Source organism: Mya arenaria, chromosome 9 (assembly GCF_026914265.1).
Source record: "Mya arenaria isolate MELC-2E11 chromosome 9, ASM2691426v1".
Taxonomy (NCBI): Eukaryota; Metazoa; Mollusca; class Bivalvia; order Myida; family Myidae; genus Mya; species Mya arenaria.
This window is the reverse complement of record NC_069130.1, coordinates 8,514,753-8,658,931: the sequence shown is the minus strand read 5'-3', so window position 1 is coordinate 8,658,931 and position 144,179 is coordinate 8,514,753. Positions and strand designations below refer to the sequence as shown.

Below are 144,179 nucleotides of genomic sequence, written 5' to 3'. Positions count from 1 at the left end.
GAACGACAAAGATGACACCAACGTCTCGACCTATGATAACGTGCGTATCTGCTTATATCATATAGCCAGTTAGTCATGTGTGAATGATATCACGCTGATTGTGCGTTTATATACGGGCCGAGGATTGGCTAGTTAGGGCAATGTTGTCACAATTTATTTTAAAGTTTATGTATTCGCATTTGGCACACGAACAACTGAACTGTATTATTCATGTTCTCAATGGTTAGTTATATGCCAACTGTTGTGTGTTAAAAGTTGCTCCTTATTGAAATACAGCCTTCCTATATTCGCATGTTAACCCGCCTTAAGTATTTTTGCTGACTGTGTATAACCATACAGACTAGAAAATAGTGTACTGTTGATAGCAGTATACTGATTTTGCCATAGGCGTAGTTATAAAAGTTTGAAAAAGCATTTAAACATTAAACAATGATTTAAATTTTAGACCTTGACGTGTATATAATTTATACGTCATTTAACGAATCGTGAAATATATGAGTATTAAGTCTCAAATTAGGGCAAATATGTATTGTTTTGTTGTTTTTAAAAATGTTGGCCGGTAGCCTTAAGTACATGTACCGCGAATCGTAATCAGGTATCGTTAGATCTACTTTTTGACATGGCATGTAAAAATAACTATAAACTGGGACGTATGGTGTTATCCGGTTTGAATTGACCAAAACGATAAGATCACTTACAAATACGTTCATGAGATTAGAGCATGACTGTGAATTTAAAAGCAAGCCGAACAATCTTTAAAACAATCGGTTAGAAACCGAGGGAAAAGATAATTGTGCATGTTTACGCAGAAAAAGCAATTTGTTGACGTAAATACGCTGCCTTTATTTACGTACTACAAATATAAAAAGTGTGCTCATCCAAAAGTGGGGTTTAACTTAATTTACTTAACATAAACAATAAATATGTGAGATGAAAGCAATATCCCTACATGGTTTATCCTTGTACATATAATTATCATTTACAGTGACACTCTTATTCAAAATCAATACATACACATGTATAACAAAAATCAGTTTTGACTGATAAACCTTTAACTACTTACTTAATAACGCGTTTATGGAAAATATTAATAACTAATGACAATATTGTAACCGTGTTTTTAATAGCAGAAATCGCAAACATATTAAATGATTGATGGATGCTTAAAGAATTACCTTGGTAAACTATACTCTCTTTAGGTAGAAATACCGTGTCTTATGCACATTTCTTTCAAATTAAACTCGGTGTCATTCATAAGAACAATTGTTTTCGACATTTTTACACTCTTTGTGGAATTTTAAACACATATTATTAATTGTGGTAAATCTTATTTGGGAGTAAGAGTGCATCTTTAACTAATCATAATAAAATAATCAATTTACATCACCTTTTCTTAGGTAATGATAGAAACTTATTGATCGTTACCAAACAGTTTGGGCCAATCCTAATATTTCTTAATATTAATTTTCATTGTATGTAAACAGAATAATAAAAATAATAAAATCACAATCGTGGGGCCTACAACCTTTCAACGCTTTAATTTTGGTTTTGTTTGGTTTATTTTGTTTGCCTTGAAAGCAAAGAAATCCAACACTATTGATAACCATGTGTGCTAGTAAATAGTACAGGTAAAATCGCACCTGTGTAATAGTCAGATGAAGTAACATTTTTAATGACCAAGAATGAGCGGTTTGAGCGTTACGAACTTGCCATTCTGTATAATTAGAATGTTTCTTCAGGTCATCTAGCTAAGAATACAATGTCATTGGCTGTTAGATTGTCAACGCAAAATCTGACGTAGAGAATGTTAATTAGATGAGTGGCAATAGATAAACCTTAAAACACCGACGAAAGCTGAAATTCATAATGATTAAGCCTAGAATTAATAGAATACCTATCTGCAATTTCATTGGCTGAAAATGTAGGCCGTATTTTAAAGATAACGTAAAATCTTGTGACACGTCCATATTTTCTATTCGTTTTTATTGGTATAATTATAAGGCTGTAAAGGATGGTTCGTTTTATTCTTTTATTTAACAGCTATTAGCTGGTTCACACGAAAATTCGTGCACTAAAATAACAAATTTAAACAGTATATTTAGAATCGCAATATAAATCAATAGTCAATCGCAATAATTTCATAAGATACTATACAAATCGATTGTCCGTTCATAATACATAATGAATCACATACAACATAAAACAAAACAAACATGATACAACGAAATATATTACATGACAAACAGTGAACATGACATGACAATAATACATAAATATCTTACCAGTATGTAGTACTGAGCACTTTCGTCATATTCTCAATCTCACATGTGCGGTGTTGTTAGTTGCTGTTAACTTGTATTAATAAATTTAGAATGCTAGTAACTTGTCACGAAAACACTATTTTTAGAAAAGCGGCCATAATTATTGGCCAATGAAAAACTAATATTTTAAACCATACCAAGTGCTGAAGTTTAACCCTAAACACTGGTATTTCTGGTCGCTTCTTTTCAATTACAGTGTAAACTTTTGATTCATACTTATCAGTCAACTTATGTTTACCTTCCCCATGTCATGCGACAACATTTTACCAACACAGTATCTCCTATTGACACCTTTGAAGCTTTATCTTTCTTGTCATATACTTTTTCTGCCTTTCCCTAGCCTCTCTGGTATATATCTGCGCTATTAATTGTGCTTTTTTAATTCGCTGTTTAAGATCTTTTATGTATTCGGAATGCTTTGCCGTTTCTGTTTCTACTCGTGAAACTTCAAATATGGAGTATATAGGCAACTTTGGAGTTCTACCAAACATCAATTCAAATGGTGACAATCTAGTACTTTCATGTTTGGTACAGTTGTAAGCATATACTAGAGGTTGATTGAAATCCAGTTTGGCCTCTGTTCTGGTTGTTATGTCCCAAGCATGCTTAGTAAAGTCTTATTCCATCGTTCAGCCCAACCATTTACCATAGGGTAATATGACGTAGTCCTACTTTTCTTCATTCCCATAATTTTACATAAGACCTTTATCAAATCTGATTCAAAATTTGTTCCTTGATCTGTGTAAATCTTGTCCGGGATTCCATAGTGGGTGATAAAGTTGTTATTTAATGCTAAAGCTGTTCTCTTTGCTGTCTGATTCTTTGTTGGTATAGAGAAAGCATGCTTTGAGAAATGATATGGTATTACTAACATGTTTCCAAATCCCCTTGATGATTTCAAACACAAATAATCCATTGATACTATTTTTAGAGGATACGTTGTTATGTTCACTAGCTCTGTTTTCGTCGTTGTCGCGGACTTTCTCTGAATACATCTTCTACATTTCTGAATCCATCTTTAAACTTCGTTACTAATCCCTTGCCAAAAATACCTTTCTAAGTCATGATGTTTTTCTATCCCGTCCGTGATGTCCAATTTCATCATGAAGATCCTTCAATACATAATTTCCGTAAACCTCTGGTAACACCAATTAAAACATTGTTTACCATCACCAGTCTTCTTCCAAACTATATACGAAACTCCTCTTATCATCCTAAAACTTCCAAAGTTCTTTCTCATAATCATATCCTCCTTTGTATCACATTGTTCTCTTGCTGGTTATATATTATCTATTACAGTCCTATCCCATCTGTCTTATCAATTGGCCATCTCTTTGCTTTCTCCTAATTTCCCTGTACTCTATCTGTTCCAATGGTGTGCCAAGTGTTTCAGTAACCTCAACATTGTTAATACTTGCAATTGGTATTTCTTCAATACATGGATAAATTTCAACACTTTTGCAAATGGTCTTTTCAGTGTTATCCTCAATCTTAATGAGCTCTTTCTCCTCATATTTTACCTTCTCTAATGGATATCTGCTCATTGCATCCGCATCAATGTTCTTATGTCCCTGTCTGTAATAGAATTAAACTCTCCAAAAGCTGAAGCCCATCTAAGACCTGAAGCATCAAGTTTTGCTGTTGATGAAACATATGTCAATGGATTGTTATCCGTGTAAACAACGAGGTGATTGTGTGCTTAACATCCAAGATATGTTTCCTTATCCGTTTTTTATCTGTACAATGCGGCTAAAATTGACGTTTTTAGATTATTCTTGGTGATAAAGAGCACATTTCGTACACACTTACATTTTATAAGGCTCATATGTGATCTTAACATAGATTTCGTGCACCGTTTGTTTTTACATCATATGCCATTTACGGTGAACCTACCCCTTTGTTGTTGTTTTACAAGGTACAGATATTATTATCACAAAAAGTATTTTTTTAGCTGTCGAATTAAAGATCGTTTTTCGGTCATTTTGCAAAACATTACAAACGCAACTTTTCGACATATAACCTGATTACTGAATGGCTTTGAGTAAATTCCAGTGTTACTTAGATATTGATGTATCCCATCGCTACTGTATTTTGTTTAACGGAAACCCCAACATTGGTAATGATAATTATGTTATTATTTTTGTTATATTGGTATATTAAGTGTGTCATTGTGTGTCTCATTGAGTGTCAATCTGGCTCATGCTCCCAATAAGCAAGCTTATAAATAATATTAAGACTGTTGAACACATCCATGAAGTCATGTTATTCAAATAATGAGTAAATACGTATATATGTATATGATGAAGGTTTTGCACTCGGTGACACAATACAGTCAACGACGAAAGGCATCTGGGTGTTGTGTAGAGTCCATCCTGAACAAAAAGACACTGTTCTTATACTTCTTGACACGGAAGGATTGGGAGACGTTGAGATGGTAAGCGTAGGGATATTTGCCTTCATAGGTTTGTGATAGCCAACTTACATCATCTACATAGTGATCCCTGTAACAGCAGCCCCGAAATGTGTCCTCATCATGGTTGAGTGTCGCTCCGGACATCACCATACCAAATGTCATTTGCGGAACTGATTTGTCCAAAATTATATTGTGGATGATGTGACCAGCCTGGATTTTTATTCGACATTATACGCCAATACGCTATGTTGAGATCCATTTTGTCGTAGTATCAGTCAGGCCTCTGTTTCGAAACGTATGACTTCATTGAGCTTTTCTCTGAAGTAAATGCAAAACTGTTTTGTGGAGTTCTTCTTTTTTCACCATACATGCAGGAGAATTGGACTTTGACTGTGCTGGTTCTTATTACCCAATGAACATAAGCAGAACCTCTGTATCCACGTATCTCCTTTACACTTATCGGATCAACCGTAGTGAACAAAATGTTCAGCCTGATTTCTGCTCCTTGAATTTTCTGAGATAACCAAATCTTCGACCGTCAACTCTCAAACTGAAACTGTGCTGCTCTTAACATATGTGTACGTTTCGTGCCAGCTGTTCAAGTTTAGTATCCCGAACAAATATGCATCGTCAAAGGCTCAATCTGTGCTGCTCTGACTCTTTAACAGCCATTCGTCCTGTAATCATTTGCTCGGGCCTTTCCTCGTACTACCTAAATAGGTTTATTTGATTCGATGCTGCGTTGCTCCTTTTAGAATAAGACTGGCAGATATGGGCATTTAACTGAATTTCAAAGAACATGTCCACATTGTTCAAAACGCATTGTCAAGTGCTGTTCAATGTTGCAAAAAGAAACGACCTACTGTTTAAACTGTAATCATATTTGGACGTGTTTTTTTGTGTTTACCCATCCAAATAAAAATTCAGTGAGATCTCTAGCAATACCTAGAAAATAGTCATCAAGTAAATAGATGATATTTCATACAAGTTTGTGTTTTAGCTTAAATTTTGTTTGTTTTATCTCACATATTCTTTACCAATTAATAAAAAATAATAATAAGGAATATCTGAAAATATTAATAAATACAGTCCATGAATATAATTTCGTTCATATTATTTTGATTTAACTATTTCTTGGATTTGTTTCTATATAACAAAAACTGACCGAAGCAAAACAAAATCCGCACACTTTTGTTAGAGATACGGAAATAAGGATCAATAAGTAATTCAGCGATATTACGACAACACATGATGATGACTATTTTAACTTTTTTGCCGATGTTGTATTTTTGTTTTAAAAATACGATTTTTTGATACTATCTTTATTATCTTTTTTGTGGACTCAGGGGGATCCAAACCATGACAACCGCATTTTCACCCTTGCTACACTGCTGTGCAGCACCCTCGTGTACAACATGAAAGGAGCGTTTGATCAGGAGGCTTTTAACAAACTCACGTATCCCTTCGCTTGCAAATTAAATATAGACTTATTCGACATTCCTATCACATGTATAAAGTTAAATGTTAAGAATAAACTGAACAACATTTTTTTCTTTTTTTATTAATATTACTTAATAATAAAACAGCAAAATCACTACAAAACATGGTACATCATAATACAGAAGAAAACTGTTTTTCGAGGTATAGTCTTCCCTTTTCATGCCTTTCTTCATAATATAAAGTTTTATTATTGCATTTTATAGATTAATTGTTCCAGATGAATTAAATTAGTATTCATTCTACTGTTCTATTGATTTTACCTTAATGAAACAGATTTGTGTCTGAAATGTCCAAAAACATCAGATTTGGCAGAAGATGTGATGAGAATAACCTTCTTTTGCAAAGCATCCTTCCCGGGTTTGTGCTCGCTTTGAGAGATTTCTAGCTGAGATTGATAAAAGATGGTAGGCAGATAACATCTGACGAATATCTTGAAGAAAGCTTGGAAAGTAAAACGGGAAAAGGTGTTTCTTTCAATAAACCCCGTGAATGCATCAGGAAGTTCTTTCCACAAAACAAAAGGAGATGTTTTGCGTTTCCAGCTCCTGGAGATATAGAAATTTTGGAAAACCTAATAACCCTTACTTATCAAGAACTTTCACCTAGATTTCAGACCGTTGCCACAATGTTTCTTTCATATATCTACACTCAGGAACCAAAGCAACTCCAAGTTAGCAAACCAGTCAACGGATCTAATTAATTTAAAACACGCGTATACAACCAATAGAGCAAAAGTGAGTTCGAATGTACGTAAATGGGTTTATTTGCGTCGTACTCTGAAAATGAAAAAATGTACCTACGAGTGTCACCTTCTTCTGTCGAACCAGTTATCTTGCCTTCGACGTTATTACAGTGTAAATACACATTTGTGAGGTCGCAAAAGCCCGCACAATTGATTTCAGCCAGAGTGCGTAGCATGTGTTTTGTAGACTATTGTAAGGGCTTTTTCAGATGGTAACGACCGAAAAAAGGTGTATTATCGCAACTTTTGCATAAACTACACACCATGAGTAACTTTATGTTAAAAAAGATGTTAAATGTCACGAAAATGCAAAAACACTTAGTTCAAAATAACCTCCGAAACAGGTACTTGTGTGACGTCACTAGCTATGCCATTGAAAAAAATTTTACATTAAGCTCGATAAGGGCCGCAACATAACTCGACAGTTGCATTTTTATTTCGACGCCATTTTTTTCAGTATTCAGTCGATTGCAAAGTGTGTGTTTTTTTAGAAATTTACTGGATTACTTGGATTATATTTACATACAATTTATCGGGTAATCGATACATACCTACTTTAACTTTTTTTTGTTTTGGCAACTAATTCAAACCGGAAAATCTGTTAAAATGTTCTGGAAAAAATAAACAGCATTTTCAGCATCAGAGAAAAAAATATTTGAAAACTCTCTGATAATTCAATACGTATAATTGTTTATTAAACCCTTAAAATCTCATCTTTTGTTTATAGCTTAAACTAATTCATGGCACTGTATTTTTATTTCAAAAGCCAAAACCATACAAAGAGTTTTCTTTTGCAGTGTTTGCCACGCTAACCAAAACGTATGTTGAAGCTCTTGCAAAAGGAGCAGTGCCTGATGTTGACGATGCATTTGCAACGGTTGCTAAAATCGAAAATGAAAGAGTGAAAGACGAATGCATGAACATGTTCCAATCCAGAAGAAAGAATATACATTTGCCTCTTCCATCAACATTGTTAGATAAGCAATTTACAGAAACCCGATGGTCTATTTAAGAAAATCTATCTAGAAAAGTAAGTATCTTAAAGATGTAAGAAGAAATTGATGTTATGCTAAAAATACTATTTACAGCCTGGTAACCCCAAATGCATTCGGTATCATTTAAAGAGTATTACTTGATGATTACAAAAACATAGTAAATGAATGATAAACAAACCCTAGAGAATAGTTTTTGCAGATTTAAATTTTTGTTCTGCATTTCAACTGAAATCGGATGTGAAATAACCTATTTGCAATATCTAAAGAACAAAAAAATAGTGTGTAATATACATTTAAGTCAAGCTCATCCTTTAAAACGTATTATGCACGTTAAGATATCTATAATCTTTATGAATTACCTTTTTTCCAAAATCTACCAGCATGAACTCATTATCGCATGCTTCCGGGCGTGATTTGAGATTGGGTCTTTATTAGGTTAGATTTTTAAGTCAATCCTTTCGGATACAGTTTGCCTGTTGGTTTATATGAACTACCGGTATTAACCTCGAAATTTAATCAAGATTACACAGATATAATCATTTTGACATAATTTCTGTACAGGAGATGAGTTTGACCTACACATACGGGGACGTAAATTCCTTTCTCAGTTGCATTAATTTTGTAGAACGTTTGACCTCTAGCGTGTTAAATATTTTACTAATATTAGATTATTTCATTTTATTTTTAGAGCCAAACAAAGTTATATGAAAATGTTGCATCTTTGGTAGATTGTCTTTCGAGCATTTGACATCAAACCGAAACATATAGGGACTAATATAAAACGTGTGTTCAAAAGTGATTTAATGTTTGACAACATGGTCTATTATTTTACAAAACAAGAGCTTTAATCTACCTAGTTATAACAAAATAAAAAAAACTTTCTGACCAGAAGATAACTTCGAAGGACGTATAACCTAGGTTTTTAATTTAGTTCAGCCCGAAAAGATGAGCGGCAGGCCGTCTGTTTCGGAAACGGGAAGTCAAGTAGGGGAAATTATGTCATTAGAACTAGATAGCATACCCTTTAGTCTGTAGGCTCTATAAGTAAATGACTATGAGTATGTCGATAAAAGATATCATCTGAAAAACAGCAATTCGGTGGGACTGATTCTTTTTGAAAAAAAACGCTTTAGAACACAAAGATGACCTCAATACAAAACTTACGTCTTTACGTTCAAGTTGGGCACTTTATTGTCCAATTAATGCAAACATGATAAATCAATCTTTTCTGACATGTTGCATTTTGGCAAAATAGGAATTTTAGTTTGCTTCGAATTTGTGATAACAGCTTAGTGATTGATGACGAGGTATGCTAACCACATTTTGTGTTTCGTTTATTGGTTAAATGTTAGACGCGATACATTTTTATAGCAAGAAATTAAGAATTATTTTTTGACAACAATCAAGGAACAAAAATACTTATTATAACAGTCTATAGCTACCAAATTCTTTGTAAGAGTATTGATGAACTTATGGTTAATTGTTGGTGTTTTTTGCAACCGTGGTCAAAGATTTAATTTGAAAATAGTTCTAACCATTACGTTATCAATAATAATTAATTTTCTGTTAAGGGGAGAAAGAAGAAAATGCAAAATCATTTGAACGAATGAAGGACGAAATGGCAGAAGGAAATCAAAAGGCTTTAGATAAACAAAAGAAGGAGCTTGATGAGCAACAGAAGAAGCTAGATGCAGAACGCGAAAGGCGAGACAAATAACATGACGACAAAGTCAGAGAACTACATCACAAGATTGCGTCTCTGGAAACAAATAAGGAAGAACAAAAGAAAATACTAGATGGAATTACAGCATTGCAGGAGGAAAAAAAGTCGAAATAAGGAAGAAAAGATTAGACAACTCAAAGAGAAGCATAGACTTGAAAAGCAAAAACGTGTACAACTGGAGAAGACTTGTAGTGACGAAATAACAAAACGTGAAAATGTAGAGACAGCTCATAGGCTTGAAATTAAAAAACGTGAAGAATCGGAAAGGAACCTTAAACTTGAAACTGAAAAGAATGAAAGACTGGCGGAGAAGGAACTGGCACGAAAAAACGAGAATATAGTTAATAGAGTGTGGCATGCAGTTGTGAATAAATAAAAAAGATTCTTGTTCGTTATAAAACAACGGTATTTGGAAGATGTTTTACTTTTCTTCTTTTAATGTTGAAATCGTTCATAGCATAGGCTATAAAAATACTTTGAAAATGTAAGTTTGTTTTTCTTTAAAAAACAAAATTTAGAAACAAGAGTGTGTTATTCATGCAAAGCAAAATATGTAATTAATTTTACAAACTTATACTTTCTAGAAAATATTATTTATTAAAAGAAACATTAACTTGTATATAACGCGAATGTTTGGTACCGGATATGACCTGTTTTTTTATAAAACATTCCCTTGTGAAACACCTTTCATCCATATAAAAAGCCGAGTCATCAGTCAATTCAATATATGATAATTTTAGTGAAAAAAATGCCCTTTGTCCGCTTTTTGCGTAAGCATTTGATATTCTGCACGAAGTCATACTGACGACACGTAGTAAAAATCGTGAAATCACAATTTGGATCGTTTGAAGAAAATTTGCTTTTTGAAAACGTCCGTTTGTCAAACGTACAGACTGAAACGACGGTGTGCCGTAATGTTAATCCAGGCACTAATCACATCAATTTTTAAAGTCGTTTAAGAGAAAAGGAAAAGTAGATACGCTATTAATATTAGTTTTTTTCTTTTTCTATTAAACCTTCTTATGGTGTAGTAGTATATTCATTAGGATGCTGAGACTTTGCTAACGAAGTTGGTATTTAAAGGCAGTATTATATCATATGTATGGCGACGATATGTTAGGATAGTTTGTGCTATGGCTTTTTTATTGTTTTGTTTTTTAGAAAATGTATACATATTATGTCCATAATATTTACTTCTACCTTAGGTTTTGTTCATAGGTCGCATTGATATAGTTTTATACATTAAATGCATTTAAACATATTTATTAATACTTATTGCCGGGTGTATCTGTGGAGCAATGGGAGTCTTAATGAAGTGTTCTGATTATAGTTGATTTATTATTATTATGAAAACATCCAACAACAACTTAATGTGGTCATTCTCTACGAGGGTTGTTTAATATATAATGCAATTTCGGTTATAATTAAGAAAACGTATCGATGTTTAGATCTTTTAAACAATCCTCTATATATTATCAATCTTTCGGAAAAAGAGTACTAGAAGGTTGTTCATGAGCCTCTTTTAATTTTATTTTTTTTCTCAGTCATTATCGGGCAAAAGGCAAACAAGAAAATCCTTCATCTTTTTTCTTATTCCAATAGTAAATGACATAGAAACATAGATGGCCCTGTATTATAATGTGCTGAAGCAAGCCAAAAAGAAGAATACAAATATATTTTATCTTATAGCATTTAACAATTCCTACATTTCAATACTCAATCGACTGCTAATTTAAGCACATTTCCGAATAAAACCATATCTTATGAACTAATGAGTGAGCTACGAACCCTGTCAGTTTGCATACATTAACAAGTTTTCGCTGTTTAAGACTCTCTTGTGCAAAAACAGCATGACATATTAAATCAATTTTGTGATCAGACAGACACCTATTAAATCATTGCCGTTATATCCGATTTTACTCTATTCAAAGTTCCAGAAACCGTTAAATGGTTTACGAAAGTACGTGTTACTTTAGGTCAAATGACAGAAAGACCATAAGGTTTTCTCATTACTCATATTAACACATTCATACGGAAAATCAAATGGCTTTTCATTATTTATTGAGCACCCCTCCCGTCTGTTGTTGTTTTACATCATAATTCAACTGCATTACATGTTAAAATAAGTGTCAATGGATTAAGGTTTACTTTTTAACTATTCTATAAAGGGTATGCAGTGTGTCTTTAAAAATGTGCACACTTGTAATGTATATGAATATTGGGTATATCTATGAAATCGGATATTTGAATACCTTAATACTTCAATAGTTTATAGTTTAATTATTTTTAGGTATATCAATGTAATCGGATATTGAAATATGTAGCCTTGTTATATTGCAATTGTTTATAGTTTAATTATGTTTTAGGTATATCTCTATAATCGGATATTTGAATATGTAGCCTTGATATATTATATCTGTTTATAGTTTATAGTATTTATTTTCTTGTCTTTAGTTACAATGAACCTTTATGGCGAAACGCTTTGATATACACACTGATTGAACAGTTGTCGGACAGTCGACATGGCATTCGGTTGGTTGCCACGAAATTTTTCTTAGACGAAAAAATAGTTCCGGTTTTATATCCGGTTATCAGATTAGTCTTAAGTATTTCCGATCAAATAAAGTAACCCGACAATTACTGCTTATTTTATAATGCATTTTTGCAACTCGATAATTGTCTTCAATTTTAATAGTCTCTTTTTATAATTGCTTGACTAATCTTCTGGGCGTGTCAACATTGGATTTGGCGTAGGGTCAAACCAATATCAACACACTAATGGGATAAGTCTTACAGAGGTCACAAAGACAATGCAAATGATGCCGATTTGGTTTTATTTGACGGAATTTATTCACATGAAACAAATTGTTTTTTATGTGTTCTGTTGTATGGTAAATCGCGTCTGTTTGTGAACGAAATACCGACGTAATTTTATATAGTTTTGTTCCTTATGTTAATTTCTGGTTATTCTAGTAATTTAAAGCTTCTTTGTCATGATTCGTTGCCAGATATTCAGCATTTTTACTCATTTTTTGTCGTTTGTACCCAAAGAAAAAGACAACATTATGAATTAAACATCAAAGAAATCAAACAGAGCAAAGACATTTGAAATTTATTTACAATTATGTCTGTCTATTACGGTTTTCGCTCGCAGTTCTGTCGCCTGCAACACAACATCGAAAAAAACGCAATAACGAATTTAAAATCAAATATTGTCGTTTCGTTTTGGTTCTCACGACAAAAAACACACCAAATAGACGATACTTGCAGAAATCAGCCTCTATACATTATAAAACACTTCATACCACAGGTTAACACCTTTTAAAAAGTAAGTCTGTTAAAACGGTCTGTTTTCAGCGACCCAGAAATTATGTAACAATAATGAATACATGATACAGGTTACATGTCTGATTCTCTAAAAACACATCGTTTCATTACTTATCGTTATTTCGAGTCGTGGTAATTATGATATGTATTTAGAAGTTTATAACATTTGTTTGTCAGAGATACACACCAATTTTGTGAGTTGCTGTTGTTTTAACCGTTTACTTAGTTACTTAGTTTCCAAGCCTGTAATAGGCTGTATGTTGTTCTTGTATGAAATAAAAGGAGTGTTATTAATTGTTTGTTTCATTCATTTGTTCAAGGGATTCCATATGCATTTTCTATATTTTGTGTTATTATTATTGTGTATATGTTGTCTAAGGAAACCATATACAATGCGAGCAAGTACCAGACAAAATGACTGCTGTCCGAAGTCGAGATATTGCTGCCTCATGTGTTTTCGGACACAGTTTCACATATTTCTGTAATTGATTAATTTAATTGATTGGTATTCCAATGGTTAATGTATTATACACTCTTTTGTGCGTGGTTGACATGTCAATGGGAACTGGAAAGAGTTTGCAGAAGTTGTGAAAGGTGTATGTTTTAAAGAAACCAAGCTATATACTTCGCAATTGGTCGAATTAGAGAAAACAATTTGATAACAGAATAAAAACCAAAAATAAATCTATTAAAAGAAATAGGCAAATGTTGCATTCAAAGTAAACGTAAAATTAATTGACTAAATTGTTCTACTGGTGTTCTGATGATTAGTTGTCATTGCAATAACTAACGTAATATTTGCACAACATAGTTTCAAAGAAATGCATGTAAATATCAAGTATTGTTTGTGGCTATTTATAGATTGTATTTGTATATTTTCAAGCAATATTAAAAACATGATAAAATTGTTGTCGACTCGCCAAACTGTTCACAATATTTTAATCATTGAAAACAGTCGTAGCTAGTTACTTGTAATATTCGATAAAAATCCTCGTCGCACGTGCTAACATCGTAGACCATCGGAAACAAAAAAGACCAACGCCGGCGCCATGAATTGGTTTGTAAAGATAACTTATTAGATGAAAATGAATGACAAACAAAAACGTTTAAATTTACAGAATATTAATTGAAATGTCACTTGTCTAATAGCCAGTTATGGTGGTGGTATGTAAGCTTATTTATACTTGCTCTTGGGCGTTGCCCATTCGTCGAGTGCTCCGTTAGGATTGTTAGTCATTTTATGTTTTGGGAGCATAGTGCACAGACAGAATGTACCCCTGGTTAGAGCTACCCAGGTTTTTTAACGTACACCATTGTATAGCACTGTCACACGGGACTCCCATTAAACGTCCCTCCCGGAAGACGATTAGTATTTGTTTAGAGATGCGGCGGGGAATCGAACTTGCTATAATCAGCGTATTATAGAAACTCAACATCGAACTGACGCTCAACGTCGAACAAAGACTCAATAATCAACGCAAAACAGACACCATCTAAGCGCAAAACTCAACATCTAACAGAGACTGAACGCCTAACATAGACTCAGCGCCTTACAGAGACTAAAAGCCTAACAGAGACTCAGTGCCTAACAGAGACTCAACGCCTATCAGTGACTCCCTTATAGAGACTCAACGTCTTACATATACTCAGCGCCTAACAGAGACTCAACACCTAACAGAGATTCAAAGAAAGATGCATGTACACGACCTCACATGACAGGAAACAATACTCAAACCAATACGTATTGCTAACAAAGGGTCAACACAAATGTTCGGCAAACCACCTTTGAAGCAACGTTCAGTTGGAGTATTCAGGTCATGTGACGGTAATGGAAATAGGAGTTTATTATATTAGTTCCAGTGCGGTAATAAGCAGTTATGAATGATTCGTAAGTAATGCCGACATGCAAGAGTTCTCGACGATTGGAAACGATTCCAGACGAACGGAAGTTCTATACATTTTTAGTAGTAGGGTGAGTTAACTTAGAGGGTATTTGATACTATTTGGTGTCCCCACTTATTCGTTGTCCAGTGTAAGTACAATACACAATTCCATCTGATTGGTGTAAATTTAAATATGATCCGAAAGTGCATGTTTGCATCTATTCGTTTACTGACTGAATTAAAAATGACGAATTAATAATGTAATCATTTCAAACGTAAATATGTCGATGTATGTGTAGAAAATATGAATGCACGAAATGTAATCACAATCATACAGGAAGGAAGCTGGACCGGGGACAGCTTATAACGTCATGCAGAGATATGCTCAATAGATAAAACTTACTCAAATTTGATTTATTTGAACATAATTACATACAGAATATCAGGGACAGCAGTGGGTGAAACATTTATTTTTGATCATGACCATGGTTGTAACAGTGATATGTTTTGTTAAAACGTTATTAATGTAGTTAAAAAGTCTTAAGTGCGTATAAATGAAACAATGTCTACCATGAACAAAGTCGGTACAAATTAGTGGATACAAAAGGTGTATTTCTACTCTTTAACAGTACAAAAACACAATTCAGATAAACGATTTATTTTAAGGCAAATACTGTAACTAATTACATGTATACAAACAACCCTAACACATGATGTAGATTATGAATTAGTATAAACTAGTTCAGTAAAAGATAATCTAAAAACGCAACTTTTTAACAAACAAGATGGCGGCACCGACCAAAGTGAAGGTCACAATGGAAGAACATGGGAGATCACTCGCACCGTTACATTGGTTTGTGTTGCAATAGCAGGATTGTCCCAATTTCATGATATCACTGCACGTGAAGAATTCACTGTCCAGTAAATCGGATAGGCTCGAATTCCAACAACTCCGTGTCACGAGTGTATGTTCTGTAATTGAAAAGTATAACCGAACTTTATTAAGTATCAAGTGTTCTAGAATTCCGGTTCATCGGTATATGAACTGCAATTCTTTCTATGTTAATATTTACACTCTTTAATTTCAAAATGTATGCTTGCTAATCGAAATTAAACGCTTCCAGTGTTTTTAACACAATATGAATCGCGCTTTTTAAACAGTGGGATTGCAAATGACGTCACTGGTTTCATCGACGTTTAATCGAGGTTTCCGAAGAGTTTTCGTTCATCGGAATATGAATTCTATAGAAAGAATATGCGTTCATCTAAGGACGCGCAAAAGGCGAGTGAATATGTAAATATAACCATTTAGCTATAGGCTCAGGGACCTCATATTGTAAAATGTTTCCCCGTTTCTAACCCTACAAAATACATTCTTACTACAGTTGTGTCATACAGTTTGTGTTGTGTTTCCTTTTTTCCGACAGGCGAACATTAAAAAAAGTTTGCCATGAGCATCGGAGGCTATCCAAAATAATTCCAGGTGAATTCCAAGTGTACACGTCCTAACGTTAGTAAAAAGAGCAACACAAAGTGTTCTCATGTGGCTAAATGCATTGTAACACCCGTGTGACATGGTTAGTTACATTCAAACTTATTTTTCATACAACGATTGTGAAACAAGATAACACTATATTAATTAATCTCCTTGACACGATATTAAGCGAGAGAGTGGTCTTGTGTTATTCATGATTGTGTTGTGTTTTCTGTTTTTTAGCGATCTAATCTCCCACTTACTGAACAGAGCTACATGAAAACAATAGTTGGATTTCAGCCATTCACTTAAATAAATTTATTTTATTTTATCTCATTTTTAAATCATTCTGTAAGTGAAAGGACAAAATAATAAATAAAGATAGAATGGTAAAACGCCATCACGCGAAGTTGATCAGTAGTTCGTGATATGCGTGACGATTTATATTTCAAAGAAACACTGCACTCTCACAGATATACCATTTTTACAACTTTTTTATATTTTGTCTTCGAAAGAGCATTTTTGCGTAAATATCTGCAAACCAATGATATAAGATTGGTGACAAAAATTCAGATCGTAGAATTTCCTATTTCCGTCCGAAAATTAATGTTTTATGGCTTAACCCATTACTAAAGGTTTAAGAAAATGCATAAAACATCTATTATTTTGAACTTAAATAGTTGTCAAAACGCTCTATGTGAGAGTGCAGCTTTAAGAAAACTTGTCAGAATATAAATAATGTTACACATATTACGTTTATTATTGTCTTTATTGACAATCTTCGTACAAGCCACCTGGTCTCCCTCGCACATGCGCAGATACTGGTCAGACTCGCTTTGAGTCAGGGTAAGCGTTTCCCCACATCCGGGTTCTGTCAGGCTGCTGCACTCATAACACTTCAACTTCTGGGCTAATGTGTAAAATAAGATTTATTATAAATTGCAGTTTTTGAGTGTTGTACAAATTCCATTTGAAAAATATGGTTTCAATGATCTTAAATTAATTAAGTAATCTGACGGTTAAATCTGTGGATGAGGCTTTCAGCCAAAATTTCAGTGATAGTATTTTTGTCTCGGGAAAAGTAATTGGTTCAAAAGTGAAAGTTTTCACAGAAACTTTAAAAATCGTTGTTTTTGGTACGCAAGCGTTTATATTTTTCTAGTACGGGATGCTAGGAATATGTTTATAAAAATTATATTTTTGATTCGGATAAAAGTTTAAGATATCAGTGCGCAGGAACGTCTCATTATCATGTGAACTTGTTATTAAAATAAAAAGAACAACTTTTTTATTCTTAAAATGTCAACATGTTCCTAATTCGTGTATATGCGAAATGTTTGATATATATATTAATGCATGTACTTCTATTTATTAATTGCTGGTTTAAATATGTTTATCAACGTTGTAAAATTAAGATTCATTTCATCATAGTTAGAAGTATAATTCAATGTACTTACCACCGCTAGTCACTCCAATCAATACAGCAAACAGAACAGACAAAACATTCATTTTTACGATATTCTCCATTTCCTTTCTGTAACTATTCCGCAAATAAACGAAAAGACGTTTTGAAGGTCACCGCCTCTGGCGCAGAAACTGGTCAGGCAGTTCATCAATCTGTTTACGCTCGGTAAATCTCGGAAAATATACGTAATTTTCAGAGACAATCGAATCAAACTCGGCTATTGTCGGAAAATATCTTGTGAGATTGCCGAGTTGTTACGATTGTTTCCGTACTTCACGAAGACAGCCGAGATGTTACGATTGGCAGGTCATGTCCGTTTTGGACAGGCTGACACTAATGACCATTTTATTTATCATAAATCTAGAAAGGCCTATTACCTGCGAAATTGAAACGTCATCATTTTAGGATACATCCTAAAGCTGGTATTATATGTAATATGCAGTGCTAAACTTCGCCTAAGGGGAATAAATGTCGATATGTATTGTGTTTTCGCCATTTGTTAAGTCATTTTATGTCCGTTATAAAACTGTTCTGTGCGAAAGTTGGAGTTCAATAAAATCATTTAAATGGTTTCTAGATATAGATAGCATAAAAGCTAGTAAATTGACAAAGAAGTCAGAGACAAAGAAAGCAACAATTAATAGAGATGCATATCAATATGACATGAACACTAAATTACAGAAAAATAAGGTCGTTGCTGTCAAACAGAAAAGACAGCTCGTTAAAAAAATAGCGTGCTTGGTCAGTGCACGACTGGTCCATGACCTAACGCACATTAAATGACATGTGAAATGTCTTTGTACTTTAAATAGACACTCGTATTCAAAACCAAACCATACACATGTCACATACAAGCAAGTTTAAACCGTACAAATAATTTCGTTTAAACAGAACGGTAGATAACTTGAATATTTATTTCGCATTTAAGATGGACTATTACTTTTTTCCCATAACAATGCAATACATAACAGATGCAAAACGAACATCCGTAATCTTTCGGGGCAAAAATTTAATTACTCACATAAAAGCTGCACTCTCACAGATTTACCGTTTTTACAACTTCTTATTTATTGTCTTGGAATTTTTACGTAACTATCTGCAAACCAGTGATAAAAGACTACTGGCAAAAGATCAGATCGCATGTTTTTTATATTTCCGTTCGAAAATTAATGTTTTATGGCTGAAAGCGTTACTAACGGTTTAAGAAAAATGCATAAAACATCAATTATTGTACTTAAATATAAAAATCAGCGATCTATTTTTTTGTCAGCAGTCTTATACCACAGGCGACCATGTATTTTCGCATAAATTGGCTCGTTTCAAGACAAAAAATAAAACAATTGTCAAAACGTTCAATCTGTGAGGGTGCAGCTTTAAGGCCATGCAAAAGAGAAAATGACACTTTTAACGAATCAGAAGTTTACGTATGTGTAGGTCGAGGTATCCTGCTTTTCTTTAACGTGTCCAAGTTCGACTCTAACCACTGGCAGCGGATTTTCAAATTCAATCATTTTTTTGAAATAATACAAAAAAATCTTTAACTTCCAAACCAAAAATTACAATAACAAAATGTCGATTTTAAATATGCACTTTATACTGTCTACAGTCGAACCCCGTTGGCTCGAACTCACAAGGACATCGAGGCTCGAGAAATTCGAGCCAAGCGGAAATGCTTACCTTCAGTTTTAAAAAAATCAGTTTTAAACATCAAGTTCGAGCTAACGAAGAAATCGAGCCAAGCAAGTTCGAGCCAACGGGTTTCGACTGAATATAAAATGTTCAATATTTTTCACATTTTTGGTTGTTGTTTTTTTGTACAAATTGATTGAGTTCGATAATCCGAGTGACTCTAACTGATTTGGTATTTTTGGTGCATACGGAATTGATCTGCGTTAGCTTAATGAACACTAAATGTGAACAATCCTCAATAGGCATTGGCGAACCCCAGGTTTATTTTACCTGTTAATACTGACACTAGTTTAACAAGAATGCCTTGTTTGAAAAATGGACTGGCATTCGTCAGAACAGAGCTACGTACAATTAATGAACGGTAAATTTGAACAGTCCTGAGACTGAAGAATAATAAGGGTCCTCTTCCTTCGACATTATTTTGAATGATTATCTGAATCTCGCTTATTATGGTGATACATTTATTACAATTTGTTTTGTAATATGTTTAATACCACATTTGACTCGGGAATCTTCCATGAAACACTGAGTAAATTACAGAGGCATTGAGTAAAATACAGAGGCATTACCATCTTTAGCTGTCTTAGTAAATTGGTTACCAATGCCTTGAAAGATATACAAAAATAAAGAAACCCATTTGCTTTGTAAAGATCAAGTAGGATGTCAAAAATCATATAGCTCAGTTGATCCGATATTTTCTCTAAAAATGCTTGTTGATTTCTGTAACTGGACAATTCGACACAAAGATAATTCGGACTAGTCGATTCGGCACCAACATATTTGGCCTCTATATAACGAGAAAGATAAATATAATGTTGATATAATTTGTTTCACAAATTTGGTTCGTTTAATTAAAAGTATACCTTTCACAATTGATTCGATCATCCAATAAGGGTATCATGTATCATCTTCTCTCATCACAAACGGCCCAATATTACTGACATACGTACATCTGATCCTTTGTGTCTATACGAATTGTTTATTTTTTACTATATCTGATCATAACGCCAAAAGTATTTCTGCAGTTCAGATTTTAACCACATGTTGATGTACACAATCATGTATACATTTGAGTACATTTTGTTTCTTAATTCTAAACTAAGATATATGTCAGTAAAACATGCTGACTTTGACTTTAGTAATTATAAAAATCACGTTCATTGGCAAAAAAAAATTTCGAAAAAATGTGTACAGTACACAATCTCTGCTTATTGATCTTAATCTACTTGCCTTGATCGCTCTTGTCAGATCTCTGATCTGAGTATCTTGCTGTGCAGTTTTGGAAATTTTGTTATAGAAATGGACCCTAAATGGTGCAAATAAACGAATATACAGGAAATTGGCCCCTACTGTGACACCAGTGCAATTAGCAGGAGTTGCACAGCAGGGGATTATCATGCCAAATATTCCTTACACTAGGCCTTTAAGCAACACATTTATTCAGATGTGTTTAGGTTAAATTCAGTGTTGTTTTCCAGGGATGGCTTCGATACCGACAACCGGTGAGCATACCTGTTCTCGTTGTATATCGAAGAGTGAAAAACATCGGCACTCTCGTGTCGTTTGAAGGTTGGAGTTATGCTGTATGTAATGCCATACTTTTGTAAAAAAAAATGTTTTTGTTAATTGAAACCAGTTTCAAAATTTTAGCGTTTATCTATTTACAAATAATTGATTTGCCAGATGTTTTTACATCTGTTTTTTGAAATATGCAACTGTGTTTGTAACAGGTTAAAAAACGGCAAATAATTAGGATTTTGCTTATCTGTACATTTATGATTTATTTACAAGTGTTTTTTTCTGTAACGAATCTCAGGTCAATTATCTAATAGAAGGTGTTACGCTTTGATATCATAATTGTAAAAGAGTACCAAAATGAAAAAAAAAATGTGTCGGAGACCGGGTTCGAACCCGCGTCGCCAAAATTGAAGTCCAGCGTCTTACTCACTGAGCTACAAAGGCATATTCGGGTGACATAATTAAGCTTTACACCTACCTCGGTAATATCACGTGATAACACCGACTAGCTAATCTCGCCTAAGGAATGAATTCTACCTGGTAGACATACACAGTAATCTTTTTTAATGGAAAAATACGAAATAACTGCTAAACTTAAATAAATTGTAAACTATGTGGTACTTCAGTAAGTTTCAATGCACTGTACACATCGATGCCAAGTTATTGTCAGTTTTTGACCAAAAAAAATCGGTATTTTATCATACGTGAGACAGCCCAATTAACATGTGTAAATTAGCGTGACTTTTAAGTAATAAAATTGGTAGAAACATATAGATAGGTTATTTCCTTCTGACAATAAAAACAAAAGTATGCTACTGCTGAGGTGAGAAAATGGCCCATCTACTGGAAAATGAACCGTCATGACTCGGGGTGGGTCCAAGATGTGACGTCAAATGGGGCTTAGTTTTTTGGGCGCATCTCAGAGAGGGACTTTCCCCTCGAAATATAGGCTTTATATTTGATACAGGGGTTTGGAGGTTCTGCTCTTCTATTTTAGATTATATCATTTTAATGCACCAATTTCTTTCTGGTGCCCCGAACAGAATCCGCTAACGCTTGAATCCAGTTATACTAAAATGAACTCTTAGGTGGATGGTGTAACAAAGGTAGTGTCGTCATCGTTCCTAATCACCAAAGTGACCAAGCCGGTAACACTGCAAAAGGTCAGTCCGTCTGGCTTGAGTCCTCTGGGGAACAGTATATGGCGAGTCAAGCGCATTCGGAACTCCTCTGCCACTTTTATCAAAAACAACCTCGGATGTATTTGGACGGTTTACATACTCAGAAATCGGTATGTTAAAGTCCGCTGCAAGTAAATCGCGTAATAACTTAAATTATCAGTTAAACTTAATGACTCAACTCTTTGGAATCTAAATTTTGTTTGCAAAGATAAACTTCACTGGCAATCAATTTAAACTTAGATCAATAAATACAAGCTTAACAACTACATTTAAATATTAAATGATATAATTAAAAAATATACGAACTACTTCAACTGATATTCCGGCATCCGAGGTTGTTTTCGATAAAAATGGCCGAGGAGTTCCGAATGGAGTCAAGCGTTTATGATATCATTTACTGAAATAGTATTGTACTAATCGACTATGTGATTTCGGAAATAAATGTTTGAAAAAAAAATGTCAATGTACTGAACCATTTCAACCCTAGCTGTGGTTTATTTTTCTTTACTTATTTGTATATTGTACTAACGTTTTAGCGAGAATTATTTACTCGATTTCCTCGTGGATTTGTATTAAATACCGTAGGAACAAGACAATTATAACAGGAAGTGAAAAACACAATTTGAAATAGAATTCCAAACCGTCCAAACCCAGCATTGGATTTTCAAAGCACTCTTGCAGAAAGCCGGTTTTCGATTCCTTAAATTTACACATGTAGTTCCATTTTCCATGTCGTGAATGGAAATTGGTTTCGCTCTGTTTTAGTATAACATATGTTTTACTGTTTAAGAAGGGTTTGTTTAGTTATATGTTCTCCAGGGACAAGATGACACCGAACGAAGATCGTTTTGCAGCCGTTTCCAACCACATGAACATGAATGTATGATGCAGGTCCCGATGATACGATGATACCATAGGAATCATTTCAGGCGCTCATAACAGCAGTAGAATAAGTCGAAAAGACCTGTGTAGTGGCGAAATTTAGCCGATAGTGTATAATAATATTTTTAATCGTATTCCAGCTACAATTTGGAATAACCGGTAAGATTGTTGTGTCATGTCGATGTAAAAATGATTATTCTTTGCGCAGAACGCAGTGATATAGGCTTAGAATTGGATACTAGCTATCTTTTTCATGACGAATTGTGTTTTGGAAAGTTTCTGCTCTTGTCAATTATATAACCCTAGTGGATTTAGCTTTTATAGAAAATTGAAATATCGTCGATAAATCATGATAAATAGTTGTATTGTGTCCCATGACGTAATAAGCAGCCCATAAAATGTTTTTTTTTTTATGTTCAGGGTCAAGACTGATTTCACCCAACTGAGGCCACAGGCAACTATTTAAAGTAAGCCAGGGTGTTGGGATCTGCATCATACTTTCAAGTCTCTGTGTTTCCAACCATATGGATACAGCTTTCCAAATTTCTATGTCAAAAATGTTCACCAAATACAAATACCATTTCAAAGGCTGTTTGTGTTGTTGTGTATTTTGAGATCTGTGAACAATTTGTTTACTCGCGTTTTGAGTGAGTATATATAATTTATAAACTCGAAAAATCTTCTAGACGGGGAAAGGGAGGCGAAAAGCATAGACTTTTGAAAATAACTTTCGAACAATTTCTTGTTAACGACCTACATAGCCCGAGTAAGTAAGCATTGAAAAGACCCTTGTCATGTTGGGCGTATCTGGAGTTCCACCGTCTTTTAGAAAAGTGCATTGGTATTAACTGAAACAATACGCGCATCATGTATTGACTAATAAAGTAGCTCGCTCATGGTTTGTAAAATGCACTTTTTTAATTTCTAAATAAAGTGTGGCAAATCATAAGGATTGTTAAAATAAAAATACTAAAAGCATGAACCCTTCAGCATTGTTGATATTTGCTAAATTATCGTACTGGAGACAACAATTTTAAATCGCGTATTACTCAAATTAATTACGGCTGTGGTGTTGCATGACTGGTTGATTGGCATTATCACGTGATGCTATTAATGTAACGTTATTACGTCAACACATCCCCCACTATTGAAAGAGTTCCGCTGGCCGTGTGGACTAACAGGCCGTTTATTACATTTTTCTTGATTTACCGGCGTGGGTTCGAACCCCACTAAAACCAAAATTCTTTTTAAGACTATAACTGTATTTTTTTCTACAATTTCGATATCATAGATTAAAATGAGTGTTTTCATATATATTACCGGGAAAACTTATTTTTGGTCCAAAAACATGAGCGAGTCACTTTAATGTTGACTCGCTGTATTTAATGTGATGTATTGAGCTTAAGGTTATAGATCAAACTAGAATAATTGTAAAGATATACTGTGTGAGAAACATCAACGCAATCAACGTCGTCAAGGCACTTATGGTCAAGCAGGAAGTGCAAAGGTACTACATTTTTCCAAAATTCATTCGATCTGGTTCGATTCTTCAAATGGAAGTTTGCATGCAACGTAGATAGAATGTAGTTGGTTGTTGTTACCGTGATTGTTCCCTATAAGGTACAGTGGTATGTTATATACGTATGAGAGTAAATATCAAGTCATTTTTATTAAGCAATAATCTGATGAAAATTATTGAATCCCAAATGTTCAACGCTTCATCTAAATTGCCTACGTGCCCTACTGCGTTCATACAGCATAAACGCAAGAAAAAGGCAATCAATTCTAAAATGTCAAGAATAAAGAAACAGCTTCATTAATTGTATTTTGATTGTACGATTCAAAGCTTCCTCCATTGAACAAACTATATTGTTTACAAGACAAGAACTCAACACAAAAATAATTCATTGTATATTTGGACACTACAAGTAAGAATTTATTTTACAATGAAAGTAGATCAGTTCTGTGAAGTTTGGGCAGACAGGATCAATAACGATGACATTGGCACTTAGCATCTACGCAGTGACGCCAGCTATGGTAGCAAGAACCGTGTTTTCCGCTGTCGTAGTACGCATTGCAGTCATCCTTGCTTCCGCAGGCTAAATACAAATGTATGCTGTTATAATAGTTGCAATAATGTTTAAAATGTATACAAGTGTATGTAACACAGCTACTTGTTTAATTATCATATACTAGCATTCTTCAAACACATATCTTTAAACATAATATGTAGGATTCATATCCGTGAATAGCCGAACAACCGTAGCCAATGTGATATAATTACTAAAATTATTATCCTTACGTTAAATTGGCTGAGCGGATTAGGAGGGCTGCAGGCCCCATTGTTTTCTCAAAAAAAAAGATATAAGATGCCTCATATGGTAACTAATCAACAAGCTAAATAAACTTCACTCACATGAGGAGGCAACAGTCCTTACGCATGTACAGATGTTACTCACGTGGAGAGGCAACGGTCCTTACGCATGTACAGATGTTACTCACGTGGAGAGGCAACGGTCCTTACGCATGTACAGATGTTACTCACGTGGAGAGGCAACGGTCGTTACGCATGTACTGATGTTACTCACGTTTAGAGGCAATGGTCGTTACGCATGTACATATGTTACTCACCTGGAGAGGTAACGGTCGTTACGCATGTACAGATGGTACTCACCTGGAGAGGTAACGGTCGTTACGCATGTACAGATGTTACTCACGTGGAGAGGCAACGGTCGTTACGCGTGTACAGATGTTACTCACGTGGAGAGGTAACGGTCGTTACGCATGCACAGATGTTACTTACGTGGAGAGGTAACGGTCGTTACGCATGTACAGATGTTACTCACCTGGAGAGGTAACGGTCGTTACGCATGTGCAGATGTTACTTACCTGGAGAGGTAATGGTCGTTACGCATGTACAGATGTTATTCACCTGGAGAGGTAACCCAGTATCGGTCGTTACGCATGTGCAGATGTTACTCACGTGGAGAGGTAACGGTCGGTACGCATGTACAGATGTTACTCACCTGGAGAGGTAACCCGGTATCGGTCGTTACGCATGTGCAGATGTAACTCACCTGGAGAGGTAACGGTCGTTACGCATGTACAGATGTTACTCACCTGGAGAGGTAACCCGGTATCGGTCGTTACGCATGTGCAGATGTTACTCACGTGGAGAGGCAACGGTCCTTACGCATGTACAGATGTTACTCACGTGGAGAGGCAACGGTCGTAACGCATGTACAGATGTTACTCACGTGGAGAGGCAACGGTCGTTACGCATGCACAGATGTTACTTACGTGGAGAGGTATCGGTCGTTACGCATGTACAGATGTTACTCACATGGAGAGGTAACCCGGTAACGGTCGTTACGTATGTACAGATGTTACTCACCTGGAGAGGCAACGGTCCTTACGCATGTACAGATGTTACTCACCTGGAGAGGCAACTGTCGTTACGCATGTACAGATGTTACTCACGTGGAGAGGCAACGGTCGTAACGCATGTACAGATGTTACTCACGTGGAGAGGCAACGGTCGTTACGCATGTACAGATGTTACTCACGTGGAGAGGCAACGGTCGTTACGCATATACAGACGTTACTCACGTGGAGAGGCAACGGTCCTTACGCATGAACAGATGCTACTCACGTGGAGAGGTAACGGTCGTTACGCATGTACAGATGTAACTCACGTGGAGAGGCAACGGTCGTTACGCATGTACAGATGTTACTCACCTGGAGAGGCAACGGTCGTTACGCATGTACAGATATTACTCACGTGGAGAGGCAACGGTCGTTACGCATGTACAGATGTTACTCACCTGGAGAGGTAACCCGGTATCGGTCGTTACGCATGTGCAGATGTAACTCACCTGGAGAGGTAACGGTCGTTACGCATGTACAGATGTTACTCACCTGGAGAGGTAACCCGGTATCGGTCGTTACGCATGTGCAGATGTTACTCACGTGGAGAGGTAACGGTCGTTACGTATGTACAGATGTTACTCACCTGGAGAGGCAACGGTCCTTACGCATGTACAGATGTTACTCACGTGGAGAGGCAACTGTCGTTACGCATGTACAGATGTTACTCACGTGGAGAGGCAACGGTCGTAACGCATGTACAGATGTTACTCACGTGGAGAGGCAACGGTCGTTACGCATGTACAGATGTTACTCACGTGGAGAGGCAGCGGTCCTTACGCATATACAGACGTTACTCACGTGGAGAGGCAACGGTCCTTACGCATGAACAGATGCTACTCACGTGGAGAGGCAACGGTCGTTACGCATGTACAGATGTAACTCACGTGGAGAGGCAACGGTCGTTACGCATGTACAGATGTTACTCACCTGGAGAGGCAACGGTCGTTACGCATGTACAGATATTACTCACGTGGAGAGGCAACGGTCGTTACGCATGTTCAGATGTTACTCACGTGGAGAGGTAACGGTCGTTACGCATGTACAGATGTTACTCACATGGAAAGGTAACCCGGTATCGGTCGTTATGCATGTGCAGATGTTACTTACCTGGAGAGGTAACGGTCGTTACGCATGTACAGATATTACTCACGTGGAGGGGCAACAGTCGTTAGGCATGTACAGATGTTACTCACGTGGAGAGGCAACGGTCGTTACGCATGTACAGATGTTACTCACGTGGAGAGGCAACGGTCGTTACACATGTACAGATGTTACTCACGTGGAGAGGCAACGGTCTTTACGGTCGTTACGCATGTACAGATGTTACTCACGTGGAGAGGCAACGGTCGTTACGCATGTACAGATGTTACTCACTTGAGTCGTCAATAGTCGTCACGCACGTACAGATGTTGGACGTACAGCCAGGTGACTCTCCAGTCTGACATTGTTCCTGGGTACATTGGCCAGGGTTTAAACAATATTCGGCAACACACGCCCCTGAAAAGTACACAGCTTTCCGTACTCCTTTTTTGCTAATAAAATCTTCGTGTATAGCCAGCCAAAATTTCAATACATACAAAGGCCTTAACAGGATTATTGGCATCACAACTAGTATAGCATTATTTGTTTGACACGGTGTCAGATTGCACTGCACAAATAATTGTATAGCGTGAAGGTGGTTGATTATGTGTAAGATCGCAAATGTAAGTATTTCACTGGCTGAAAACGTAAACACGCGGGCAACATGGTCAGGCCACGTGACTATAATTACAAGTTTATTTTCGGAATTCCTCGGCCATTTTTCATTGAAAACAACCTCGGATGTATATGGACGGTTTACAATGTTAGAAATCTTTACAGATTAACTACGATGCAAGTAGATCACGTAGTTATTTCAACTTAGCAGTTAAATTGTATGACTTTACTCTTGGGAATCTTAATTATTTATGCAATAATACACTTTACTGGCAAACAATTTAAACTAAGTAATACAAAATAACGTTAAACACTTCTTTTAATTAATACTACTATTTAAAATTTTACGAACTATTTCTACTGATGGTACATCCGAGGTTGTTTTCGATGGAAAATGGCCGAGAAGCTCCGAATGGTGTGAAAGTCAAGAGATGTAACGGAGCAGGATATTGCGATTGTATGTTGTTACAAATCCCCGTTGTGCGTAGTATAAATTAGTTTTTACTAAGCTGCCAAATGTCAAAAATGAAAAGTTTTCTTGAATATTTATTTAATTCCAGCCGTACTATTTTTATATCTAAATAAATACATTCGAACCCCGTTGGCTCGAACTCGCTTAGCTCGAAAACCTCGTTGGCTCGAACAGGATGTTAAGAACCCATCTCTTTAAACTGAATGTAAGAATTCCCGCTTGGCTCGAATTTTCCGAGGCTCGATGTATTTTGCCGGTCCCTAGGAGTTCGAGCCAACGATATCAATATGTATCTGCTGCAAAGCATATTTTGAATTAAACATTTTGAAAATTGAATGTCAAGCACCGTCGGATACCAACTGCTCTGTTCATGAACGGATCGCACATGGATATACGGTGTATGTCAAGCCGATCACAATGAACAGTTTCACGTGTCGACCTTGGACGTGTTTACCAATCATATCGAACTGTTTATATTGCAAATGTCACGCTAAAATCTTAATAATTACAATTTCATGAATATGTGGTGATAATACCAACTATTTCAACCATACTCTTTAAATAAAACAAAACTTTTAAGACTACTGAGGCCGATTTCTCCAAATTACAAAAGTCTGTTATTACACGATTAAGTTAAGCTCACTATATATGTTATTTAATAATTTGTGAAATATTTACTTTTGTTTGAAAGGGTGTTTTTACTTTTAAAGTTATCTATCCGATTATAACGAAAAAATAAACATTTTTTTTCAAATAAAGTTAAAGTAAGAAATATTTATTTACAAATTAAGCTACTCAAGTTCAGCTTAAGAAGTTTCTAGAAATCAGGGCCAGGTAGGCATTAAATCAGTAGTGTAGACTTGTACATGATTCTTATCTTTAACATATTTCAGAATTTTGAAGTTATCTAAGCAGTATATCTTAAATCATTTTAAATTACATCACAAATACTCAGAATATATATATATATTTAAGACGTAAAATAACATATAAATGTTAAGAACTTACCGATGAACACTACCAAAAGCAGTACGGTGATTTTCATGTTGATTTCTCGCAGACTTGTAAAAACTGAATCTGGTGCAAGTGGAAACCTTATCAGTAAACGGGCAGAATATCATGACTTTCGTCGGTCGAAATTAGATGTTTCCAAATTTGGAAATTTGTTGAACATCACAACGTCACGTTGCAGTGACATATACAGTATGCATATAGGAGTAGTTGAAATAAGGCATTCGATATACACATATGTTCCCTTTGGCTGGCTGGTAACCCCATATTATTTGGTATCATTTGAAAAGATTTAATGAAAAATAAAAAAAAAAACGCCTCCGGTTATAGATTCCGTAATAACGTACTGAGTCAGGCTCCGGTTATAGGGGTCCGTAACATGTATTGAGTCAGACTCCGGTCATATGGGCCGGTTATAACATAATTATTGAGTCAGAGTCAGGTTATATGGGCCCGTAATAACGTATTGAATCAGACTCAAGGCACATGAGCCCGTTATTGAGTCAGACTCCGGTCACATGAGCCCGTTATTGAGTCAGACTCCGGTCACATGGGCCCGTTATTGAGTCAGACTCCGGTCACATGAGCCCGTTATTGAGCCAGACTCCGGTCATATGGGCCCGTTATTGAGTCAGACTCCGGTCATATGGGCCCGTTATTGAGTCAGACTCCGGTCATATGGGCCCGTTATTGAGTCAGACTCCGGTCATATGGGCCCGTTATTGAGTCAGACTCCGGTCATATGGGCCCGTTATTGAGTCAGACTCCGGTCATATGAGCCCATTATTGAGTCAGACTCCGGTCATATGAGTCCGTTAGTGAGTCAGACTCCGGTCATATGAGCCCGTTATTAAGTCAGACTCCGGTCATATGGGCCCGTTATTCAGTCAGACTCCGGTCATATCAGTCCGTTATTGAGTCATACTCCGGTCATATGAGCCCGTTATTGAATCAGACTCCGGTCATGTGGGTTCGTAATAACGTATTGAGTCAGACTCCGGTCATATGGGCCCGTCATTGAGTCGGACTCCGGTCATATGGACTCGTTATTGAGTCAGACTCCGGTCATATGAGTCCGTTTAAGAGTCAGACTCCGGTCATATGGACTCGTTATTGAGTCAGACTTCGGTCATATGAGTCCCTTTAAGAGTCAGACTCCGGTCATATGGGCCCGTTATTGAGTCGGACTCCGGTCATATGGACTCGTTATTGAGTCAGACTCCGGTCATATGGGCCCGTTATTGAGTCAGACTCCGGTCATATGTGCCCGTCATTGAGTCAGACTCCGGCCATATGGGCCCGTCATTGACTCAGACTCCGGCCATATGGGCCCGTCATAGAGCCTGACTCCGGTCATGTGCGTTTTAATAACGTATTGAGTCAGACTCCGGTCATATAGGCTTGTTATTGAGTCAAACTCTGGTCATGTGGGCCCGTAATAACGTCAGACACCGGTCAAATGGGCCCGTCATAGAGTCAGACTCCGCTCATGTTGGTTTGTAATAACGTATTGAGCAGGCTCCGGTCATATGGGCCCGTCATTGAATCAGACTCCGGTCATATAGGCCCGTCATTGAGTCAGACTCCGGTCATATAGGCCCGTCATTGAGTCAGACTCCGTTCATATAGGCCCGTCATTGAGTCAGACTCCGGTCATATAGGCCCGTCATTGAGTCAGACTCCGGTCATATAGGCCCGTCATTGAGTCAGACTCCGGTCATATAGGCCCGTCATTGAGTCAGACTCCGGTCATATAGGCCCGTCATTGAATCAGACTCCGGTCATATGGGCCCGTCATTGAATCAGACTCCGGTCATATAGGCCCGTCATTGAGTCAGACTCCGGTCATATGGGTCCGTGATAACGTATTGGGTCAGACTCAGGTTATATGAGTCCGTGATAACGTATTTGGTTAGATTTTTTTCATGTTGGTCCGTAATAACGTATTTGGTTAGGTTCAGGTCATATAGGCCCGTAATAACGTTTTGAGCCAGATTCTTTTCATGTGAACCCGTAATTTGGTTAGACTCAGGTATTTAGTCAGTCTCCGGTAAGAAGGGTCCGTAATAATGCATTGGGTCAGACCTAGGTAATAAAAGGAGCCGTGTTTAATATCGTATTCAGACGGGCTCAGGGCATGTGGACCCGTAATAAGTCTAATAACGTATCAAGTCAGACTTTTGTCGTAACATTTTATGTTAAACAAAGTATTGCATAAGGCTCAGGTCATGTCATTCGGCCCCTTAATAACGTATAGCGTCAGACTCATTTCATTCGGTCCCTTAATAACGTATAGCGTCAAATTCATTTTATTCGGGCCCTTAATAACGTATTGAGTCAGACTCATGTCATTCGGGCCCTTAATAACGTATAGCGTCAGACTCATGTCATTCGGCCCCTTAATAACGTATAGTGTCAGATTCATGTCATTCGGCCCCTTAATAACGTATTGAGTCAGACTCATGTCATTCGGGCCCTTAATAACGTATAGCGTCAGACTCATGTCATTCGGCCCCTTAATAACGTATTGAGTCAGACTCATTTCATTCGGGCCCTTAATAACGTATTGAGTCAGACTCATTTCATTCGGCCCCTTAATAATGTATAGCGTCAAATTCATTTCATTCGGGCTTAATAACGTATTGCGTCAGACTCATTTCATTTGGGATCTTAATAACGTATTGCGTCAGACTCGTGTCATTACAGCCATTAATAACGTATAGCGTCAGACTCATTTCATTCGGCCCCTTAATAACGTATAGCGTCAGACTCATTTCGTTCGGCCCCTTAATAACGTATTGCGTCAGACTCATTTCATTTGGGACCTTAATAACGTATTGCGTCAGACTCGTGTCATTACAGCCATTAATAACGTATAACCTCAGACTAATGTCATTCGGGCCCTTAATAACGTATTGCGTCAGATTCAGTACATTCGGGCCCTTAATAACGTTTTGCGTCAGACTTGTGTCATTCGGGCCCCTAATAACGTATTGCGTCAGATTCATGTCATTACAGCCATTAATAACGTATAACGTCAGACTAATGTCATTCGGGCCCTTAATAACGTATTGCGTCAGATTCAGTTCATTCGGGTCCTTAATAACGTTTTGCGTCAGACTTGTGTCATTCGGGCCCTTAATAACATATTGCGCCGGACTCGTGTCATTCGGGCCCTTAATAACGTATTTCTTCGGACTCATGTCATTACGGCCCTTAATAACGTATTGCGTCAGACTCATGTCATTCGGGCCCTTAGTAACAAATTGAGTCAGACTCATGTCATTACGACCCCTAATAACGTATTGTGTTAGATTTGTGTCATTCGGACCCTTAATAACGTATTGCGTCAGCCTCATGTCATTCGGGCCCTTAATAACGTATTGAGTCAGACTCATGTCATTTGGGCGATTAATAACGCATTGAGTCAGACTCATGTCATTACGACCCCTAATAACGTATTGTGTCAGACTCGTGTCATTACGGCCCCTTATAACGTATTGTGTCAGACTCGTGTCATTCGGGTTCTTCATAACGTATTGCGTCAGACTCGTGTCATTCGGGCTCTTCATAACGTATTGCGTCAGACTCGTGTCATTCGGGCTCTTCATAACGTATTGCGTCAGACTCGTGTCATTCGGGCCCTTAATAACGTATTGGGTCAGACTCGTGTCATTCGGGCCCTTCATAACGTATTGGGTCCGACTCGTGTCATTCGGGCTCTTCATAACGTATTGCGTCAGACTCGTGTCATTCGGGCCCTTCATAACGTATTGGGTCAGACTCGTGTCATTCGGGCCCTTCATAACGTATTGCGTCAGACTCGTGTCATTCGGGCCCTTCATAACGTATTGCGTCAGACTCGTGTCATTCGGGCCCTTCATAACGTATTGCGTCAGACTCGTGTCATCCGGGCTCTTCATAACGTATTGCGTCAGACTCGTGTCATTCGGGCTCTTCATAACGTATTGCGTCAGACTCGTGTCATTCGGGCTCTTCATAACGTATTGCGTCAGACTCGTGTCATTCGGGCTCTTCATAACGTATTGTGTCATTCGGGCTCTTCATAACGTATTGCGTCAGACTCGTGTCATTCGGGCTCTTCATAACGTATTGCGTCAGACTCGTGTTATTCGGGCTCTTCATAACGTATTGCGTCAGACTCGTGTCATTCGGGCTCTTCATAACGTATTGGGTCAGACTCGTGTCATTCGGGCTCTTCATAACGTATAGCGTCAGACTCGTGTCATTCGGGTTCTTCATAACGTATTGGGTCAGACTCGTGTCATTCGGGCTCTTCATAACGTATTGGGTCAGACTCGTGTCATTCGGGCTCTTCATAACGTATTGCGTCAGACTCGTGTCATTCGGGCTCTTCATAACGTATTGGGTCAGACTCGTGTCATTCGGGCTCTTCATAACGTATTGGGTCAGACTCGTGTCATTCGGGCTCTTCATAACGTATTGGGTCAGACTCGTGTCATTCGGGCTCTTCATAACGTATTGCGTCAGACTCGTGTCATTCGGGCTCTTCATAACGTATTGCGTCAGACTCATGTCATTTAGCCCCTTAATAACGTATTGCGTCAGACTCGTGTTATTCGGGCTCTTCATAACGTATTGGGTCCGACTCGTGTCATTCGGGCTCTTCATAACGTATTGCGTCAGACTCGTGTCATTTAGGCCCTTAATAACGTATTGCGTCAGACTCGTGTCATTCGGGCTCTTCATAACGTATTGGGTCAGACTCGTGTCATTCGGGCTCTTCATAACGTATTGCGTCAGACTCATGTCATTTAGGCCCTTAATAACGTATTGCGTCAGACTCGTGTCATTCGGGCTCTTCATAACGTATTGGGTCAGACTCGTGTCATTCGGGCTCTTCATAATGTATTGGGTCAGACTCGTGTCATTCGGGCTCTTCATAGCGTATTGCGTCAGACTCGTGTCATTCGGGCTCTTCATAACGTATTGGGTCAGACTCACGTACCCAAAATGATTTTAATCAACATTTTAGAGACACACAATGATTCAGACGACTGTGAGTCGGGCCGTTTATAACTTTATTGTTGACTTCCAGCAAATACAGAAAATCTAAACATATAAAAAGTAGGTTTAATACGTTATATTATTTTTTATAATCATATTATATAATCATAAACTATTTTGAAAGGTCAAGACAACCTGTTTCTTTTTTCCAATCCATATGTTGTTGTGCATTAATAAATGTAAAATGTTAAACTGACCAATCATGATTGTTCAAATCATATGAAATAGAAAAGTAAATTTGAAAGCTATTATATTATCTCTTATTGCGTCAAAATATAGTTTTGTTTCGTTTTCTGGAGTCTGTGAGTCACACCCAATAAAATAGAGTTCTTGTTTACATACAAACATCTTTTTTCCTTGTACTGTTAGAAGTGAGGCCAAACGAGGTTGTCTGTCACATTTAATATCTACCTCAATCACTGTCCCAAATGAGGCCACACAATAAATAGATTAAATACAGATTCAGAGAAGACCATCTTATTGACTCCTCTGTGCCTATGTGATCGTGTTTCTTGACTTAGCTACGATAGGGCTTCCGCAACTTTCCTTTTCAATTCCTGCCCTAAATCATCTCTCTGGTTTTGCCTCCACTCGGGCCAGACCATTTCACGCAGTTTGTCTCTCATACTGGCGTAGAGAGGATCACTCCATATCAGTTGATGCAGCCTCTCTGCCCCCATGCCAGGCCACCAGTATGTCGGCCATATGTTTTCCCTCTGCAGGTATAGCTTCTCCAGCTTGTTCCTCCAGCGGCCCTTCCTAGCCAGAGCAGTTGGAGACATATTCAGGGCTGTCAGCACTTTCGGACATCTCATTATCACAAGAGGACCTTCCTGTATCAGCTCGTCAAGCTTTGCAATCACCTGTTGCTGCTGATCAGGGATCATTCTGCCTGTCAGCAGGTTTCTACTGGGGAGCATGTAATAAGGAAGATAATTGGCTTGAATGGCGTCCTTGAGATTCTTAAGACATGAGATCACATTTTGAAATATATGTTGTTTCTTAAATATTTGTGTTGGATTCTGTTCTGTGAACCACAGCATTATATTTTTCAATAGATACGATGATATTACATCGTTTATTGGTTTCAGCTGGGATTTCGTAATAAACTTGAGCAGAATGTATATTTAGTATTGTTTCCCATTCCAGCTGTCAGTTAGTTTTTGCTCACTGAATATAAAACAGACCCTCCACTCAATGTCTCTATGTTCACTACTTTTACAGCCTACAGGGACCATTTGGGCCTGAAGTTTAGATACTTCTGCTATTAGGTCCGATGATGGCCAGTTGTGGTGTCTGGGTCTGTTAATCCACTCCGAGAGCAACTGTTGTTGACTGGTACAGGGGAATGCATAAACATGGTCCCAGCTAAGATATTCCGTACACCCTGTCAGGGCTGGTCCAGAAACTGTTTCATTTGTTTTATCAATAAATGATGTCTTGTATTTTGCGCTTGAAATAAATGTTCTGCCATTGTCATTGACAAACAAAGCCTCTTCAATGTTGGAATTCTCCAAAGTCCCGATGTGTTTCAATTCCAGTCTGAAATGTCCTGGGTGGCAGTGTTCACAGTCCATAATAAACTCATAGTGGGTGTCGGGCAATTGCAGGGTGTCATCATCTGGTAATCTGCACACTGTGTTATTGTTAAGGAGAACACAATCAGTGTCACTCTCAAATGGTGCTGTAAATCCCTCACCCTTACTGCCTGCAGTTATTTCGGTTGTTGCCTGTCTTTTACCGCTCATGATCGCATCTTGCTCTCTCCATGCCGCCCGCCTGTCGTGGACCATGGACTGACTGTAGCCCATATGGTCCAACATCTCACAAACACGTACAGACAACTCCTCATAATTGCTAATTCGTACCCTTCTCCTCCCTGTAACCAAACGTTATATCATTGGAAGAAGTAGAGCGCTATTATCTAATATTCCAATCTGTCATATCCTTCCGTCTGTGTTCGACCATGGACTAACTGTAGCCCAGATAGTTGAACACCACACACGCCCGAACGCACGCACGCACGCACACACGCACACACACACAGATAACCTTCCTCATCACTACTACGGAATTCCGTTAGGGCCATCGCTTGTGAATGTTTTGATTTGAAACGCGATACTCGATAGTACGATGGTGAATATGCGAAATCACGGAACTACGATGGTGATAATGCGACAGTACGATGATGTAAACGCGATAGTACGATGATGAAAACGCGACAGTACGATGATGAAAACGTGATAGTACGATGATGAAAACACGACAATACGATGATGAAAACACGACAGAAAGATGATGAAAACGCGACCGTACGATGGTGAATATGGGAAATCACGGAACTACGATGGTGAAAACGCGACAGTACGATGATGAAAACGCGATAGTACGATTGTGAAAACGCGTCAGTACGATGATGAAAACGCGATAGTACAATGATGAAAACACAACAATACGATGGTGAAAACGCGACAGTACGATGATGAAAACGCAATAGTACGATGATAAAAACACGACAGAAAGATGATGAAAACGCGACAGTACGATGGTGAAAATGCGATAGTACGATGATGAAAATCAGTGATGATATTGTCGTGTTTTTTATCATCGTACTGTCGTGTTTTCATCATCGTACAATCGCGATGGTCCTAACGGCATTCCATACATCACTGCTTCCCCTTCTCCCTTTAAACGGGCACAGATATTGTTTGGTAAAAACGAATTAATGATCAAAACAAAACAAAAATCATACGATTGTGTACAGATAAAAAAAATGATAAAGAATGCGATAGTATCAGTTCTTCATCAATTCTATCATTTTTTTCTATTTTATTTTTGTTTTGTTTTATTTTTACATTTGAGAACTACAATAATGTCTTTCCTAATTTTATTTCAAAACTATAATATGCTGATAACAACTTACGCCTTGATATTTTATTTCCCATCACTACTGATCAATATTCTATTGTGCAAATATTTATATAACAGCCTGATCATTGTACCTTCCGTAAGTAAAACCCAATTCTGTTAATGTACTATATGAACTTACTTATCAGCTGATGTAATGTTTAAAACAAAATAAAAGAGCAAAAATAGAAATTTGAAATGTTTTTATAACTTTTATTTGAATTTGTTTTGCAAGTTTAAATGAATGTGGAAACTATGTTATACTCAATTAACGCAGTCAAAACTTTCAAGATACGATGTACATTAATACAGAAATATTTTATATTAAAAGTGCTTTAAAATGTATAAGAATGTTTTGAAAATGAAGTGTAAGCTTTAACACGTACAAAATATTTTGAAATCAAATCTGTGCCAGTTTTGTTTGGAGGGAAGAAACGGTTTATAAAGAAGTAAACTGTATAGACAGCTCATTTATTCTGGCCAAGTCTCAAGTATATTAAATATATGGGTCACAATTATTTGTATTGATTTAAAATAAATCAGTGCAAATTTGATACAGTTTTTGGTCATGTTTTTGTCCAATTGTCAAACTGTGGTCTTAAAACAGAGATAAGTTATCGACAACTGTATGTGTGTGTAACATCGCTAAATAATTACTTAAACACTTCAGTCCTTAACAACGGTTGTCAATTTCACATTATTTCTGTATGAAGTGCAATGTTATTTCCCGTTTACATTTGAGCTTATCAAGTTCTGCCCGCGCCCGTTGGCTGCTTGATGGCTTCATCCCGCCGTGACTCCATCGCGCGACTTGTGTTTGTGTGTTTAAATGCCATACGGGACATGAGATAGAACAGACAGCATTTCACAGTCAAATCCAGACATTGGAAGACTTAAAAAAGAAACAGAGTGAGATAAAAGCCTTATGATCCGGGTGCGATACTCTAGCTCTTTGCGATGACACATCTCGGTTTTTAACGTGCTTGGTTTAACGCACAGATTCACGGTATACAATCATCCTGGGTTGAACCAGTACCGTTTTCAACGCATTACCCTTTAAATGCTAAGCGCTAGGCAAGGGAGCTTCTGGTACTATATTTTTACCTCTTTCGGTTAGACGCGCCCGGGGTTTGAACTCCCGACCGTTCGCACCCGAAGCACAAAACACCTGTATTTAAGAAAATGTGTTCAAAAATGCATTTTTCACTCCATATTGGCACAATTGGTACACGATTGTGTACAGATAAAAAAAATGATAAAGAATGCGATAGTACCAGTTCTTCATCAATTCTATCATTTTTTTCTATTTTATTTTTGTTTTGTTTTATTTTTACATTTGAGAACTACAATAATGTCTTTCCTAATGTTATTTCAAAACTATAATATGCTGATAACAACTTACGCCTTGATATTTTATTTCCCATCACTACTGATCAATATTCTATTGAGCAAATATTTATATAACAGCCTGATCATTGTACCTTCCGTAAGTAAAACCCAATTCTGTTAATGTACTATATGAACTTACTTATCAGCTGATGTAATGTTTAAAACAAAATAAAAGAGCAAAAATAGAAATTTGAAATGGAGTTTTTATAACTTTTATTTGAATTTGTTTTGCAAGTTTAAATGAATGTGGAAACTATGTTATACTCAATTAACGCAGTCAAAACTTTCAAGATACGATGTACATTAATACAGAAATATTTTATATTAAAAGTGCTTTAAAATGTATAAGAATGTTTTGAAAATGAAGTGTAAGCTTTAACACGTACAAAATATTTTGAAATCAAATCTGTGCCGGTTTTGTTTGGAGGGAAGAAACGGTTTATAAAGAAGTAAACTGTATAGACAGCTCATTTATTCTGGACAAGTCTAAAGTATATTAAATATATGGGTCACAATTACTTGTATTGATTTAAAATGAATCAGTGCAAATTTGATACAGTTTTTTGTCATGTTTTTTGTCCAATTGTCAAACTGTGGTCTTAAAACAAAGATAAGTTATCGACAACTGTGTGTGTGTGTAACATCGCTAAATATTTACTTAAACACTTCAGTCCTTAACGACGGTTGTCAATTTCACATTATTTCTGTATAAAGTGCAATGTTATTTCCCGTTTACATTTTAGCTTATGAAGTTCTGCCCGCGCCCGTAGGCTGCTTGATGGCTTCATCCCGCCGTTACTCCATCGCGCGACGTGTGTTTGTGTGTTTAAATGCCATACGTGACATGAGATAGAACAGACAGCATTTCACAGTCAAATCCAGACATTGGAAGACTTAAAGAAGAAACAGAGTGAGATAAAAGCCTTATGATCCGGGTGCGATACTCTAGCTCTTTGCGATGACACATCTCGGTTTTTAACGTGCTTGGTTTAACGCACAGATTCACGGTATACAATCATCCTGGGTTGAACCAGTACCGTTTTCAACGCATTACCCTTTAAATGCTAAGCGCTAGGCAAGGGAGCTTCTGGTACTATATTTTCACCTCTTTCGGTTAGACGCGCCCGGGGTTTGAACTCCCGACCGTTCGCACCCGAAGCACAAAACACCTGTATTTAAGAAAATGTGTTCAAAAATGGATTTTTCTCTCCATATTGGCACTTATCATGCAGGATTCTGAGCCTCTAAGCAAGTCGATTGTCTCAGAAGAGACTTGGCCACACTTTGCGGAGTTGTAGATTAAACATACTTATTTCACAGCGATTGTGAAACAGGTTATTATAACATTATATCTATCGCTCTCGTTGGCACGACTTTACGTGGAAGTGTGGTCTGTGGAAACGGAGAACCAGGAGAAACTCCACTTGTCCGGCTTGGTGAACACATACCAAACTCACATGCACACAAACCGGGATCGAACCCGAGTCGCCTAGGTGAGAAGCAAGTGCGCTAACCACTGCGATAAACGGACAACCTAACTGCAAAGTCTACCCGGAGCCACCAGATAGGCGCTCTAAGGCTTTCGAAGATGGGTCTAAGGTGTACCATAGGAATAGTATGAAGAAATACGATCTGGTCTGAACAGACATCTGACCGACCTTGGCCGCAACATGGACATTGTTCATGGCACATCATTTAAGGTTACAAATCGCACAGTTGATGAGTTCATGAAAGAACAAACTAAGGTCGGGCTTTCCCGACCCACAAATCACAAGCCTATCATTGAGAAAGGGAACCTTGAAACAATTTCTAGGTGCTTCGTCGGTCAATAGCTATTGATAGCTAATGTTTTCACCGTTATGTCATACCGACTGAAAATAAAATTTTATTTGATTTGTTCCATGTTCTCAAATAGTTCTTCGACGGTGCGTATGGTTCAAATGGTATTACTTGGACGATTTGTCTAGCACTCGAACTCAGCGAAGACATAGAGAATACTTGTTTGTTTCAGTGTAAGATCATAATAAAAGTCACCGAATGAACACCAACATTTATATTTCACGAGTGGGATAGCCACAAATGAAATATATTGCTATTTTACACTTAAACAAACATGTTTTTTTATTATATGCCTAAAATTGGAATTAAAAGTCATTGAATTACACTTTTTAGAAAAGCGCAAATTTGTATGCGTACGTTGAAATTGTGAACAAACAAAATCGTGAGCGAGCTTTATTTTTTAATAGTGAAACATCAAATTGACATTTTCACGGTCTGAAACAGTGAAATTTACATTTAATTTCACTGAAAAATATCTATAAACCAATGAAAAGCATAAAATAAAGTATTATGCCGTAATAGGGTATTAGATATGAAATCAATTTTATGTCTGATGTTTTGTCTGTACAATAAAAATACTATCTTTCAATGTAAAAGGGAAATAATTCTGGTGTTTCTGGGGCAATTTATCTTCAGATCAAACTTGATCTGACAATTGTTACCGCAAACACGGTCAGCAAGAGTTATGATAATTGGCTAAATTTGGTTATAAATATAGTTAGTTTGCACAAGATATGAACCTTTTTTAATGTAAAACGGGGCATAACTCTCTAGTTACTGAGGTAATTTATCCGGGTCACGGACATAACGGACCATGGACATCACGGACCAGACATAAAGGACCAGATTTGGGGACATTACCGACCACATTTCGGGACAATATGGACCATGATATGTTTATCCGACAATCAAACTTGAACGAGACATTATGCCTTCCGACTCATCATGAGTTTCATCATGATTGGATTATAAATAATGAAGTTATCAGCCTCAAATAGTTGTGCTGGCACCAAAAACATACCAAGCCATATTTGTCATTACTAGAAGCAAATTTAAAACATTCATGAGCTGATGTGTCTCAGATAATCATATAATAGCTGAATGCCAATGCAATAATACACATTTTGTCATGTACATTGTATGTTATCTAAGGGCTATTCCAATAAAACATATAACCCACAGGGGAATAAAATACTATATCTAGGTGGACGTCTTTTTTCGCTAAGTTGGACCCTACAAGGGTAAATTTGCTTCTGTAGGGAGGGGGGCATAATTTAAAAGTGCCTTCCCCCCCGGGGGTTACATGTTTAAATGGAATAGCCCTAATGGGAAAATGTAAAAACAGAACCAATCATATTAATCGATTGTGTGTGTAAATCAGAGTAGTTTTTAAAAGAACCCCAGAAGCCTAAAGCAATTTTTATGTCACAACACTGTATACATTTCAAAGTAATAGGACGCACTAGGCATTTACAACCAACATATTTGCTACAGGAGTTTGTTTGTGTCATTTAGATTATTTATAGTAGGAGTGATTTTGTTTTCTTTGCCTTTGCCTTCAAAAATGTTTAGACTTCGAAAAGTGGAAAAACATGCCAAAGCAATGATATAATAGCAAATATACGTTTGTTTCTATTTCTATAAAATGTGCATAAAAGCAGATATTGTGCGAAAATGTGTGTTTTAAAGCTGAACTCTCACAGATTTACCGTTTTGACAAGTTCTTTTGTTTTTTTGTCTTGGAATGAGCCAATTTTTGCGTGAAACCAGTGATATAAGGCTGATAAAAGATCAGATCACAGTTTTTCTTATTTAAGTTCGAAAATTAATGACTTATAGCTAAAAGTGTTACTAACGCTTTACGTCAAATACATAAAAAAAATTAACATAAAAATGAAAACCTGCAATCTGAATTGTTGTCAGCAGTCTTATATCACTGTTTTTTAATGCCTTTTTTACGCAAAAATTGGCTCGTTCCAAGACAAAACAAATAAAAATAAACTGTCAAAACATTCAATCTGTGAGAGTGCAGCTTTAATTCGAACATGGCTTCTTTTTAATCACGGAATGAGTGTCATATTTTAAACATATTTAGAAAAGAGCCAGTTTTTGCTTGGAGAAACAGGCTTTAGAAGGCAGTAAAATGCTTCAAGAAAATACTGAATAATATTATAATATGAATACAATATTCAAATTAAATCTTTAATGAATTTAATTCATTAAAGCAATTATATCACAATCAGTGGTTACATTATACATGTAAAACATAATTTGACTATGACAGGTACATAATATTTACACTATTGTAATAAAACTTTGAATTGGCCACCATTTCTCATCAGGGGCGTAGCTTGACGAAAATATATGTGTAGGCCACTTTCTTGGGGTGTCTCCCCCCCCCGCCCTCGATTTTTATTTTAGCTATGTTGTGGTTGGTGCGTTTTGTTGTAAAAACATTAATGAGAACAACAATATCAATCTTTTTTTACCTTGAATTAAATTTATATTAAGACGCATTTGTCGGGATTTCAAATTTAAGCCCCTATGCCTTTATTGCAGATTTAGCAATTTTATTAATTTGATTTTCTGAAAAATGTGTAGGCCGCGGCCTACACGGCCTAAAGGAAGCTACGCCCCTGCAGTCATGACATGTCTATCAGTCTTCCTTCACAAGCTCAAACCCCAGCTTTTACATGTAACACTTACTGAATATAATAATACATGCTCTATGTCCCTGCTGTTGTGTTTTGTTCAAAATGATGACTAGTTCAGGAGTAGTTCAAGTCTCACTAACAAACGATTGGCAAGCAAAACCATTGCCCCCATTTCTCTGTCATCAACACCAGTGAACATGAATAAACTGTCGCGAACAAGTTTAGAGTCATCACAGCACTAGCAGCAATTTCGAAAAAATATGACTGCTATTTGTTGGCACACACAGTACACATTTCATCTGATAAAGTTGTTATCTTAGTAGTTATTCTAGGTCTTGTCATAATTCTGCAACATTTTTTGAATCATCGTCTATGTGAATGCTGACAATATGATGGCCAGGAATCATCGCTAAACCTAAGATCCTAGGCTCCTCTTTCTTTCCTTCATTTCCTGAATAAAAAATAAACACATGTCATACTTTAAATTTGAACTTTTTTTAACTTGGTGAAATGCACACAGATGAAATGTTATTGTCCTTCAAAATTACCCCCTTTTCCAATGAATTTAGATACATTGCTGAAAATAACGGCAATTGCCTTAAAACTTATTTAAAGACTGCCATGGCCTTTCCAAAGTCCTCTATTCAAACTAAATAAAAGAATGAAATTGAAACACATTCTAAGGAATTTTAAGGGAGCACCATTTAGTTAACAAAAACATACAATGAAAGAAAAATATATGTTCAGCAGACGTAGGTTCAAAAATCTTTAGATGTGACACAAATATTGTTACCTTTGTCATTATGTTACACTTCTAGGGCCTGTTGCATTAAAAGATCATTGTCATACTTTAAAAAAGGCGTAAATCTGTAGGATCATCCACAATACCAACATTTAAAAAAAAAAACGCCCTTCACTTTGATTTCTTCTTGCTGGCTTGAATTTAATTCACACAATTATGCAGCAAAATAATAATTAAATAACACTAAGATAATTTCAAGTAACAACACAGATCTCAAATGGAATGGGCCCCAGTTATAACACAATGGTTTCTTCATTCATTACCTGGTGGCTGCAGATATTCTTCACATGATCCAAGTATTACATTTCTGTCTCGGTCTGTACACAGAAACATGCCTGTAACAAATAAAACTTATCATAAGACTTCAACAACCGACGTAAAAAATGCTATTTATAAGTTTACTACAAAAACAGGCATTAATAGATAACTGGGAATACAGGAACATCTCTTGATTTGCAGTAAGGAAGTGTGACACTGTTAATTGACTAGAAAAATTATATTAAAATAGCAAACACCAGTAAAAAACCCGCACCAGACATAGCCACAGGCTTTTTTATTTTTGACATTTTATGGATTCCTGCCATGTGTCTGCCAATTCCAAAAATCCAGAAAGTCTCATGGTGTCTTTTATATATGGACTACTATCAAACAGTACAAAATAGAAATGATAAATTGGGTGACTAGTGACTAGAAATTTACATTCATATTTCTGTTTTCATCTAAAATAAAAAACTAAAGTTGTGGTGGTGGAGAAACAAATAAATGACTCCAACTTGAAGGAGATGATACAAGTACATGTATACCAATAAGAGTGCGTCCATCAGTCATCTCTACTTTCATACTCTTGTTTAGCCAACTCTGGAGTAGCATCTTGCCCTCACTTGCCTCAGGTTCTGTTTCTGCCACCTTGAAATGAAAATATGAAGTTTGCTTATAGTGGTAAATAAGGGAAAACATCTGCAACCCTTGCACTGATAAAAACACTCCATGCTTGCTCATATTTTGAATTGTATATAGCAGGGCTTGTTGTATGTATTTCTTTAGACCTTGTGGTCAAGGATAACCTGTGAAAGTGCAAGCACTTATTTCCAACGGGGTCCTTTGTTTTTGCTGAAGGGACAGCACGCTGAAGAGACAGTGGTGGGATACAAGGAAGTCCGGGTGCGATACCCTAGCTCTTTTTCGAAGTTCTTTAACATGCTTGGTGTAAAGCACCGATACAACTGTCCTGGGTTAAACCTTTACTGGGTACACCACTTTTCCAAGCACTACCCTTTAAATGGCGAGCGCCAGGCAAGGGCCTACTTGTACCAACTTTCAACGTCTTTTGGTATTACGCGGCCAGGGATCGAACCCACGACCTCCTGCTCCATTGGTGGACGCTTAACCACTAGGCCACGGGTACAGTTGTTGACAGGCACTACAGCAAGAATTCAGTCTTGTTCATTCAAGTCTTATTTTGATGACTGAGTTTAAAAACAATAATTTCACAATGCATCATGGTGTTTAATCTGGGCAAAATTTATTTCATGTTCCTAATTTTGTATTGGGGGACGACATACATGTAGTGTGCTAAAGCCTTTTTTAAAAGGCTCTGGGAATACTACATGAAATAAATAACCTTAAAGCAGAAAACAGGTCAATCAAACCAGTAAACTCAGTACTGTCCACCACATTTCTCTTGGACCAGGGTAGGGATAACAAATCCCTCCCTCCCCCCACACACACTCCCTGCCCCCAACTGTTGCGGGATAGCATATCTAACATTTACATAGGTGCAACTTTTTAAAAAACTGTTGCAAAATTGATGTGTATATTCTTCAGATCAGGCATTTTAAAGAGGACATAAGGTAATAGTTATGTGTATCCTTTATTTTAGAAAATGTTATTTTAGTTTAAGATAACCTCTTTTATATATTTTACCACCTAACGAAAAATTCGTTTAGACACATATTCTTTCTTGTCACTAACATTTGAAAAGAATTGAATTAATCATTTTAAGTAAAGATCGTATCAATAACCGTCATATAATTTGTAAAATACAATAAACCTGTGCAACTTCCGTGTATGTTAACGCCATTTTTTAGCGAAATAAATTAAACGAAATTTTAGTGGAATCAATTGTAACATGTATATTGACCATTCAGTGATGGGTATTAATTAATTATTTCTAATTATATGCATTGATATTTTTTATTCTAAGTGAAAATATTCCTTTTCAAACAAGATCATACAAATGATAAAACTATAATTTCGTCTAATCGAAGATGTTTACTTTTTTGCAGTTACTTCCCCTACTTTTCCTGTTTACATTGGCAACGAATTTTTGAGAGAAGATTTAAAAAAAAATATGACACGTCCAAAGTATTTCACCCCTAATGAGGTGGCAATACACAACACATTAGATGATCTCTGGGTATCATTCCTCGGAAAGGTTTACAATCTGACCCCACTCTGCGAAAAGTATAAAGGTTTGTGTGATTTTATTCTACCAACAATTTGAACAAAGCTTCAGCTTTCACTTTCAGACTGGACATTGCGTTGAACTAATCACTGCCTACAGCCGGCTACAGGTGTATATTGAGCCCATTTAGATGCAGAATTTTGGAATGTGCATATACAAATAGCGATACCCTAGCTCTTTTTCGAAGAGACCGCTTGGTTCTTTTACGTGCTTGGTGGAAAACACTGATAATGGGGTACAACTTTCCTGGGTTAAACCAGTACTGAGTACACCACTTTACCAAGCACTACCCTTTAAATGCCGAGCGCTAGGCAAGGGAGCTACTTGTACCAACTTTTAACGTCTTTTGTTATGACGCGGCTGGGGATCGAACCCACAACCTCCTGCTCCGTAGGCGGACGCTTAACCACTAGGGGACAGTATTTTATGAGTTGGTATTTAGATTTATTTAAGAATGAAACACTTTTAATGGATAGTACTACCTTTACATTGATGATGAACATATAACATTGAAGTGTTGTTTCTTACTGATAATGGTGGCGATGGCTGAGTGGTTTCAGGTTAGCATATCAGTCTCTATATTAGTTGGTTCTTGGTTCAATCCCCACTCAGAGCTTCGTTGATGGTGGAACAGTTTTTAACGCAGGAATGGTAAATGGTTCTTAATCACATGTACATAGAAAACTTTAAAAGCTCTTCATAAATTTGTCGCCAAAAAGCTCTACAGATTGTTATATGTTCTTTATCGTCAATCATCATTGCGACGTAAAATAAATATTACCTGGTAAGTCATAACAAGATGAAACTCAGCTGCTTTACCATAGCTAATTATTGCTGCTAAATCTAAAATTAATGAAATATTTTCATCATTTCAGGGGATGTACTGCTGAAGCCAATAGTACAGGCTGCGGGAAAAGACATTTCACACTGGTTTGACCCCAAAACAAAAGATGTAAGTGATTTATTTTTAGTTTTGTTGTTCACAGTTCTGATCGTTGAAAAAAGACACCACAGGGCAATAAAGAACCTAGTAAAACACCCTGGATTTGGGGTAGGGGTCACCTCAAGATGACTTAAACTAGGCCTTTAAGCACACTGTGATGCATAAAATAAACAATAAATCAACAATTTTTCATGTACTTCTACAAATATCTGCTTTGATATATCATACATTTCATGAATACGGGTAGATATTGTCATCCATGTCAATTTTCCTACTTTAGATCCGCACCCATGTTGATCCGCTGACTGGCTGTGTAATCCCATACTGCCCAAATGGTCGATTTCTCCACATCCCTCCTCCGTTCCCAAATGCTGACTGGGCAAACGATTTTGGGCGACCTTGGTGGAAAGATGACAGCTACCTTGTTGGGATATTGTCCAAAAAGACTCGCATGATCAAAATCATCAACACTCTTACTTCACAGGAGCAAGTTATTGAGGTTGGTTTTGGTATGATCTATCTTTGGTATCTGGCAGCCAATTGTATAAAAGGTTGATTTGTTGTACAAAGGTTATCATAACCTGTGTACAACCAAAGACCAGTTTTATACTATTAGCTGCTTGTAGATGTGAAATATCACAACAATTTATTTGTATTCTATAACGAAAGAAAATTTGATATTCAATACATTATTTTGTCTTTCAAAGAAATTATAAATACATAATATTATACCTTACATAAAAGTGTCCCTTCTTTGTATATATATATATTTATACAGATGATTGGTTTACATAACACTGTATTTAAATAAAAATCCAGCTTTATGATGTCAGTGGTCCATATCATATTTTTGTCCTGTTCTGACCATGCCAAAAATATGGACGGCTGACGTCATGACCGCTGAAGCTCTATATATCTAAGAATTTATAAAAGTAATAAAGGTGCAGTTATTTATAGATTTTGTATCTTAAATGACAACGCGATCATGAAGTAAAATCATTTTATATTTTTAATGTACAACAAAGTGTAATAACTATGTTGTGAGCTGGTCATAAATAAACAGTATCATAATGGGTATGCGTTATGTACTTTAAATGGATTTTGAGCTTTCATTCCCGAATATAATATTCATGATATTAATAAACATATTTCATGTCATTCTATACAAAATTTATCAAACTCCTTGAATAAATGACTAATTAAATGACCATTAATGTAATATCCTCTAGTTCTAACTTGGAAAGGTATATATCTTTGTGACAGGTCTGCTCAGAAGAAATCATGACGGAGATCCTTGAGCGATACCTTAAATTCAATGCCCACGCTGCAAGTTACACCTGGAAATATGACGGACGAAATCTTGATATGAACAAAAATCTGGAAGAGAATCAGATACAGGATGATGACGAAGACTTTTACAAACTGAGCATGAACGATGACACATTCCTACAGTCGGTACATCTGTACTTTAACGATGACCTAACAGAGGCTTAGGGTCTCTGTGACATGAAATGAATGCGCTGTCAAATATAATTGTTATGTTGAAAATTTGTTTGAATCCTTGTGTATTACATACAGTTCATCTTTGGGAATACTTTTTATAGTGACATAAGAATTTACAGCAATGCCTATTATGTAGCATATAAAATATATATATGCAAAACGCCGGAATAATAAAATAATACCTTTAAAATTGCAGATACATATACAGACTATTAAATATCGTAGAAAGATTGTAATTATCGTAATAACTCGTGGAATTGCATTTTTGTTTGTTGTACATTATTTGTTAATAAACATTTAATTTTTATAGTCATTGGTGCACATCTTTTGTTTCTTATAATAACTTCATAAATGTATTACTTAAGTTGTCATCTCTTTCAAAATACCATCCAAAAATATGTGAACATCCTATTTAATTTCCAAATCTCATTTTTGTACAGCACCTGAGGCCAAATTCAATCTCCAAACTTCTGCAGAAGCTTAATAGGCTTAAGTGACGTATGCATAAATTTGATTTTGATAAATGTAAAATGGTTTATTGTCACTGTAATAAAGATCAGAATAAATTCTAAATACTCCTAAAGCAGTAAATTTACTCAAGTTATAGAAAAACAAAAATAATGAGCTTAGTATACTCCTGTTATAATGGACCAAGATTTTTTTAGAAATTTGGCCATCATGCAATCTTCAGTCCCTTTTAACCGGATAAAGCTTTATAGATCAATGTTTGAAATTTGGTATAAATTGTGTTAATTTCGATATTGCTAAATGAAAATGATACTTGAACTGGTTAGGCTTATGATACTTTGAGAAATTGGGACCAAGTGCACTTTCTCATGGACGCCAAATATAAAATGGACACCATTGATAATTTCTGCTCAGGGCATTTTCACATGTGTTTTATTCATATTAGCTTACAGTTGTTTTTGCCAGATAATGTGACTGTCTGATGTGTAAAAGCAAATTCCAACAAATATTTATTAGAATCATGGCAAGTTATGTTTTGTCTTCTGATGGCAGGTTATTAATATTTCTGCAAACATCAGATTCATTAAGCCAAGAGCCATAACTTCTCTCAAACTGCACAAATTGTCAGGCAGAATTGCAGATGATCATATTCCAATGCTAAATAAAACTTTAGAGCTTCTTATCAGTCTACAGTAGGTCAAAAGGATTTTGTTGAGTCTGTCTGCGGTGAGCTCAATATATTTGTCACGTTGCAGGCTCGGTATGTTTCATCTATGCATCTGTCAAATGTTGGCTTTTCCAGGCTGTAAATTGTGTTTTTATAAAGTAACTTGGTATAAATTTTAAAAATTCCTTGAGTTTAATGCTTGTTAGGTTAAAAATAACTAGACTAAATGCTGGAACGTCACAAAAAATATACCAGGCACATTATACATCATGGACTTGATGTGTACAAATTATCTGTTTGCTCCACAAACCTTTGTCCCAACCAACCATATATGACTCCCAGTCATACACACTTCAGACTTTGATTGCAGTGGTATAATGACTTGGCACAACTGTTCACCATGAGAAGACAGTGTATCACATTCAATACCCATATCTGTTGGTCAACAGTCATGGTAATACTCCAAGGTCATTGGTCAAAATTTCTTTCATTTCAACTTAAGGTTTGAAACTTTTCTTTACATACACAAACATTCCAGGTAAAAAAAAACAATGCTAATACAACAAAATGTTTTCCAGTGGTGGGCTCAACATTGTTGGCGTTTCAATGACAAAGCTCTTGTTTTTACAGTAACATGGAATTACAACACAAAGAAAGCCATAGCTTACAGTAAGAAATGTCAAGTAAAACACTGCTTAAAGCATGACTTCAAATCTAGAACAACTTTCATATAAAAGATTCAGGATGTCTATGCCAAGTACTCAGAGATGTTTGTGCCCCAAATAAAGTACACCGAAGTCCCTTTCTTTGGTCCTAAGAAATGAAACAGACTAAGGCTAGCATGTGCACAAATATTTCTAGAAGAAAGGACAGAGCAAAACTAAATGCTCTCAATACCATAAAACTCAGGGCATAAAAATATGAACAAGAGGCACATCAGTGCCTGTGCTCCACTGGCCAAAAGGTTCAAGCAAAGACCACCTAACGAACATTTTCGTCAAGTTTCATAGAAATACAATCATCAATTTTTGAGAAGTTATTTAAAAAAAAAATTTACTTTAATAGCTCTGGCTGCCATGTTGTGCAGTGGACCGAAATGATTTGGGCAATTTGAGTAAAGGAGCACCAAACAAACATTTCTGTCAAGTTTTATCGAAAAAAGGTCATCGGTTTCGACGATAAGTCGTATAAAGTTTTTTTTATTTTTTAGCTCTGGCAGCCATGGTGTGCAGTGGACTGGAACCATTTAACAAATTTTGGTTAATGACCACCCAAGGAACATTTCTGTCAAGTTTCATCAAAATCTGATCATCGGTTAACATTTAATCTGAATAGATTATGAAGCAAATATCTAACCTGAACAAGAACTGACGAGATAGAATTGACTTGGTGTTTCACTTACACTTTTCGGCCATTTAAGTTACTAAAAATAGCTGTTTCATAAACTTTCAGAATGTCACTTAAACGAAAATTAATGTTCAGTCTATATATACTTTCCTATGTATAAATGTAAGGTTTTTAAATTGATCTTTTTGTGAGAACTTTATGCTTATATGTTTACTCATAAATTATTATTGTTTAAAAATTATTTAAAGATGCTATACGTGAAAAATTAAGAAATTATTTTTTTTTCTATTAAAGGGAGGTAATTCAGTAGTAAAATGTAATCAAAGCTATAAAAGCATGGCATTTCTTTTCTAACCATGTTGATATTATTACAGTCTATTCAAGCAAGATGCCTTTTGTTTTTACATAGTACCCATAGGTTCTGAAAAACAAGGAGCACTATTCCCAACAGAAGGATGTCACTCCCTATCACTGCATGAGCATCATAATAAAGAAATGTTTACTCAAACTGCAATCTGCTCAATTGAAATAGGTATTTACCTCAAGCATACAGTTTTATAATGTGGCAAAATAGTCGGACTGCTAGATTGTCATTCGGACTAGTAAAATATGCCATTATGCTAGTCCAACTGGCTAGTAGGTTAAAATGTTTTTCGTGAAGACGGCGGACGAGAAGTCCTTAAAGGTTTTTCTATTTTTAACTCTCGCAGCCATGTTGTGCAGCGGACCGGAACCATTTGGGCAATTTTGGTTAAAGGGCATCCCGATGAACATTTATGTAAAGTTTCATCAAAATCTGATAATCGGTTTCTGAGAAGATGTAGTTTAACGTTTTTTTCTATTCTTAGCTCTGGTGCCCATGTTGTGCAGCAGACCAGAACTGTTTGGGCTATTTTGGTTAAGGACTACCCAAGTAACATTTCTGTCAAGTTTCATTGCAATACGATCATCGGTTTCTGAGGAGAAGTCGTTTAAAGGTTTTTCTATTTTTACCTCTGGGGGCCATCTTGTGCAGTGGACCGAAACCATTGAAGCAAATTTGATAAAGGACCATCCAAGGAACATTTCTGTTAAGTTTCATCAAAATCTGATCATCGGTTTCTGAGAAGATGTTCTTTAAAGGTTTTTTCTATTTTTTTGCCCTGGCAGCCATGTTGTGCAGCGGACCGGAACCATTTGAGCAATTTTGGTTAAGGACCACCCAAGGAACAATTCTGTCAAGTTTCATCAAAATCTGCCTATCCGTTTCAGAGGAGATGTCGTTTAAAGATTTTGCTATTTTTAGCTGTGGCGGCCATATTGTGCAATGGACCAGAACCATTTGAGCAATTTTAATAAAGGACCACCCAAGGAACATTACTGTCAAGTTTCATCAAAATCTGCCGAACCGTTTCAGAGGAGATGTCGTTTAAAGATTTTGCTATTTTTAGCTCTGGCGGCCATATTGTGCAATGGACCGGAACCATTTGAGCAATTTTGGTAAAGGACCACCAAAGGAACATTCCTGTGAAGTTTTGTCAAAATCCGCTTATCAGTTTCAGAGGAGATGTCGTTTAAAGTAAAAGTTTACGCACGCACGCACGCACGCACGCACTCACGACGGACAATCTGTGACGACATAAGCTCCATGGCCTTCGGCCAGTGGAGCTAAAAACTAAGAAAAACAAATACAGAATTTATGGTTTATTCAATTTATAAAACAACCATAAGATTCATCTTACTGGGTTTTTTTGTTTTCAATTCAAATTTACGGACTGGCAACAGAATTTAGAATTCACAAAAACGGATTTGCCGCCTGCCCTGACGGCAAAGGTCACAGTGACCTTTGACCCTAAGATCAATAGGGGTCATATGATGAGTATGACGAATGTACTAACCAAGTTTGAAGACTCAAGTTGTTCAAAAGTTTTTGATCTGAAACGAAAGTGTGACGTCGACAACAATGATGCGATGACGACAACAACGGTAGACAAAGCAATCCCTTTGTGTCTGCCATGCTTTGCAGGCAACACCATTAAACACAATCAAGGATTATATATGATAGGTTGAATATAATGACAGCAGTTAACATGCAACTCAGATCACTGAAGTTATTCAAATATGTTGATTTAAATCTGTAATAAAAAAAATGCCCAATCACTATCACAGTATAATACTTTTAGAAAAAAACTTAAGTGACATACTTGAAAGGCTGTTCCCTTTAAATTTATAAATTGATACAGAGGGTTTCCAAGTGTTGTTGGATGAGGTTTAAACTAATTCTGAATAATTTATTTAATGGAATGGTTTGTCAATTGCTTTGATTAAGTTTACGGTAAGTAATATTCATCTTTTTATCTTTAATTAATTGATACCGATAATAGTGTTTGACATTAATTTTGTTTACAAACAAGTGTTATTACCACAAAATGTTAACATTTTTGTATAAAAGAATTTTCATTTGCATTTTCAAATTATTGTTTAAAGCGAACATTTCTACATTTCTCTATATATCTGAGCATTTATAATATTAAACACAGAAAAATCAAAATGTAAATAAAACAGCTTGAAGTATAACTTGTATTTTATCAATAGCATTATTGCACATTATCAACAATTTCTACACACGCCACAGATTCATTCATAACCAAGTTCTTAGTGTATTAAGAAAGCCACAAAACGCAAAAATGACCGCCAAATTTCAAATTAACACATTTTAGCTGGCTAGTAAAAAAACTATTCGTGCCAAACACTAAGAAAATCATTATTTATTTTTCCTTACTTTACAAATCAATCCTAACTTAGCTGCGCCCCGCTTATGCTGAATGAATCATTACAATAACTTCTTGTTTAAAAGCATAAATCAATTATTATGCAATGAGTTTAAGGTTGTTGAAAAAGAAACATGTAAAACCTAGATGTTTCTTTCCATTAAAGCTGCACTCTCACAGATCGTCAGTTCTGACTTTAAAAAAAAAAAAGTTGTCTCAGAATCTGCTCATTTGGGCATCAATGCCTTCAATTCAATCATATTAGATAATTCACAATAGAACAAATCTCAAATATTTGGTTAAACTGCAGAAATTTTCATTTTTCTTAAACAATCAAAATGATCAATCTGTGAGAGTGCAGCTTTAACCAAATCTAATAGACATAGGTTTAAAATCAACCGTTGCAATTTTATCGATCGTGGAAATAGCAAAGCAGCAGAACAAATGACATGCATTGTAGACATAAATATAGAGCTATTTACATTCAATATCTGTCATAAAACTAATATAAACCCTAGATGCAGTCATATTGAACATTTTAATGGGCCGATTCATAACTTTGTTAAAGTTAACAACATGGTCAACCAGATCGTTGTTAACTTTTAAACATTAAATAATTGATGATGTGGTAATAAATTCAAAAATAAATCAAGTATAGATGAATCAGTCGTCTACAACTTTGTTAGAAATACAGCAGATCACAAGTGTATCCATTAAACTTCCAGGGGAGTAAATATCTGAAAGTTAACAATGATGCCTTTAACAATGCTGTTTACTTTAACAAAGTTCTGAATAATCAGCCCATTGCTGTACATGTATTTGACATTAACATTTTGGGCCAGTCTTACCAAGGAACATATGGTACATTAAAATATCATAAGCTAAAGAATTTCTGTCAGAAAATCAAGTAAAAAAAACTAGTTTCAAAATAAAAATAAAACAACCTTAGTTTTTGAATTGATAAATAAAGACTTTACGTAGCTTTTCAATAGATATAATATCAACTCAGAAATATTTGTTTGAAATATGGATCATTCAAAACACGCATTGATAAGATGGCCCAAATAACCATTTTGTTAAAGGAATTCCGAAAATGGTCAAGCTGAAGCTGCAGAGGACTGTTTCAGTAAAGAACTTTATAGATTTTAGTCGTAAATTCAAATTATCTTAGTGTCATAGTTTTATTATATCGCTACATATCTGTGTGTAAGGAACTTTAGCCAGCATTGAAAATGAATAGGAAGTTGAAGAAATGAAAAAATATAAGTAAATTGAAGTTACGACAAACTTAACAAGAGCTGTCACAGAGACAGCGCGCTCGACTATTCCGCCGCTTTTCGGTGTAAGGATTTAAAAGTTTTGGCGAAACATGCATGGATCACTGTTAGATTAGATTTCAATGCAATACACGATGTGCGGAGATAACTATTAACATAAAAGTGGTTACATGCAAAATTTTAACCAGAATTTTTAAGTCTAATAATAAAGGGCCATTATTTGCAAAACACAGTTATCTAACTTGATAATTCAATTAGGTTGGGTGGTTGAATACCATTGTATCAAGTCTCAATGCAATACATCAAGTAGTTGCTGAGATATTATCCTATGTGTGCTTACATCCAAAACCTTAACCAGAATTTCCGAGTCGAATAATAAAGGGCAATTATTTGCATTAAATGCAAACTAGAGTTATCTAACTTGGTAAATTAAGTAGATTGGATGGGTGAGTACCATTGTATCAAGTCTCAATGCAATACCTCAAGCAGTTGCTGAGATATTAACCTATGTGTGCTTGCACGCAAAACCTTAACCAGAATTTCTAAGTCACACCAGCCCCAATATCGAACTTGACCTGTATCTTCTGATGTTACACCTGTGTACCAAAAATTTTTCAAATCTGTCAAGCCTTTCATGAGTTATCGTCCCGAAACCGTTTTTCTATTTTTAGTAACAGTGACCTTGACCTTGGCCCCACCAGCCCCAATATCGAACTTGACCTGTATCTTCTGATGTTACACCTGTGTCCCAAATTTTTTCAAATCTGTCTAGCCTTTCATGAGTTATCGTCCGGAAACCATGCAAATCGACAGACCGACCGACCGACAGACAGACCGACCGACAAGCTCACTCCTATATACCCCCTCAAACTTCGTTTGTGGGGGTATAATAATAAAGGCCTTTTTTTGCATTTAATGCAAACTAGAGTTATCTAACTTGGTTAATTAAGTAGGTTGGATGGTTGAGTACCATTGTATCAAGTCTCAATGCAATACCTTAAGCAGTTGCTGAGATAATAACCTATGTGTGCTTGCACGCAAAACCTTAACCAGAATTTCTAAGTCAAATAATAAAGGCCTATTATTTGCATTAAATGCAAACTAGAGTTATCTAACTTGGTTAATTGAGTAGGTTGGATGGTTGAGTACCATTGTATCAAGTCTCAATGCAATACCTCAAGTAGTTGCTGAGATATTTACCTATGTGTGCTTGCATGCAAAACCTTAACCAAGGGGTGACGCCGACGCAGACGCCGATGCTTGGGCGAGTAGTATAGCTCTCCTTATTCTTCGAATAGTCGAGCTAAAAATCCTTCATTGAAACAGCCCCAATAAGTATAGCAAACAATTAAACACATGAAACTGTTAAATATCATAGTTAGCTACCACCATACTTAATTCCTTTATACTGTACTTATACATGAATACTGTGGGACAATTGACTGACAAAATCTCGCTTTAATGAATATGCAGGAGGTAGAGGAGACAACCTTCTTCCAATAAATACACTTACTACAATTTAATATTCTTCAGTTACCCTGTAGAGTCTGCAGCCTCCGTAAACCAGTGGTCTTGACTGCTGGCGAAATTATTGTACTGAAAAGGCGGACCAGATTGAATTCTGGCTTTCCCCAGATTGTTTTTCTACACGAAAGCTTCTGGTACCTTGCCCAACCATGGAAACTACTGCATTACTTATTCATGTTACAAAATTTTCCCAGTCAAATTGCCAACGGTACACAAAAAAACGTAGTAGTGTATCAGGGGTGTTTGATGACAGTAAAATATATGCAATAATTAAATGCAACTCTGGCACATTAAAAGGACAAAAGTACACATGTACACGAGATATCCCGAACTCAACAAAAATTGAACATAGCATTGGGCTAACAAGCTGAATTTCCATCAAGAATTAACAGTTTTAAATTGAGCCCCCTCAGGTATTGATATCTTCAATTTTCACAGCACACAAATGAACAAGACAATATACAATTATGTTTTAATGTACAAAAGAAACAACAAAATAATATGAACATTTTAATACAGCCAACTTTTCTACATATTCAATGGGCCATTCAATGAAATGTATTTATGGGTCCATCTCATCGACGCACATACTGTACGGTACAGTTTTTGAAAAGATATGTTTGGGAAGTTATAATATCTATTTAGAGACGAAGAACTTTATCTGATGGCAGATTTTATTTGAATTTCCAAGTCAAATATTCCATTTGATCTGTGATGCTTGCTATATGTTTTACTTAAGTTGCAGTTATATGTGAGTCAGTACAGTAAAGCCAAACATTGTAATTATTAATTGTGACCTAATCCTGAAATTAATAACATTGTACTTTCTGTGGACGAGATAATCTTACAACATTATAAGACATCAACACATTAGTGCCTGCCAAGATCAGGTTTTATCACATGACATTTCTTGTTCTGAGTGAAATACAACCATACCTTCTTATATTTTATGCAAGTCACAGAAATTGCAATGACTTCATTTTGCCCAACTTATTTAGAGTGAAAAATTCACAGAAAATGGAGGCTTAGGTGGCAAATGTGTCAATTAAAAGAATCTGACAAATTTTGCCATAAAAAACAAAATTTTATGAAACTTGTTAAGGAAAAGTTATAACGCTTACTAAAGGCATTTGCTTTATAGCTTTTCCTAAACTTACTTCATAAAGTATTGTAATAAATAGCAACACATTTTCAGATCATATATATTGATGGCCTCGTGTTAAAACGCAGAAGCTACAAAATCCAAAGTTTTGAGTATGTATTTTCTTTTTTTTCTTGGTAATCCGATAACACCCGGTTTGTTTACAGTATGCCAAAGTTTTTATCACAAGCTTCTGCACTTTTTTCCTCACACTTTTTTCTGCATTTTGAAATAACATGCGGCATAGGCTTGCCTTTATAATTTTAGTTACATAAAAATTACGAAAACCGAAAAAAATACAGTTTCAGCAAAAAAGTGAGGCCATCAATATCTAACCCACTATCTTGCTAAATGACTTTATTATATAAATCAGCCAACCCTTTTTTTACCACAAACGTAACTCATATATACATAAAAACGGTATAACAGAATCATACTGACAAAACATTTGATGGGTGATAGCAAAAATGTGCTTTGACTTTTAGTGTCATTTAGAACCTTTTTGCTTTTATACATCAACGTTATTGTATGAAAAGCTACTCCTAAGTCAAGTTCTGTAGAATTTTACAAACTCTACTCAATAAGACATGACAACACTATGACTAGAATCCGTAGAATCATTTGGGCGCCTTTGATTTATTAATCCATTCTTCAATCCTCGTCTTGATATCTTCTCCTGAAAAACAGATTTTTATATTTAAGTTCAAAAATTGATGTTTTATGCATTTTTCCTAAACCATTAATAACGTTAGTAATTAATTTTCGAATGGAAATATGACAATCTGCGATCTAATTTTTTATCAGCAATCTTTTATCATTGGTTTACAGATTTTTAAGCAAAAACTTGCTCTTTCCAAGACAAAAAAATAGTTGTAAAAATGGTATATCTGTGAAGGTGCAGCTTTAAGAGTTGTTTATGAAACCAAGGTCTGTACATACTGGGAATGAGATCATCTTCTCTACATGGCTGTCGGTTGAACGGGTCAGTCTGAGAGTTGAGCAGATGGCGCATAATCACGGGGCGGTCCACCACATTACCGCTTGGCAGTTGGACTGGGTCCTTCATTAGTGTGTCCATCAAAGCATCTGAAATATATATGAGAACAGATTGGTCTGAGGGTTGTGCAGATTCTGCAGGTTGCGCACCATCACTGGCTGGCCCACCATTTTTAAGCTTGGTAGCTGGACTGGGTAAAATATGCTATATATTTTATATTTATAAAATATGTTATAACTGCTTTTAGTAAATTAAGTCTTTAATAGAAGCTTAGAGATGTGTATTTTTTAAAGAATGGTCACTGGAATATTTGAACAGGCTTTATAAAGATTAATCAGAATTTTTACAGATCGTTTTCATGTTTCATCAATAATTATGTATGTGATAAAAGTTTGGGTCAAAGTATTTTTTAGTTCAAAACCTATTGCATTTTTCAGAATTTTAAATGTGTTTTTATTCAACTACATGATGTATTTGGAGCACTGGTATACTTCATGGTCTTTACATTGATTTTAAACCATAATAAAACAACAAGTTGTTAAAATACAGGAAATGTTTATAGCAATTTCTTTTATCTTTATGGTAACTGAAAATGGAGTAAGTGCTCACTTAACCATGTAACATCACAGACACATTTATATGAATATTTGCATTAAGCAAGTCAGGTAGTAACAGTACATACAATCATTTCCTTGAACTTTTCAGTGTAACCTTGATTCAAGGCATTCCACATTTAATCCATTTAATTGTGTAGGCTGCTTTTAGCTCATAGCTTAATTTCCTATTTATGTTTATCATGACTACAACAGCTTTAATATGCTGATTGGTGGCTATTAATAGTCATGACATCATCTCTCATAAAAACCTATATACGTTACTGTTAAAATGGTCACCATAGCATGTTGATATGGGCTATCTGGTAAATTTATCAGGAGTTTAATTTGCTTTTATGAACATTTTTTTGCACTACATGCCTAGATTACACATTTATCTTTCCAGTAAATGTACATTTGATGAAAAATATTCTAATATTAAAATTTCTGGCTGGCCAGAATCGGGTCTTGAAAGTGTTGTGTTTCAAAGAACATATTTCTTAAGATTCAACTGGAGCTGAATGAGCGGAGAAGAAGCTAAGAAGCTTGGACTTGTCTTGATCCAGGATAGAAACATGTTTCCACCCACAAGTAATGGCCCCCCGTTTCACTTAAAGATCTTAGTCATAACTTTAATGTTAATCTTAAATCTGTTGGAACATAGCAGATGGCAACAAGTTGTTGAATTCATTTTCAATACAAGCTTAAGTTCAATACATACAAATGCATAGCAAAACAACGAAAACATGACACTAAGGAAATTTAAAGCTGCACTCTCACAGATTAATCCTTTTGGCAACTTTTTATTTTTTTGTCTTAGAATGATTCAATTTTTTCGTGAAGATCTTCAAACCAGTGATATAAGACTGCTGACAAAAGATCAGATCGTAGACTTTCATATTTCCGTTCGAAAATTAATGTTTTATGGCTAAAAGCGTTACTAACAGTTTAAGAAAACTGCCAGCATGGTTTGATCAGTCATGGCTTCCTCAGCTCACCATATAAATGGTTGGTTGGGTATAAACCAAAGACGAAATTTTGAAGCCATAACGCTGTCAAGCCATAATGCTGTCAGCAGTCTTATATCACTGGTGTCTATGCATTTTCACAAAAATTGGCTCGTTCCAAGATAAAAAAAAAAAAAGTTGTCAAAATGTTCAATCTGTGAGAGTGCAGCTTTAAATTTACAAATATATTCACCAAGATATTATTAAATCTGGCCTGAAAACGTGCACTATCCCTTTATGCTTTGAATATAACGGATAAAGGTGAATGGCACTTACCCCTGAACTCATCTGGAATCTCCCCATAATCTCTCTCGTCCTGAGCTTTTTGTACGACAATCCTCTCAACCTTTTCTTGAATGTTCCGGAATTTCTCGATGTCTGTCTCGACCTTGATGCACGCTCGCCGCATACGCACAATAGCGTCATCAAACAGCTCCTTGCGATAGGATCTCTGGAATAAAATGGTTTACATCATAAATATATTTGCAAACGGAGTGTATCGTTTAAGGGGAATATTCTTTTTGTTCACAAGACAACAGTTTTAGAGCAAAAAACATGATGGTCAGTATGTCTACAAATCTGTGAAGTGGCACCGATATGGCTGCATTTTTGTTTGACCCAGCCAAAATACTCACCTTGGTTGGTTAAATCAGTCATGGCTTCCTCAGCTCACCATATAAATGGTTGGTTGGGTGTAAACCAAAGATAAAAATTTTGAAGCCATAACGCTGTCAAGCCATAATGCTGTCAGGACCATGTCTTTCTGATAATCATAATGTTACAAAGTTAATTTGTTCTCAACTTAAAGCCATATTATAAAAAAAATTCATAGTAAAAGTCCTGTAAACTCACCTCATCATTAGCAATAGCCTCTAAAAACTCTGGGCAGTCAAGGTGAAGGTAGATGTCTGTGAGATAATCCAGCAGCTTCTTAGGCTCCCAGCCGTATTTCTCCGGGTTTCGGACCTTAAGATTCTTACACTTGGAACCGCAGAGCTGCTGTAGGTTAAAATTCAACATGGCGGCAAGTCTGTCAGCCAATTCCTGGAAGTAAGGGGATTACAACATCGAAATTAGATTTATGGATGAACAGGCCCGAATTCTGATACTATTGCTTGGCAAAACAAGCCCTGCTTTATAAAATTCAGAGTTTCAGCAAGGCCAGAAAACATTTTACCAGTGCAGTGCTTGCGGGCTTGTGTTTTGAATTTGACCACTAGGGGAAAGGAAATTACATTTTATTTACTAAAATCAGGTGTGTCAATGGATGTGTTAAAATGAAGGTCCAAGCAATATTTTCCATGGACTGACTTTCTCAGCTTTCTTAAGGTTGTATATACCAGTCTGACAGCTTATTCTAGAAAAACAAGCAGTTACTTATAACAGGAATTTCCAGAAACAACTGTTTCACACTCAGGTGCCAGTATTCAAACATTAAGGAAATATGGTAATTACAATATAATGACTCCAATACATACTGGCAGGAGAAAAGGCTTCTGTATCTTGATGGTCAGGTTAAACACAACTGTTACTGATACCATTCGGTCAATTACAATATTATATTGCCCATTGGGTATTCATAATTATTATATAATGTATTTATAACTGAACCATAAGTCATAGCATGAGAAAGGCTTTCTGTATTTTGTTCATCTGTGTTCAGGTTATGGAATATATCAACCATCTCAGTGGTCAAGGTTAAATATGATGCTGTTTGAAACCGTGATGCCAATATAACATGGCCAATGGAGCAATAATAATGATTATATATTTATATTTATAACTGTATAATACATACTGGTATGAGAAAGGGTTTCTGTATCTTGTTGGTCAGGTAATGGAACATATCTACTGTCTCAGTGGCCAGGGTCAGGTACGACCGACACTGTTTCTCGTCTGTTGCCAGCTGTCGCTGCTCTGTCTGCTGCTGCTCCTGAATGTATACAAGTTCTAAATGATAGTTACAGTTCATTCAACACATACATATTCATATGTGCATTATTAAGATATTGTGTCACACAGTGATTTAGGATAACCAATGAAAAGACTCTGTACATATTTCAAATGTTTTTAATGAATTGACAGCATAGTGGAAAAGTCATGGTCACATACATCAGTATGTCAGGGCCCCATAACCCCACCTTTTCTATAACAGACTCCATGGCCATTTTAGTATGCCCTGTGTTAAATAATGATACACAAAAGACAACTTTCCAGTGTTTAACCAATGTCCTTAATAATACAAAGCCCCCTGAACTACTCTCAAATGCCAAGTAAAAAGTGAGGGAGCCACCGGTTCTTATCTAATATAATCTTCGATATGATCACAATGATGCAGCAACTTTGGGAATTTAACCTGACATCTCCAACCTCAAAGTAAATGCTATATCACTAACTGACTAGCATCTTACTAGCCTGATTATTGACTACACTGGTAGACGAGATTTTAACTTAACATTGCCAACCTAAGTGAAACTTCTAACACTAACTGGTTAGCATTGACCTAGTCCGCTTAATCACAACACAGGTAGACTTCATCTTTTTTCCTGGTATTTGAAAAAATGACCTTTACCCTTGAAATTGGGAATTTTCCCTTTGTTTTTTCACAAAACTTGGATTTTTTAATACATGATTTTGTTCGTGGAGTATACTCAAATACCAGGTACTCTTTTTTAATAATTTATTTGAGGGCTTATATCGCTTCAACCACAATCAACTACAGTAAAAGTTTTTGTTAAAAATGTTTTCTTTTAAATTTCTGATTGGGAATTTTTATTCAATTATTAAACATTTGGAAAAAATATTTCTTTTTGACACTGACAATATTACCAAATATAGACAATAAAAAATGCCAAAAAACAACAACAATAACCTCAGTGCATAAATATACTTACTTGAGATTTCTTGTTCCACTCGTCAGAAGTCATGAGTTCCTGTACCTCGTGTATTCGCTTGAGGCAGTCAAGACTTTCGTCAAGCAGAAATGTGGTGTCGTTCATCAACATGTTCACAAACTTCACAAACTGCTTCCCCTTGCTGTAAATATACAAGAAACAGGAATAAAGGGATAACAAACAAAACTATATATTGGTCTTAAAAAATCTGGTATGAAAATCACAGTGGAATATACATTTAATGGTTGGATAGTCCGTCAGATGGTCAGTCTGTTGGTCACTACGACAGTCAGTAGACCAAGTCTTGAGAATGTATTATTTTGTCAATACATTTTCAAGAATGGAATCAATAGTAACAGATCAATTTCAATTGTACTGTTCAGCCAAGCCATATTATACTGAGATATTTTGAAATAATATAACTTTGTAAAGATGATGAAATACTACTTTTTAATATTGATGTAAGGTAACCATGGCTAGTTTGACCAATTTTCAACAAAACATTATACAAATCCAAACTTTCAACAGATGTTTCCAAGTTTTTGGAAGATTGAGTTCCAGCATGATGTTATTGCCAGCCCTTCCAAAGACATTGAAGGGCAATGATCTTTTTTTTCTTTCAAAAACAGATGAGCTAATTAAATCTAGATGTACACTCCTAATTTCCTAAAACATTCTGGTTCTTTGATGATCTTCAGCTGGTGTAACCAATGGTCCACATGACCTATAAGTTTATAATGATGTGGTTACCTTAACTAAACTTGTTAATCATAGTTGTATAACATAGGCGCTATTTAAACTTATTTACAAACTTTGCTTCTTTGATGAACTGTAGACGTTAAGCCCCACAAGGCCTTGAAGTTAATAATGATGCGCAAAGTATTACTTGTTACTTATAGTTTATATAACATAGGCGGTTTTTATGCCGATACATACTCTGCTTCTTCGATGATCTTGAGCTGATGTGAGTGTATGCACCACATGGCCTTGAAGTTAATGATATTGCAACGTATTATACTAAACTTGTTACATATAGTTTATATAACATATAATAATAATGATGTGAGTGTATGCCCCACATGGCCTTGAAGTTAATGATATTGCAACGTATTATACTAAACTTGTTACATATAGTTTATATAACATCGGAGATAATAATACCGATACATACTCTGCTTCTTCGATGATCTTGAGCTGATGTGAGTGTATGCCCCACATGGCCTTGAAGATGATACTAATGTGGTAGCGTATGCTGAACTTGTCATAAAACTCGTTGCTTGACCCAGTAGACTCAATGTCTGAAATAGGGAAATCGCAGAGATTAATTTATATGATAATAATGATTATTTTCTAAAAATTATACTTAAAGTGACACTTTTATTCAAAACAAGAGATGTTTGTCAAACATTATGCCCCCCCCCCCCCCCCCTGAGCGCCATGTTGTCAGGATTATATGGACAATTGAATGAAATATGCATGGACCGAAATGACAGCTGATTTGTTGCTGTTTTAAGATTATGACCATTTAAGGGATAAAGTGTGTTATGACCATCATGACCTTTGACTCTATGAACTCAAAATCCAGAGTCATCAGCTGGTCACCAGAAACCTAAATGTCAAGTTTGAGGGCCATGGGTTCAGGCATTGTCAAGTTATCACAAGACAAGTTTTTTTCGTTCAAGGTCACTGTGACCTTGACCTTTGACCCGATGACCCCTTAAATCATAAGGGGTCATCTACAAGTTAGATGCAACTCCAAGTCAAGTTTGAAGGCCATGGGTTCAGGCGTTGTTGAGTTATCACTCGGACAACCTTTTACCATTCAAGATCACTGTGACCTTGACCTTTGGCTCTATGAATCCTAAAATCAATAAGGGTGATCTACTGGTCAGGCTTAACATCCATGTCAAGTTTATTGATCATAGGTTCAGGCATTGTTGAGATATCAGTGGGGGAAGACTTGCTAACTTTTTTGTGTTAAAGATTACTGTGACATTGACCTTGGCCTGATGACCCCCAAAGTCGATAGGGGTCATCTACTGGGCAGGCCCAACCTTCATGTCAAGTTTGATGACCATAGGTCCAAGAATTGTCGAGTTTGCTTTCAAGGTCACTGTAACCTTGACCTTTGACCCCTAAAATCAATAGGGGTCATCTACTGATCAGGCCCAACCTTTTACCATTCCAGGTCACTGTGACCTTGACCTTTGGCCAGATGACCCCCAAAAACAATAGGGGTCATCTAGTGGTCAGGCCCAACCTCCAAGTCAAGTTTGAGGGCCATGGGTGCAGGCATCGTTGAGTTATCATTCGAACAACCTTTTACCATTCCAGGTCACTGTGACCTTGACCTTTGGCCCAATGACCCCTTAAATCAATAGGGACCATCTTCTGGCCAGGCCCAACCTCCAAATCAAGTTTGAGGGCCATGGGTGCAGGCATTGTCGAGTTATCACTTGGACAACCTTTTACCATTCCAGGTCACTGTGACCTTGACCTTTGGCCAGATGACCCCCAAAAATAATAGGGGTCATCTAGTGGTCAGGCCCAACCTCCAAGTCAAGTTTGAGGGCCATGGGTGCAGGCATTGTTGAGTTATCACTCGAACAACCTTTTACCATTCAAGGACACTTTGACCTTGACCTTTGACCCATTGAGCCCAAAAAACAATAGGGGTCAGCTACTTGTCAGGCCCAACCTCCAAGTCAAGTTTGAGGGCCATGGGTGCAGGCATTGTCACGTTATCACTCGGACAACCTTTTACCATTCAAGGTCACTGTGACCTTGACCTTTGGCCTGATGACCCCCAAAAACAATAGGGGTCATCTACTGGTCAGGCCCAACCTCCATGTCAAGTTTGATGGCCATGGGTGCAGGCATTGTTGAGTTATCACTCGGACAAGCTTTAAATTTATTTTACCATTATAGGTCACTGTGACCTTGACCTTTGACCCGATGACCCCCAAAATCAATAGGGGTCATCTACTGGTCAGTCCCAACATTCATGTGAAGTTTGATGACCATACGTCCAGGAATTGTTGAGTTATCACTCGGATAAGCTTTGGTCTACCGACGGACCGACCGACCAACCGACCAACATACCGACATGCCTGTGCAAAGCAATATACCCCTCTTCTTCGAAGGGGGGCATAATCAATACATACACATGAATAACAAACATAAATTTTGAGTGATATACCTTTAACTACTTCCAAAATAATGAATTAATAAAAAAAAAAAAATACTGATTACAATACTGTAATTGTGTATTTAATAGCTATATATACGCAAAATTTTTAAATGATTGGTGAATGCTTTAAGATTTACTGCAATCATATTTTCTGCACCTTTCTTTCAATTTAAACTCGGTATCCTTCATAAGAACCATTGTTTTCAATATTTATTCAGTCTTATTGTTATATCAAATCATTTGTATTAGTTTCGGTAAATCATATTTGGGAGTAAGAGTAAATCTTTAATGTGATAACATATATATACTGAACTTGCTCAAAAACATCTTGCTTGATCTAGTAGATTTCTAGATTAGTAGATTCTTTTTTGGCAGTGAAATCAGATTATTTTTTCAAAACTTATTTTCCTGAAAAGTAAATATTAATCTATTTTAATATGACCAATATTGTTTATTTGGCACAAACTACTCCAAAATTTGAGGGGCGGGTAATAAGTTGCTTGTTTTTTACTTCCTAACCACTTAATCTCCATAAAAAAAAAATAAAAAAATTTATGAACAGTTGAATATATATTTCATGATGCACTGCTTTTAAGAGATGTTTTGAAATGAAATGGTCATGCTTTACAATCCATTTTTTTTTTCTGGCTTTAGGTTGCATCATTCTGTTACCTGTGTAGAACTGCATGAGAGCTGGGGCCAGGAACTCCCTGGACAGGTCATGGAGGAGAAGTCGCTCATGGATTTTGTCCATTCTCGGCTGAAGAGAAACATTCCACAGGCTATTATCAATGTAAGTATTCATTACATGCTTTCTGGGGGTTTATAGAGATTTATCAGTGAAATAAATACATGGTAGACAAACCCAATTTGGAATTGGAAAAATATGCCAAAACTACAAAAGATACATTTGTCCTAAGCGATTTTACACATCAGTAAGTAAGATTCAATTCGTTGTACACAACAATATCAAATTTATTCATAAACAAGTTTTTGATAAGTATTTTCTTTGCAATATTATCATCAGTGTCTAGTCTCTTTAATAGCATTATTGTAAATTGCTTGTTGAAACCATATCACTGTTGTTCCAGATAATGAATCACATGCCTGCACAAACACATGTTTTAATTTTACCATTCAATTCTGGTAAGGGAGATAGCCTCTTTTTATCCGCTTACCTGTACTGCCGGATTGAAGTAAAACATGACTTCGACCAGTTTGGCCAATAGATATGGGTTGTTAACATAGCCAGGACTGCATACAAATACAATCAACAGCTGCAGTAGTCTATCTGTACACGGGTCTTCTAGTGCCTGGGGCATAGCTCTGTTAACATACAAACATGGGTATATTACAGCAGGTTGACAATGGGGAATAGATAGACTTGAATTTGTTCAATATCTCAAGTTTGATGATTGTAAAAAAAAAAAAAATCACCAGACTGATCATCCTCTCATTAAAATCAGGGGTGAAAATTGCTGATAGCCAGACATTATGCTGGGGGTGTTAGTAAGGCCCTATTGCAGGTCCAGGACAGCACGATGGTGGCAGGCTGATATTCAGTATTAGTGACAGGCTTGTTCAAGATCTTAATTTTGATAATTGTGAAAAAATCACCATACTGGCCATCAACTCAGTACATGGTTTACTATTAAATTCAGGGTTGAGAAATGCTGAAAGCCAGATCCCTGAATATCATGCTGGGTACTAGTTAGACCCTAGTTAGGCCCTATTGCAGGACCTGGGCAGCATGTTGGTGGGGGTCATAGAGGGCAAAGCCTCCTTTAAGCTCTAAGGTTTGGAGCATTTTAAGAGCCTAAGATTGCATTTAAACATATCTGTTATAGTTGCCAAGAGTTGTCAAGAGTTATTAAGAGTTGAAAGTTTTTTTAATCCTGTAAAGAGTGAAGTTTCTCACTCCTGTAAGATACTTACTGAGCAACAAAGAGCGTAAATTCCGCTACATCTTCCAGGTTGAACTCTGGCAGTGCTTGGAACAAGGGCGAAACTTCAGCTGGCAGTGGTAATATAGTTCTGAAAGGTAAAGGTAAAGACATATTTTGTGTTAATACAAACAACAAGACAAGTGCATGCAAGTCCTGAAGGGATTATCATAATTTTATTAGAACACGCTAACCAGTTTTCAATCCCAAACAAGAAAAACATATAAATAAATACAAACATAATCAGGGTTTATTTCCTTAAGTAAATTGCAAACACTAGAAACATAAATTCAAATACAGAAAAAAATAATTTAAGGAGCACATGAACAATTTAGATTTCATAAAGATCAGTTCAATACACTTTGGGAAAAATTCTACTGGAACTAATATTTTTTCTCTCAAAATATTCAGTACAGTATTTGTCAATGTTCTCAAAGTAGCCCCTTACCCCTTGTTTATTGGTTCTGTAAAACTGCAAGAATAATATAATGGGAACCAATATTTACAAGGTTACACTCCCCCCACCCCCTTTACAACTTATTTACTTGGTCTGCAATGTCCATCAAGCTCTTGTCCAGAATGCTGTAAAACTACAAGGATCTACAAAAACAGATGTCCACTATGCAACAGCCTCTTACCCCTTATTCACAGGATCAGCAATCGCCAGCAAGTAATTGACCAAAACGCTGTAAAACTGTAAGCATCTACGTAACAACCTCTTACCCCTAATTCACAGCATCAGCAATCGCCAGCAAGTACTCCGCCAGAACGCTGTAAAACTGTAAACATCTAGGTTACAACCTCTTACCCCTTATTCACAGGATCAGCAATTGCCAGCAGGTACTCTGCCAGAACGCTGTAAAACTGTAAACATCTACGTAACAGAGACTCATCCATAATGGCAGCCTCGGCACACAGCTTGCTCTTCTGTAACCTCTGGAGTAGAAATTGTTAAGCTTAGTTTAGTTAACATTATATGGAACACTGTCATTTCCACCATGTTACACCAGAGTTTTAAATTTACTGTGCAGGATCTTCACCATTCATTTTCAAATTATCTTATATCATTCAGTTTACAAAGCTATGTAGTACAGACCTGGAACTGTTGTTTATATTTCTTCACAATCTGTCGATTGCGAGCTGCCTGGGGAAAGTGTTTCCAAATGGGCTCAGAATTCTCAAGCTCTTCAACGACCCGGGAGAGGTCACGTATCGCCCGTACGCAGCGCTGGTGTCGCTGTACCACAGGAAGGATTGATAGGTGGTGGGCATTGACAGTCAGGGTGAAACACTCGGTCGGGAATTTTGGCTCTTGCCAAGGTGGAACAGGGTCTGACCCTGCAATCATAGCCATAGTTTCAAAGGATGACAATAACGGTCTATACAACTGTAGTCTGATATCCAAATAAAGGTTAAAAGGGGGGAAAAATGGTTAGTTTGAAACACTACATTGAAAACTTCCTGGGACCTCCTGCCTAAAGCAGCTAAAGCATGACTAATTTCACCAAAACTTAATTTACCTTAAAAGCCCAGTTTCAGAAATGTCTCAATCTGTCTTGTTCATCCCCAGCTGACCAGGTGCTGTTTTTATGGACCTGATGCCACCACAGGGTGTCAAATATCCTGTGTATTGTTTACTGGCTAATTACCATTTAGGGTTGTGTTTAAAGATTAAGGGCTGTGCTGGTTATGCGTTAACTGATCAATATTCATTGATCTGAAATTTGGGATCTAGAACCATGATTATGGACAGTCTTTAATTGGAGTTTACAAGTGGTAAAACTACTAATCTTAAAGTGAGGTTTAACTAGGCCTAACACTCTGGCAATTCATTGATAATTTTCAAGAAATGCATTTATATTTTTTGTTCCCTGTTCAAAGTGATATTCGTATTTAATAGCTGAAAATGCATGAATATTAAATGATTGGTGGGTCCAAAAAGATTTAGTGCCATCAACTATCATCTCATAAAATAAATAAGAAATACCATGTTTTCTGCAAATTAAATTCTTTCAAATTAAACATTATATCATTCTTAAGAACCGTTGTTTTCGATATTTATTTATCCTTTTTGGTAAGTTAAAACAATTGTATTAATTGTGGTAATTCTTATCTGGGAGTAAGAGTGCATCTTTAACACTGTACATACTGAGCTTGTCCGTGTAAGCATCGGCTTCCTGAGATGAGAGTTTGAGTCGAGCTTCTGAGCGGAGCTTTACACGGCATTGCGGGTGAAACATGTAGTAAGGGTCCACCTAAAAATAAGAGCAGAAAATAGCCAGTGCATGGATTTATAAGAGCCTGTGAATAAATAGATATTTTTGAAATAGACTGGAAAGAAAACAGCCAACAAATGAACATTTAATTAAGAGTTTGAAAATGACTTCAGTTTAAAAATGTGTTGTTTTATCGATACATGTATTTTAACAAGAGGGCCATGATGGCCCTGTATCGCTCACCTGTAGCTTTGCTAAATAAAGTGAACATTCTGACCTATTATCATAAAGATCCAATGAAAAGTATGGCCCCTAGAGGCCACTCTTTTATTTGTCCCACTGACCTAGTTATTGACCGCGGATGACCCAATGTGGAACTTGACCTAGATTTTATAAAGATGATCAGTCTGACCAAGTTTCATAAAGATTAGGCTAAAATTGTGACCTCTATTGTGTTCATAAGGTTTTTCTAATATCTGACCTAGTGACCTAGTTATTGCCTGCGGATGACCCAATATCGAACATGACCCAGATTTTATAGAGATGATCATTCTGACCAAGTTGCATTAACATTAGGCTAAAATTGTGACCTCTATTGTGTTCACAAGGTTTTTCTACTAATTGACCTATTGACCTAGTTATTGACGGTAAATGACCCAATATCGAACTTGACCTAGATTTTATAGAGATGATCATTCTGACCAAGTTACATTTAGATTAGGCTTAAGTTGTGACCTCTATTGTGTTCACAAGGTTTTTATACTAATTGACCTAGTGACCTAGTTATTGACCGCGAATGACCCAATATCGAACTTGACCTATATTTTTCTAGAGATGATCATTCTGACCAAGTTGAATTGAGTTAAGCCTAAAATTGTGACCTCTATTGTGTTCACAAGGTTTTTCTACTAATTGACCTAGTGACCTAGTTTTTGACCTGGGTTGACCCAATATGGAACTTGACCTAGCTTATGTTAAGATGATCATTCTGACCAAGTTTCATTAAGATAAGGCTAAAATTGTGACCTCTATTTTGTTCACAAGGTTTTTCTAATAATTGACCTAGTGACCTAGTTATTGACTGCGTATGACCCAATATCGAACTTGACCCAGATTTTATAGAGATGATCATTCTGACCAAGTTGCATTAAGATTAGCCTAAAATTGTGACCTCTATTGTGTTCACAAGGTTTTTGTACTAATTGACCTAGTGACCTAGTTATTGACCGCAGATGACCCAATATCGAACTTGACCTAGATTTTATAGAGATGATCATTCTGACCAAGTTGCATTGAGATTAGGCTAAAATTGTGACCTCTATTGTGTTCACAGGTTTTTGTACTAATTGACCTAGTGACCTAGTTATTGACCGTGAATGACCCAATATCAAACTTGACCTACATTCTATAGCGATGATCATTCTGACCAAGTTGCATTGAGATTAGGCTAAAATTGTGACCTCTATTGTGTTCACAAGGTTTTTCTACTAATTGACCTAGTGACCTAGTTATTGACCCCAGATGACCCAATATCGAACTTGACCTAGATTTCATAGAGATGATCAGTCTGACCAAGTTTCATAAAGATTAGGTCAAAATTGTGACCTCTGTTGTGTTCACAAGGTTTTTCTAATAATTGACCTATTGACCTAGTTATTGACTGCAGATGACCCAATATCGAACTTGACCTAGATTTTATAGAGATGATTATTTTGACCAACTTGCATTGAGATTAGGCTAAAATTGTGATCTCTATTGTGTTCACAAGGTTTTTGTACTAATTGACCTAGTGACCTAGTTGTTGACCGCGGATGACCCAATATCGAACTTGACCTACATTTTATAGAGATGATCATTCTGACCAAGTTGCATTGAGATTAGGCTAAAATTGTGACCTCTATTGTGTTCACAAGGTTTTTCTACTAATTGACCTAGTGACCTAATTATTGACCTGGGATGACCCAATATCGAACTTGACCTAGATTTTATAGAGATGACCATTCTGACCAAGTTGCATTGAGATTAGGCTAAAATTGTGACCTCTATTGTGTTCAAAAGGTTTTTCTACTAATTGACCTAGTGACCTAGTTTTTGAGCCCAGATGACCCAATATCGAACTTGACCTAGATTTTATAGAGATGATCAGTCTGACCAAGTTTCATAAAGATTAAGTCAAAATTGTGACCTCTATTGTGTTCACAAGCAATTGTGAACAGACGGACGGACGGACGGACGGACGGACGACGGACGAAGAGTGATCACAAAAGCTCACCTTGTCACTACGTGACAGGTGAGCTAAAAAGCGACAAGGAAAAAAAAGGAAATCTTTCAGAAACTATCAAGTAGTTACTACATATGACCAATGACCAGTGAGATACTTAAATTAGGAAAATCACTCAAGTTTGAAAATGGGCTGTTTTATCAATACATGTATTTTAAGAAAGTCAATGAAAATAAAGCTATTCAGATATAATCAAGTAATATGACCAGTGCGATACTTAATATTAGAAAAATGATGGAATGCCTGTTGTTAGGAAATGTGATATTTCATGAATACATGCCCTGCCATTACCTCACAATCACTACCAGTACCTTATCGAGAGTGACTTTCATAGCAAGCTTCTGCAGCACACTGAGCAGGTTTAACATGAATCCATCTCCCGCTACATGTTTGTTGTTTACCTGGTAAAGAAAAACATGTAAACACACATTAGTACAAAAGAAAATCTATCACAGATCCAGGTTTCAAAATTAGCATAAATACGCAAGCCCTGCACATGTAAACACTTTCTTGGCTTGCTAAAATTCTGAATTTTATACAGCACGGCTTGTTCAAATATGTAATGCCAAGCAGTAGTATATAAATTCGGGCTTATTCATCCAAAACACTTATTTCGTTGTCTGTTTAGATCTCGAAACATAGTGATACCCTGGTATAATTATATATATCCTTTAAAGTTAAGAACATAAACTCATTAAAAAATAATATAATCCATGGAAGCTAGCTTTTATATTTTTATTTTTGTATGATTCGCTTGTTGAAGAAACTATCACAAAATAAGTTTTAAGTTAGGAATATAACCTTGCATATTTCAGCACAAACCTGTATTTAGATAAGAAACTGACCATTTTAAGCAAACTTCAACTAAGCCATGCAACTTTAGGATGTGTATCCTTTTTGGTAAAATTCCTTAAACCATAGGCAAAAGACTACTGATATTTAAGTCTTTCAAACTTAAATCCAATCTCCAGTATTTTTTAAGACTTAAATTAAGAAATAAAAAGACGAGAACTTATTACATCTGTTAGGCAATTGGGTGTAAGATTAATGTACACTAAGGTACATGTAAGTTTAACACCAACCACATACCACAATTTGTGATTTCTTGCCGTTTCTCTCCAAGGACGTGGCTATGTACGTCATGGCAGCTTCTCGTGTTTCTGCATTAACTAACACTGCGTGAAGGATCTTATATAACTCCTCCTATAGGGTTAAAAAACATTTTTCAAATAAAAATGTTCTGATCAAGTCCTTCATTTGCCATATATTTTATGCTTCCTCAGTCATAAAAACAAATCAGACCCAGGAGCATGTGAGTCACTTTGGTCAGTCTTCAACCTTGACCAATTTGCACAGACCTTGGGGGTGATCTTTTGATCCGAGACAAAAATACATGTTTGATTTTTTTTTCTTGCATATCCTAATTTCTACTTCTGTGTAAAATTGATGTAGAAAAGGACATTTTTGTGCATTTTCACCAAATAGGGAGTGCAAAGTTGTTTCATGACGTCATAGCGCATACTAATTTAAAAGAAACATTGACATCAAATAGTTTCGCAAAAGCCACATTTTGAAACATATTTTTTTTTTGCAACACACTTTCATAACAACTAGAACTCCGCGAGTTGATTGTGTCACCTGACGAATTATTTACTGTTGACTTTATAGCTGTTTAATTGGCATATTATTCATTTATAGACAATGATGTTGCCATTAAACTTTCAAGTGTAGGTGGCATTTAAACTGAAGGTAATAATGTTAAGCTGGACAAAAATTAACAACAAACAAGAGCTGTCACAGTATGTGACGAATGCCCCCGAATGTGACATTGACCTATGAACAAGGTCAGTACATGAAAAGTTAAAGATCAAACAAATACATAGGGCAAGTTATTTAAAATTGCCTCTGAACATAAAAAAATACCACCCATACATGACAACCCACATTCTTATGTCCTTATATTAAGCATTCCATTGTGAATAAACACAAAGTGTATCTTTCACCTTAGAGGTAGGGACATGGGTCTTGGTAGGGACATGGGTCTTGCACGTGACACATGTGGCAAGTAATTTTAAAATCTGTCCATACAAAAAAAAAGTTACAGCCCAGACATAACAACCAATACTCTGTATCCTTATATGCAGCACTCCATTGTGAATAAAAACCTAAGTGTGACCTTGATCTTCGAGGTAGGGACACGGTTCTTGCACGTGACACGTTGTCTTGGTATGTCGAACTTGTGGCAAGTTACTATAAATTCTGTCCATACAAGGGAAAGTTACAGCCCGGACAAGACAACCTACACTCTATGTCCTCATATGCAGCATTCCATTGGGAATAAACACTAAGTGTGACCTTGACCTTAGAGGTAGGGACACAGGTCTTGCACCCGACACATCGTCTTGGTAATTCAAACACATGTGCCAAGTTATTTTATAATCTGTCCATACAAGGGAAAGTTACAGCCCGGACACGACAACCTATACTGTATGTCGTTATATGCAGCATTCCATTGTGAATAAACACTAAGTGTGACCTTGACCTAAGAAATATGGACACGGATCTTGCACATGACACGTCGTCTTGGTATGCCGAACACATGTGCCAAGTTATTTCAAAATCTGTCCATACAAGGGAAAGTTACAGCCCGGACACGACAATCTATACTCTATGTCATTATATGCAGCATTCCATTGTGAATAAACACCTAAGTGTGACCTTGACCTTACAGGTAGGGACACGAATCTTGCATGTGACACGTCATCTTGGTATGCCAAACACATGTGCCAAGTTATTTTAAAATCTGTCATACTCTATGTCCTTATATGCAGCATGCCATTGTGAATAAACACTAAGTGTGACCTTGACCTAAGAGGTAGGGACACGGGTCTAGCAAGCGACATGTCGTCTTGGTAATTCAAACACATGTGCCAAGTTATTTTATAATCTGTCCATACAAGGGAAAGTTACAGCCCGGACACGACAACCTATACTCTATGTCCTCATATGCAGCATTCCATTGGGAATAAACACTAAGTGTGACCTTGACCTTAGAGGTAGGGACACGGGTCTTGCACCCCACACATCGTCTTGGTAATTCAAACACATGTGCCAAGTTATTTTATAATCTGTCCATACAAGGGAAAGTTACAGCCCGGACACGACAACCTATACTGTATGTCGTTATATGCAGCATTCCATTGTGAATAAACACTAAGTGTGACCTTGACCTAAGAAATAGGGACATGGTTCTTGCACGCGACACGTCGACTTGGTATGCCGAACACATGTGGCAAGTTATTTTAAAATCTGTCTATAATATTCTGAGTTATTGAGTCGGAATTACGGACGGATAGACGGACAGACATTGCGATTTTAATATGCCCACCTTCGGGGGTATAAAAATTAAAAAAGGGCAATAACTCTAAAAATATGGAATCAAGAGTTACAGTTCTTGTGCACTGCACTTGCCCTAAATAAGATCTATCTACCTATTAAGTTTCAGGTTGATACCTCTTATAGTTTACGATATATACCCTTGACAAAAATTATGCTTGAAAATTAACAAAGGGCAAAACCTCTAAACATATAGATGCAAGAGTTACAGTTTTGTGCACTGCACTTGCCCTCAAAGAGATCTATCTACATATGATATTTCAATTTGATACCATTAATAGTTTATGAGATATTCCCCAGACAAGTGAAAACAGGACGCAGACGCCAACAAAGGGCAATAACTCTATAAATATGGAAACATGAGTTACGGTTCTTATGCACTGCACTTACCCTCAATGACATCTATCTACATATGAAGTTTCATGTTGATACCTCTTATATTCTTTAAGATAAGCCCCGGATAAAACTTTAAGCATGAAAATTAACAATGGGCAATTACTCTAAAACTAAGAAAGCAAGAGTTACTGTTATTGTGCACTACACTTGCCCTCCATGAGATCTATCTACATATGAAGTTTCAAGTTGATAACTCTTATATTCTATAAGATATGCCCCGGACAAAACTTGCATGAAAATTAACAAAGGGTGATAACTCTAAAAATATGGAAGCAAGAGTAACAGTTCTTGTGCACTGCAATTGCCCTCAATGAGATCTGCCCTCAATGAGATCAATCCACATATGAAATTTCAAGTTGATACCATTAATAGTTTATGAGATATGCCGCGGACAAGTGAAAACGGGACGCGACCGCCACCACCGCCGACGAAGACAACACAGAAACAGACTTATGAAATATATGATATTACCTCGATTTTCTGTTTTATTCGAAATAGAAGCCAAGCTAGCGTAAAATGTTTGGGCTGATGACTTAGAATGCCAAAATGGCAATTACCCTGAGATACTGCATCCGGTGTTGTAGTGACTGATGGACCAGCCGTACATTGTCTGGGGTCAGCTGATGACCGGAAAAGTGCTTCTCCACAACCTTTGTCTGGAAAAAACAAAACCATTAATATAGGTTTTACATATATCCTAAATGTTTACACACATAAATAAGTTTTGTTCTAGTTAGGCCACCATGACCATGACATTAATCTCAAAATAAATAGTGGTCACATCTATTGGCCATAGTGCATACCAAAATTGAAGACTCTCCTCCAAGCAGTTCAAAGGTTTTTGGAAATGAAAGTGCACTTTTTGTATTTTCCAGTGCAGATCACAATGACCATGACCTTTGATCCCCAAAGCATTACCATCACACTCTGACCATGATCTATGTGCATCAAGTTGTTCAAAGATATTGTATAAAGGCACCCATAATTTTCTAGTAAGTCATCATGAAAGTAAAATAAAAAGAAGTCACATCTATTGACCATGACCAATCTTCATACCAAGTTAAGACTTGCAAAAGAGTAAGTAATTTACTTCTAAAGTATTTTTGAGAAACCGGCGCATGATTTTTAGCAAACTACATTAAGTTCAAATGTATATACAAAACTAGAAGCGCCGCAATGCGACGAAACCAGGTTTTTGTTATGGGCAATCAGAAATTATAGCCAATTAATTTGTTGTATGAGCAAGTTCAATCTGCAGCTTCATATAAGCTTTATTCACACTAAGATTCATCACTATCCATCAATTCTAACTAAGTTGTTGGGCACAAACAAACATTTTTCTATTTTTAGGAACAGTGACCTTGACCCCACCTCCCAAGCTAGCTCTTCACATAAGCTACCTTCGCTCTACGTTTCATCAATATCTATCAATGCTAACTAAAGTTATTGGGCAGACACCATTTTTAAATTTTCAGTAACAGTGACCTTGACCTTAGCCCCACCCCCCTCAAAAGCAATCCCAAGCTAGCTCTTTACATAAGCTACCCACACACCAAGTTTAATCAATATCTATCAATGCTATCAAAAGTTATTTGGTTAAAAAACATTTTTCTATTTCAAGTAACAGTGACATTGACCGTAGCCCCTCCCCACTCAAAAGCAATCCCAAGCTAGCTCTTCACATGCTACCTACACACCAAGTTTCATCAATATCTGTCAATCCTAACTAAAGTTATTGGGCAGAAACCATTTTTCTATTTTTAGTAATAGTGACCTTGACCTTAGCCCCTCCCCACTCAAAAGCAATTCCAAGCTAGCTCTTCACATAAGCTACCTACACACTAAGTTTCATCAATATCTATCAATGCTAAATTATGTTATTGGGCAGAAACCATTTTTCTATTTTTAGTAACAGGCGACCTTGACCTTAGCCGCACCCCCCTCAAAAGCAATCCCAAGCTAGCTCTGTACATAGCTACCCAATGCTAACTAAAGTTATTGGGCAGAAAGCATTTTTCTATTTTAAGTAACAGTGACCTTGACCTTAGCCCCTCCCCCCTCAATAGCAATCACAAGCTAGCTCTTCACATAAGCTACCTACACACCAACTTTCGTCAATATCTATCAATCCTAACTAAAGTTATTGGGCAGAAACCATTTTTCTATTTTTAGTAACAGGCGACCTTGACCTTAGCCCCACCCCCCTCAAAAGCAATCCCAAGCTAGCTCTTCACATAAGCTACCTACACACCAAGTTTCATCAATATCAGTCAATGCTAACTAAAGTTATTGTGCAGAAACCATTTTTCTATTTTAAGTAACAGTGACCTTGACCATTTTTCTATTTTAAGTAATAGTGACCTTGACCTTAGCCCCTCCCCACTCAAAAGCAATCCCAAGCTAGCTCTTCACATAAGCAACTTACACACCAAGTTTTGTCAATATATATCAATGCTAACTAAAGTTATTGGGCAGAAACCATTTTTCTATTTTTAGTAACAGTGACCTTGACCTTAGCCCCACACCCTCAAAAGCAATCCCAAGCTAGCTCTTCCCATAAGCTACCTACACACCAAGTTTCATCAATATCTATCAATGCTAACTAAAGTTATTGAACAGAAACCAATGTTTGACGCCCGCCCGCCCGCCCAACGACAACCTCATTCTAATAACCTGGTTTTCGTTGAAAACCTGGTTAAAAACAAGTCATTGGGGAATTCCCTTTGAAAAACGGATCAATATTATGCGACTAAACTTTAAATAATTTGAATAGCAGTTTCGAAATAAGATCTCTTTTAACATTTATCTCATGACAATATTGATCTTCCAACACAAGCAGCTCTTGAATAACAAAGGAATGATTTAAGCATGGAAATTTGGAATACGAAATTAGTAGACGTAAAGTTATATAATTGCAATATACATATTCTGTGATATAAGGAATAATATTTCATGGGAACCAATTTTAAAAAGAACTGAACTATAGATAGTGATAGGGAGAGTGAGAGACTGTTTTCCCTGCGACTGTCCCAGGTGATGGGGGATATCGGGGTCAACAGCTCAGTGACTTCCAGGAGGAGGAGAACATACCGGATGCAAGAGACATTGTCAAATATTGATGGCGTTTTGAGAGATGATATTCTTACTACATATATATTTGGTAGTCAGAGTGAGGCCACGACAACACATGGGATGAACTCTGATACTGACAGCTTGTTCTGTGATGGCAAAATAAATGTGGCTCTTGATTGGAGTGAGTGGCAGTTTGGAAAGCCAAATCTTCTAGTGTTAAAGAATGATCTCACTCCTCCTCAACACTGCTACTAGCAGAGAATGAGAAGTGACTGCCGACTTCCAGCATTAGAACCTGAGGATATTGATGATATACTAGATGTAGAGGGGAGAGTTATATTGACTAGTACTATGACTAAACAGGAGAACTTTGAGAGGAGCTTATCTAAGTCCGGTAAAATATATAGACATGGCCCATCAATTTCAGCTGATAAAAACAATGACAAGGTCTGGGCACACAAATGTGGCCAGCTACCCCAGGAATGCCAGTTCATGTTCCACAGACCACGCCCTGGACACTGGCCCAAGCCTGACACATTAGCCAGAGCTAGGGAGGTTGGAGTCTTCCTAGTGCCACAGGGCTACACTGAGAGCCCAACTAAACGTGATCCTCCTAAAGGATTATTGGTTCCTTCAAAGTAAACTAGTTATCCCTATTCAAAATGGCAGTGGAGTTTTTCAACTCCATTGATGGAACGAGATCGAATGTTTGATTTTAGCCCTGTTCAAGTTCAAACATATACACTCACCAAAATAATTAGGAAAACTTTATTTAAGCCTGAGTTTGATGATAGATTTAGCACTTTTCACATTACAACTGCAATGATGTTTACAATAGAAAACTATCCAGCTGAGATATGGAGGGAAGACAATATTGTGAAATGTGTGCGTCTACTTTTGAAAACAATAAAACGATGGGTCAAACAGAAATATTATCCCCACTTTACAATCTCTGGAGTTAATTTATTTGTGGGAAAGTTGGACTTTTGGGAGCTTCCAAAACTATGCAGCATTATTTCCAATCTCATCAACATGAAACTAGTGCTTGATCAACACTCCTATGGACGAAATTGGTTTTAGATTGCAACAATGTTCAGGTGTTGCAAACATACCACATCAGAAAGTGAGCACAAGAACCCAGGCCTGTAGTGCTTTTCTACATAAACTACTGTTAATGGAAATATATGACCATAAATTGAACAATTTGATAACAGTTGATACTTCAGTTGATGGCAATGTAAGCCAATTGAATACTCTAGAGAACATGTCTGATAACCAAAGTGACCTAGAACAGGAAGTATTTTCTGGGCTGACTCCATTCCAGCACAACATGCTTGCCTCCATGCTGGCTTCAAGGTGCATGGAGCGTGGACAACCAATCACAAAAGATATCTTTAACTTGTATCAGTTTTCACTGGCCTCTGACCTTATGTCCAGTAAGTTAAAGTTTGCCTCCATGTTGTACTGTGCATGGCAGTATGATGAAGCTGCAGAAGTACTGACCCACTGTGAAGGACTGCTGGGCCTGAAGTGTGGCATTTGCTGTGCACATCAGGAAAAGGATTATCCAGAAACAAGCTCCGAGTTTAAAAACAAATTGCTCATCAACTCCAATACAGAGATGCTAAAAAAATACACAACGATGTGTTTACGCTTCACAAACGATGAAATATTCTGTGTTCCACAAGATCTTTTAGATGAACTGTTCAGTATAGAAGGTGACATTGACCGATATATTGACTGTATCCCTTTCCTGTACTACCTTCAACAACTCACCTACGCGAAACTGGAACAGACTATGAAAGCACATATAGCCTTTAATTACCTATTTTGTTACAAATCACCAAGCCACAAAATCATAACCTCGATCATGCTGGACAGCCTGACAGGTTTTAACTTCGAGACTGGACCTTGGGATGAATGAAAAACACTTAAAGCAACTTTGCTACTTTTTATACAAATGCTGCCATTGTTTCTAATAAATATCACTTTACCATTTCAGTACATATGTTTTAAGTACTTGTATGTGTGTTTTCATGAGTTATTTAATTAAGTATTAGGCAGATTGTTCAGAAATTTGTTAACATTAACGTCAATGTTGTTAAAGGGGCTGTCTCACAGATAGCGGAAAAAAAGAAAATTGTCGAAAAATGACATAAACTTGGCATCGATGTGTACAATGCATTGAAACTTACTTACTAAAGTACCACATAGTTTACAATTTATCAAAGTTCAGCAGTTATTTCGTATTTTTCCATTAAAAAAAGTTACTGGGTATGTCTACCAGGTAGAATTCATTCCTTATGCGTGATTGGCTAGTCGGTGTTACCACGTGATATTACCAAGGTAGGTTTATAGCTTAATTATGTCATCTGATTGGAGTAAGCCTTAATAGCTCAGTAAGTAAGTCACTGGACTTCAATTTTGGTGATGCGGGTACAAACCCGGTCTCCGACACAATTTTGTTTTTACATTTTGGTACTTTTTTTTACAGTTATGATATCAAAGCGTAACACATTCTATTAGATAATTGTCCTGAGATTCGTTACAGTAAAAAACTTTTTTTGGTGCCAATCTGTGACACAGTCCCTTTAACACTGTCCAGTTTGGTGATCTCATCATTCTATAAGCAAATATATGCATGTGTGTGCAGATGATGTCAGCCGGCTTGAAGGTGAAGCTTGTGATATTGTAATATAATTTAATATATCAATGTTTTTTTCCTAATTGATATTTCCTATCTGATTAAATGATTGTTTGATATATTACTTTATTGCACATAATTGTTATTTATGATCGCATCATTCACATGATTCCCACTTTTTATGTACAAGGACAGCAGATTTTAGGGAGGCAGGGTTTTACACATTATTGGTGTCAATATAAACATAACCATTCACTACCATGTGAAATTGTTTAGTTAAAATACTTTGAGGAATACAAAAAAATATGAAAAAAACAACAATTTTATAGCTGAACTATAAAGCAGATTAGTAAAAGAATGCAGGAAATGACATAAATTGCAGGGTACACCCCACCATACCCACCCCATTAGTTAGTCCCTGGCAATGGGTTGAAAGATACTGCACTTGATAACTATATGCATTAAAACAACATTTACCAGAATTCTTATTTGGTTTTAAAACAATCTTTTTCAGACAAACATTGACTTCTTAAATTCAAGTCTTCTAAAAGTCTTAGAATAACTAAATGAGAGGACACAGGACTTTGATATAAGTTTCCCAAAATTTCTACTGGATGATGTTACCCATAAAGCAACACTTGTATTTAAAATCAATACAACTGCATGTATGAAAAAAATAAAATAAAAAAGCCTATCTTCCATACCTGTTTTTGAAAAGGATGTTACCCTAATCCAACCATTTTTTTGGCCTGGGGCAAATTTACTCCAAGGGAAAACGTTGATCTTTTAGAATAACCCCGTACAGATTAAAAAAGAAATGTCAGTTTTTTTCTATAAAAAAATACAATGGCAAGGTAAAAAGTACCTAATGATAATTATCTAACTTTGTACTCACATTATCCTCGGCAAACACACCAAGTGCGAAGAATGGTCCCAGGAATGACAACCTGGCCACCTCCATACCGCCAGCCTGGCTGAACACATCTGGTAGCCAGTTAGAAAGTTCAACCATCTGTAGGTAAAAAGAGAACCATTTATGATAGACAATGGATGGTGTAACAGTATATAAGGGGTGTATAGCCACTTCCATACCCCATGACTGGCTGAACACATCTGGTAGCCTGTTAGAAAGTTCAACCATCTGTAGGTAAAAAGAGAATCATTAATTATAACCAATGAATGTTGTAAAGGTATATAAGAGGAGTATAACCACAAATTGAGGTTAAAATATTAACTGGCCACAATCAAGATGGAAAGGTATACAGATTGATAAGGGTCACTTTATATCAGCTAGACCTTTGTCAGCAAAAGCAAAAAGCACCATGTGCACTGCTGAATAGAAATACGGAATCAGTTCTGTGAAAGGTTGTAAAATTGAATATCAAAGCGCTTTTATGAACATTGAACTTATTTTGTTTTTTTGGCTACTCATGGTAAACATTTGTGAAAGGTCACTTCAATTTAAGTTTGCCCTTGACCTTTGACCAACAGACTTAAATCTCGCACACACAGTCACGATGTGGTGAACATGTGTGCGAAGTTAAAATCCACCGATGCATGGCTAAGTAACATCCTAGACAAGTCAAATTACAAGAAACTTTGACCAATGCCTTCATAAAATCTGATTTCAGAGTACAGATTTTGTATTGGTTATACAGGAGATAAAACTCTAACTCATCCAAAGATACATGATTTTGGTGGATCCGTGTGATTTGACTTACATTCTGTTGGTGCACTATGCTTCAAAAACCTAAAATGTCTTAGAATCTTAACAGAGCACTTATCAAAGGGGCTTTGCCCGAGTGCCACTATAAATAAGCTTACACATAGATATACAGGATGTGATAGCTTTCAAGAAACTTACCAGGTTACAAACAGGCCTGGCTGGCCCACATTTGATCTCTACCAGCTCCGACAACACTGCCACCACCTCGCGATAGTCATCCGTGTCCAGGGATAATGTCTGTACGTATCGATGTAATGACTGTAGTAATGGCTCAAACACCTGGTATAAAGGAAAATCAATAAATGGACAGATAATTATGACCAAACAGATTAACATGTGTGCATGCGGTGATAAAGACTTGCATTTGCAGATAGGTATTTCACTCTTGCGCACAGGGGTCAGAAATTGGTTCAGGGTGAGCAATATTTGATAAGCATTTAAAGAGCTGAATTTTCTATCTTCTGTACCCTGTGCGTAGGAGAGATTTACCTTGTTAAACATTTTTAGTTTGTTAAAGATGTCAAAGTTACTTAAAACTATAAAAAGTAATGTTTCTTGTAATTTCTGTATTTCAAGTTAACATGGTAATACATATATGACACACCTAGATTATACAAGTAAATTGATGAAAATATACCTAGATGAAAATATACCTACTTGCCAACCACCTCAGAAGAGAGCCAATACTTCTGTGCCTACTGAATACAATTGCTTTAAATCTGCACCCAAACCCCCATTCCCTACAGTTTATACAGGATATGATACAGCACTGGTCATTTTTCACTTTTGTACACGAGGTAAAAATCCACTTAAAAAGCCACATACCTTTCTGAATGAGTCTATACCCCCATAAGTGCTGAACATCAACTCTTGAGGAACCCTCGTTGTAGATTGCATGGGTAAAAGTATGGCTACCGCCAAGTTCTTTTTGGTATCAGAGATAGAAAAATCTGCCCACTTAAAAAGCACATACCTTCCTGAATGAGTCCTTATCCCTGTGCGTGCTGAAGACCAACTCTGTGATGAAACCCCGGGGCAGGTTGTGTGAGAGAAGATATGGTAACAATAGGGAACTGGCTGCTAATGACCTGTAAAGTATCATTTTTATTATGATATTCCCAAAAAAAATATTTCTTATAGCATTCACATATTTACCAGGGATGCGTTTCAATAATGATTTTTGTCGTAAATTAAAATTATCTTAGTGTCCTAGTTTCATTATTTTGTTACTTATTTGAGTGAATTGAACTTGAGCCAGCATTGAAAATGAACACGAAGTAGAGTAAATAAAACTAAGCGATGTACATGTATAATAATTGCTAATCTTTATACAGATTTACGATTATTGAAGTTACAACTAAAATCCTTTAATGAAACGGCCCCCATCTATTATTGACATGCTTTATAATATTTATGTCGGTGAATTGTTTTGAATACGTTACTTTGTTATTCATTCATGGAGACTGTGTTCACAAAATTGGGAAAATTATAATGATTTATTTTGGTGAAAATGGACACTTTTTCTACAAAAAGAAACAGCAGAAGGCAGTAATTTGCACAAAGAAAAATAACTGAATGTGTTTTATTTAGAAAAAAAATACAGAGTAGTAAAAAAATCATTCATGTGTAACTGGATATTCGATGTGTACATAGCGGCACTTATACTGTCTCGCTATAGAGCTAGCTTTTATAGCGATGCAGTAGAGTGTCCACTTGCAGAGCGAGAGGTCGTGGGTTCGAACCCAGACAGGTGCACATAGCAATTTGTGCAGTCTGTTACACACATGTGGCAGCCATCTTGGTAACTAGTATCGTCACCTGACAATTCATGAGGTCATAGCATGTGCAGACAGGAGCGTTGATTTTATCTGATGCCAAATATATTGACAGCAAGGTTTCCTGTTTAAATTGCCTAAGGTAAATATTGCAGTTGTTTTTTAACATTAATTTACTCTCCCTAAAACACAACCCCCTTCCCCACTCCCTCACATACCTAGGTTTAGTAAGCGCCCCCTGGAGAACAAGTGAAGTATGACAGGCACACTGGTGTCTGGCCGACGCCAACATGTCACTCATAGGTGGAACACTCGCCCTCTGTAACCAACACAAGTTATGTAATCTAAATGAAAACATTAAACCAGGTTATATCCATTTTCCTTGTTTAAAGAACTAACATTTACATTTGTTTATATGTTAAATAAAACTCTCTAGTTTTTATCTGTCTACAGTGTGTAATGGATATGGTCCTAGACTGCAGACCTAGAGAACCCAGGTTCAAATCCTGCTTCTGGCATAATATTATCATCTACTTGTTACCTTTTGCTGTGTAAAACATGGTGAAATATATATAACAAGACAAAGAAGAAATTAGATTAATAGTATAATAATGATTATGTTTTTAAAGTCTTAGGTTTAGAAGAGGTCTGGTCAAAAATGTGATAAATTGTGAATTGGACACACACATTTTAACATCTACATCTTTTATCATCAAGTATCAAAATAAATCATTGCAAATTAACAAGCAGATTTTATAAAGAGATCATTACAGTAACTTATAGCTCTACACAGATAGAATACTAAATGAGCTTGCTTCAGTTTTGAAGAAAAAAGATTAGCAATGCGGACAGACAAGATTGATTGATAAGGCACATGCTATTTTTGTGGGTGGCCCTTATATTGGCTGACTAGTCTACAAATATCACAAGAAATCTTCCAACCTTAGGAGCAAGTCTCTCTTCTCCCGCGACCCTCTCATAACTGTCAAGGAGATAGTTGACCATTTCCACCTCCTTACACTGGGGCTGGGGCATCTTACTGGTGAATTCCCTTCGGGGTGTGTCTGGTGTCGGCATCATAGGGCTTCCTCTGTGAAATGATAAAGAAATCAATTATCCATCTCATAATTTTAAAGGTATTAAGTCTCCTTTTTCAAGTTATTTAATAAAAAATGCCCTTTTCAAAGTTATATATTCTTTAATTATACAAATTTCCTTTATCTTGATTATGATGAAATACCTTTTAGTAGCACTAATTAACAAAAATATGCTGTAACTCTCACTTTGAGATAGTTACATGAATATGAATTTCCCTACAGTAAAAAAACAATATTTTTTTAAAACTTCAATTTATAAGTTACCTGCTTAGCTGCAATACCTAGGATTTCCCAAACACAGAAAAACCAGAGTCCCTAATTTGATGGTTTTGTTAGGGACCATACAAACTTACAGTGCAAGTCTGTAACTCCCCTACTTAACTTTTTTAAAGTAAAACCATAAAAGGGGACCAGATAGAATTACCTGACCCTGATTTGTCAACCTTGAGGGTCTAAGTACCCTCAGCTGCTTAGACCCTCAGCTGAAAATTCCTAAGGAAATCCCTAATCAAGGAGAAATATCTGGTAAACTTCTACATATTTTATGATGTATACACCTACCCCATAGGACTAGAGCCGTACTGTTTCATAGGAGAACTTTCTGGTATAATGTCAACCTTGAAGGTCCATTGACCTTAAGCTAAAAACTACTAGGGGAATCCCTGGTAAACTTTAACTTATATTATAATATAAATACTTACCCCATAGGACTAGAGCCATACTGTTTTATAGGAGAAATATCTGGTGTAATGGGCTTAAGCTGGAGTACGGGGTTTATGTCTGAGTCCTTGATTTTGAACAGCACTTCCATCACAGTCTGGTTAATCACTTCTTTCTTGTCCACACACTCTCCTGAGAACGGAAAGTAATCAGTTACATGCCCATATCATTAGCAAAATAACGGGGTTTTGAATTTCTTATCAACAGGTCAGATAGTATGACATTTAATTGAGATGAGTATAAGGAATATGAGTTGAACATGTAAACCACAGTGTTCTCAGTATTTAAGTCGCCTCTTACACTGTAGCATGGCTAGATCATAGATGAACAATTCTAATTTATATTAACATCAGATATTCCAAACAGAACTGTTTCAGACCTTTATGTGAGAGAATATCAAAACAATCAAGGTTGTTCCATGTTAGCGCAGTGTTTCTCACTGAGGCGTCCAAAATTTGACTCTCAGCATGGGAGTATGAGTATGGTTTGTTGTCACCAAGATGGCTAAGTGTTGTTTTTTCAGGTACTCAAATTTCCCCATAGAAACAAAACCACACTCTTGTATAACATTATGCCAAATGAGTGATCAATATTATGCTGTAATAACGTGCTTCACAATCCTAATATGAATAAGTTTAAACCAATTATCCAGAACTCAGTTACCTTGTGAGAGCGTCTCTTCAAGTTCAGGAAGGTGTATAGCGGCAGGGCTGGGTTCCTTGAACGACACTTGGAACACTCGGCAGATAGAGTTTATCATCTGTTCCTCACTTGCCTCAGAGCCAATACTGGCATCCTAGGAGATTCAAGATATTTTCCAGAATGAAAATAAATATAATATTGTGTTCATGTTACATAGTGTATGTAAAGGAGCATCCTAATGTTTGCACTATTTTAGTTCTTTCATTTTAATCTGTAAAAGTTTGTCTAATACAATAATGTAGCCTTTTTAATGGCTGTTTATTTTAACAGAATTCAGTAAAAGTTATGGGTAGTAATTTCAGGCATTATGTTGGCCCTTCTTCATCCCACCAACATAGTTTATGGTAACATACAGCTTACCTTTGAATCATTGCATACATGACTTATAAAGACACACACTGCTACCGAAAATCAAATTTGAAGGACCATTGAATTAGACTGATCAGGCAACTCATTTTTTAACATAACAGCATGGTTTGATTAATAAATTCCACCTTTAAAAAGCACATTATCTTGTGAATTAATTGCTCAATATTCTACAGAAAAGTATTTCTCAAGCAAAAATGTACTTGTGTATCAACTTTTTTTTTAATTGGACGCGAGTACAATTTTTTGCTGTATAGTCACTTTTCTACATATTAACACTGAATTTCTTATCAACATAATCTATAAGAGAATGCGCTTTTAAAAAAGTAAGAGATATAAAAACATGCAATGTAGCTATGTCAAAATGAAATGAGATTGGGAATTTGCTGTAGTATTTGTGTGATATTGAGGCCATGTCTTATGGGGAACCTGACTTTGGTGATTTATTAACCCATACATACCCTCCTACGTTTGACATCATGCTTCATCTCCACTTCATCTACCTCCATTGTCTCAATGCCAGAATCTACATCCATCTGAGACTGGCTTCTGTGAAATAATGGCTTTTTATATTTCTGATATTGAAATATTCTTCAGAGGAATTTATTTATCATAAAAGCCTGATTTATCAGCTGTTAAGGCCTAAAAAAGTAGACAGATTGTAAATTTTAGCAAAAGACCAATAAAAATATGAGCTGTCACAGGAATGTGACAAATGTTCCCGAAGCCTTATTTGACAGCCAATAGTATATGGGCCTGCATGGTTAGCTAGACTTGAGTTTGTGACTTATTTCTTGATGACCTAACCTACTTTCACAAAAAGTTTGAAAATATTGATTCGTAACAATTTTAAATAGCACAGCATGCACATGAAAATGATAAGTCACTCAAGATTGAGTGGATGTCAACTCATCTTTGGGCCTAAGCATTCTTTAGTTTTTGATAAGAAATAGATTTTCAGCGGAAGGTCACCACAAACTTGACCTTTGATCCACTGACATCAAAATCATATGGTTTCATCTGCAGGTCATTACCAACCTGCCTACCAAGTTTGAGGTCTCTGGGCCTTAGCCTTCTTCAGTTACTGATGGGTAACCGCGGAGACAGACAGTCTGATTACTATATGCTGCCCTTCAGGGGCATAAGAATATAATTATATATATTTCTTCTTTTTTATTGGTCTACCACTCGGTCCAAAGGGATAATCAGCTTTGCAAATACGAATGTAAATCTGATTTGAAATGGAAAGAAGTGGTGTAATTCAATTAATTGCCTTGCAATCATGTATTTTTTTAAAACCCAACCAGAAACAAACCTCTTTTTTTGAGGCCTAAATTTTTTTTATTAATATGTTTATCTTCAAAAATAGAGAATGCGATCACAAAACAACTTTTTTATGGTTGACATGAGGAAAGAGGTAAAATACCATCAACTGGCTATATATAATTCTTAAACAGTCAAATTTTTACTAGTTAAACTTACTGTTTCTCTGAGCAGTCCATTTCAGAAGAAGGTGTATGCAATTGTGGTGTGCTGTCAACTCTTAATGACCCTGAAATGCACAAAACCATGTTCTTTACATTTAATTGCTGTAACAAGGGCAGGCACCATTTTCAATATCTGCATCAAAGAGTATATATACACTAAGGGAAAATGGCAACAAAAATTAAAAGCAATTCTAGTAATTCATTGAGAACAAATCCAATATTAAACACAAAATTTATTAATAGGAGAAACTTCCTATCACTTTAACTAAATTTAGCAAATGCTCTGTCCCTGAAAATATGCCTTTGTTGAAAGATCCTACCTGGAGGGGTCCTGGTGCTCGGTGTTGACATGACTGAGCTGGAAGAACTGTTAGATGCCTCACTCACCAGGCTGGGAGGGTTCACAGCCTTAAAATTGAATGAAAATGTTAATGATTATCAGTTACATTTATGGCCATGTATTCAGTCATATTGTGTTTCTGACGTTTGTATATAATTATGCAAGCCATCTAAGGCCAGCCCCACAGTTGTGGCTAAAGGTGATAGGGGCAGGAGTCCCTTCTTTATATTCTGGATACTTACTTTTGTTACAACTCACAGTGCATTAAGCTCAAAGAAGTTCAGTCAAATATATAATTTTTAAGGGCTCACTCATATCCCGTTGTCGATGAAACCCAGATTAAGAAGCAAACCAGGCAGTGACATTGGCTAGGGATACGAGTGTGGTGAAATCATTTCAAAATCTGACCATCAATGACGAAGTTATAGGCAGGGTTCGAATTTAGACTCGCATACTCGCAAAATGCGAGCGACATTTACAAATTGCGAGTGACTTTTATTCAAGCTCGCAAAATTCTGCGAGTGACTTTTTCTAGACCACAAAATGTTTAAAGGAAAGCAGAATAAACATGAACTTTACTCCGCTACGTAGTCGAGTGTCAACAGCCTATAAGTGGCATGTTTACACTGCCAGTATGAAGAAGAAGACAGTACGGAGTCACGCTCTAGTAAGTTTTCAAAAATAGAACAAATTCGGAAAAGGCCGAGTTTTATCTTGAATCTTTCCGGGATGCTCCGAGGCATGCATTATACAAAGTGAATACGAATGACGTAATCACCTAGTTCAATCATTGGCTAAATTTAGGGCTTTCGCGCACTATATGTAAACCCCATCATCCTTTGAATATATTTTCGCCCAACTGTCAAAATGAATAGACTTCGTCGATCGATATATTTCATGGTCCAAAGTATCCACGCTACATTTACTGTTGCTTTTTTTTATTTGAAATCTATAATGTTATTGATTTTAATACTTACAGACTTAATGAAATCTGTAGCGTGCTTGTCGAATGGGTATTAAATTACCCGATGGCAAGGGTAAATATACAAAGTGAACAATGTCAAATTATTGGACAGCTTTGTTATCAAAAAGCTGCCAGCATCAGATGAGTCTTCCCATACCCACCAAATAGAATAAGCCATCAACAAGTTCTAGTAGTCGAGTCACTCAAGATTGATACTTTTTAATATTCATAATATGTCTTAGGTGTAAATTTCTACTTTAATTAGACAATATTATAAGGGAATAAAGTAAATAATAAAATTGCAAGTGGATTTTTCATTTTGCGAGTTGCTTCAAAATGCACTCGCAAACTTTTGCGAGTGCTCCTCAAAGTTAAATTTGAACCCTGATAGGCCAAACATGAACACTTATCATCAGAAAGGTTTATATCGGTGATCATAAACTTTTTAAAGCTAGGGTCCCAGGACTCACGCATGACATGTCATCATCTTATGGAGGTCACTTTTGCCAAAAAAAATATAAAAGAAAAAGTTATGGATGGGACAATAATGCAGGGCGGACAGATGTGACATAATGCTTGATTCCTATATAGCCCCCAATTAACTGGGAATATCAAAACATAGAATTCCACAACGCCAAAGCTGATGCTGACAATAATGCCTAACAAAGTTATTTTCCTGAGGCAACACAAAAGCTGGCAAGTCTTGAAAAAAATGTTTTGCCAATCTATTTCAGCTATACCTCATCCTGAGCTGGTGTCGAAGCAGTGTTAGCTTGTGCATTCTCTATGGAAGGGGCAACAGGACTTGACTGAGCGGGGGGTGAAGACGATGACCCTCCATTGCCCTGAAGCCTCGCCAACCTCCTACGCCGTACCTTTAATCAGTTAAAAAAACAACAACATTAAACTTTACCTACAATTATTATCAAATTAATTATTCTCGTATAGCTTGAATTATTTTTTACACTTGAATGATTGTTTGACAGAAGAAAAAAACAGAGAAAACAGCTGATGAATTACCTCGTCTTGAGTTAATTCATTCATGATTTGGAATGAAAAGTTGGATGTTATGGGCTGAAAATAGCCTGATTTATGAAATTTCTATTATGATTAGTGAGCCGGTCAAATCATACGCATATTATTTGTGTGTTCTGAATCAAAACAGTGACAAACAAAAAGGTTGAAACGTCTGGTTCACCCGGAAGTAATTACTTTCTAAAACCTACACCCAAAGGTAAACTTTGACAGTAGTTAGACAAAACGGCAATTATATAAACGGCCAGTAAGACATCTCCCTCAAACTATACCTTTGTAGTGTGTGTGTGTGTGGGTAAGAACCAGCCGCCCGGTTGGCTCAGTTGGTTAGAGCGCCGTGCTAGTGTTCCGGCGGTCGTCGGTTCGAGCCCCACACCGGGCGCACTTTTCCTCCCAGGTTTACTTTACTGGTGGCAGCGGTAAACGGCAGGAGTGCCTCCGTCGGCCTTAAAGGTTAATGGGGGGGAGGAGTGTAGTGTGTGTGGGTAAGAACCAGCCGCCCGGTTAGCTCAGTTGGTTAGAGCGCCGTGCTAGTGTTCCGGCGGTCGTGGGTTCGAGCTCCACATCGGGCGCACTTTTCCTCCCAGGTTTACTTTACCTTTAATCTAAATTATCAATCTTATCTCACTTAATCGCAAATATCCTGTTACAATCTCATTTCAGATCCCTCATGTCACTTACCTGTAAGCAACTCCTTGCCTAAAATAAATTCTTAAAATATTGATGTGCACCTTTTCTCCCACCTCAGATAAGTAGATCCAATAATTTAACCATGCTAGATATTATTTTCTCCCACCTCAGATAAGTAGATCCAATAATTTAACAATGCTAGAAATTCTTATCTTACCCACGGGCGAAGATAAAATGCCCGTATGGAACTCCTTTTTTATTGTCATCACTTTGTAATTACCTCCCTTGTTGAAGACAGTCGTCTGTAGAATCATAGAAACTTTGTCTTGTGGCGATATTTAGAATGCTAATTAACTATTTCTCGCTTCAAATGTCACCATAAAACAGTTTTCACGCACCATTCAAGAAATAATGCTTCATTCTCCTTATAACTATTTAAAAAGACCGATTTGACTATTAACATTAACTGGATCACTGCGCGGATATCCATCACAACCACGTGCTATCGCATATCCATACGCAATTATTTACACAAAGAACAAAAAAGTTCCAGCAAAAAATACATTTTTACTTAATTTTGTTTAACTGAGGTGGGAGAAAAAGCATCTACAATAGCCGCTCGTGTAAGATAGGTTCATCCCGACCCTCGCGCAGGGTGTTTTGCGGAAACTCGGTAAACCTCGTTTCCGCAAAACACCCTACGCTCGGGACGGAATGAACCTTTCTCCCACCTCAGATAAGTAGATCCATTAATTTAACCATGCTAGAAATTCTTATCTTGCCCACGGGCGAAGATAAAATGCCCGTATGAAACTTCTTTTAATGGTCACCACATTGTAATTACCCCCCTTATTGAAGACTGTCGTCTGTAGCGCATCATGGAAACCTTGTCTGGTGGCAATATTTAGAACGCTAATTAATTATTTATCGCTTCAAATGTCACCAAAAAAAACAGTTTTCACGCACCTTTCAAGAAATAATGCTTCACTCTTCTTAGAACTATTTAAAGACCGATCAGACCATTTACATACTCTGAATCACTGCGCGAATATCCATGACAACCACGAATTAATGCATATCCGTACGCAATTATTTTCACTAAGCACAAAAGAGTTCTGGCAAAAAAATACATTTTTACTTGATTTTGTTTAACTGAGGTGGGAGAAAAAAAGCATCTGCCATAGCCGCTCGTGTAAGATAGGTTCATCCCGAACCTCGCGCAGGGTGTTTTGCGGAAACGAGGTTTACCGAGTTTCCGCAAAACACCCTACGCTCGGGTCGGAATGAACCTATCTTACACTCTCGGCCATGGAAGATACTTATAATCTTACACTCTCGGCCATGGACGATACTAATAATCTCATCTCACCACACCACAATTACCAAAAATATTCGATTTGAACAGCTCAACTCACTTTATCATTCTAAATATCACATCTTATTTCATGCCACTAGCAATTCTAATTTTACCCAACCCACCAATACCTTATCCAGTATTGTACGATCTCATCTAAATTCACCTCACCTCTCCTCACATTGACTAATTATCATACAACTCATTAAACTTCGTATCACTTAAGTTCACATTATATTACTAACCTTAACCTCATATTACCTCATCTCATTTAAAAAAAAAGCTTGTCCAATATCATCCAATCTTACCTCTCTCACTTCTTTTTATTGCATCTCAACTCATCTCACTCCACTTAATTTCATCTCATTTTACGTCTTGAGACCTCATCCCAATTCACTTCACCTCAACTTATCCTTATCCATCTCAATTATTCTTATCTCACGTCCTCGTACCTCACTCTCATTTCACATCAAGTACCTTAAAACACCTCACCTCATCTCAAACTATATCAACTCGCCGCATCTCACTAGATTTTACCTCAGCTCATATCATCTTACGTCAGCTACTCCACTTCCTCACTTCATTTCGCTTGATCTCATCTCACCTCTTATCATCTCACATCATATAAAAAACTTACACCATCTAATATTAACCCATATATTTCCCCATATCGCACAATTTAATTGTACCCCACTGAACCTGAGTCTGATAGTAACTCATCTTTCCTCGCATCAGCTTATCTGTTTTGATATCATCTCACTTTACCTCATTTTAGCCGACAATTTCTTCATCTTTATTTCATCTAATTTCATTCCATCACGGCTAATGTTACCCGTCATATAATATCACAACACTTTACCTCAGTTCAGTTCATCTTACGTTATCTGATAATTTCTTTGTATCTCACCTCACCTTAATCCACGTCATTTCGCCTCATCTTTTCTTGCTCGACATGACTTCATCTCACATCAGCTAATCCTATCTGAACTCATCTCACTTTACCTTAACCCACATCACATCACTTCACCTCATTTCACCCTATCTCACCTTATTACACCTTACCTCACCCCATTTCACGTCATCTTTAATATTTTCAACTCACTTGAACATCTCCCCTCATTTCATATAATATAATCCTATCTAACCCAATCGCACTTTACCTGACATAAAATCACCTCACTTCACTTCAAACAACATCATCTCACTTCATATTACCTCACTTCACATAATATCACATCAACTGAGGTATTCTTATCTCCCTTATCTCAAGTGGTCTCATCTAACTCACACTTCACCTCACATTTTCATACTAAGTAATATAAAACCCTTACCTAATTTTACATCATCTGAACTTACCACACCACATGCTAGCTCGCTCACTCCCCATACCTAACCACTTTACATCAATCTCTTTAAGTTACGTTCCTCATTAAAGCATTTGACATCAACGTCCAATACTTCCAAAGTTCTAGTTACGGTATAGTACAGTAGCAATAAATTCCCTTGCTTGCCATATGAATAAAAGGTTCAGTATAGCTGCTGTACATTATGTATTTGAAAATTTATTTATTCCAAATGCATATATATACATTGTACCATTATTTTTGGTATTTGTTTCACTACGTGCCTGTGTAAGCACGAGTTATCGTGCATATGATATGAGAAATGCTTTAACTAATGGTGTTTGTTAACCGTTTTAATCGATTAACGTCAATCAAGACAGTCTGTCAAAGTCACAATTGAGAACGACACATTTCGTGACAGAACGTCCTTTTATTTTAATTGACTGTTTTATCAGTTTACACTGACCTAATAGTGTCAACACATAGGTATGAGCCGGGTGCACTCGGTCGGTAGTTGACATATGCTGAAGGTACTCCGAATGAGCGCGGACAAAAGTCTGCGTCGCCTCTCAAACTTGCATGGCCTGTGGGTGGGGCAGGGAAAATCTCCCAGATCTCTACAGATTGAACCATGCAGGTGCTGCTCTAATACTGTGAAAGGTAAAAAAAGGAATTTCCATCAAGCCCTATTTTGTCATAGTTTAAACATGATACTACTTTGGTATAGATGTAGTAATAATTTATTTTTGTATTTTGTTCTCCAGTTATGTAACTTTCTTACTTTGTGTACTGTTTTGAGTGTCCCAGTTGGTTCATGTATCCGTTTATTTCTGATAATATCAGTATTAATGTCTAGTTATTTTATTAACATATTTCAATGATTTGAGTTTTTTTTTTTTTTGGGGGGGGGGTAGTCCAAATAATTGTACGTTGACAGATTTTTTTTAGATTTTTGATATGGCAAATCCTTCACGTACAAATTGTTTAGTATCAAAAGTGGGTAGTCGTTCCGATCAGGATTCCGGGTTAAAGCATATAGCGTCTATAAAATATCATAAAAACAAGAAATATTACCAGATAATGTTATATTATATTTAGTTCCGTACACAAAAAATAAATATCCAACTTCTAATTATGAGTTTGATGGCTTTTCTTCATTTCATTCTGTCAAAACATAACGATATATACATGAAGGGCACCTGCAAGGCTTCAGGGCACAGTTTTAAATCGCTCGGAACATTTCGGCCATGGCCGAGTTGTTACGATTATATAACGAGGTCTATCTCGAAGCTTTGTCGGAGGAGGCCGAGTTATTACGATTGTATCGAGTTGTTCCCCTTCGCATAGTTGTTGTTAGTGTCAGTCAACTTTCGTTTTATTGGAAAGGTAAACAACTTGTTTTTATGCATTAAATGCTTGTTTAGTGCAAAATAACATTTCAGTTACATGGTTTAATATGAATATTACTCTTTATGATCAATTTCAACAATAAAATACTTCACTTAAAACAATTTCAATATTTTTAAAACACCCCCGTTTTTTGCACATTCCCGTTTAGACGTTAGGGATTGGAAGAATCCCGTATAACACATCTATTATTTTAGACTAGGGGGGGGGGTTGGGGGGGGGATATAATTTTATGATGATACACTTATGGTATCTGATGTTCCAGTAAGATTTTCATTTTAGCATACATTTACACATATTGTACTGTAATATGTCAATTCCCTGGTGTCCATGTTTTGTATCATTTGAAAGGGTACTGCTTATCTTTATCTATTACTGATATGTACATGTAAAATAAATGACTGGACATTACAGATGTTGTTCAGCAGTTTGTTTTTTTGTTCTTCATTTTTGTTTTTTATTTTTGTACTTTATTTCAACAGAAATTGGAGTTGAGATGAAAGACTTTTCAATATTTCAAGGTCATAATAGCATGTATGCAGTACAATATTTACATATTCTTCTACACATTGAAGCCTTTCAAATGATACCAAAATAATATGGGGTCATATATGAAATTCATTAAATTAAGTTGTTCAAATTCTTCACTGACAGACACAATGTGCCATTTTCTCTCTTAGCACCCTGTCCTTTTTCTACAGCACCCTATCCTTTTAAAATACCTGGCTTAAACCTTAAATAATTGTTCATCTGAGTTCAAAAAATTTATAGTCAAAACCAAATTTTGTTGATTTATACATTTTAAATAATGGTATGGTTTGTTTCAGACCCAGGCCAAGTGAGTATTGGAGATGTCAGTGTAGCAGTCAAGCCACCACAACATCCTGAATATGTGCCACATAAATACTGTATGTGGATTTCAAACAAAATACATTGTATTGATTGAATAAAATAGGTTGCATTTATTTTTTTATTTAATCGTAAATAAAGACAATTCAACAAAATTTATTAAAAACTAGTGTTCATAAGTTGTCTGAAACTGGGCAAGTATCAAATTGCCAAGTAAATGCGTTTATATTATCAGATATCGCTGTTAAAATCTGGCCTTTAAAGTTAAAATATTTGAAAGGCTTTTATTACAGTTTGAAACTGATTAACCATTGACTAATATTTACATGGTGAATCCAAATAAAATCATCAATTTCGGTACAGTTATGAAATTAATAAAATAGTTTTGGATGATTTTCTTTCTGAATTTCAGTGAAAGAAAAGGCATCACAGTCTACTCTGAGGCATTTAAGATGGATTATGCAGAAGGTATGCATACATTTTTATATCTTTTTAAAAAAAGTACCAAAATCATGCACCATGTATACTGGCTGTATTTGAGTTTTGTTAAGGAGAAAAAGAGATTGATATATAATTGCAAACAAGACTTCATGGTCTCATAAAAGTATTTTTATTATAAAAATATTTTATACAAACTTACATACCGACAATGTTTAAACAATGCATCTGCAAAAAGAATTGCATGTAACATAGTTTACAAAATAATGATGGGTTCCTATGATGTTTCACAATTTAAGGACCAATGATGTTTCATATAATTTCAGGACCAGCTTGGCCAGGATGTGTTCCTATGATGTTTCACAATTTAAGGACCAATGATGTTTCATATAATTTCAGGACCAGCTTGGCCAGGATGTGTTCCTATGATGTTTCACAATTTAAGGACCAATGATGTTTTATATAATTTCAGGACCAGCTTGGCCAGGATGTGTTCCTGATAGGCCCACCAGGCCCCGTGAGACGTCAACTAGCCATGATGTACTTGGTAAGATTTACTTGCTCTCAAATTTAATATTAATGTGGGAGAAAATATCACATATTATCTAAAAAAAGTGTCATATATTATCTGAAGAAAGTGCCGTATGTTATAATTATGATGAAATTATCAGAAAAAGGTAACTTTTTGTTCATTGACCATGACTGTGCCCTTTTGTTTACCTTGTGATTTTAATCATGTATCATTTTATTAGTTTTTTTTTGCCAGGATTTAAAAAGAACAGGGTGCTACAGAAAAGTTACAGGGTGCTAAGGTTGAAAAGGGCACATTGAATCAGGCTATGAATCATGTCTATGAAGCAAGAAACCCAAATTCTGCAGACACTATTTTTTCTTTTTGGTTTATTTATTAAAGAATGAATTTTGAACAGGAGCAGACAGAGAAAGGGGTTATGTGTTGCTATCATGGGACAGAACTAAGACTGGCCTTAATTAGAGGAGGTTACACATATATGCGTTAAACTATTATAATACTTAATTTTTTGTGAATTTTTATTGTGAACAGGAGCTAACAAAGAGAGAGGGGGTGAATGTGGTTCTATCAAGGGACACAGCTGAGGCTGACCTTAACAAGAGGAGGTTAAACACAACCATTATAATTGATTTTGTTGTTAACAGGAGCTGACAAAGAGAGAGGGGGAGTATGTGTCTCTATCAAGGGACACTACTGAGGCTGACCTCAAACAAAGAAGGGAGATCAAAGCTGGCACTGCCTTCTACCTAGATCAGGTAGGTTATTTCATATTATTTTACTTCTGGCAATTAGGTATGCAGTCATTGCCATTTTGATTGAAGATAATAACACAATCTTGACCCCGCAGCTTTCAAAGGTCGTGCTCTGGTATAAGACGAAAAAAGGAAAGTATCATAGTTATGAACAAAGTTATAAACATTTACGGCAAGGTGAAGCAAATAAGGCACTGATTCTCTTGTTGGAAGGTTTCTGGAAAGCCAACATAATATAGTTTGTTGGTATAGTAGAATACAAAGTAACAATGATATTGAATTTTAAACCCTCTATAGGCAGCAGTGCGAGCAGCAGTCGAGGGACGTGTTCTTGTGTTGGAAGGTATTGAGAAAGCGGAGAGAAATGTGCTCCCCGTCCTGAACAATCTGCTCGAGAACCGAGAAATGCAGCTGGAAGATGGCAGGTTTCTCGTGGCACCAGACAGATACGACAAACTGCTTAAGGTGAGTTATTGTCCCTTTTGCCCTGAATTCAATCACCTTACATATTGAGAATCGTGAAATGCATATTGGAGATGGAAAGTTGGTTGCCACGGACAGATATGACAAGCTGCTTACGGTGTGCTTTATTAGCAAGGAAAATATCATATTGGGTCAGATTCCCATCAGTCATGGACAACTTTACTAGGTAGCATAAAATGACATCATTTTGTAATCGTTCTTTACTTTGTGGCGTCAATTTCCTTCATGCCATGTAAATAGTACATTTAAGATTTGTTTTTATGCCCCCGAAGGTGGGCATATTAAAATCGCACCGTCCGTCCGTCCGTCCGTCCGGCTCTGTAACTTTCCCTTGTATGGACAGATTTTAAAATAACTTGCCACATGTGTTCCACATACCAAGGCGACGTGTGGCATGCAAGACTCGTGTCCCTACCTCAAAGGTCAAGGTCACACTTAGTCTTGATTCACAATGGAGTGCTGCATATAAGGACATAGAGTATAGGTTGTCGTGTCCGGGCTGTAACTTTCTCTTGTATGGACAGATTTTAAAATAACTTGCCACATGTGTACCACATACCAAGACGAAGTGTCGCGTGCAAGACCCGTGTCCCTACCTCAAAGGTCAAGGTCACACTTAGTGTTTATTCACAATGGGGTGCTGCATATAAGGACATAGAGTATAGGTTGTCGTGTCCGGGCTGTAACTTTCTCTTGTATGGACAGATTTTAAAATAACTTGCCAAATGTGTTCCACGTACCAAGACGACGTGTCGTGTGCAAAACCTGTGTCCCTACCTCAAAGGTCAAGGTCACACTTAGTGTTTATTCACAATGGAGTGCTGCATATAAGGACATAGAGTATAGGTTGTCGTGTCCGGGCTGTAACTTTCTCTTGTATGGACAGATTTTAAAATAACTTGCCACATGTATTCCACATACCAAGACGACGTGTCGTGTGCAAGAACCGTGTCCCTACCTCAAAGGTCAAGGTCACACTTAGTGTTTATTTACAATGGAGTGCTGCATATAAGGACATAAAGTATAGGTTGTCGTGTCCGGGCTGTAACTTTCCCTTGTATTGACAGTTTTTAAAATAACTTGCCACATGTGTTCCACATACCAAGACGACGTGTCGCGTGCAAGACCTGTGTCCCTACCTCAAAGGTCAAGGTCACACTTAGTGTTTATTCACAATGGAGTGCTGCATATAAGGACATAGAGTATAGGTTGTCGTGTCCGGGCTGTAACTTTCTCTTGTATGGACAGATTTTAAAATAACTGGCCACATGTGTTCCACATACCAAGACGACGTGTCGCGTGCAAGACCCGTGTCCCTGCCTCAAAGGTCAAGGTCACACATAGTGTTTATTCACAATGGAGTGCTGGATATAAGGACATAGAGTATATGTTGTCGTGTCCGGGCTGTAACTTTCCCTTGTATGGACAGATTTTAAAATAACTTGCCACATGTGTTCCACATACCAAGATGATGTGTCGCATGCAAGACCCGTGTCCCTACCTCAAAGGTCAAGGTCACACTTTGTGTTTATTCACAATGGAGTGCTGCATACAAGGACATAAAGTATAGGTTGTCGTGTCCAGGCTGTAACTTTCTCTTGTATGGACAGATTTTAAAATAACTTGCTACATGTGTTCCACATACCAAGACGACGTGTCGTGTGCAAGACCCATGTCCCTACCTCTAAGGTGAAAGATACACTAAGTGTTTATTCAAGGGAATTCTGAATATAAGGACATAACAGTGTATGTTGTCAAGTATGGGTGTTATTTTTTATGTTCAGAGGCAATGTAAAATAACTTGCCATATGTATTTGACACGTAAAGGCAAGATCAACTTTTCATGTACTGACCTTGTTCATAGGTCAATGTCACATTCGGGGGCATTCGTCACATACTGTGACAGCTCTTGTTAAAGCCTGAATCTCAATCTCAAGACTCAAAGAATAAGTCATTATTTGCCGAGGTTTTAATAAATTTTTATACTGAAAAAGACCATCATCAAGCAATTATTAAAGATCTGATTTTAAAGAGGTTCTCTCCTTACAGGATCACACAAGAGAAGAGTTAGAAGACCTGAAACTTGTACGAGTGGATGAGCGATTCCGAGTGATTGCCCTCGGTCTTCCTGTGCCTCGTTACCAAGGCAACCCATTGGACCCACCTCTACGATCACGATTCCAAGCACGGGACATTAATCCTCTACCATACCATGTATGTGCTGTATATTTTTTCTGTTTCTTAACTAAGTTTGTTTCTTTATTTGTTAGATTATGTTTGTCATTAATTTCATTTTTTGCTTGAATAATTCATTATGATCACATACTAGTACTACATCTAGTATTATTTAGACTAAGTTACAGGGGTTCTTAAATTGAGAATAAATCAGGATTGAGAGCTTTTATCAGCAGTCCAAAAGCATAACAGATTGAAACAGCTTGGTTGCCGTAGTTACATTGCTTTCTTTTCTTTTCTGGAGATAATAAGTTTAAAGTCTTTGACTAGAGCTTGAAGTTGGACCGTGACATCGATACAGTCAGCACTATGACCTGTCACTGTAATAACATAATAAATCATTATATTCAAAGTAAGAGTTAATCAATAGAAGGATTCTTAAGTTCAGGTTTAATACTGTAATCATGATTAAGAGGTTTTAACATAAGACTATTGTAAAGATTGTTTTAAACTTATTCTTTCATTGTTTTATTGTTGTAAAAGAGTTTTTTCAAATGTTGTTTTTCAGGAGCAATTAGAGTTGTTACAGGAGTGTGCCCCGAACGTTAATGTGGACAAGTAATATAGTTTCATGTTATTAAAGGGGCTACACACCAGATGGTCCCAATATCAGCAAATACATTAATTCCACAAAAAATCCTTGAGTTGTCAATATGAGCTAGTATGAGGCTGATGATACATCATTTTACATGAATGAAATAATATTTTCTCGCTGTTTTAGCTGTGTTTACCAGTTTAGAAATAATGCATAATACGCTAAGATACATATGTTGTAAGCCATGTGATACATCAGTAAGCAAGATTCAATGCGTTGTTACACAACGATATCAATTTTCTGCGAGTTTTTGACAATTTTCTTTTTTCCTTGCAATTGTATCATCCGGTGTATAGTCCCTTTAAACATATTAAAAATCACACGTGACTTAACAGTTGCTGTAAATGATGATATATCTTTTGATGATGAAAATTTGTATGAGAATTGTAATACTTGCATTATAGAACAATTACTACATGTATAACTCATATTCCTGAAATGATAAAAATGCAAACAGAAATTCTTTTAAAGAGAAATTGTTCAGCAATGCTCAACAGTTTTGTTTGCTGAAAAAATGGAGTGAATCTTTTTATTTGACCCTTTTTTATATTCTTCTACCCAGACTGAACCAGGTGCTGATGTTTGCCACTACTCTCCTCACAGCTGAATCTACAACACTCGGACTTCCGGACTTTCCCGTCGCAAACTTACCAGAACTCGCTAAAATACTGGTATGTGTATGTTCATGTAAATTGTTTACTTGATTTTTTTGAGATGTCTTCATAATTCTTAAGTCAGAGGTTCTTAAGTTCACGATTAGTTCTGAAATCTGGATTGAGAGCTTTTAACTTGCTATTATACAGTTGTATAGATAGTTGTTTTGCTGCAACATTTGCATAAAAAAGTAGGAAGTACCTTGAAATAAATATAAAGCCAAAAGGACTTTGGAAACATTTTCAAAACAAGTCTAAGCCCCTTTACCCTGCATGGGCACAAACCCCTCATTCTCAAACAGACACCTGGGGCAGTATTCGTAAAACTTCTTAAGTCATTTCCTCACTTAAATCACTTTTCTAATTTTAGAATCTCTTTAGTCATATGAAATGAAAAAATGAAGAATTTCCAAAATACATTATTTTCATTGACGTTATTGTAAAAAACATACATTAATGTTTAAAACTCTTATACATTTCTTTTAATTTGACTATGAAAAATTAAAAAAAATGACTTAAGAGGCTTTATGAATACGGCCCCTGGTTAATTTATTGACTATTATCAGTTGTTAGAAACCCGCTTTAGTTCAGACTGCAACATTTAAAAATCAACATATACAAATCTCTTTGGATCACAGACGTTTTGCCAGATTTGTATTAGAAAGATTTATAATGCACTTTGAAGTCATGCATTTTTAAAGTTGATTAGATTTTAAATGGATTGTTGTTTTTCTTACCTTCCAGAATGTTATGCCAAACACTGATGTCCATTCCCTTCTTCAACGACTCTATCCATACATGGCGATGTTAGGGAAAGAGGGACAAACAGCCGTTACGGACGCATTACAGGTTGTGTATTTGTGATGCCATTGGCGAAAACCAAGCCATTTGCGAACATATAATGCAAGTCCTGTTTTTTACAACAGGCTGTTTGACATTGTTTTATTTTTACCGACTCTTTGTTAATTGACAGTTAAACATAAACAACTGTTAAAATGAGAGATGAATCCAAAACGGTTCTATCTGCTACAGTATTTAATGTCATTTAGAACAGTTTACCTTTCACTCCTTAATATGCTTGTATATTTGTATAGTTAACCAACTTGATCTGAAATCTTTATTCTATTTATGCTATGATTTCTTTTGATGTATTGTTGTTGACTGAAATTGATATACACCATATTTAAATGAAAATCTTATAGATATATTTCTTCCTCTAACAGAAGTTTAACGTACCCCTTGCCAAGACTACTGAAGGACAGTTGGAGTCAGTGGACAGACAGACGAACAATGCCCAGGTTCATGTTACACTGGGAAACAGAGCCACAGATTTTGAGGTAATTGATGTCGGCCAAACAATTATCTCTTCCTGAGCAATAACTGTATGCATGGCTTCAATTGACTACTATACTAATACTAATACCAAGACAGAATTGTAGACTAGTTGCATGAATGGAGATGCCATAATTGTAGACTAGCTGCATGAATGGAGATGCCATAAGAATTTGCAGTCTTAGTGGCAGTGCATATGCTACCATTAGCATTTTGCAGTCTATGCTGTGTAAGAATTGGCAGTCTATGTGCTGTTGTAAGCATTGGCAGTCTAGGCATTGTTGTAAGCATTGGCAGTCTAGGCATTGTTGTAAGCATTGGCAGTCTAGGCATTGTTGTAAGCATTGGCAGTCTAGGCATTGTTGTAAGCATTGGCAGTCTAGGCATTGTTGTAAGCATTGGCAGTCTAGGCATTGTTGTAAGCATTGGCAGTCTAGGCATTGTTGTAAGCATTGGCAGTCTTGTTGTACAACTGCAAAATGAAGACCGATTTAGAATTAGCAAATTTTTGTACCTTTGATAATTTTAATCTCAGTTGTTTTCACAAAATGCAACAGTTCATTTATTAATGTATACAAGCCTCATTTGACATGAGTATTTCCTCTATTTCAGGTATCAAAAGGCACGCTGGATGGATCGGGACACCAGGATCACGCTTTTATAACGACCCCATACCACAATACCTTCCTAACTGACATGCTACAGTCTCACATGGTCAAGGACTTCTGTGTCATTGGACCCAGGGTATGTTGAGATTTCATTTACACTATTTTGCGGGAGGAGGGGGGGACAATGGACAATACCTTTACTATGACCCCTATCACAATGCTCTCCTTATTGACATGATTCAGTATCTCATGGTGTATAACGTCTGTGTCATTGGTCCCAGGGTAAGCTTGGTTTTAGTCCGATCAAGTCATGGTATTGTGATGGCTGTCGTGGCTATCATGGCTTTGTTGTCAACTTCAGTGGCTTTGTGTTATACTTAAATTGTAGTTAGCATTAGCAGTTCAGGTCCTGTAGAAAGCATTGGTAGTCTGGAAAATTGTTCAATATATTAACATATACAGTTACTAATATATGGCTAAAGTGGTGTTTTAATGTTTTTATAATGTTATGTCCCTTGTTCATCATCTGAGAAGAACAACATGCTTTGACACCAGCTTGCAGTTCTCTTTTTTATTAAAACACACACACACACACACCATTATTTAGTGGAACAAGTCAGCCTATATTGGCCAATGTGCTTCTACATGTCTGCTACAGTAAGGTCGCAATGCTCTACCAGTGTATGACATCACAGGACATGCTTTAATGCGACACTCCCACAGATTGACCCTTTTGACTACTTTTTTTATTTTTTGTATTAAAATCAATCAATTGTTTGCATTAAGGGCTGGAAACCAGTTAGTAATGCTTTTGACCATAAAACATTTAATTTTTGAACGTAAGTATGAAAACTGCAATCTGATCTTTTGTCAGTAGTCTTATATCAATGGTTTCCAGAGTTTTATGCTCATTCCAAGACAAGAAATTAAAAAGTTGTCAAAACATTCTATCTATGAGAATTAAGCTTTACCAACGTGTGATGAGTGATTTTGTGTAACTAACCTTTGTGCTTTATTGCCATAGGGGTGTGGCAAGTCAGCGCTGGTTCGTCAGTTCGCTTCACTTCTTGGTTACCACAGCGAGGTCGTAATGCTCTACCAGGATATGACATCACGCGACCTGCTTCAACAACGAACAACAAGCCCTAGTGGGGACACAGCCTGGAGATTATCTCCCCTTGTCACTGCGGCACTGGAGGGAAGTCTTGCTGTGTTGGACGGGGTGCATCGGATCAACCCTGGGTCATTCTCAGTTTTACAAAGGTAGGAATACTGGTTCAATATCATTATAACTTTCTAAAATATTTTAAGTTATGCTTTTAATGTTTATCATGTGTTTTTCCACAAATGATTAATAATATCTGTCATGTGTTTCCGGCTATGCAGCATGTTTATGGAAAGTCTTAAAATCTCATAATTATGGTTACATAAAGTGTATAATAAAAGAAATAAAAAAGTATTACATCACAGAGCGTGACTCATCTGGCATGGGGGGGGGGATGCCAGTCCGAATTTTCCAGCACGGCTGAATTCACTGGAAATGCCTATCCGGTGTGCTAGAAAGAGTTTTCCAGCACCGCTAAATTCTCCCAAATGCCTATCCCATGTGCTAGAAAAAATATTTATGAGTTTTACCCCTTGATAGACTGATAAGAAAGGAGGCTTTTCTGATTGGCTCTAAATTCTACTGTGTATTTCAGACTGGTTCATGACCGGGAACTTCAGCTGTTCGATGGCTCCAGGTTGTTGGGAAAAGAGAGATATGAGGCCGTTAAGGCAGAGAACAACCTCACAGATGCTGAAATGGAGGAGAGGTATTGTCAAATGCTTAAGTTTCACGGTTGTTAATATTCATGTTTTTCGCAGATCAATCAAATTGTGAATTTAAAATTTGTGGAAATATTGATTTTCAGATAAACGACAATATGGAAAACCAAAGCAGCACAAGTTTTTACCCTCACAAAACTGATCAAATAAAACTATTGCAAAAAAGAACCTTGCGAAAAATACATCCATCTACAGTAAGGGCTATTCCAGAATAACACATAACCCCCGGGAGGAAGGCAATTATTTCAATAGTATATAAGTGGGTGTCTTTTTTCTATTATTTAGACCCCACAAGGGTAAATTTGCATGTGTAGGGGGGTGACAAAATTTAAAAGTGCCTTCCCTCCTGGGGTTATATGTTAAATGGAATAGCCATAAATTTTCTGCTTGTGTTAACCATGATACTAAAGTATCTGACTTATACTCTTACATTCCAGGGGTATACTCCGTATCCATCCATCATTCCGTATCCTGGCTCTAGGGGAACCACCGGTTACAGGCTCAAGCACTGGACAGTGGCTCAGCCCGGAGATGCTGTCACTGTTCCTTTATCACAACATGAGGCCTCTGACACACAATGAGGAGGAGGCTGTCATCTCTCAACTCGTGAGTTGGATTGTTGACAAAAAATGTATTTAGGAAAATTGTTTCAGTGAAAGATACCAATATATTTCACTAAATGAGCAACAGATGTTCCCCTCCTTTATGTCAAGGAGGCAATTCACTATCTCTTCAAGAATCCAAACAAACACTCTCATGGCTATAAATCCATCATGCTTTCAAGGATTTAAAATTACTTGACAAAAATCTTCATCACATCATGATAGTGCTTCACCAATCAGATTAAGGCCATTGTCACCGTTCCTTCAAAAACAAAATTCAGTTTGTTGTCAGGAGCTGAAAGAACTTCAAAACTTTAACATTTTGATTTTTTCATCCAAATGATCTCTGCCACTCAGTGTGTTACATCACGTAACAGAGTGGCTATGTGGTTCATCTATTGTTTTCCATTGAAAATTGTGTCTGCTCTGTGCATTGAAAATTGTGTCTGCTCTGTGCATTGAAAATTGTGTCTACTCTGTGCTTAGAAACCATGTTTGCTCTGTGCATTGAAAACCATGTCTATTCAGTGCATTGAAAACCTTGTTAGCTCTGTGTTGTTTATTATCTTATCTGTTATAGGTAAAAGACTGCCCGGACCTGACCAAGCTTCTCACCTTCACCCACAGACTGAGGAACTCAACAGACCCCACTGTATGTATGGGTGAATAAATGGGTTGAAGATGAAAAGATCTAAGTGCCATTAAATAAAGATACATTCACCCCTTAAAATGAATGTTTTAATTTGGGGGGGGGGGGAGGGGGGCTTCTTTTGATAATTTATAAATCAAACCAATCCAAGGGATAGATGCTATTTGATGTACTTTAAATGTATTTGTTATTGAGTACAGAAACTGTTAGATTGGTATGCATTTCACAAGAGCTCTGTTTGTATGGAAGCTGATTTTGGATGAAATATTTTCCAGATATCTTCTATAGCAGCCTCACTTTCATCTCGACAGCTGATCAGGGTCGCTAGACGCTTGGCAAACTTTCCTACAGAAGATCTCTACAGCATCGTACAGAAGGCCTGTCTTGCAAGGTATAATGGTGTGGCTATGTACGGCCATGATAACTACATACCATATAATACTATTTATAGGACACTAGCATTGATAGGATGCAGGCAAAAAGGTAGCTTGTTTGGTGAATCCTGACCGACTTTTTTTTTTTTTTTCATTAATATTTAAGGGTTACTAAATGAAAAAAAGCAAATTACAAATAATCTCTTGAAGACTTATTAAAACCATAGCTTGAAAAGGCCTTTGACAACATAAAGAAATCTTTCACTTCTTTTGTGGTGTTTTTAAATGGCCTTTTCTCTGTCCCAGGTTTTTGCCCCGCCTGGCGAAGACTGCCCTGGAACAATCACTTGAGGACTTATCCATCACACCCCCAGCTCAGCCAACACAGTCCATTGACAACATAGAGAAGTCCATCACATGTAAGTGGTTTGCTACAAGCTTGGCTGCTTTCAAAAAACAAGTCATTTTTTTCTGCTTTTAATGTTTTTTCAAACTGTTTTAGCATGTCATTCTTTAATATTCTTAATTTTAGAGAAATGATTGTTACAAGTTGATGGTACTTTAGATCAGAAGAGTTCTACCTTTTTTCTATACAAAATATGGTGCGCAAGGATATTCAGTATCATTCATGTGTTTGCTGTGCAGATTAGAAAATCTTACCCAAAGGCATAAGTGGTGTTAACAGTATAAATGCTGATCTGTTTTGCAAGAAAAGTGCACACATAGATAAGTTATTTCTTCGAGTGATTTCATATTTTGAAGTATACCTGTAAAACTGTGTATTTTTCCTGTTCTAAGGTGAGGTGAAGGACAACAAGGTTCGCATTGGGACCACCGTTGCCGACGTGTATGACCCCGACAACAAAACCAAGGTTCCCGATGTCCTCTTCTATGAGAATACTCAGGTATGGCTTTGTATTATTAGTAAAACAGTTGTCTTAATTGTTTAATATTAAAGAAATATGACTTCTGTTGTTAAGTAATAGTTAAGGCTCCTTTAATGGGTTGTCAATACTTAATAAATGGTGTGCGGTATAAATGAAAAACATTGTAATTAATCATGTGGTACTGCTCCTATATGGCAGTTAATGTGTTTACAGAAACAAATATCATTTTTTAAAAATCTCTTTGACATTTAATGCTTTTGAGGTAAAAAAACGTTAATTACTGAGTATAGGTGGCTAGCATGGCTAGGACACAGAAAAAAACAACTAAATTATGTGTAAAAAGTTATGTGTACCAAAGAATGTTTGCCCACAAATTGTATGCCATTATTCCTATCACAATTTCTTCCTTTGGCTTTGCATCACACTATCTTTGTTTGTGTTTGATAGTGTAAAATATTCTCTACAAACTTGTTTTAGCACCTGTGTGTGATGGAAGACATGTTAAAAGACTTCCTACTTGGCGAGCACCTGCTACTGGTTGGTAACCAAGGGGTTGGCAAGAACAAAATTGTTGATCGCTTCCTCCACCTTCTCAATAGGCCTCGGGAATATATTCAGTTGCACAGGTATCAAGAAGTTTAACCCAAAATTTAGTATTTTGTGAATTTGTTGATTCGAGTATATCAAGGTCTGCCTGCACCCATTGGCTGCAATATGACTCGACCCGGCTGTGATGTCATCATGACTTAAATTGTGTTGAAATAACATAAGTTACATATGATAAAGGTGACTGCAATTTCCAGTCAAATTTAGAGTTTAAAGGACTTGAAGAAACAGAGTGAGATACAAGAGTTCCGGAAGCAATACCCTAGCTCTTTTGGAAGGGACCTCTTGGTTCTTTAACGAGCTTGGTGTAAAGCACTGATACACAGGGTCAAACTTTCCTGGGTTTAACCTATTCAGTGAATAGCAGTGCGGCTTTATTTATGTGGAGCCTATGGTCAAATGGAGTGCTAAAGAGTTCTAGATACAGGAAAAACTGAGGATAAATAATTTAATCGTAATTGAATCAATTAAAAGGATTTTATTTAGGAGAACGGAATTATTTTGTTTCCTGAAACATATTTTTTAAGCAAGGTAGCAAATTTAAATATAAAGACCTATTTCCAATTATTTTCCAGAGATACAACAGTACAGACTTTGACATTGCAGCCGACAGTGCAAGATGGAGTCATCATTTATGAGGACTCTCCCTTGGTAAGTGCAATATACATGTCACCAATATGACAAATAATACTTGCAGCAATGGCCTATTTAAATTGTTTAGGTTGTTTACAATGCAACTTTAACAAAGATCAAAACAAACAGCCAAATGGCTTCAAACTATAACTTAGTATTAAGTATACAGTATCTTACTGTATTTAGATTTAAAATTGACATACATGAACACTTGTGTAATTTAAATCCGTTTAAAATTGATTGTGTATTTCAAAAGATATTTATACTTTGTAAAATACTACAAAATAAAATTTCTGCCTTTGGCTTTGCTTTATCAGAGACCTGTTCATAATTCATATTCATAAACATTGGTCCTCAGGTTCGGGCGGTGAAGATGGGCCATGTGTTGGTCGTCGACGAAGCAGACAAAGCCCCAACTCATGTGACATGCATACTTAAAACACTTGTGGAAAGTGGGGAAATGCATTTAGCTGATGGACGGAGAATTGTAGCAGGTAAATTGTAATTTTTAGGTTTCTGTGCCTTTTCTCATTTGATATGGATACTTAAAAACTGCAAGAAATGAAAGTGTATAATTTAAGTTTCTCAAGCCCTTTTTATGTGACATGCAAACATAAAACATCTGTGAAAAGCAGAGAAATGCATTCAGCTTGTGTCTGAAGAAAGGTAGCTGGCAAAACTAAATATTCAGGGTAATGGGCCACACCAGTTTCCTTTACAATACCAGCCAGATCGGGCTTATGGCCCTTGAATTAGTCAAAATTGCTATAATTGACACTGTTAACAAGATAAAGTCCTCATGTATTATCTGATGTTTACCAAACTTGTACAGTAGCTAGATATATATGAGAGCTCAGTTCCTTTTGAAAACGAGTCAGATCCTCAAGCTTGATTATGGCCCTTGAAATAGTCAAAATAACAATAATAATTGAGCTGGTGAAAACAATAGAGCCTTCAATTATTATCCTATGCTTACGGTAGTAAGATATCAATGAGAGCTAAGTTCCTTTCAAAAGCAAGTCAGATCTATCAATGCATGACTGGATTATGGCCCTTTTAAATTGGCAAAATTGTTAAAATTGAACACAATAGCCCCTACATTTATTACCTGATGTTTACCAAACTTACAGTAGCTAGATATCTATGAGAAAACCAGCCACATTCATCCATGCGTGACTGGAAATGGCCATTTAAATTTTAAACTCGGGGAATGTAGGTATTGAACTGTTTAAATTGATGCATTGTTTTGGCAATTTGATAACAAAAAAAGACTTTAACTCATGACCAGCTATTTTGCATTTCAGCTGACAGTGGGCTAGCTGTCTCGGACAAGATTATCGTATCCCACCAAGACTTCAGAATGATAGTACTCGCTAACAGACCTGGATTTCCCTTCCTGGGCAACGACTTCTTTGGAGCCATGGGTAGGTAACTTTAGATACAAACTGGGAAAAAATGATGAGATATGACATGCACAACCTGTCTATGGTCATATGCTTATTTAATAAAAGAAACATCCTGAGGAACAGTTAAAGATGCATTCTTACTCCCAAATAAGCATTATCATCATAAATACAATTGTTTAAATTCACCGAAAAGGTAGAATTAATATTGAAAACAATGGTTCTTATGAAGGACACCATGTTTAATTTGAAAGAAAGGTGAAGAAAACACAGTATCTCTACCTTATGAGACAATAGTTGATCACTGTAAATCTTTTAGGACCCACCAGTCAATTGATATTTGTGCGTTGTCAGCTATTATATACACAGTTACAATCTTGTTTAGTAACTAGTTAAAGGTTTATCTCTCAAAATTTTGTTAGTTATACATGTGAATGTATTGATTATAAATATGAGTATCACTTCAAATAAATGTCAAAATTAAATTTCTTCATGGCTGCATTATAATGAAAATTTCTAAACCAATATTGAGAATTCAACAAATCTAACACTGATCTGTAAGAGGCTAATCACAATCATTGCCCTGTTTAAAATTATCCTTATTGATCATATCACTAAATATCCCCTCTAGGTGACATATTCAGCTGTCATGGCATTGACAACCCTGACAAAGCCTCTGAGATGGCTATGTTGCGCCAGTACGGGCCAGACGTCTCTGAGCAGGTGCTTGAGAAACTCGTGCTTTCCTTCGGAGAGCTAAGAAACATGGCAGACCAGGGGCTCATTGCGTACCCTTACTCCACACGAGAGGTCGTGAATATGGTGAAACATATACAGGTAGGTGCATCACTGTCTGATTAATTATCAAATTTGTCCACTTACATAAGGCATGGAAAATTTGCGTCACGTGAAGCTCCAAAAGTAATGATCTTACACTCATGAAAGGAATGTTTGTCAGCATGGAAAATCGTGATAAACACATTAAACATTTCACTTTGCCAACCGCTAGAAACTTGACTTAGTAAAGTATGGTCTAAAAAAACTTGTGTCACAAGCAGCAATACACAAATATGTGAATATGGATGCTTAGTTTATTTGGATATTCTAAAGGGTTTTATGTACAGAATAGTAACATTTAGAATAGGACAGAAAAGAATATAACAAACAAGATTTTTTGCCTTAAAAAGTTTGCAAATTAAGTCAGTTTATGGAAAGGGTGAAAGTGGTCAAGCGGTACAGGTGTCCATCTTTCACCCAAGAGGTTGTGGGTATGATCACCACAAAAGTTACCCTCAAACAGCCTCTCAGAATAGACACCAGAACTGGTTTCTTATCAGGTAACAAACTCAAGCATTTTGTTTTCAGCGCTTTCCGGATGAGGGCCTTACAACTGTGATAGGGAATGTGTTTGACTTTGACTCTTATAACTCTGAACTTCGCGAGGTGCTCATTAGTACCATGCAAAAACACGGAATACCTCTCGGGGCGAGACCAGACAGCATACAACTGGCCAAGGAGTAAGGATGATGATCGAGTGTTATTGATCGAAGATTACTTACCATTGTTCATATTGTAATTTTTTAGCTTGTCTGAAAAAAAGATCAGGCAATGTGGTAGTCTTGGTGACCTCTTCGACGTCATTAAAAAACTTACAACTTGAGTCATGTAACAAACTTGTTTCAGATATTATAACTTTATCCAAAAACAACAGTTGGCAAAAATTTCATAATTAGCCATAGCTTGAAAACCATTTTAGATGTTGATATGAAACTTGGTCCAATTAATAAAACACTAATTGGATTACGTCTTCTGGTGAACCGAAATAAGCAGCAAAGCGTTTGTGTCCACTTGACATTACTCTTGTTAGTAGATGTTTTCAATGCTTCTGGAGGCATTGAAAATATGAATGATTGACTATTAGAAAAAGGGCATTTTTCCAATCTGGTTTGATCTGAATTTACACCTTTTAAAAGGAAGAATTGGGCCTTATTCAGCCCAAAATAGACATAAAAATGTCTTTAGAAGTAACAAATAAACAAGTTTTATGGAAATGTATAAATATGTTTTGTGATATTGGATGTGTGAAGATTTTTAAATTTAGTTTTAACATAAAGTTTATACGTTGTCAATGACTCATTCTGATATTGTTGCATTTTATTATCATGTGCACAAAAATGGAGATTTGAATAAATATATCCAATTGACATCACAAAGATCTTGTGTTTTTTTGTTAAATTCAACTATGTCAAAAACAGTGTGTAAATGTTATAAAGTAAAACAGTAAACACCCAAATATATATTTAAATTGGATATATTTATTTATTGAAGAGTTCATGATTTCGATTCTTTAGAAAAACAATTTAATTTGTATTTAAAAAATATTTATGATTTCAAGACTTTATTGAATATGAAATAGTCAGTCTACATTTTGTTGTTAAGTAACCAATCTTTTTTCAACTAAAATAAACCAGTCTAGCCAGTCAGCATTTACACACTGTTTCAGACTTCCCCTTCCACGTCTTGAGTTGACTGGTCAGTGGACAATACAGGGAGACGGTGGACGTCGACGCACCTCCTTGCTAAAATTGCCAACAGAGACATACAGGATTGGTGTAAAAGTATGCTCATTTTATAATGTTTTCTTATTTGATGAACCAATTTGGCAGGCCGCGAGGTATGATGCTTTTACTGCTGGAAAACACCTTCCCTAGTGAGAAGAAATATGATTGGCCCTAAAGGTTTTTGGTCCGAAAGGTAGCCATTTTTATCTATACATTATCAAACAATCACTTTTAATTAGACTATTTTCGAAAGTAAAGAATTTGATTTAAAACAAAAATCTTTGATTGGTAGCTTGAGACAAAATTAATTTTCAATTGACTAAAGGCACATCGTAGCCCTTATAAACCTACAAACACCATGGAGTAAGTACTGAATGACATACTTTATGGGATATATTCCCATTAGTTCAGGTCGGCTAGGCCATTTGGTTTGGTATGAACTACTCTTGAATGAAAGACCATACAAAATTTGGTAATAAAAACACCCTGGAATAAAACATGATAATGAACACCATTGCCAGTATCATTTGACCTAAAGAGCTTGCGGATTTGAGTATCGCCAAGGGCTTGGCTTTTCTAAACAGCCAATCTGTACTGGTTTTCCAAGAAAATTGATTTGATTAATATCAGCTTGATGTTTACAAAATCAAGTGAAGATAAATTAGAATACAAATATTTTGACCCCACATGAACCTCTACAGGGCCCAGTCAGCCTACGTGTAGAAACAGAGACCCTTGAGAGGACAGAAGCCCGGGCGGACAAGTTCTCAGAGCAGGAGGCGTACTGGCAGGTTCCTCTACATGAGTCCAACATCATATCTGACCTTGCTGTGTCACTAGGTAGGTTAGAATAATTTGCCGGCTGTGCATTGGTGTAAGCTGATGCTAATGAAACTTGAATAGAAACTTTGTTTCTCATTTGTAGTTCTTAAGTTTTATCCCTTGTTTCTACTAAAGGCATTCAAGTTGTGTATAAGAAAGAGGCACAAATTTTATTTCTACGCCCTGCCGTTTCCACGAAATCTGGCCTCTGTCCAGTTCATTCTATGGTTTCTAGATGAATTAATGACCTTGAAATGATTGGACACTTTGTTATCTTCCTTTGTTTAAAGTGTGCATGTCCAGCATATACCACAATGCACCATTTACCACAATGCATTGCTTCAATTTCCAGAAAATGTTTGTTATAGCTCTTCCTTAAGCTTTTGAAGAAAAAAGTTTATAGTCTTGGTGTCATTTTTGGCTTAATATAGATATTTAAATGAAATTTAGTACATTTGGTACACATTCTACCAGAAAATATATACATGTCTTGTAAGGCCCTTTTCTCGAACTTTTAACAATTTTAATCAAGTTATCGTCCTTTTTAGACTGGAAAAAGATATTAATGTTGGTTTTCACTGTGCAGCACTTTTCTCAAATACAGTTTCACAAAAAATAAAACTTAAATTTCTAGCTGCCAATCGTAGTCCAGGCCACCAGACGGATGTCATCCATATTGGCACGGCCAATCCAGTGGGACTCTACTCAATGTCAACGCGCGCAAAGTCTGCAAACCATCTTGACATGTACGACATATTTCCCATGGTGACAGGCTCATACAGGCCGCACGTGCGACTCATGCCGCTGGCCGCCCCTCTTGATGACACAGTTGTACTGCATGAGGAAGTGGTATGAATGTTTAAAAGAATAGACATATTTACCTTACAATTACTTATAAAATTGTTTATATTGATTCCTTTTTACATTGTAGACAATTCTGGCTGTAAACTATGAGAATGGTGAGATTAATAAACTGGTTACACAATCTTTGCCTCAGAGAGCTCCTGAGAGGCATAGATATACTTTCTTTGACAAGTAAACCAGTCTGTAAAAATGTTGTATATGTTTTTACCATTGCTTATGAACACAATTCTGACAGTGAACTATGAGAATGGAGAGATCAATAGGCTTGTTACATCGTCTCTGCCATAGACAGCTTTTGAGAGGCATAGATATACTTCCAGGAACAAGCAAACCAGTCTGTAAAAATGTTGTATTCGATTTTCCATTGTAGACCAACACAATTCTGGCTGTGAATTATGAGAATGGAGAGATTAACAGACTGGTTACACCCTCTCTGCCACAGACAGCTCCTGAGAGGCGTAGATTTACTTCACCAAACACAACTAAGACTGTAAGTTACATGATAAGTAAACCTTTAAAAATATTCGATTTGATTTTCCATTTCTGTGACAACTTTGCTTTTTGTTAGATATTAATTAGTAGTACATTAGTTTTATTTTAGGGGCTTTCAGAAACTTTATTGTTGGTTATTACTTATAAATCATTTAAGATATTCACAAAAAACTAAGAACACTTACAACTAGTGGCAATGTACATTTAGTAAGGCCCGTAGCTCTTTCTTAGGTAATTGTTCAGTAATTTCCCTTGAGCAACGGAGAAAAAATGAAGAGTATTGTCATATGCTTGCAGCATTTTTGTGGTATAATTCTGCAGAAGCCATCTTAATAATGATTGTATTGTATGCTCATTTTTTCAAATCAATTAGTCTTGGTGGTAATTAGATATTTTTTAAACAAATAAATAAACCGAAAATGTTTGACTACATTTTTATGATTTTATAAGTTTTATTTCTGACACTTACTTTGTATTCAACTGGATTAAGGGATCTTACAGTATTTTGTACGCTAATTGATAAGATCATAAAATGGCCCCACTATGTAAGCCAATAACAAGCCCCAATTTCTCATCAATTCTTAACCATAACTCACTTAAGTATCTTATTTCCTTTAAATAGCAATATTACTGACTTCAAATATGATTTTATAACACAAAAAGTAGTTTTTCTCATTAATCTCAAATATTATTTCCTTTTAAAGCCTTAAATCTCTTTAAAAAGAATATTACACAATTTATACCCATTCACAAATATTCTGTTGAGCTTGATCCTGTTATAAGGGACTTAAGATGTTTCGGGAAATCAGGGCCCAAGAACTGTGTGCTGATTCAAAATGCTTACTGTTCTACAGAGCCCTTATCGCATGGTGAAGTCAGATGTACCTGATGAATACGGAACAGTTGTCTTCTTTGAGAAAAATGGGTGAGAATGTCATTTTTTAATATATTACACAGTTGGTAAATACTTTTAATGAATATGAACAAGGCAATATTCAATTTGAAATATATAACAAAGGAATAAAAAATATTTTCTCCTAAAGGAGGATGACAGAGAAGTATTCATAAGTAATTTCTTAACTTAAGTCTTTTCCCAATTTAAGTATCTCACTGGTCATAATTTTTTTATGATCTATAATTACTTAAAAAATTCTGAAAGACTTTAAAAAACACATTTTTATGTTTATAAAACTTAAACACTTCTTTTTATTTGACAATAAAAAAATTGACTTAAGAAAATAATTAAATGTGATTATTTATGATAACGACTCAGGTCATGTAAATGATTGGGGTCAGGTGAAAATGCTTGTCATTTACATATCGTTACCTTTGTTCAATTACTGAATAACTGCATATAGAAATAGAAGCAGATATTGAGTTCTTGCACTCAGGTGATGATATGTAGTATTAGCTCCTTTGTTGTAAAGAAAAAGAAGTGTGATAGCTTTGATGTTGGTGTCATTGTTGTGGCAAAACCCAAACCATCCCATAACTAATAATATGTTCAAGATATTCATCTTAAACTTGGTACAGATGTTGCCAATTGCTGGAGTTGAAAAAAATTGGACATGTACAGCAAGGCCCATAACTCTGGCTATAATAAATGTTGAATGATCACCCTTGTTTGAATGGAAAAAACAACAACAACAGATGAGCTTTTACACTCGATCCACCAAGCTCTTGTTTACTATCTCAGTTTTTCTGAAGATTAATATAATCATGTGTGTATATTTCAGTGATTTCCTCGAAGTGTTGGGCCTACTGGAGGGGATTTCCCAACATGTTCCTCTGCCCCTGAAAGTGGCCAACGTGACACAAGTAGGGTCACAGACCTGGATGTTGAGTGAGGACAAAACAAACAAGTAAGGGGATAAAAGATATATATAATAAGCCTGTGGTCTAGCCGTATTGGTGTCTGCCTCTAACTTCAGAGTAATTATACCCCTAGATAGATAGCTCACATCTTGTCATGTTATGTCAAAAAATCTTGCACCTGCACACATTTAACTTATTGTTTTTCAGCATGGAAAATTGTGCACCGAAAATTGTGTGACATTTAGCTTTTTCTAACAAGGGTAATGGCCCTTGACTTAGTATAATATTGTCTGAAAAAGTTTCACAAAATCTTTAGATGCTTGTTGCTTCATTGTTTTGCATTTACATACATCAAACTTCATAGAATTGTTGGTCAGCATGGGAATTTTGTGTGACATTTCTCTTCATCTAACAATTTGATATTTTAATAGCCATTTACTTAGTAGAAAATGGTCTGAAATATATTGTGATGCATTTAGCTCCAAAAGTATTGCACCTTATTGACCTACAATCAGGAAACTTCATAGGAATGTTGGTCAGCCTGGAAATTGTTTGCCATTTCACATGGTCTAACATTAGTAATGGCCCTTAACCTGGGCTGAAAATTTTGTAACTATAAAAATATTGTACCTACACTAAATATTGCACAGCATGTAACTACACAAGTATCACATATCAAATTTAATAAGAATAAAGTTCGGCACGGGAAATTGTGCACCTGACGCCTGTGACATTTCACTCAGTCTAAGAAAAAAAATATTGGCCTTTGACTTAAAAATAGGTCTGAAAAATGTTATGTCCCATGTAGCTCCAAATTATTGCAGAAGAATTTTCGTGACATTTCACTTGTTACGACAAAAGTTATGGCCCTTTACTTGTAAAGATGGTCTGAAAAATCTTCAGGCTGACATAACACTGGCAGAATGTTTGTGAGTTTTATAATGGACATGCTCATGTTGTTCTTGTGAAGACACATCATTTAACAACTTTTGTGTCTAGGTTGAAATTGAGTATTTGCCACTTTTGTGTAGATGGGTTTGAGTCTCACCGAGGGAACTTTCCAATGTCCTTTCTAAATTACACCAGAACTGGTTTCTATCAAGGAAGAAAATTGCATTGAGTGTCTATAAACTATTGACCTTATTTTTTATTAAATCCTTTTTTTGTATTCAAATTACAAATTATGAAAAAATGTATGTTTCATCACACAAAATACTTTTTTTACTGTAAAATTACTTAGATACCAATAAAACATGCAATATTTCAGAATTACACCCATTTTTGAATGCTTGTTTGTGATTTCAGAAAGTTTTTAGTGACCAGATCTGGTGTTGCAGATTTCACACTGCAGGCAATAATGGAAGGTAGGTACCATAATTTACCAGCATTATGACCTCTGATTGACTGAGAGAAAAAAAACAGCATCAAAAACTGATAATGTTGCTCTTGTTTTACCTTATTTGTCACAAATACTGGTACATAGAATTGGACCAATAGGACTTGTTCATTTTCAATTTTAGTCATGGAGTACTTATGTTTCTGTACCATGTGTTTTTTATTTTCAAATATCATATAACATTGTTATTTCTCTTCCTTAGCATGGCAGACATAATATCATGAATCATATTGTCCTTAAGTGTCTGCATTGTCACTCTTTCTTGTCCATTCACTTCCAATTTGTTACCAAACTTGTTTCCTTTACAGATAATGTCCAGTCAGTTCTTGGATCCTCTGCAGTGCCCATGTCTGATGCAGCCCTTTCTGCGTCCCTGGGTGAACAGACCTCAGGGTCCAACAGGGTCCTGTCAACCCCAGAGTCATATGCAAGCATTGCACTGGGATTCCCTGAGGCGGTATAATAATATACAACAAATTTTATTTTAAGTGTACCTGAAATACTCAAAAAAGACACAAAAACTAAAAAAAAAAAAAAGAATATGCGCCTTTGGTAAAATCTACCTCTTTTGGCCGTAATCTACCTCTCTGGACAAACAAATCTACCTCTCTGGCACAGCCAGATGCTCATATGTATGGGTATGAGCATTTAAATAACTTCCTTAATTCATGATAACATTGTAAGAAATTATGTGTCTCTTTATATAAGGCTGTATCTCCTTATAGGTCCTCAGTTTGAAGTGTCTAACTAGTATCTCTTTAATGTCAAACTCCTAATTCATGAAATCATGTCCTTTACAGTGACGACTCATATTTGCTTGTAGCATTCTTTAAATGCAATAACTCTTGTGACCTTTCATTGCATCATCGTTATTGTAATCATCATAATCATCAGCATCATCACCGTCATCTTTATCGTCTTCGTCGTCATCACCACCACAGCCACTATCGCCATACACCATGAGGGCAACAATCAGTTCTCATGAAATATAAAATAAAGGATGATTCCACTGTCACTGAATATTTATATTATAATGTAATAAGCACATCCAATCACAGTGGCTAACATATGTTTTGTGTTTTCCACTTGATACACATCCCATGCCATTACAGAAGTCATAAACCAGTGGGAGATGGTAGCAATAATGATTCAAGAATTGATGCTGGGGCAGCTCTGGAAAATCAGGGACCATCACACTTTTCCATCAACTGTATTACATGTGTATATTAATTACTGTTATAATCATTTACACAGGGCACCAGTCGTGTGTATAGTAGTAGGAGACCCGCTGGAGAGGGGGGCAATACTGACCAAGATTCCTTGCTAGGGCGGGTCACTGGCAAATCAGGGGCCCCATCCCCGTCCCCCTCATCCTTGTATTTGCCTGGCTGTGCCCAGCTTGTACGCACACTCCCAAACTGGAAAGCTCCTGAAGGAGTCCTCTCCAAAGGTAACAGTTCACTAAATATTAGCTGCAATAATAGTTTGAACATGTAATATTTCACTCTCTCTGGCATGATGTTTGGCTGGATTTGAAGTTAAATGGATGAATGAATAATAATATTATGATTACAGATCTGTAATAACTAAATGAATTATTTTAAGGTAACAGATTAAATAATCTGAGTATTTTGAGTGCCTTTTGACCCATTATTTTAGTCATAACATTGGAAAGGGTTTTGTGTGCTGAAAAAAAAAAAAAAAAAAAAAAAAAAAGAACACTAAAAATAAAGTAACAAATGAGTCTTATTGGTGACCTTCACAGCTTGTACAATATCTCATTTACATCAGATACAGATCAAAAAGCAAACAGTTATAAAAGTCAGACCATATTATCAACAAGCGTACAACAATATATTGTAAGATCAACTAAATATAAAGCGAGTGTAAGAATTAAAATTAAATATTAAATTTGTTAATCTAAGTAAGTCTAGAGTAATATTTCCAGCCAAACTTTTTGTTTCAAAATATATCTTGTTACAACCAAAAGTAATATATTCAAAAAATTGAAGGAATGATACAATTGTTGATAAAATGGCCTGTCTATATATAATTATATAGAATGTACTTTCTTTGATTTAAAGAAAAAAATCTAGTCTTGAGCAAGCAAATATTTTCAAATAATACAAACATTGTGTGGGGTTATCAGGCATCAAGTCTATCATTCAGGTAAATGAATGCCTTATTTGTTGGTCTTCTCCCTTAAGATGGTTGGTAGTGTAATTCAGTCATGTGACATTGTTTCAGATCAGCGAGCACACACAAGTGGTCTTCTGGAAGTTGCTGATCTACCCAATCAGAAACTACGATATGTTCCTGTGCCTGGGTAACTATTTATTGATTCATTGTGCTAAAAAACTTCACATTTTTCAGACTTTGTAAGAAACCATGAATGCTTGAGTAATTTTATTGTTTTTCCTTCTCTATTTTGAAGACTTTTGAATAACCATGTAATTAACAGCATAGCTTTCGTGAGGCCATAAGGCCCCTGCCTTATCAATTTGCCTTTTTATTTTTAAAAATATAAATTTTGTTCAATTGATTTGGATAAACTACTCGAAAGTCTTTATCTGTATTTTTTAAGCCTAATATTTTCCCTTTTGATACATGACAAAACGCACCATTTGCAAGCTATGCTTTCAAAATTTCCACCCTACTTTTGAGCCTGCATATGGAATTGCCGCTAGCTAAGGCCCTGGTAATGCTTTGAGTAATTTTATTGTTTTAGGTTCACATATTAATTTTTAAGACTTTCGAAGATACCATCAGACTTTCTTTTTCTGCTTTAGTAGAGGCTGAAAAGTTGGCTACTTCCCAAATGAAAAAAGTATATTTTCCCTCATTTATAAACATGGGCTTCCCAAAAAATATTAACAAAGCATTAAAGAGCTATTTAAGCTTAATGTATTAATAAGGCTACTTGCCAGCTATGGCACTCCTATGCTTGCTAGTTACTCACCAGATCCCTAGAGTGCATGTGTCCAGGCAGTTGGAGTCCTGGCTGGTGATATTCAAATGCATTAAGACAAAAAAAAAAATTTTGACTTTTATGCATCAACAGGGCAACTCGCCAGTCTCCTTACGCCTCATGGCTTTTCAACCTGCACGAGAGCAGCGTGCTTGTATCCCAGCGGTCAGCAGACGGGCTTGTGACGGTTGATGTTGGTGGATGTGTCCGATTATGGGAGACAGGCTTGGAAAACCTCCAGAGGGCGCTGAATGAGTGGCGACGCATGATCGGTCTTCATGATGACAAACCACTACAGGTATATAATGAACTTATTTTTGGCTTCACTGTTCGAGGCTTTATGACACTGAAGGCTGATTTTTTTCTGTCAATCTTTCAAAACTTGGTTTTATTGCACTGCTGCATTTCTTGTTTACTTTTTATGCCCCCACAAAGTGGCGGCATATAGGGTTGCCCTTGTCCGTACGTACGTACGTACGTACGTCCCGAAGATTGTTTCCGATCTAATTCTTGAAAACCGTTTGTCCAATCCTCACCAAACTTTAAACACATGTTTGTGACCATAATATCTTGATCAAGTTCGATAGTCATGGAAATCGCTTTAGTCATTTAGGAGTTACGGCCCTTTTTTGCCAAAAATTCCCGAAGATTGTTTCCGATCTAATTCTTGAAAACCGTTTGTCCAATCCTCACCAAACTTTAAACACATGTTTGTGACCATAATATCTTGATCAAGTTCGATAGTCATGGAAATCGCTTTAGTCATTTAGGAGTTACGGCCCTTTTTTGCCAAAAATACTTCAAAAATATATGTTTCCAATCTAATTCTTGAAAAGTATGTGTCCAATCCTCACCAAACTTTACATACATGATTGTGACCATAATATCTTGATCAAGTTCGATAGCCATGGAAATCGCTTTTGTCATTTAGGAGTTTTTATTTGCAAAAAAAGACTTGAAAAATACGTCCCGAAGATTGTTTCCGATCTAATTCTTGTTAATTCGTCTTTTTTTCTTATTGCTTCTGATAGGCACATATTACATCCTTATTGTATTCATTTCTAAGACAAAGTGGAGTATAGTCAAGGGTGCTCTTGTTTATGTCTACTCATACTGAATAATTAGTTTCTTATTGAATCCATACTGAATATTCATACTTAGTGACATTTGAAAGCGATCCAATGAACAGCAGATGGTCAAAACCCCACGGTCCATATTCAGTTTGAGACTCAGACTGAAAAAAAGCGAATTTAAAAAAAAAGTTTCATACTTTCTTTGATATAATTACTTTTGATAAAAGATATGTTAATTATCATAAAACACGTTAACATATGAAGCCTTATTTTAACATGATTGCTCTTAAAAAAGAAATTCTGCAAAGAAATTAAGATTTACAGTGTTGAGTGATAGGTCTCGAATTCAGTCTGAAGACGGTACTAAATATGGACCAAGGAATAAGAATGGCTGATTATAATGTGATTACATGTGGATATGCCTTTGTGGGTCATTGAATTCTATATTTTACCACACATTTTCAGGTGACATATGAGAAAGAGAGTGCACGAACAGCGGACGGACCAAAACACGGGAAGGAAGATAAGAACAACGATCCCCATGTTGGGGGAAATACCTGGGCCGGGGGAACTGGTGAGATGTTTGTCTTATTTTTTTAACTCATGAACCACATCAAGGGAAAATATTTGTTTTATAGTTATTTTTTTTTAGTTTTACAGGGGTTCTAATAGCTGACAATTGTCAATCCTGAAAAAAATCCTGGGTTCTGTTTGAGGATAAGTGATTCATGCCCAAAGCAGGGTTATCGGGCTTAAACCCCATTTAAAATTGTTTCCAAAGTCATTTATGTTCACTTCGATATAGTTCCAACTGTTTTTAATGCAAATGTCCAAGCAAAACAATTATCTTTACAACTGTACAGTAGTCTAAAGTTAAAACCTCTCAATCCAAATTTCTGGTTTAATCCAACTTCAGAACCACTGAGATATAGTGAATTAGAATTTTTAATGATTAGATGTATTTTACTATGACCTTTGAATTACATGTTTCCTCCCTCTACGATTTGAATATTCCAGTGTGTGTTTACCACTGTGGTATATACACACTGTATTCAAAATGGTTAATGAATATTCCAACATTTATTGACATTCCAAAATTTTAATAAATCACTTAAGGTTTTCTTCAGTGTACTTTCTATATTCCCATATGGCAGTAACATGGCAAGCCTTGGTGGGCTCGATGGACCTAACCATCTGGAAGCTGGGCATAACTTCATGGAAATATCTTAATTTTATGTTCTTTCTATCTCCCCAGGTGGCAGTAACACAGCTGGTCTCGGTGGGTTCGGTGGACCGTACCGTCTGGATGCGGGGCACGATGTCACCCAGGTTCCACAGTGGCAGAAGGACAGTGTTCCTGAACATGTTCGCCAAGCTGCACGGGAAATGGGACAAAAGGCTTTTAAAGAGCGGTAGTTCTCTTTTTAACTTTTTTTTTTCAGAAAAAAAGTCCGGATATTGTGAAAGCTTTGGTACCACAAACATAGGTCATAACTCAAAAAAAGTTCAAGATATTCAAATGATATTCACACTTTTCCATAGACAGCGTGTACATATTTAGCAAGGCCCATTACTCTGGCTTTGATAATTGTCCAGTTATTCCCCTTGTTCAACTGATTGCAGCTTTATTGATGTTGCAATATATTAGAATTTAATGATTATTTTTTCAAATCATCATAGTGAATGGAAAAGGTAGAAGTTCCTTAGGTGCCTTATATTCAAATATATGAATACAATCAATACAGTCTATATGATTGTGAGTGATTGTTTTATTAGAGGACTTGTTAAACATACCATACTTTTTGCTTAAAGGTTGCGTGAGATCCAAATGAGTGAATATGATGCGGAGACGTACGAGACTTTCTCCAAACATGTGAGGCGTCAGGTGCAGGCACTCAGGGTTGTCATTGACAGTCTACAGGTGAGCGATTCTGGGTTTTTATTAAGGTCTTCGGATGTTTTAGAGTTTCTCACATTGCATGCAACATCAGAGGGTGTGTAAGAAAAATATAGAAAGTTTGTCTCAGAATGAAGGTATTCATTGTGAAACCCATGGTATGTTATTCTTTGTTTACAGAATATACTTTGGGAAAAAGGCTTGCGAAACTTTATAATGCGTGAATATTCATATTCAGTCACAAATGTTTGGATATTCTGTATTGCCTAAGGTGTGTCAGACTATCTCAGGCATCCAATCAAATGTCTAGATTTCACCTCATTAATTATTCATGAATATGAGGTGTCTGCAGTCAATGTGCCCAGGGTATTCAGTGGACTAAATAAACTGGGTACCGAGAGTGTTACATTTGAAGACACAACCCTCCCAGTCATATCTTATTGACAATTTTTGAAGTGTGAAGATCTAGTGAGGTTGTAAGGGAGGGGGTTGCATTTAGAGGGATATGATAAATAACAACATGAGATATACATGTGTTTCTTCAGATATTTGCAATAATATACTCTCACACCTGGCCATATGGCCGAATCTTAATTCCTCAAACAATCTTAAGTCCCTTTTGACATGACCAAGCTGTGTACACTATTTCTGTATAAAGTGAATAATCCTTTCCCTTTAAAAGGTTTTAAAAACTTTTTATGATAAACAATTTTATTTTTTGGTAAAAATAAGTTATAATCTGGATAATTGAGATTAGATACATTAACATGATTGATTAAGATTTTTCGAGAAATTGGGACCACTTGTTACATACTGTAGCTCATTATAAATTGTATCTTTGATGACAGTGGTGTTCATAAATGTATTTTATATTCACATATCAACTCAGTTAATTTCTTATTAACAGGCCAAGAGCAAGGAGCGCCAATGGCTGAAGAACCAGCCCCACGGTGACCTGGACGATGCCAAGTTGATTGATGGTCTGACGGGCGAACGTAATGTCTACAAGCGTAGGGGAGAGAAAGAACCAGAGGTACCTGATTTTCCTATTTCTCCAGTTTCTATAAGCCTAAGATACTTAACAGGTTTGGCTAGTTTCTTTGAGCCTAACCCTTTATTGATACATGACTTTTTACATAAATCATTGGTCAGTATTTTTAGTTTATACTAATTTCTTTTGCTCAATTTTGACGAAAGCTGATTGCTAAGTATCACACTCGGAATCATATTCGAGTTAGAAATCAGTACTGGTGTCCATTTATAGAGGCCGTGAGAAAGTACCCCTGTTGAGGTTTGAACCTACAACCTATTGGGTGAGAGGCGGACACCTATACCCCCAGACCACTCTCACACCCTTGTTAATAGTTTTGCTATATGATTGGTCAATAGTTTGGTATCTTGTCAATAGTACCAAGTTTTCTTTTTGGTATAATATTTATTTTTGTTGCATGTTCTGTCATTGATATAATTTTGCAATATGATATAACACGTTTACCATAATTTATTTTGCAGCAAGAGATAATCAATAACTGTGTTTACTTTCCAGATGGGAGGTCAGCAGGAGCACCCAAAGTTACTGCGTCTGCTAGTTGACTGCTCAGGAAGTATGTACCGATTTAATGGCCACGACGGTCGATTGGAGCGCGAGATGGAGGCATCAATAATGGCTATGGAAGCCCTAGAAGGACACGAGGAGAAGATCAAGGTAGAAAAATAAGTAATAATGAGTAAGATTAAACAATAGATATTAATCATAAATAATTATAATAGGTTCCAATATATGATAATGATTTCACTTTGGGAATTTTAGGCTACATCTCATTTATTTCAACTGTCCACACAAATTTAACCGCTCACCTCGTCCATGTATGTTTGCTTTCACTGTTTCTAGTTTGACATTTGGGGCCACTCCGGGGAGGACCATCGTGTAGCCTTGTCCACATTCGATAAGCCACCAAACAACAACAAGGAGAGACTCCAGGTTGTGAAGGTGAGGGTGAATCATTCAATATATTCCACCTCTTTTTGGCCCATATTGTTAGCCTTTGATATGCCACCCCTAAATCTCTTCTAGCTTGATTGCGAAGAAAAGTATTAACACACCTCTGTTAGCTACACCTTTTTTACAAATTTAATGTAAAGACAGGTTTCATATGAGCTGATATTAATCAATCTTGAATCTGTTTCCTGTAGAAACCAGTTTTGATGTGTGTTTTTTTAGGGGCCCTGAAAAAGTACCCCTGATAGGTTTTTGGTCAATAACCTCTTTGGTGAGAGGCGGACACCTACCGATATACAACTTTACCAATAAACACACTTCAGTTGCATGTCCTTTATTGTGATTGTTGGTTGGTTTTTCAGTCAGCCAAACTTGGACAATGTGTTTAAGGGCCCGGAATATCTTGGCCAGGTTTGATAACAAGCCATGTTGCCCAAATCACTTTTAAAGTTATGGCCCTTGAATTGCTTAATCTACACAAACTCTTTGTTGTCCATGCTGTTATCGGGGAGCTTTTGTCAAATACAACTTAGACAGAATATCTCAGCCAAGTGCAATAATCAGTAATGGCGCCCCAGTCACTTCAGAGTTATGGCCCTTGAATTTCTTAAATTACTAAAACTTTATCTTGTCCACACAGTAACTTGAGTGTGGCTTTACCTTTAATCATGAATTTTGGGTGGTAGGTTGCCCTTGGAGGTAGATGACCTCTATTAATTTTGAGTTTAGTTAATCATAGGTCAAGGGTATAAACGACACTATTTGAAATATATTCTGCATTTTTATGCTCTTTCAGTAATTTTGTTTTCTTTTTTTGTCGTAACAGACACATGGTTGTTACAAAAAATAGAGAATTGAGCCATAACAATTAATGCTTAACTTAAATACTTTTATTTATTTGTGTAAGATATATTAACAGACGTTTAAAATGAACTATGCCAGACAACAAAGAAATTGAAATTAATTAAAAATGAATTACTGAAGCTAGATAATTGATAATGCCTTAACCTTGTGCCTCTAAACAGTGTCTTCGCTACACATTTTCCTTTGTGCTTGTTTCCATTGTATTATAGATAAAGATGAATGAAACAAGCTTTCTTGCTTTTCTTACAGACAATGCATGCACATAGCCAGTTCTGTCTAAGTGGTGACACAACTCTGCAAGCCACAAAGCATGCTATCGAGATGCTTGCAAAAGAAGATGCAGACGAACGATTTCTGATAGTCCTCAGTGATGCAAACTTTGACCGTTACGGTATCCCGCCCTCTCGATTTGGGGAGATCCTTCGATCACACGATGAAGTGAATGCATTTGCCATTTTCATTGGCTCACTTGGAGATCAGGCTACAAGGTATGTTAATCTAAGATAAGATGAGTTTAATTTTGAGTTGGCAAGATATATTACATACACAGATAAGATATTGAAAGCTTATAAACCCCAAATCTCCATTACTCTGCAGACATTTTGGAAGTCTACTTTAACTTAAATGATTATTTGTTTCAAAGTCATGATTTGCCATTGTTAGCCTCTTCATTTGATTTGTTATTGATAACTTGTTTGTTTTTTACTCAGTGTTTTTGTGACAATACCTTTTTCACATATAGCCGAAACAAAACCAAAAGAATGATTTTCAGCTTTCTTGTCAATGATTTCAACTAAGCAAATTACCTACGTATGGCCACACATTTGCAGCTTCCTATGGGTCATTAGATCAACTTTTCATATCAATTATTTCAAGGTGACAAATCACCTTCATGTGGGCCATGCATTTGTTTCACTAGAGAGTCGCTTAGAGTTCCTTTATCAATTTTTTTCAGACTAAGGAAGCAGCTATCTACACATTCATTCCTTTTAGCAGCAGTTTACACTTGTTGTATAATTTCAGTTTAGTTATGCAGCTACCTATGAGCTAACATGCGTTTGTTTCTCTAGACAGTGGCTGGAAATTCCATTATCAATATTTTCAGGCTGACAATGCAGCCACATGACTGTTTGTCTGAGACAGTGGTTTAAACTTGTCATATATAATTTCAGTTCAACGAAACAGCTTCTTAAGAGCCTTGCCATCTGCAAATTGGTTTAAAATGGCTGTGTCATTTATTTTCAGACCGATGAAGCAGCTTCCTATGCGCCACTTGTTTGTTTCTCTGTGATGGTGGTTTAAAATTCCATTATCAATATTTTCAGGCTGACAAAGCAGCTACCTATGGGCCACTCGTTTGTTTGTCTGGACACTAAGAACCTACCACAGATCCTTCAACAAATATTCACCTCTACCATGCTGGCCAAGTAGAAAGGGATGCTGTGCTAAAGAAAGACTTATCCATGCTTAACTGGCCCCAATTTCTCAATAAATCTTCAGTGCAGTGTTAAAATAGCCGTAGTAACACTTTTCAACAAAAGGTTTAAAATTTAAGTTATCCATTTTGTTTGTGTAAGAGTCCTTGTGGGCGTGAGGTTTTGTTGTCAGTTTTCTAATTTTCCCTTGACTGTACAGGCGTGGTTTGCACCCCACTAAAAGCAGAATTTCTTTTTTATAAATTAGATGTATTTTTTTCGGCAATTTTGGTATCAAAAAGTAAAACAGTTTAAAAGTCTTTATAAATTCCAAAACATGAACGAGTCTTGTTAATATTCTGGATAACTTTGACTAAAACAAACACTTGACATTCATTTTATTCCTGAAGCACTGCATCATTTAATGACGATTGGTAGATTCCTTTGCAGATTTATGCAGTTAATGGCCATGATGAATAGAGTGTTTTCAAATTTAAGTACCTAGTGTACACAGACAAGGAATATCACATGGCGAATTTGGCAATTAAACATTCTGCTTATTACAAAGTGTGCTGATATTTTTAGTAGACATTTATTATTTAAGAATGTAAATCTAATTTTTATAAAAATACATAATGATGTATTGTTTTTGTCATGATTTTTTAGATCACTGGTACAATTGTTTTGTTTACATTATTTATTGCTTAACGGTGTAAATTTATGAAAGAAAATGATATTAAATAACGATACTGACTTCATATGGTTAATTTTGTGTTTGTCAAACTTTTTATAAAGGCAATGTCTAAGATAATAGAATGCAATTAGTTTGGGTGTGGGTTTTTAAGTTTTAGGTCAAATTTGATTGCATCTTTAAATCTACAGAGTGGAACATATCCATCTCACAAGGTTAAAAAAAAACTTGTTCTATTCAAACCATTGATACCTCTCACACAAAAAACATAAAACACTGAGTTATCCTTTTTTTGTACATGTCCACAGTATTCTGTTTTCTGGAACCTCACATAAACCTTTACATCTGTCCTTTAATATGTCGGTAAAAAACATTGTTAATTGAAATATAGTAAAATCAAAGCTTGGACGGGAATCAACAACTAGAATCTCCTGACGCTATATATCTTCCTAGGTTAAACCAATCATGCATCTGGTATAACTGCACCACACTACAATGCATCTGAGGTAACTGCACCACACTACGATTTATCTGGCGTAACTGCACCACACTACGGTGCAACTGAGGTAACTGCACCACACTACGATGCATCTGAGGAAACTGCACCACACTACCATGTATCTGGCGTAACTGCACCACACTACGATTCATCTGAGGTAACTGCACCACACTACGATGCGTCTGGCGTAACTTGACCACACTGCGATGCATCTGGTATAACTGCACCACACGACGATGCATCTGAGGTAACTGCACCAAACTACGATGCATCTGGCGTAACTGGACCACACTACGATGCAACTGGGGTAACTGCACCATACTTCGATGCAACTGGGGTAACTGGACCACACTACGATGCATCTGGCGTAACTGGACCACACTACGATGTATCTGGCGTAACTGTACTACACTACGATTCATCTGAGGTAACTGCACCCAACTACGATACATCTGGCGTAAATGGACCACACAACGATGCATCTGGGGTAACTGCACCACACTACGATGCATCTGAGGTAACTGCACCACGCTTCGATGCATCTGGCGTAACTGCACCACACTACAATGCATCTGAGGAAACTGCACTACACTATGATGCATCTGAGGTAACTGCACCACACTACGATGTATCTGGCGTAACTGCACCACACTACGATTCATCTGAGGTAACTGAACCAAACTACGATGCATCTGGTATAACTGCACCACACGACGATTCATCTGAGGTAACTGCACCAAACTATGATGCATCTGGTGTAAATGCATCACACTACGATGCAACTGGGGTAACTGCACCACACTACGATGCATATTGGGTAACTGCACCACACTACTATGCGTCTTGGGTAACTGCACCACACTACGATGCATCTGGGGTAACTGCATCACACTACGATGCATCTGGGGTAACTGCACAACACTACGATGCATCTGGGGTAACTGCACCACACTACGATGCATCTTGGATAACTGCACCACACTACGATGCATCTGAGGTAACTGCACCACACTACAATGCATCTGGTATAATTGCACCACACTACAATGCATCTGAGGTAACTGCACCACTCTACGATGCATCTGGGGTAACTGTTCCAAACTATAATGCAACTCGGATAACTGCACCACACTACCTTGTATCTGAGGTAACTGCACCACACTACGTGCAACTGGGTTAATTGCACCACACTACAAAGTATCTGAGGTAACTGCACCACACTACGATGCATCTGGGGTAACTATTCCAAACTATTATGCAACTCGGATAACTGCACCACACTACGATGGATCTGAGGTAAAGGCACCCCACTACGTGCAACTGGGGTAACTGGACCACACTACGATACATCTGAGGTAAAGGCACCCCACTACGTGCAACTGGGGTAACTGCAACACACTACGATTCATCTGGGATAACTGTACCACACTACGATGGATCTGACGTAAAGGCACCCCACTACGTGTAACTGGGGTAACTACACCACACTACGATGGATCTGAGGTAAAGGCACCCCACTACGTGTAATTGGGGTAACTGCACCACACTACGATGGATCTGAGGTAAAGGCACCCCACTTCGTGCAACTGGGGTAACTTGACCACACTACGATTCATCTGGGATAACTGTACCACACAACGATGTACTTGAGGTAACTGCATCACACTACGATGCATCTGAGGTTACTGCATCGCACAATGACGCATTTTGGATAACTGTACCACACTACTATGCATCTGAGGTAACTGCACCAAACTACGATGCATCTGGCGTAACTGCACCACACTACGATGCATCTGGCGTAACTGCACCACACTACGATGCAACTGGGGTAACTGCACCACACTGCGATGCATCTGGGGTAACTGGACCACACTACGATGCATCTAGGATAAATGAACCCCACTTTGGTGCATCTAATATAACTGCACCACACTACAATGCATCTGAGGTAACTGCACCACACTACGATACATCTGGGATAACTACACCACACTACGATGCATCTGGTATTACTGTACCACACTACAATGCATCAGGGTTATCTGCACCACACTACGATGCATCTGGGGTAACTGCACCACACTACTATGCATCTTGGGTAACTGCACCACACTACGATACATCTGCGGTAACTACACCACACTACGGTGCTTCTTAAGTTACTTAACCACACAACGATACTTAGGGTATAACTACCATACACTTAAAGCCTGAATTAGTTTCCTTTGAACCATTGGTGTCCTTATTTACCAAATATATCGTATGGAATTTTATCATGTATGCAGTTTTGCCAATTTATTTGAAGCTATTTGGAGTACTTTCCTCGCATGCCGTTGGCAATAACCTTATGACCGACATTCTTGTGTTTGAGCTTTGATACTCAGGTGAGCGATAGCATAAGAAACGGGATGAATAGATGACCCGATATGGGAGCTCTCACCCGATACGGTTTCCTTTGCCTCGTATGTCCTATATCGGGTCACCATACCGGTTCGCATATAGGCGATAAAGACAAGTAATTAAATAGGATCCGTTTATTTAATAAGCACACACATAAACACACATATAACATTAAAAAAGAGCCATGTTAGTTATATATATGACAAATGAATATTTACCTCTAAATCACAGAATAACAAATAATAACAGAATCACTCACAATACATGCTATCGCTTTGGAACATCAAAGGTACAGAGAAAAAACAGCAACAAAAGAAAGAATTGTTTTCTCTTCGCAAGGGTTAAACCTCTATTGTTTAAATGATCTAGAATATACGGAGGTTGATTTCTGCCAGGTTCGTCAATTCGTTTTGAATCGACGATATTGACTCTTTTGTCATGTCGTTTGGTTGCAGACATAGGGAACACACACACTGTAGTAAAGAGAATGCTATGTACAGGTAGAAACTTTTTTAGCCACAATCTTCACAAGTATTTTACTCCTTATATATTTAATGTGTAACAAAACAATTAAGATAGGTCAGTTTTGATGTACAACGTTTAAAGCTCGTAAATCAAAGATTGATACTAAATAGTGATACAATTCTCATTGAAGTTCTCTTCTTTTTAACACACTTTCAGACCTCTAATCCTTGCAACCTCCTTTATATGATTTTCTACTACTTGAACCGACGCTACCTGACATTAAATTTAGATTAAGTCCATACTCGCTATTCAAAAACATGTTTAACAAAGTAATCAGTTAAATTTAATAAAAAGGTGTACAAAATTTGCGTAAAATTTACAAACCGCAGATGATAATAATGATGTGAATTGATTGGCTGACGTGATAATGTAAACATAAACGAATACCATTCAGTTTAAAAAATACACTAAATATAGTAAGTATTTGTACAATGCATTACTATTTGCAGGTTTGCATAAAATTCCACATATATATATATATATGTACAATTATGTTTATCACATACAACCTCAGCTATTAACAGTGTAACGCATTATAATGCTATTACTACTAATAATACAAAACATAACAATAACCAAAATCAAAACACTCAAAATTATGATAATGACTAAATAAGCATACATTCAATGTTAAATAACATGGAATGCTGAAGCTGGTCTTATTATACAGATACTAAATAATATGTTAAAAACAACAGAAACAAGCTCAGTAGCAAAAAGTTTAAACATAAACCCGGTTTAATGGCACTGGGTAAACGCCAAAGACATAGAACACAAAAGCAAACAATCACAAACAAGAAACACTGTACCGCAGACGTATACACAGGAGCTCATGCAGACTATATGTAAATCATTAACACATTAGGGGATCATTTGTATCCGACAAATATAAATCGGCAAGCTAATCTTTGGGCATGTCGTTTTTGATTTTGACCTTACACAAAATCTGAGAGTTGGATTTGTCCCAGATAAAAGCTAATGCAGAAACGGCCGGTGTATTTGTTGGACATGTTTGCAGACCATGTGAATTTATTTGTCGGACACAAATCATTTATGTACTTGTATATAAAAGTACGACCTCTGCGTCAAAAAATATGGGGATGCTAATTACATATGTGCGTTGGAGGAGGGGACTTTTTCGATATTTGCAAGGTCATTTTTGTTTACTTGGGAGTCATTATGCAGAAAAAGAGACCAGGTCATAGTAACATGGGGTAAGTATGCTTTGGTATATGGTCAATTAAAGCCAAAGAAAAGAAACACAACACACTTAAAAATGTTTGTGGAACTAGCGCTTGTGGTTTTGTTTGTTCGACATTGTTCTGTCAGTGTAAATGTGAAGAAAGTCCGGGGTATGTTAAATTGTCGCCAAATACAACAAACAATACATGTAATTGCACTCTTACTAATAACACATTTTCGTGGTAACTTTTTCTAAAATCCGATTACATAACAGTTATCTAAAAAAAAAAAAAGGTATGTACTGTTAACATAAAAAATGCACCTTTTGTTTTGTAATTTGAAATGTGTTTTTCTCTCTGTAAAATCTAAGAAAGTACACAGGTAACACAATGCTCTAAATTTTGATTTGAGACTTGATATTCTTCTATCTTTGGAGACAATTTTATTTATTTACTTATCGAAATACGTGGTGCAGTTATATTGTAACTCAGTTTACAAAATTAACATAATGGTGCATCTAACACCTTCAATTATTACATTATCCGACGATATAAAACCAAAAACCCCAATAAAGTGAAATCAGTCATAATATGTTTGGTCGGGCGAAAGGTTGCAGTAATTTTGAGGAACGAACTAGTTCAAAGTGTAAGTTCATACTAAACATTGATATGTATTATCACAAGTATACTTGTGTCTGACATTTTGTTTAAGGATCTTAGAATTAAATCCCCTTTACATAATAGTAATGCTTATGACCCTGAGTTAAAAGCATTGCAACATATCGCAAACCCTCTCATATAATGACTCCATTACACAACTCAAACCTCGTTTGTAATGCTTTAACACAGACATGTAAATACTATTTTATCATCACATGTATACAAAGAAAATAAGAACATTGACACCATGCTTTCTTTACCTTTGCCATTAAATGTGTGTGTCAAGTGTCTGTATGTTAGACACCAATTCATAGCAGTTTATCCTTTTAAATGATCTGGCAACCTGGTTTTCCATTTTATGTAAAATTGAATCATAATTTGTTAAAGTTGCATGACCTTATGTCATTTTCGGCTATATCTAATTTCATCATTTTAAAGATTTTGTTTGTTTTGAAGATGCTGTCCAAAAACATGGTTTTAATCAAAATCAAGATTTGCCTTCCAAAATTTCCATTTTACCGCTTGTTGATCCCGTGTCCCCCTCATCATTGATTCTTCGTTAAATTTTCTTAGGTCGTATAGTTTTTGTTCCAGCTCGATCCGTTTTGCTTTAAATATAAAATGACTCACTGTTTCAGCAATAAATATGGTGAAAACGTGTTTGCAAAGAACAAAAATTAATGAATATTTTTGCATCCCAAAGATCAAGCAACTTACACATTAATTCTTATACTTTATACATTTAAAAAAATTTGAAATACAAATGATGATATTGTTCTTTATAAAAGCATTAAAATTCGAAGACAAGCGTCTTATTTCCTTTATCGTATTATTGCGGAAGTAGAATTACGCATGCACACTAGAGTACGGACTTTTTTAACACAAGCAATATTTAAGACGAAAAAATAAAATGTATTGAATAAAGAACAATATATACCACTTATTTTATAATTGTTTTGTGTTTTTGTCTATCAACCCTACTTTTTTAGCCATTCCCTTAACATAAGAAACTACTTGAATAGTGACTGACTGGACTTTTAACCCAATGCTTTAGACATTTAGTATCGGTTAATGGTTGTAATGGAAGTGGTTATAATGGAGATTTTAATTAATCATAGTTGGTGCGGTAGGTGGTCGTTTCAGTATAAAAGTGAGTAAAACTACTTGCTAATCCGTATCGTTCTACAGTAAATTATCCTAAAATTTTGTAAAATATATAAAAAAATGTACTTAGTATACTGGTGGAAATCCATTGTATTCAATTCTATTTTATGCATTAATTGACTAACCTCGGACAATGTATATGGAAAACATATCTGATTTGCAATTCAAACTCAGTCGACTCATTAACAAACAAAAATCGAATACAATTGACATACACCAACATTCAAGAAGACTAAGAGTAATTTGATTTGATTTCAAACTATTAAAATAATTCACAGTAGGAAACACTTTCGGTGCCAAGCTGTAATTTGTAGTGTTTAACTTTGCATGTATACATCCCTTTATATCGATTTTGATGATGTATTTGCAAAGAATGTCAAATCATTCCTTTTCTATGACATTCTTTTATGTTGATGTCAGAAACCTGAAACTGATTGACGTTTTTCCAATACAAATGTTTAGATGTTAATTTATGCGAACGGTGCTGTTTAATTGCCAAGACAGCTCTCGCAAACGCTTTAAATATTTCGTTTTCCCGGAAACTGAATAGGAGGAAATGCATTTATCTTTTGACTTCGTGTTAGATAGATGTTGTTACCCGATCCATTATGTTTAAAAGTATTAAGTAGAAACTAGTTCCCTCTTTCTAGTAACAGCGACATTGACCTTGACCCCAACAATAGTTAAAAGGAATATGTTCAGATACGTTTCCTGCACAACAATCACCAGCAAATAGCAATACTATCTACAGTTTTTGAGCTAGACGCTGTTGACCCCAAATGCAATACCAATGTTCGTCTTCACAATTGCTTGTTTTATGAAAGACCTCAACATTATAAGTATTTTCGTTTTATAAACAGCGACCTTGACCCTAGGAACCATAACATATCCTAGCCTGCGTATTCACATAAGTTACCATCAAGACAACGTTCATTTCCATGAATACCTGAAGGTTTAAAGCGCAAACAGTTTCTTCTATTTAAAAAAAAATGACTTTGACTTTGGTCCCACTAACCCCAAATACGATCCCAAAATACGTTTGAAAATAAGTAATCTACACAACAAATAACTTGACCTCGTTGTTATCTTGAGTAAATTAGCGTGTTTTAGTTAAATTGACATTGAACCTGCTGACCCCAAAAGCAATTAAAATATTCCCATATACCAACTTTCATCAGACTCGATAAATTATATCGACAGTTTATAAGTTCATTCATTTTTCTATCTTTAGTAAATGTGACCTTGATCTTAAAACGTATACTATTAAAAGCAATCCAAAGTCTCGTTTTTGCATAAGTTACGTACACACAAAGTTTCATCACAGTCAATTACATTTAAAAACATTGTGCGGAAATTTTCTTATTTTACAGCACCTTGGCCTTGATCCTTCTGACCCCAAAAGCAATGACAAGTTACGTCTTAACATACGCTACATACACACCAAGTTCTATTACTATCGATTAATTTCAAATAAAGCTATTTAAAGAAAATAACAGGTTTGGCGCAACCACTCGTATCAAAACGACGCATCACGAGTTCATAATCAGGACACCGTTTCATTTCAAGACTTTCATACCATTTTATGTACTTCACTACAAACATCTTTTTAGTTTTAGGCGACATTTGGTTTATTTGTTTCGAAGGAGATTTTTTCACTGAATCAAAATAGACACCCCAGCATTATTTTAAATAGGTAAGTGTTGAATGATGTAGATCAACGGCTATAATAGATAAAAATTAGATGTATTGTTTCGCCGGTCATCATTTAAAGTGTTAAATATATTTGTTTTAATTATTGTCAAGTGACGCAAAGATGAACTTTACTTTGTTTGTTCTTTTATTATATCTCTTATGTTTTTGCATTAATCAAAATAAGTTTCCCAACGAGCAGGATTAGTATCCATGTTACATAAACGAACGACGCTTGAAAGAAAATGAATGAAGAAAAGGATTCAGGTAAAATAATGTCCTCAGAGTGAAAATAAGCAGTCAATTACTACCTTACCATTCAAATACAATTTCTTTTTAGACGTTATACAATTGTTATCGATCTATGTCTATTTAAGTTTCTGAACCTCTTTCTCCTTACCTTCTCTCGTCTGTGTATCAACCTTCCCGATTGCGTCTTCCCATGACAACAAGTCTTCGGTCTTTTTATCTCGACTGAATTTGTATTGCGTCATAAGGTTGCCCGTCTCTACTTTCTTTATCAAACTTTCCAATTCTTTGAACAGCTTCTCTGTACGTTTGGCTGTTACATAGAGCTGGTTAGCGTTCTTGTTCTGCGCCTTTAGTCCAGCTTTAGTCTCAGCTAGTGTTGTTTTCAAAGCATTTATATCTTCTTGCAATCTCCGTATAATGGCTGTGTCTTTCTTTCTTGTACTGTCCATGGATTCTATGAGTATCTTTTCTCGTTTGTCAAGATATTCATTGATTTCGAGCCTAAAATCTTGTATTTTTTTAAGTTCGATAATGCTTAAGTCCATCACCGACTGCTCACTGACGTTGAGTTTTTCATCACATTTTTTTAAATCTTTGTCGAACCTCGCCGACTTGTCTACTATTATTTGGAAATCGTTGCTTGCTGTGAAAGAAGGCGCGACTTCCGGTATGTAATCAACCGTGCAGGACCTGTGGTCTAGAACAATACAATCCCCGCAACTTAACTGCGCATGTGCTGGACAGAAAAACTTGATTGCTTCCGATGGATGGTTTTGGCAAAGCTCTAAGCACGAGACGTCTGCAGCCTTTTTACGTGAAGAATCATGAGTAGGCATTTTCTGTTTCCCAAGAACATTGTGATGTTTCGTGGCCATCAGTTTTCCGTGGTATTGAATGCATGATGGACACATGTACTCCTTACAGTTGTTGCAGAATCCATGGGCCTCCAATTCCTTGCCGTCGGACCGGCATGGCTCACAGAGGGGCGTCACTTCCGCCGAACTTGCAGATATTTCAGGGTCCATTTTCCGGCCAGAAACCTCCATTGATCCTAAAAGTTGACCTGAAATTTTAAAATGTTAGAAAATCTGTAACATATGCATGTTGGTTTGTTTTATATTTGAAATTTGCAAATCATCGAGGAATATGAATGTTTCGAACGTTCATTCTGTTAACCTTCCACCTGTTTGGGGTATGTTGTTTTGTTGACATTGTTATTGAGAGGACATGACACAGAGTTCCAGCAATAAACGTATACAGCTGTCTTTTCCGCTTTGATTTGAAAGCCCACAAGGACAATTTACAGTTTAACGAAATAATTGAAAATGTAATCGATATTTTGGCGCTTTTTATCTGGGGAGTTTGTGGCCAGGTAGCTATTAATTGAAAAAATCACATATTACTAAGGCTTATATTTTTTTATCTAGAAATAAATCATATTCCTTTATATCCTTATAGTCAAATGATTTAAACATGATAATGCATATAAGTAAAACAAAAAATGTTTTGCATCAACATATATTTCTCACCTTTAAGATTCAATCTTCAGCAAGTAGATCCTTTGTATCCGAGTTAAGGTGTTCTAAAAGCTTATGCAATTTTCTGAAAGAAAGTTTTAACAGAATGAGGTTAAAAAAAGGATTCTCATTTTAGAAAATAATCCCTTCACAGTAGGCACATGTGGACCTAAAAACTACAAGCAAGATGATGATTATTACGACGACGATGACGACGAAAATGATGACGAGTACATCGCTCTCTTTTGGGTATACAGTACCGTTAGGAATCAAACCTTTACAACCACGACCCAAATCGGAAGTAACAGCAGGGATCAATTGTTTAGTTTTAGAATTAAATTTTAATATTTAAAAGTTTGCATTTCTACACATGAACGAGCTAACGGCGAACTGTCGGTATGTGATGTTTCTTCGTTAGTTTTGTCTCAATCTGTTATACGGGAAGGGCGCGGAAAGGTTGTTGATATTTTTAAGTATTCAGTCATGAAAGAGCCATTTCCAAGCATTCTAAACGCTTACAATCGGTCAGATTACGACAAAGTTTAACCAGTAAAAAGTAACACCCCATAGCCTAGTATAGTTCATCCCTGTTCTCGACATAAAAGCATATGTTATTTCGGGAGAACAAAAACATGATTTATACGCCAGTGCGTACTTTAGTATGCCTAGATACGCCCCTAATTGACTGCGTTTTACTAAACACACATAAAGTGCATTCAGGCAATGATGATATTTTCTCATTTATATTTTTTGAGTGTTGAAAAGACTGATCAAGTTTAACCAGGGTGTTTTATGGAGTAAGACATTATTTATTTATTGCTGAATAAATACGTAAACTGATATCTATTTTTTCAAGTGTTTACATCTAAGTCGTGGAATTACGGTAATACCTATCTTTGGAGCTCTTTTCAAGTAGTATATAAGTGTTTTATAGTTATAAATTGAAGCAGATATTGATATTTTAGTCTGGTAAAAGGATATCTGAATGTACATTAAATACAAAATAAGCCAACTCGGAGAAAAGTTTGGTTCTATCTAAGCTCTTTTCGTGGAAAAATTAAGTTGAAAGGCAAGGTATTTTCGGCGGACCAATGTGAATACTTCAATGATATTCATTAGTGGGTTTAAAGATGCCTCCAGCTAGCAATGTCTTAACATTGACAGTCAGACTAAAATCCATAATTCCACGCTCTGTTTTTATTGCTCGAATAAAGAGAGCCTATTATAATATTGTCAATATATTGACCTGTTGGATATTTTCGGCCTGTTAGACCAAAGTAAAATCCTTCTATGTTGTGTATTATTTGGTTTAAAGATATTCCAGGCTACGATTATCAAAACATTGACAAAAAAGGTATTTTCGGCGTGTCTGGTCAATATTATTTTATCTGTTTCCAGTATTATTTGGTTTAAAGATATCCCATGCTACCATGGTCAAACAATTGATACGGAAGTGCTTTTCCTGCGTATCAGACCTTATGATGTTCTTGGTATTCTCTGTATTAAAGTGTTTAATAATATCCCAGGCTAGCACGGTCCAAACCTTGACCAGTAAAATATAATCGGCGTGTTAGACCATCGGCCAATTCTTCTTTGTTCGTTCCATTATTTGGTATCCAAGGTTAGCGTGGTCCTACTTTTGACCATTAAGTTTTGTCTCGGCCTGTCGGACCAAAAGTTATTCCGTCTGTACATTGATGTTTTGGGTTTAAGCCCATAGTCCAGACATTGATCAGTAAGGTACGTTCGGCTTGTAAGATCAAACGTCAATCATTTTCAAGAAAAAAAAGCTTAATATGGTCAAACATTTATTAGTCAGTACAATATGGAGTTCACACCGCTCGAGTTTGTGTAATAAGTAATAAGTTCTGCTTTTAGCATACGAAGGGCTTTCAATAAATTATTACACTTATGGCCTTCCGTCGAAACCACGTCGCTTTAGAGCATGTGAA

At 36.3% G+C, this 144,179-nt stretch overlaps 6 protein-coding genes across 6 annotated transcripts; 2 read left to right on the top strand and 4 right to left on the bottom strand.

The window, feature by feature from the left end:
• Positions 1–25,036: 25,036 nt before the first annotated feature.
• LOC128246447 (serine protease inhibitor Cvsi-2-like) lies at positions 25,037–29,782 on the bottom strand. Its single transcript, XM_052964660.1, has 3 exons — positions 29,718–29,782; positions 27,917–28,039; positions 25,037–25,212 (listed from the first exon to the last, which is right to left on the bottom strand). Exons 1-3 carry the CDS (start codon positions 29,752–29,754, stop codon positions 25,100–25,102), a joined length of 273 nt encoding a protein of 90 aa, XP_052820620.1. The 5' UTR covers positions 29,755–29,782; the 3' UTR covers positions 25,037–25,099.
• Positions 29,783–41,284: 11,502 nt separating this feature from the next.
• Positions 41,285–46,440, bottom strand: LOC128245704 (N-alpha-acetyltransferase 38, NatC auxiliary subunit-like). Its single transcript, XM_052963926.1, has 4 exons — positions 46,411–46,440; positions 45,164–45,266; positions 44,624–44,695; positions 41,285–44,009 (listed from the first exon to the last, which is right to left on the bottom strand). The coding sequence occupies exons 1-4, from the start codon at positions 46,438–46,440 to the stop codon at positions 43,897–43,899; spliced, it is 318 nt and encodes a 105-aa protein (XP_052819886.1). The 3' UTR covers positions 41,285–43,896.
• A 214-nt stretch (positions 46,441–46,654) lies between these two features.
• LOC128203081 (cytochrome b5 domain-containing protein 1-like) lies at positions 46,655–49,575 on the top strand. Its single transcript, XM_052904352.1, has 4 exons — positions 46,655–46,831; positions 47,700–47,776; positions 48,048–48,266; positions 49,031–49,575. Exons 1-4 carry the CDS (start codon positions 46,711–46,713, stop codon positions 49,259–49,261), a joined length of 648 nt encoding a protein of 215 aa, XP_052760312.1. The 5' UTR covers positions 46,655–46,710; the 3' UTR covers positions 49,262–49,575.
• A 3,847-nt stretch (positions 49,576–53,422) lies between these two features.
• LOC128246877 (ubiquitin conjugation factor E4 B-like) lies at positions 53,423–93,437 on the bottom strand. Its single transcript, XM_052965402.1, has 28 exons — positions 93,274–93,437; positions 92,994–93,128; positions 91,270–91,357; positions 90,945–91,014; positions 89,924–90,011; positions 89,058–89,190; positions 88,376–88,526; positions 87,520–87,667; positions 86,796–86,896; positions 85,776–85,890; positions 84,941–85,081; positions 83,972–84,088; positions 77,918–78,016; positions 74,658–74,771; positions 73,880–73,969; positions 71,221–71,326; positions 70,168–70,409; positions 69,880–70,007; positions 69,064–69,162; positions 68,307–68,454; positions 67,801–67,888; positions 65,110–65,236; positions 63,939–64,080; positions 62,843–62,977; positions 61,897–62,088; positions 61,321–61,495; positions 59,387–59,533; positions 53,423–59,123 (listed from the first exon to the last, which is right to left on the bottom strand). Exons 1-28 carry the CDS (start codon positions 93,295–93,297, stop codon positions 59,065–59,067), a joined length of 3,402 nt encoding a protein of 1,133 aa, XP_052821362.1. The 5' UTR covers positions 93,298–93,437; the 3' UTR covers positions 53,423–59,064.
• A 3,577-nt stretch (positions 93,438–97,014) lies between these two features.
• On the top strand, positions 97,015–132,394 carry LOC128203154 (von Willebrand factor A domain-containing protein 8-like). Its single transcript, XM_052904440.1, has 44 exons — positions 97,015–97,275; positions 98,850–98,930; positions 99,284–99,339; positions 99,782–99,856; positions 100,486–100,596; positions 100,891–101,058; positions 103,126–103,290; positions 103,820–103,869; positions 104,469–104,577; positions 105,304–105,408; positions 105,783–105,896; positions 106,504–106,635; positions 107,524–107,762; positions 108,200–108,313; positions 108,764–108,932; positions 109,509–109,580; positions 109,853–109,968; positions 110,258–110,370; positions 110,750–110,856; positions 111,316–111,464; positions 112,020–112,095; positions 112,436–112,571; positions 113,382–113,501; positions 114,112–114,317; positions 114,846–114,997; positions 115,984–116,098; positions 116,743–116,881; positions 117,498–117,712; positions 118,098–118,217; positions 119,074–119,144; positions 119,956–120,081; positions 121,340–121,398; positions 121,739–121,887; positions 122,685–122,880; positions 123,678–123,756; positions 124,492–124,696; positions 125,937–126,045; positions 126,727–126,883; positions 127,284–127,392; positions 128,276–128,401; positions 128,915–129,073; positions 129,260–129,358; positions 130,481–130,719; positions 131,557–132,394. The coding sequence occupies exons 1-44, from the start codon at positions 97,137–97,139 to the stop codon at positions 131,660–131,662; spliced, it is 5,652 nt and encodes a 1,883-aa protein (XP_052760400.1). The 5' UTR covers positions 97,015–97,136; the 3' UTR covers positions 131,663–132,394.
• A 5,688-nt stretch (positions 132,395–138,082) lies between these two features.
• LOC128202897 (E3 ubiquitin-protein ligase TRIM33-like) lies at positions 138,083–141,756 on the bottom strand. Its single transcript, XM_052904067.1, has 2 exons — positions 140,859–141,756; positions 138,083–138,213 (listed from the first exon to the last, which is right to left on the bottom strand). The coding sequence occupies exons 1-2, from the start codon at positions 141,754–141,756 to the stop codon at positions 138,083–138,085; spliced, it is 1,029 nt and encodes a 342-aa protein (XP_052760027.1).
• Positions 141,757–144,179: the final 2,423 nt, after the last annotated feature.

Bases quoted from the DNA above. Each gene is read 5' to 3' on its own strand.
- LOC128246447 (XM_052964660.1), bottom strand. From the start codon at position 29,754: ATGAAAATCACCGTACTGCTTTTGGTAGTGTTCATCG. The intron at 28,040-29,717 runs GTAAGTTCTTAA...TGTACTTTTCAG, and splicing joins GCTTTTGGTAGTGTTCATCG to GGGCGTGTGTTGCCGAATAT. The intron at 25,213-27,916 runs GTGAGTAACATC...ATTTGTATTTAG, and splicing joins GACGACTATTGACGACTCAA to CCTGCGGAAGCAAGGATGAC.
- LOC128203081 (XM_052904352.1), top strand. From the start codon at position 46,711: ATGACACGTCCAAAGTATTTCACCCCTAATGAGGTGGCAATACACAAC. The intron at 47,777-48,047 runs GTAAGTGATTTA...TTCCTACTTTAG, and splicing joins TTGACCCCAAAACAAAAGAT to ATCCGCACCCATGTTGATCC. The intron at 48,267-49,030 runs GTTGGTTTTGGT...TCTTTGTGACAG, and splicing joins CACAGGAGCAAGTTATTGAG to GTCTGCTCAGAAGAAATCAT.
- LOC128203154 (XM_052904440.1), top strand. From the start codon at position 97,137: ATGCTGAAGGTACTCCGAATGAGCGCGGACAAAAGTCTGCGTCGCCTC. The intron at 113,502-114,111 runs GTAGGTAACTTT...TATCCCCTCTAG, and splicing joins CGACTTCTTTGGAGCCATGG to GTGACATATTCAGCTGTCAT. The intron at 116,099-116,742 runs GTATGCTCATTT...GAACCTCTACAG, and splicing joins CATACAGGATTGGTGTAAAA to GGCCCAGTCAGCCTACGTGT.
- LOC128246877 (XM_052965402.1), bottom strand. From the start codon at position 93,297: ATGAATGAATTAACTCAAGACGAG. The intron at 84,089-84,940 runs GTAAGTTTCTTG...TTTTACCTACAG, and splicing joins CCAGGCCTGTTTGTAACCTG to ATGGTTGAACTTTCTAACTG. The intron at 62,089-62,842 runs GTATGTATTATA...CCTTACTTCCAG, and splicing joins AGAAACCCTTTCTCATACCA to GAATTGGCTGACAGACTTGC.
- LOC128202897 (XM_052904067.1), bottom strand. From the start codon at position 141,756: ATGGAGGTTTCTGGCCGGAAAATGGACCCTGAAATATCTGCAAGTTCG. The intron at 138,214-140,858 runs GTAAGGAGAAAG...TTATATTTAAAG, and splicing joins TGATACACAGACGAGAGAAG to CAAAACGGATCGAGCTGGAA.
- LOC128245704 (XM_052963926.1), bottom strand. From the start codon at position 46,440: ATGGCGTTAACATACACGGAAGTTGCACAG. The intron at 44,696-45,163 runs GTATACATGTAC...TATTTGTTACAG, and splicing joins TGATGGACGCACTCTTATTG to GCATGTTTCTGTGTACAGAC. The intron at 44,010-44,623 runs GTAATGAATGAA...TTTTTTATTCAG, and splicing joins AGAATATCTGCAGCCACCAG to GAAATGAAGGAAAGAAAGAG.